Raw genomic sequence first — 144,179 nt, 5'->3', positions numbered from 1 at the left:
CACATATGGAACAGCTTGATGCAAGTATGTTACCAAAATGAATCATATTAAAAACCTGAGCTCACCATAAGGGTGAAACAGAGCTGCTATCTTTCAACTATACTTATCAGTGCCAGTTAGCACAGAAATATTGAACACTAGAAGATTCTTGTGGCTCTAGTGTATGTCATCAGCCTGTAGGCCAATTTGGAGAAAAATAAAAGACAGCATTTATTTTTTCAGTTAACAAATATTTATTGAGCAGTTGTCATGTGCAAAGCTCTGTTTTAGACAATGGGAATAGAGCAGGAAGCAAATCAAATAATGTTTCTGCCCTCAAGATACATGAGTAACTTAAGAGACATAAACACTTGGACAAATGAATGTTGTGGACGACTTTTGTTAAAGGGTCACAAATTCCATTTCCCTGTTCCGAGGATGCAGCATAGAGACTTACATTTTTCAGCCTTCCTTTCAGTTACAATGGGAGTTACAATGGGACTGGATTTTGGCTAATGGAAAGAATTGATGTATGCCACTCCTAAACCCAGCCATGACAAGTCTTGCATTGTTTTCCTCTCTCTCTCTCTCTCTCTCTCTCTCTCTCTCTCTCTCTCTCTCTCTTTTTCCCTCTCTCTGCTAATTTACTGGCTTACTGCTGAGGATGCTCGACAAAATGGCAATGGCAGGGCTCAGAATTGAAGGATTTGTGAGCCAACAGTCACTGCTTGGAGCAGAATCCTCTAACAAAAGTCAGAAGTGTAACATGAGCAAGAAATCTACTTTTACTGGACTTAACCAGTATTTATCTTTGGGGGCAGGGGGTTCATTGTTACAGAAGCTGGAGTTCATTACATTCAGTAATGCAAATGTGTAGCTTACTGAAAGGTAATTATAGATACTTAAAAATTAAGAGAAGGGGATGTATAGAGGAAGGCCATGCTATTGTAGATAATACAAGGGAAGGCTTTTGTCTTTTGTTGAAGGTTGAACAAAGAGGTGAAAAAAGAAACCATGTGAATATTTGGGGAAAGGACACTTTGTAAGTACAAAACACCTTCAAATGCCATGAAGCAAAACTGTAATTCACTTTTTTTTTTTTTTTTTTTTTTTTTTACTTTAAGTTCTGGGATACATATGCAGAATGTCACAATGTGAAGGTTTGTTACATAGGTATATGTGTGCTGTGGTGTTTTGCAGCAGCTATCAACCTGTCACCTAGGCTGTAAGCCCCGCATGCATTAACTATTTGTCCTGATGCTCTCCCTCTCCTCACTTCCAGTCCCCCCACCCCGGTGTGTGTGGTTCCCCTCCCTGTGTCCATGAGGTCTCATTGTTGAGCTCCCACGTATGAGTGAGAACATGCAGTGTTTGGTTCTCTGTTCCTGTGTTAGTTTGCTGAGGACAAGGAACAGTGAAAGGGGATATAATTGGGAATGTTGGAGTGAAAGCTAGGGGCCAGCTCTTTGGAGGCCACAATAAGGACTTGAAATTAAGAGAATTAATCAAAAAGCTTCCATTAAGATTAAAATTACGGACAGCAAAATTGTGGTCTAATTAAAAAGAGATACTTTCCAAATGCTAAGTCAAAATTTCAAATATTCAGAAATTCTGTTCCTCACAGAGAAGAACAATATGCTACTTGCAGGTAGCATCATCTTTAACACTAACTCACCCATTCATATTCATTCACAATCCTGTAATATCATTCAGATCTTTCTTACTTGGGCCATATTGTCCTTCTCCTTAGCAGCAATGTTGCCCTAGAATTGTGATGTATACAATTTCTGAAGTCTTCATACCTGCATTAAATAATAGTTTTAGGTAATTTTCCACAATGATCATCAGCTTTTCTTCCATTATCTGGAAGACTTTGTTCTGTACTTTACATTTTATATTCTTATTCTACAATATAATAGCAATAGCAACTAAGCAGTCAATATAAGTAAGCTCATTGTACTTCAAATCCACTTTCTATCTATCTATCTATCTATCTATCTATCTATCTATCTATCTATCTATCTTATATCTACCTATATAGATAGGTAGATAGATAGATAAAAGACAAAAGCCTTTCCTAATTGTATTATCTAGATAGATAGATAGATAGATAGATAGATAGATAGATAGATAGATAGATACTATTCTTTTTAAAGCAAAAACAATATCAAAACATTTGCTTTTCAAAGTGGTATTATTTGGTTGCTTTCAAAATCCTAAAGAACACTAACAAGATTTGTTCAAGGTCACATGTATTGTAAGTGCGCGCATTGGTTACAGATTCAATTTCTTTCTGGCTCTAAAGTACTCAGTTGCTTTAGGACAATGCCAAGAAAGATACTTTTTATGTGTGAAAGAAAATATATTTTTCTAATGCATAATGGATCATTTTAGATTTATAATTTTCTGTTGATTTTGATTACATTTTCTTTTAAGCATTAAAAGAGAGCTAGCTAGATATTTTTAGCATAACTATATTTTACTATATAAATTTTGCAGTAAGAAGCAAAAAGAAATTATTATGTCTTCGAAATTAGTGTTGATTATAAATGCTTCTCTTCATTTACCATTACACATCATTGTAAAAAACACTCCCATCAGAATTGCTTTCAGAAACAAAGTAAAATTTTATTGATCAGATTTACAAAATAATATATAAAGAGTTATTCAAATATTACAGTTAAATTATGGATTACCTTTTCATATTTTGAATGATAAATCCACCACTTAAATGCACCATACCTGTGGCAAAATGATTTAACTTCTGTGCTGCAAAAATTTACACTAAAAAATATGAAAAACCACCACCAAGCAATAATAATGATAACAATAATAATTGGTCTCTTAATGCAATGGTGCTTAAGATGTCACTGAGAACCTCCCATATAAAACACATTATAGTACATCATGTATTTTCACTAAATTTATAGTATTTAAACAAAAATGTATATTCATTTACTCCATAAGCAATTCTCTTCTTTTAAAAAGTAAGATAAGGCAGAAAAGTTGAGCCTAAAATCAGTAGTTATTATTCAATATTATATAGTAAATAATCCACTTGTATTCCCTTTTTGAACTTTAATATTATAAAACTAAGTAAAGAAAAATAACAATTTCTAATATGCATTGATAATAACTGATATTCATGCTTTTGAAACGCTTTTTGATATATTTATCATATAGGATTTTTACTTATATTTCAAAAAATAGTTTATTTACAATGTTCTAGTATTTCAGTTTTGTATCATGATTAAAATAATTCAGTTTTTTTTGGTTGTCATCCTTCTTTTTCATTATAAAATATGCAAATAAACCAGTACGGCTCAATAGTAAAGAGTTCAATTGGAAAACTACAGAATTTCTTAATGATTTTTTTAATATCAGCATTCTTCAGTAGTTTTGTTTACTTAACAAAAAACAGAAATGTAATTGGGCTTTTTTGCACCAAAACTCATCATCTGAAACAATTACCAATAAGAAAATAATTTCCCATCTTGTGGGTTTTATTTTATTTTCTGGTGCTGTACATAGACAGTTCAATGCCTTGCAGAGAGCAGGAAGCTGGCATTATTTTTTGAAGGAATACATACATTAACAAATAAAACCATTCTTTTGTATGAGAGAGAATAACTTTTACTGCAGGTTGAATAGATTATGTTTCTGAACATGATGCAAGCTAACAAAGAAATTGAGTGTTTGAGAAAGTGTTTTTATCTTTTATCTATCAATCTATCTATCTATACACACACACACACACACACACACACACACACACACACATAAAATGAGCTACAAAAGGATATCCCTTAAAACCTAGACTTAAAAAAGGCATGTTTTAAAGCCTAAACTAAATAATTTGCAATACAGTGCTAGAATATGGTACAATTAGCATCTCAATTTAATTTTCATGACTGAAAAGAGTACTACACGCAAGGATTTTGGATAATTAAGAAGTAAGTTTGAGATGGCTGCATTCATTGAGCAACTAGGTGTCCTTCCTCTCTCACAGTTGCCAAAATTACCCTCAAAATTATGTTCTTTAGCAAAAAGATCAACTCACAGGTAAGAATGTTTTTTTATTTTTCTTTGAGAGAGTGACCATGGTAGGATTGTCAATCTTGAGTATACAAATAATAATACAGTTTTGAAATCTTAAAAAAAAATTATTAAAAAACACACCACCATACAAATAATAAATTAAATGTAAATAAATATTTCTAAATTTTACTGTATTTTTAATTGAAAATAATAATTATATATATTTATGGAGTACAATGTGATGTTTTGATACATATATATTGTGGAATGATAAAATCCGAGTAAGCATATCTATCACCTCATATATGTGCTAAATATTTTTATGAGAACATTTAAAATCCTCTTTTAGCTAATTTGAAATATACAACATTATTAACATTAATTATATCTACCTTGTTGTGCAACAGAATATTAGAACACACTCCTCCTAACTAACTGAAAAGACTGTCATGCACAAAAAAAAACCTCCAAAAATCTTTTAAGGTTTATGTCCTAGAATTATCCTATAGAAAGCTAATGCACACTTTTTGATGGGGTTGTTTGTTTTTTACTTGTAAATTTGTTTGAGTTCTTTGTAGGTTCTGGATATTAGCCCTTTGTCTGATGAGTAGATTGCAAAGATTTTCTCCCATTCTGTAGGTTGCCTGTTCACTCTGATGGTAGTTTATTTTGCTGTGCAGAAACTCTTTAGTTTAATGAGATCCCATTTGTCAATTTTGGCTTTTGCTGCCATTGCTTTTGGTGTTTTAGACATGAAGTCCTTGCCCATGCCTATGTCCTGAATGGTACTACCTAGGTTTTCTTCTAGGGTTTTTATGGTATTAGGTCTAACATTTAAGTCTCTAATCCATCTTGAATTAATTTTCATATAAGGAGTAAGGAAAGGATCCAGTTTCAGCTTTCTACTTATGGCTAGCCAATTTTCCCAGCACCATTTATTAAATAGGGAATCCTTTCCCCATTTCTTCTTTCTCTCAGGTTTGTCAAAGATCAGATGGCTGTAGATGTGTGGTATTATTTCTGAGGACTCTGTTCTGTTCCATTGGTCTATATCTCTGTTTTTGTACCAGTACCATGCTGTTTTGGTTACTGTAGCCTTGTAGTATAGTTTGAAGTCAGGTAGCGTGATGCCTCCAGCTTTGTTCTTTTGACTTAGGATTGTCTTGGAGATGTGGGCTCTTTTTTGGTTCCATATGAACTTTAAAGCAGTTTTTTCCAATTCTGTGAAGAAACTCATTGGTAGCTTGATGGGGATGGCATTGAATCTATAAATTACCTTGGACAGTATGGCCATTTTCACGATATTGATTCTTCCTATCCATGAGCATGGTATGTTCTTCCATTTGTTTGTGTCCTCTTTTATTTCACTGAGCAGTGGTTTGTAGTTCTCCTTGAAGAGGTCCTTTACATCCCTTGTAAGTTGGATTCCTAGGTATTTTATTCTCTTTGAAGCAATTGTGAATGGAAGTTCATTCATGATTTGGTTCTCTGTTTGTCTGTTACTGGTGTATAAGAATGCTTGTGATTTTTGCACATTAATTTTGTATCCTGAGACTTTGCTGAAGTTGCTTATATGAGCAGACATTTCTCAAAAGAAGACATTCATACAGCCAACAGACACATGAAAAAATGCTCATCATCACTGGCCATCAGAGAAATGCAAATCAAAATCACAATGAGATACCATCTCACACCAGTTAGAATGGCAATCAGTAAAAAGTCAGGAAACAACAGGTGCTGGAGAGGATGTGGAGAAATAGGAAGAGTTTTACACTGTTGGTGGGATTGTAAACTAGTTCAACCATTATGGAAAACAGTATGGCGATTCCTCAAGGATCTAAAACTAGATGTACCATATGACCCAGCCATCCCATTACTGGGTATATACCGAAAGGATTATAAATCATGCTGCTATAAAGACACATACACACGTATGTTTATTGTGGCACTATTCACAATAGCAAAGACTTGGAATCAACCCAAATGTCCATCAGTGACAGACTGGATTAAGAAAATGTGGCACATATACACCATGGAATACTATGCAGTCATAAAAAAGGATGAGTTTGTGTCCTTTGTAGGGACATGGATGCAGCTGGAAACCATCATTCTTAGCAAACTATCACAAGAGCAGAAAACCAAACACCGCATGTTCTCACTCATAGGTGGGAACTGAACAATGAGATCACTTGGACTCGGGAAGGGGAACATCACACACTGGGGCTTATCACGGGGAGGGGGGAGGGGGGAGGGATTGCATTGGGAGTTATACCTGATGTAAATGACGATTTGATGGGTGCTGACGAGTTAATTGGTGCAGCACACTAACATGGCACAAGTATACATATGTAACAAACCTGCATGTTATGCACATGTACCCTGGAACTTAACGTATAATAATAAAATAAATAAATAAATAAAAATAAAAATTAAAAAATAAAAATAAAAATAAAAAAAAGAAAGCTAATGCAAGCCAAAATTGTAACCCAATGTAATTTTAAATTTTAAAATAGGCATATAAAACATCAAAAAGAAACAGATTAAAATGGTTTAATTATGTTTCATTTAATCAAAAATATCCAAAATATTATCTTTTAAACATGGAATAAATATATGATAAATATTAATAAAGTACTTTACTTTCTTGTTTCTATATTAATTCTTTGAAACTTGTTTTATATTTCAAACTTACATACATTTCAATTTAGACTAATCATATTGTAGGCTCTTGATAGCCAAATCTTGCCATTTTATAAGTGAGAAAATTGCATTCCAGAGCTGAAGTGATGGACCAAATTGTAAATGGTCAAACAATGATTGCATTAGATTTTCTTTGACATGTAATCAATTCAGTATTTCTATCCTCTCTGACAAATAAAATGATATGCATGTATGCAATAGAGCAGAGCAATGATGTCCCGCTTCTTCTGTTGGAGTAGTTTTCAATTGTTTTATGTCATCTGTTATGTTTTGTTTATTTAATTAGTTTATTATGCTTAAAATAATTAAGAAGAAGAAGGAAGGGAGAGACAAAAATTGACCTGGAGAAAAAAGTTAACTCTAAGTAATTTATCAAATAAAGAGATTATTTTTGCTGTATCTTCAAAGAATTATAATAACAATCCAAAAGTTTATTACTGGCAAAACAAACCTAATATACAGTAGATCTAAAACATAGTTAATGTTAACAGATTTGTGATACAAGTTCTTATACTAGTAAGCCTAGTAGAATTTTCTTTAATTGATTCTGAGTAGATCTTGCTAATGAACATACCCCACACACTGTAATTATGTTTTATATTACAGAAGGTGAATGAATGAGTTTTATTCCTATCAGTGAATTTTTAGACTGTGGGTTCTCATAATGATCATTGCATGAGTTTCAAACTGGGTTAGTTTTTCACTAACTACCTTCATTGTTACCAAATGCATTTAAAATAATCAAAAGCATTAATGGAAACTCAAATCAAGTAGTATATGATCCCTGAGGTTGAATGATCTTGTACAATCACAAATAGGATTTGGGGTCATCCTTTGCCTTATCTTTAAAACAGTTGTTGTTCAGGAGAAGAATTAAGTGCTTATTATTTTATCCATGTAGAAGCAGAATTTGGGGCCCTCAGGCTGCCTTTCTTCCATGTCAAAGATGTTAATAATGTATCTGCGTACCAAAGTGACAAAGAATATGTATCAGCTGGGTTATTTTCTTTGAACTGAAGCAAAAACTGAAAACTTTCATTTTACCATTAAGAATCTTTTCCATATAATTTTGCCATCTCACACCCCCTGTAGAGTGCTACAGTCTAGGTTAACTCTGGGTATAAGAAATTCATGCACTTTCCCCCGGTTAATAAATAATATATTTAAAAAATCAGTGACATAATACTCTTGTGTTTATGTGGCTGAAGAAATACGTGGTTGCATACTTCATAAAAATTGTATAATATATACATTTTTAAAAATTAGAAAACTGAAGCTGAGCTAAGTAAAAAACACTTCCAAGTAAATATGAAAAACTGTGACCACTTTAGGCAAGCTTTCTTTTGAGAGAGCAATATACTTCTGAAGGAAAGTTTTAACAATTATTATACATATTATATGTCATTAAGCTATTTGTTTATCAGTATCTGAAAATATTGTGACATCAACTACAATTGAACAGTTACTCATGTTTGCAGATGCATTTACCATTAATTTTGGTATAAACACATCAATTACATGTTAAAATACTTGCATTTCCACCAAGAACAGAATATTACAATTCAGTGGTCATCATGCCATGTAAAAACATGAACGGTCATACAAAGACTTGTTTTTTTGAAAGGATAAAAATAATGTGTGTAATTGAAGCAATCTTTTACACTGAAGCAGAGACAATTTAAAAATGAAAAAAATAGCCTTATTGTCAGTCTCCGATGCCATGAAATTTGTGTTAAAGATCTTGCTTCTCTTTACTAGTTAGCAAGGACCCAAGTCATCGGTAGCAACAATTGTGCCTAATTTACACTCTTTGTGTCAAAAGGAGAAATGAAAAATAGGGAATGACAGAGGTGAATGAAACTGTCCTTGCCTTAATTTTATTTAACTCACCGTAAACAGCTCTCTCAACATATGCTCCAGGAATAATTTGTTTTTTATATTATCCACCAGCACCACCAAGTGGTAAAATTTTTATTTTTTCTTATACAGTGATCATTGAAGACAAAACAAGATACAATACTGGAATAATATTAGGACTAATTAAATGCCTCATATATATCCAACAAAAAATACATCCCAGAATCCCCAGGGTTTATCAAAGAACTGTTGAAAAGATTACAGTTCAAAAATTTTAAAAAACAAAGATAAGTTTAAAAATACATTTTGTGGTTATGCTGATTTTTCTTGTATTTCTTTATATTAATGCTGATAACATAAAACAAATTAAGAGATGATTTTACAAAGCAGTTTATTTTAATTTTATTGCACAATATATACAATTTTACTCTAATAGCACAAATTATACTTTTTTATGATCAATATTATTTGATTTGCTGGTAGAAATTTGAAGAATTAAAAAGTGTGCTGTGAGCTAAAATATTTGTTACTTGAGTGAAGTAAAAATTAACTGCGATAGAATACTTTTTATAAACTCTTGTAATAAAATCATTTTGTTAACATAAAAAAAAACACATACATTCTTTGTTTACTAGGAATAAAATTGCATACATATACATGTTTAAAATATTTATTGAAAATAACACAAACTTTGGGTGTCAATATTTGGGGGGTAACTATTTAGCTATTTAATTTTCTAAAATATATGTGATTTGCAAAAATAAGCAGTGGCAAAACTCAAATCACACTAAAATTGTATTCAAATTTGCCAGGTAGAAAGTGCCAGATTCCCAGTTGCAAGTTGCATTATAATTATCTAGGAAGTGAGGGGACTTGAGCACTAGTAATGTGCTCAGGTACATTTGAGTACTCAAAATAAATTAAAATCTAAATCTATTAATACTATTCTATCTTATAAAAAATTAGTGCATTTTGTTTTGGAAATGAAATATGTCTGTTTTCAGTATTAGTTCAATTACTCTTAGGGATGCTTTGTTCAAATATGGAATATTTATCTCCCTCTACTTAGGCTGTTAGATTGTCTTGTCAAGTGATGATTAATTAAGGACAATTAATATCAATGTTTCAAAATCATTAATAGCAAAGGTTAACCATATAAAATTATTTTGTTCTCATTTATAACTTGAGCATTTTTCCTGTTGATCAAACAAAGCTAACTTTATTGTATTTACTGACATAAAACACCACCACCTTGACTGAGCCTATCACGTCTTTCAGGAGAAAGCAGTGTTTCAGATGAATTTTAGCTCTGGTCTGTATAAATTTAAGAAGGATTTTTCCAAATGGGGAGCTATTTAGGATTCAGTGTAGCTTATTATCTAATAATTTTGCATTGGTGGGCATAGGGAGGCACTTGTTTGATACGTGTATTGATGGTTGAGCCATATATGAGTCTTGATAATGAATTTATTTTAGTTGATCCACAGTCGAGTCTTAAGAAGAAAGTATTTTGCAGAATGAAGTTATACCTGATGTAAATGACGAGTTGATGGGTGCAGCACACCAACATGGCACAAGTATACATATGTAGCAAACCTGCACGTTGTGCACATGTACCCTACAACTTGAAGTTTAATAATAATAAATAAATTAAAAAAAAAAAAAAAGAAAAAGTAAACAATTTTTACTTAACTCTAATGTTGGTTAGTACCAACACAGCTAAGTATGCTTTATCAAATTATTATTTAGACAGGGACAGGGATACATGTGTGGTTGAGAATTGTTTAACATAAAGAGAGTTAAATATGGTGTTAATTCTTACTTTGTTTCTGAAAACAAGAAGAAAAACATCAAATATTATGCTATTTCAACTGCTGAAAGAGAATTCATGTTGGATCACTTACATTACTACATATCTTGCAAACTGAGGCAGTGATTTTATTCTAAACTATCTTTTCATAGATGTTTGCATACTGAACAGCCTTGGAAAGTAGAATAAGTGGCTTCTTCTGGAGAAGAGCCAAGGGATACTGAAGGCTAAAACGGTCTTGGCAATGAAATTCTCACTGTCCAATATGGAGCATTGGATGAAAACATGAGAACATTCATTTGGTTAAGCCATAGTTGTTACTATGCACTCAGTACACAAAGTAAATGCAAAGCCCTTTTTAATGGAGACCTCCTTCCTTCTATGTGCCTCTGTCAATCCTTTCCCTTATATCCAGAATGCTGGGACTTTATAGTGAAAGATAAAGCGGGGCTGAAAGATATAAGGTGAAAGATATAAAGATTAGGCTAAACAGACATTGACATCAAGAGAATCAAAGTCCGTACGTATCCATTAGACTATGCTTCAGAATTTTGAAGGAAGAGATTCAAATAATTATAGCTCTGTTGGATATGAGAACCAAACTTGCATTCCTACCCATAACTGTGGAAGAGAAAGATACACTTACTCAACTCTCAGTATTTGGGCAGTAATCATAGTGAGAAAAGAAAGCTAACAAGACCCCATGGGGAGGGTCCTTTAGGTCAATTCATTTTATTATTATTGATTTTTTATAATAAAGTTTCCTAGAAATGAATATGACATATGCTTGTGCCTCCTGCCCCATACTGCCAGAGAGCATTCTCCCAATCAGAAAAAGCCACATGTATAGAAGTACTAATGAGACAAATACATGGCTAGCCAATTTACCTCCCTATAATCTCCTGGGGTATTCAACATAATCAATTTAGAACTCCAGGAGGAGAGAGGAGAAATCACTAGCTTAATTACAGTTTTAAAGGCAGTAGAAAGTAGTATGAGATGCAATATTTCAATATGCCCTCTGTTCTCAGTGATATAGGAAGCTTACAACGGATTAAGTTATTGCTTCTACAGCTCTGGCTGTTCCATTGTACTCAGAAATATCAGGATCAAGATCCGTTAACATGCATGTCACAAAGGCTCCAATGTATTTTTGTAGTACTCTTACAGGATCATCTAAACTTTCCAGCCAGCCTTGAGTGTGCCAAGATATAGTGTGAGTGCCTCTACCTTCTAATGTCAAAACTTTGACTACGTAGATAATGTTCTGTTGGATGGCAAAGACTCAGATTCAATGCCCCTGACCTTGGTGTTATCACACCTCCTCCAGAAGGTTGGAATGATAAAACCTGACAAAAGTTGGAGCACTGACTGGCAAGTAAACTTTCTTGGAAATATGTCAGTGTATTCACAATGATTAATTCCTCTAGCATTCTGGAAACAACTTCTCAGCTGCCCTCCACATAAAAATAGCTTCCCACCTACTATGCTCTTTATTATTGGAAAAAGCTTATGTCTCACTTGGGTATTCTACTTGTTCCTTAGTCCTTAAGTTTACTCACACATTAAATTTTTTGATTAGCATCAAAATCAGTAGACATAACCCAATAGAAACTGTCCAGCAAGTTATAATATACTTTATATTTGGAGCACCACAACTTTGTAACTTCTTTGAACCACATTTCTCTATGAATGATGATTCTGATAATTGGGGCTACTGGCAAAGAGAAACACCTTCTGTTTAGAGGAACTCATTCCTTTTTGAGCTAGTCTTCCATACATTTGTTGTTACTAATTGTACCAATTTTTATAATAATCTGTTAGCTTGCTAGTTTGTTCGTTGAAACTTAACTTCTGACACATGGAGGTCTGTGACTCTCTGACATGATATTGCCATTTGGAGGTGGATCAACTTCAACCCAATTGTTAGCAAGTCAAGCAGTATCCAACAAGTCTTATTTGTTAAATGGGTATAGATATTCAAGAATACGGACAACAGATTATCTCATCTTTGCATGAAAATTTAGGAGCTGTCACTTTAGAGGAAAATTTACTCTTGACTGTGCTACCTAATGCAAAGCTGTTGAATCATCTGGACTCTCAATTAACAGAGATTCCACTAAATTCCAAGCCTGGTTCAATAATTATTTACATAATCTGAAACCTGATGGTGTCCATGAGGTTGTTATAGCTGTTGATCCTCAAAGCCAAACCAAAAATTGATGTGGCTGTCTCCCTCAAGGTCATTTTCATAGCTCTGTCCAATACTTAATAAATTTGTTATCCTTGTACTGACCTTTGGGACTCTGATAACGGTATGGCTGTTTATCTGGCATACAGAAAACTATAGACTGGTAGATTTAAGACAAATCTTTAGGACCACTTACTATAGAACAAATTGCAGCCTTTGAACAAACCATCTGGGCTACACATTTAGGTGACAACTGTAAAGGAACATTCTCTGATGACACTGAATGAAAGCAAGTTGTTGATTAAATAACACCCAAGTTCCCACCATTTCTGTCTATATTCATCATCATACCAGGCATGGAAACACATTATTCACATAGATTGGACTCTAAGTAAATAATTCCGTATTTCCAATGCAGAGGGTACAGCTATCACTCCTTGCTATATTATACACATTTGACAAAATTTGACCCAATTGAGATGTCATTGTCCCACCTGCTACTGAGAGGTTGACTGTATATGATTTTTCAGCCCTGTTTGAGAGGTCCCAGTGATGATACTTTCTCAGGTTATGATGATGTTGCTCCAGGCTGATCAGCTGATTTTGGCTGCATCATATTAACTCTTGAAACTATTGTTTGTCATAATTCCAGCTTTTCAAGTCTTTTCCCAATTAACAGAGGTGCACCTGTTATCTCAGAAGTCACTGAATGTTCATGTTGAGTTATTTAATGGGACTTCCACATTTCCACCATTCATTTATAACTCGTATTGTTGAGCACTTGAAGGGTCTCCTAAAAAATGCATTCAAATATTCTATCTCGCTGACTTCTTTGACCCTACTAATTCAATTTGGTCTCTAAATGTGCTACCTTCAGAAAGTGATTATCTCTTCTCAGTCTAGATAATGATGAAGATGAAGGTATAGGGAATATATAGTCTTTTTTGAAAATTTGAAATTCCATCCTGACTGCTCCTGGGCATTATACTTTCATCTTTCACCTACAGAAGCCCAGTTTAAAGTGGTTAGTAAAAGTTTCAGGTATCAACGTGTCCTGCCCTAACAATGTCACACAGTTAAAATAAGGCCTAGAGCTAATCTGAAAAGGCAACATATTGCATGATCCCAACTGTATGACATTCTGAAAAAAGCCAAAATGTAGAGACAGTAAAAAGTGGTTGTCAGGGGTTGTGTACGGGGAAAGGATAAACAGTCAAAAAAGAAAGAATTTTTATGGCAGTGAAAACTTCTCTGTATGGTATTATAATGGTAGATACATGTTTGTTTGTTTGTTTGCTTGTTTGTTTGAGATGGACTTTTGCTCTTGTTGCCTAGGCTGGAATGCAGTGGCATGATCTTGGCCCACTGCAACTTCTGCCTCCCGGGCTCAAGTGACTCTCCAGCCTCAGCCTCCAGAGTAGCTGAGATTATAGGCATGTGCCACCATGCCTAGCTAATTTCTTTTTTCTTTTTTCATTTTTTTTAAGTAAAAACGGGGTGTCTCCATGTTGATCAGGCTGGTCTCGAACTCCCGACCTCAGGTGATCTGCCCACTTTGGCCCCCCAAAGTGCTGCGAATACAGGCATGAGCCACCACACCCAGCAATATATGTCTTTATACATTTATACAAACTCATAGGATGTAAAATATCAAGAATGAACCCTAATGTAAATATTGAGCTTTGGGTGATTATGATGTTCAATATAGGTTTGTCAATTGTAACAAATGCACCTACACTTATGGGGAATATTGATAATAGGGAAGGTTATGCGTATGTTGGGGGAGGAAATATAAAGGAAATCTCGATATCTTTCTCTGGACTTTGTTATGAGCTTAAAAGTACTCTAAAAATAAACTCTTGAAAATAAGATGGCCTAAGTGATTCAAATTTATCTCTGATTCAGTCACTTGCATTTTCTTACTGGATTTACATAGTCCTAACCACAATGATAGTTACCATTTGTTGAGTATACTCCTTGCTGAGTCCCCCTAAGACACAGTCAAAGTAAGAGACATAATGAGACTTCATAAGTTATATAAAATTACCTGGTCCCTCTTACAGCTGATGTTCCAGAAGAAAGATCGACGTATGAGAAGATTACTGGGCAAAAGAAAAATGTTTAGCTACTGTAGTGGTGGACCATGATTTTTGTAGTAGTGGAGGGAGAGCAACAACTCAAGTACCTAGAGAAGAATCGCCTTAGAACACAGAACATCAGGGACTGGGAGAGGCATTAGTGGGGTTTCTCTTTTGAAGCCACCTCTGAATCCTTTCTAATTAAGAAAGACACCTGGTGCAAGTCTTCGCACCATGCAACACCCTTAAATTGGACTCAGTCTTGAAAACGTCATGTCTGCCAGATAACTCTCATCTATCAGAAACAACAGGAGATGCCCCCAGATCCTGCACCTCTCATACAAAACACCTGTCAACTACTACGGATGTTTTCTCCATCTCCATTCTTGTTACTGTCACTTGTCATTCCACATGATAGATGATTGTTGCCTGGCTGATGTCAAGGACAAGAGGACAGATTGAACTGACTGTCCTTAGACAATTCTTGAAAAACAACACTTGACTTGATTATTCAAAGTGGACTGTGAAACTTATGGCCTACCAAGTGACTGGGAGACCATACTAGACACACTGGAAACCTGTACCTACTAACTGATATGTATCCCTTGTATGTGTGTGGGGGCAGGGGAGTCCCAATAATTTCAATGAACACTTTTTCTTTCTGGGGATATCAGATCACTGGATTGTATTACTTATTTTAAGCTAGTCATTAAAACATTCTTTTTCTGAAAACATGGCCACTTGTACCTTAGTGTATAAGAGACCTTTGGTGTTGAGGAAACACAACTCATCGTGCCATCATGTAACTTACAGGTGGCTATGGTTAGCCCTCCAAAATGAGGCTACCCCAGGTTTCTTAGTTCCTTGGCCATCCTGGAGGGATAATTGACCTGATAGTTATAAGATTTATTAGGTGGGAACCGAACAGCACTCAGTTTAGGGATAATTATTTCCCACTACTGAGACTGTATGTTCTGTGTACTCACCCAGTGCCCTGTGAATCATGAGGTTTTCCAAACTGGCTAACAAAAGAGGCCCTGTGAGTTCAGGATGCTGGTATTATTGCCACTAATCATTTAATGCAGCTCTTTCCCTGGCCTCATGTGTTTTTCTCACACATACGTACTGATCAACATTCAGCTGACTGTTCAGGAGGAACCCTATGCAGATCTCTGCTGGATGTCTATTGCCTCACGATTACTCTGATTTGTGAACCACTCTTGCCACCTTGATGTCAGTGAGCTTTCAGCTCTCTCCTCAAAATTAGGAAGTCTGTTGGGCTCTGCCTGTATTCCTTCTTTCTGTGTCAAGGCCTAGAAACTCTCTAAATGAAGGAAGCTTAGACAATCAGAGGTATAACCTCGTTTGCTTTTCATCTCTTACAGTCACTTTCCTTGTGCTACTCAGTGTGTTGAAATCTGCTATAAACATGCTTTGTTAATTTTTTTTCTAATTTACTGATAGTGAATCTTAGGTGGAAATAGGAGTCCCTTTTAATATTTCTTATGGGTTTTAGTATGTTAGACAATATTTATGAACAAACAAGCAAAACTATTAAATTTTTGAATGGAGTATCACTGAATTTACCCATTAGCACATGGAAAATTCCTGTCCTCATGGAGTTGAGTTTTCTATTTCATTGTAATAATGTTTCCATTTATTAATGGATTTTTATCTTTTAATGCTGCTTTATCATTTTCTTCCTACATTTGCACAATTTATTTCCAGAAACCCTATAATGTTTGTTATTAATAAGAATATTAATCTCAATATTTTAAATTTCCAGATTGGTTGCTTTTGATAGAGATAAGACTTGGTTTCATTAAGGTTTAATATTGTATCTGGTATACTTGTTTTAGTATATTATTAATTCAATTACTATGTTCTTTATTCTATGATTTATGTTTTTATGCCCTCATTTCTTTCACTTCTGTGTTATTTTGTTCCATTATTTCTTGCTATTTGCTTCTGTGGGTAATCTCAATATATTTTTACTTAAAGTATCTTAAATGATTTTATATTACTCTTTAAAATTATTTGTTAATTATCTAGTTGTTTATTGTGGTGGCTGCGTTGGGAGAGTTGAATACTTTTTCTTTTTTTAATTTTTTATTATTATTATACTTTAAGTTCTAGGGTACATGTGCATAACGTGCAGGTTTGTTACATATGTATACTTGTGCCATGTTGCTGTGCTGCACCCATCAACTCGTCAGCACCTAACATATCTAATTTAGAATTTTGGTGTGCAGTAACATTTTGAGTGAGATGGCTTATCTTTGGTTTTATAGTTGTCTCCACTCAGTTCTCTGAGGCCTTCAGTCTAGAATTAAAGCTTGTATGATGAACTCAGATATCTTGTTCCAGAGTGATAGTGAAAATATCTTGGATTCTGCCAGAAAGCCAGTAGGAGATGTCAATTCTTGATTTGAGAAGTATACAAAGAAACACACACAAATGAACACACACATGTACGTATTAGCCCACATATCTTAGTCCTTTTGGACTGGTATAAGAAAATAAGTGTGCTCTCTTGCTGTGTTCTCACATGGTAGAAGGCAAGAGGGATGTCTTTTGGATCTCCTATAAGGATATTATCCAATTCCTGAGGACTCTGACCTCATGATCTAATCATCTTTCCAAAGGCACTATGTCCTAATTCTAATGTGTTAGAATTTGAACATATGAATTGGGAAGTGGGGACACAAGCATTCAGAATGTGTGTGTGTGTATGTGTGTGTGTGTGAGTGTGTGTGATCTGTATTCAAATCTCTCAGATGGCTTCATTTAAATTTAAGTTATATCCCAGGAGGCAATCAGTAATGTAATATTTAGCCTTATATTAGGAGAGAGCAGATTACACCAGTCATTGTTTTCAAGCAACTAATCCTTTATGTGACAACCTTTCCTAATTCTGTAGTAATTAAAATATGATATGGTTCTCTCTATTGGCCTCCAGGCATAGAGTTCAACAGGCTGGTGGATTTAACTATTCACAGTTTTTTATTTCTATTTTATTTATGCTTCCCAAATGTAAACTTGAGTGTTTTTTTGCAAACTTGATTCTTTTTATTTCTCTTTGGTATTTTTCTCTTATCGCCATATAATTTTGATGTAAAATTTTAATATAGTATACAAACAGGAAACCAAATGGATTCCAATGTAAATCACACTTTATGTTGTTATTTATTTAATTCAGCTATTTACTTAAAGTTGATCATCATCCAGAAATAATTTAATGTGGTTTACAAAGCTGCATTAAACACAACACGAACAAATAATCTAAAATTGATAGGCAAACAGAGAAAATAAAGAAGGTAAAAAAGAGAAAAAAATAAGTGAGAGACAAAAAATAAGGGAGAGAAAGATAAAGTAACAAAGAGAAAGAAAAGGGGAAACATTGAAATGAATAATTATCTATGAATTTGATATAACTCAAAACAATTAGAAAAATTAGGGTAAATTACACTCCTCAAAAAGCCAATGAACTAAAACTAAACTGATAATATCTCAGCCTATTGCTTTCTTTAGACAGTAAAAATAAAGCATGACTCTAATCCCAAAAGCCATGTGGAGGTTTTAAAAGAATACTTTCAGATAGTAATGGATTCTGGTTACATATTTTATTCTATTCTTTCTGAACTTTGGGAATAATTTATTTGCAACTTTACAAAAATTATGAAATCTTCATATTCCTTACTTGATGTTTCACCAAAGAGCCTACTTTGTCCAGTGGAGGCAGCTATCCCATTCCAACTGACATTTGTGAGATGTCAGAGACCAAGAAGTGTTAAGAGATAATCTTCAAAAAATGCTGAGCTTGTGTGGGTGTCAAAGTACAAACAGGAGGAGCAGCACATTCACATGTGGTGGTGGTGGGGTATGGCTCTCCAGCCCGGAGCACTGGAGCTTGAGTCAGGTGAAGAGTGGGTCCAGTAAAGGAGAGGCTCAGTTCAACAAGTCAGAGTCTGAACAGGATGAAGGGGGCAGCCCACAAAGATAAGAACTGAATTGGAGTTACAGATCCCAGTTGGTTGGAGAGACCATCTTCATGGAGGGATGACCCAGTATGGAAGTCAGAGCCACAGTTGGGATAAAAGGTAATCTACCCTCTTTTTGATATAATATGTATTAAAATTTCATCTTTCTCTCAACTAGTTTAAAAGTTTTACACTGTTTTCATTTTATTAGTCACTAATGGAAACATATAAAATAGTTTTCTGCATTCAATCAAGCTTAATATTAACAGATATGTTTACTCATCTCCTGAACATCACAAATGTCTTAGAATATTAACCTCTATTAGGATTAGTTCTATTCAAATGCATGTGATTATTTTTCTGTGTAATTCTAACACTCCATGATATTGATAATACTCTGTAAAGTTAAATTTACCCACATATTTACCACTTTCTTTGATCTTTAGACTAAAGCAATTTTAAATACCAGGCTTACTTTTCTTTATTCTAAATTGGAAATGCATTTTTTGTAGATTTTCAGTAATCCCTTGTTATATCATTAACTCTTTGATCTGTTTTAACATGCAGTTTTCATCCATCTTTTTTTATGTTGTTATCTGAGAGAATTGATCAAAGTGACTAAGCTGCAATACTAAATTAGAGGAGTTTTCAATCTTAAATAATATAACTTTGGCATAGTAAAATAATTTAAACAATAAAATGAGTTCATATTTGTATGCTTGCATCTTAGCCTTTGACATTGCTCCTATTTTGATGATGAAACTTCGTCTTGAACTGTCACTAGTTTTCACTTCTCTCTCTCTGTGTGTGTGTGTGTGTGTGTGTGTGTGTGTGTGTGTTTATTGATCTTCCCAGTAAATATCATTAAACATACTATTTCAAACGTTAAAATGTCTGCTGAAAGGCATCTGACAATTAAAAAGTCAGTGACAAATTACTGAACCAAAACTGAAGAGATGATATATGTAGAACTGAGTCTAGAATTAGGGAGTGCTTTTCTTATTCTCTGAAAACGGCCCTAAGAACCAGAGATGCTTAGCACCACTAACAACTTCAAGGTGCTAGGGCTATTAAAAAAAAAAAAAAAAAAAAAAAAAAAAAAAAAGGGAATCCCAAGTCTTGACAGTTTGAAGACAGCTAGTAAACTTCCATTTATTTTAAGTTAGAACTCAAAAGACTTCCCCATCAATAAGGGTAACAGGTAAGTAGAGCTCTCACTAGAGCCTATAGTAAGGCTTAAAATCATCCCATTTTGTGAAAATAAATTAAGGCAAGCCTTGATTTCCGGTTATTAGGGGACATGATACAAAGGAACATAATCTCTTTCTGGAGGAGTAAGCGTCATGAGAGGTCTCAAACTATTCCTGCAGTAACAACTGGATTACTATTTTGCATGTATTGTTTTGCTTGATGGTGTCCTCTTGGTCTCTGAGGCTCTAACTTTTCTTTATTCTTTTTTTCTTTCTGCTCCTCAGATCAGATGCTGATTATTTTATCATCTCAAACACGCTTTTGAGTTTTTCTACAGATTTAAAACATTTTTCAGTTGTACTTCGATTTGGTTCTGTGTGTATACACACACAAGAACACACACACACACACACACATATATATATATACATTCTCTCTTTAGTATAAATCATTCTTATACTTTAATTCAGCTGGCTTAATTTAGAAATGCCTTCCTTTAGTTACTTAAGCATATTTTTTCAAGTTTATTTTAATTTTTATTTAATAAGAATTTATTAATTCTGTTAATTCCTAATTCATTAATTCCATCTTTCAATAATTGACATGAAAGTTTTAAACAGGAAGTTGCATGTCAGGAATGAAGAAATTACACTGGAATAAATCATGTTCTAAATTATTCACTTTATTGAAACAAAGCTATTTATTTTTGTTGGGCATATATGTCCTATATGGACTAAAGCTACAAACTGACAAATGGAATCAATCTTAGAGCTCAACTATTATTGCTATCCAGCAAAAGATTACTCACGTATTGACTAAAAGAAAAATTACAAGAAAGTTTAAAGTCATTTAAGTCCTAGTTAATAAATTCTGAAAAATATGATGAGGTTTCTCTAAACCCATAATTCATAACTAGATGGAAGGTTGTTGACCTTTCTGCTAAAAGGAAAACAGATATTGGCTATTTTGATAAACTGACCATAAAGAAGCAAAACATGCATGTATGACTGTAAAACATGAAGACAACAGAGACATCACAATTAAAGAGTATTTGTGTTTGTATACAGCAAGACAAGGAATGCCTGTTTAACGTATCACTTCTAAATATATGTGTATCCATATCTATTTGATATCTTAGAAAATAGTATTACAATAACTGGTCTAAGACATGATGAATACTTTTCCCCATAGACTTCAATGATTAGCTTTAGTCCTTTAGTTTTAGGTTTTAGAGATAGTGCTTAATTTGAGTAGAAATTAAATGGATCAATCTAAACCTTAGTGGGTTCAGTTGCCTTATTTTTGCCTATATCACAATAGTTTGTAACATTCAAGTCGTGTTGATCTAGAAATCTATTTAGGGTTTGAGTCAGACACATGGTTACAGGTATATTAAAGACAATGTTCAATTTAGCTAACAATACTGATGATCAGTATTCCAAGGAAAAATATGTAAGAGAAACACTTCATTTATAAATTATAATTGTTCCAAATATTATCCCCTAGAATGTATTGAATGTGTTATCAAAACAATGAAATAATACATTTTGTTGAAATATTTAGTGACAATATCTGTGGTGTGGGACATAGTAATGACTGAGGGTTATTAGAGATACCGAGTATATTATTGAGGGGGATGTTGTGTACTGTACTATGGCTTAAGGATACTACTGCAGTGTTCTTAGAAATTACATTATACATTGAAAAAAATTAAATTCTAAAAAGCTATTTACCAGTCTGTGTTCACCAGAAAAACTACATATTATCAATAGACTGACAGATAAATTGATTAATTAATAAATAGTAGATATAGGTATATAGATTTAGAATAGAGAATATAAGAAGAGATTGGCTATAAGCATTTGGGTTATGCAATTCTGGAGGCTGAGAAGCTGCAATATATGCAGTTGGCAGGCTGGAGATCCATCAGGGCTGATGATATAGCTTCAGTCCAAGTCCAAAACCTGAGGACCAGGAAAGCCAATGATATAAGTATGAGACAGAGTGTTCAAGTAAGAGAGGAAGAATTCTTTACAACTCAACCTTTTATTATATTCAGGCTTTCAATGGGTTGGATAAGGCCCACCCATATTGGAGAGGGCAATCTGCTATACTCAGTCTATTCATTCAAATATTAATCTCATCCAGAAACACCCTCATAAAAATAGCCAGAAATGATGTTTAGCTAAATATATAGGTACCTTGTGGCCCAATCAAGTTGATACAATAAGTTAGCCATCACGGTTGACTTTTTATATTTGGAGAAATTTATTCATTTAAGTTTAAAAGTAAAAATAAAAATTGGATAATTTTTTCACCCTCAAAAGACGTTCACTGATCATTTACTGTATTCTTTCTCTTCAGATTCTTAGCTAGGGTAGGACAATTGTTTTTTCCAATATACTTTCTGCTAATAATATCGAAAGATGGCCTCAACAAGTGAATCTCGCCACTGATATTTGATCACTGGAGTGTACGAATCTAATTGTTTCTCTTGGGTCATCAGTTTCTTCTGCTTTTGTCCTGAAGCCCTTTCAGAATCTTCAAGGATTTGGAGACTTGAGAATGGGACTGTTTCTTATGGTAAGTCTTACATTTCTGGTTTGAGTTTGTTTTTTAAAAAGTAAAGAGATAGCTGGATCTTTTGTTTAAGGGATCTATTTCAAATCTCTATTAAGGCATTCGAGTTTGTTCTTGAACTCTCCTGTGACTTCATCCTTTACTACTTTAAAAACTGAATTAGAACTTTGTTTTCACAGGAAAGAATTGAGGATGGCCTCTAAAAGATTTTGTCTCTTAAATTCATGATGTCTGAAGTCACTATCAGGATTTTTTCATTCTGATTTTTCCTTTAATTTTAATCTGAGGGCCCTATTAGCCTATAAACAAATGGATAAATATTTTAGAGACTTAGATCATATATTAATGGAACTATTTTAAATAATCCCTAAATGTCTGTATATCTTATCTAACCATTAAAAAGTCTCTAATAGTATTTCATCACTTTGAAAAAGACAAATGCTTAATATTAACCATAATACATTTGAAGTATTATTTCAATGTCCTGAAGGGAAGAGAAATAGTTATATAACACAGGTAGAGCATAGGTTAAGAAAGGATCATAGGAGACTGTCCATGAGTGAGCAAACTTAGAATTAGTTAAACTCATGAAGATTTGGCAACAGTTGGTATGATATATTACTTTTATACCTTGGCTTTTATTGGGGTCCCAAACAAGTGGTGCATAATTTCCTCTAGTAACATCCCAAAATCTACTATTCTTGGCATATAAAAAAGAAGGTGAGAAGGTTTTTCACAAGGCCATATTCCTACAGATATTAAAAGACAGGTCTGAATTCAATACTCGTAAGTTTTAATAGATGACCCAAGGCAAAATTTGTCTTAGGAGGTGGCCAATCTTGATAAGAACTTTTGTTGTTACCATCCTATGTATGTTCTCTTAGCTATGAATATTTGCTTAAAGACACACATAGAAATGGATAAGGACAATCAGAGAATAAAAGAATAGTGTTAGTAACTAGGTAGATTTACATCAAAGATAAAATCTTCCAAATCGGAGGAGTTAATGAAAGAAACACTAAAAAATATTTTCATCCTGGCTGGGAACAGTGGCTCACGCCTGTAATCCCAGCACTTTGGAAGGCTGAGTTGGGCGGATAACGACATCAGGAGTTCAAGATCAGCCTGGCCAGCATGATGAAACCCCATCTCTACTAAAAATACAAAAAGTAGCTGGCCGTGGTGGCAGGCGCCTGTAATCCCAGCTACTCGGGAAGCTGGGGCAGGAGAATCGCTTTAAACCAGAAGGCGGAGTTTTCAACGAGCTGTGATTGTGCCACTGCACTCCAGCCTGGGCAACAAGAGTGAAACTCCATCTCAAAAAAGAAAAAAAAAAATCACCCTTATAAATCAAAATAAAGTCAAAATTTGGAGCATGGCAAGATGAAATCAGAGCACAAATCATGGAATGATTTATCTCATTGTGATAGTAACAGGAAACCAACAAATTCCTAGACAGACAGGTTTGGGTCCCCAGTGAAACCTGCTGTTTAAACCAATGACAGTTTAAAGCCTGACAACTGAGCTGCCAGTTCCAGACGGAGTCCACAACCAGAGTGAAAACTTCTATCTCCATCTTACCCACTCTCTTTCAATTGGTTCTTTCTGAATGATGCCTTTTAACCAATCAAATGGAGGTTTTTCCAAGACCACCCATGGACCAATAAGCATTCCTCTCCCATTCTAAGCCCATAAAACTCCCGACTCAGTCTCACAGATGACATCCACTTTCAAGTCCCCTGTCCTTGCTAAGAGCTTTCTTTCTGTCATTCAGTAAAATTCTACTTTGCCTTTCTCACTCTCTGGTGTCCACCTACCTTATTTGTCTTGGCCACAGGACAAGAACCCAGAACTTTCCAAACTGCTGGGGTGAAAGACCTGTAACAATCCACTCCTGCTCACCAAGGTGCAGGCAGTGGAAGTAAAAGAGGTGTAATCTTCCCTCCAACCTGGTGAACAATGGGACTGGAGAAGCCCCTGGACACCACTCCCTTTCAGTCACCAAACTACAGGAGCAAAAGAGTCACAATAATTGTTTCAGTTGAAGAAATCCTAAGAAGAAGGCCAAAGGAATCTCGGAGGAGCATACTGAGTTTCAAGTAAAGCTTCTTGAGCCTCAGAGAAATGGGTTTTCAGTAGGACATACAGTTGCTATTCAACTTACAATAAGGGATAAACCCATAATTAAGTAAAAAATATTATAAGTCAAAAATGCCTCTATAAACCCATCATAAATTTTTTAAAAATCTTAAGTTAAACCACTGTTAAGTTAAACACAATCTATACTTGAGTCCACTGGGTTGGATGACAACTTACTTCCCAAAATGACAACGGTTGATTAAATAAAGCTGTTTATGAAGCCTACTGCAGAAGAGAGAATACTATCTTGACAGAGATTTAGTAATGTCTCAGGTAAGTCATGGGTGGGTATTCAGAGGCTTGGAGGAGGGTCTGTGTTCAAGAGATTTAATTTGAGTCTTTTGGTATGAATATCTAAATGAGATTGGGAAAATTTGATATTGTGACATAATGTTAGAACTTACGGTCTCAGAAAGCCAAGGATCTTTAAATATGTCTTGATAACTTAAACACTGTTGATAAATGAGCTGAATGCCTGAATGAGAAAGTTATTTTTCTGAGACTGGAGGTATTAACTCAGATGAGCAAACTATTTGATCTAATCAATTAGACTGAAAGACTTTTCTGTATAAACATAAAGAATATTTACTGTTTATAAACGTATCTTCCTGTGCAAGAATGTCCTGGAATCCAAGAGTTATACTCATGGAAGCAGCTTTAATTCTCACTGGGTTATAGGAAAGCAATTTAAGATGAATTAAAAGTTTTACTACTAAAATACACTATAATTTCTTCCATAAATACAGCAATAAATTTTTAAGCTTGAAAATCATTACATATGGTTATGTATTAGAATGTACTTAATGGTGTGGGTATCTTAAAATGTCCAGTGAGTATTGTGGTAAGGTAATTTCTGGTTAAATCACTGAACTTTGTTGTTGTTTCCTTCTTTGAAAAAAAAATCTGTTTAATGCATTTCGGTGTTTATTACATAGAGTAAAATGTCATTCTGTAATACTAACTATGAGCGCTGAATATAAACAGCTGGAAATATATATTTTAGGCAATTCAGTTGATTTATTTTATATATATATATGTCATTTTTAACCTTTTAGGAAAGAAGTTTTCATTTGCATCAATATGCTACTCCATGGAGTACACAGATTGTTCTACAAACCATATGGTGACTAAGCCACATTATTGAATGCAGTTGACATGGAAACAACTAGTCAACATCAAATTAACAGATTATTTTGTGCAAATAGCTGCCTCTTTGTGACAATAATACTTTATTTGTATCAGGAAAATGTTTAACAATAATTCAATGACAATTTACAATACCTTTATGGCTTTCAATTGCTTGTACATTCTCTCATTCTTTCTATATATATATATACACACACAAGCACACATATGTATACATATACATATTTTTTAAGAAAAATTCTTAAAATACTAAAGCAATAATCAACCTCTTATATAGCCTAGCAATGCATAAAGTTATATCTCAAGGTTTCAACATCATCTCCATATATTTTATAGCCATAAAATAATATCTTTGACATATTTTAGATAATTGTATTGAAAATAAAATCAAAATTTGTAATATCACAGTGCTGAAAAGTGGAAACTAGAAGCTGTGCATGGTAGATTTTGTTTTCTTTCCCTTTATTGTTATATAATGCATGTGGATTTGTGTTAGCTACAGCTCTTTTTTTTCAACATGATTAAAAATCTTTATTATTCAAAATATATTGTACATAGTAAATACATTCAATTTTATGTCTATTGAGGAATAAAAAAATCTGGAAAATGATAAGTAAATGCAAACCTCTAAACCATGACTCAACATGGAAATATCTCTGATGTGCTTGTAGTCATATAAAGTTATAGAAAACCCATGGAGGGGCATTTTAATAAGATGATTTCGTGGTGCTGAGAAGAAATGAAACAGCTACAGCTCTTTGATAGCATTAGTAGAGTTTAGCTTTCATTTACATCTTAAATAATTATGAGATGCAAAACAAATGACATTTGCACATATTTTATGCCATTATGGGAAAATGTAAAAAGTAGTTTGAAACTTTTTCTTAAATACCTAAAACTAAATTTTGATAAGTAAGCAGTGGAAGATGGTTGCTAAAAGCAGCATGTACTATGGAATCAAACAGAGTTGTAGCTATAGTGATAAGATTTTAATGCTAAGCTCTGTGAACTAAGTTTTGTATTAACAAATATTTATTGAGCACCTATTAGGGAATGATGACAGAATGAAAGTTAAAACTTACAGTCTTCATGAATCTTTTAATGTAGTGAATGGACAGTAACAGTAAACAAATTAAGTACACACACACATAAACATAGCTCTAGCTATAGAAATTTATCAAGTTACAATGTGTTATGAACTTTTGAAAAAAGTAATAAAAGGCATATGTAATGTTCATGGAGTAAAAAGTTGGGTTTGCTCTTTTAATTAAAGTGGTCATGAAATATGATGGTGGAATATTAACATATAACTAAATATCAGGAGGACATGTAGGTGCAAGTCAGGCAAATATCGTAGAGAAGTACAATCCGGGCAGAGGGAACATGTGTGAAGGCTCTGAGTTTGCAAATATGACTATTATCTCAAAGAACTGCAAGATGGCCAGTGTCAATGAAGTGGAGTGATCCAGGGAGATTATTATATGAGATGAAGAGAAGTAGGAAAGGAGAAGGTAGACTTCAGATAATGCCTTGCTTTTTAAGCCAAGGTAGTTATTTAAGCATTTATCCTGAATAATGTGAGAAACTTCTGGGATATTTTGAGTAGAGGCATACAATGACCTGTCTTTTGTTTTAACAGAATATTCTAAATACCGTATTGGTGATAAACTAGAAGGGAACGAGTGAAAGCAAGAAGAAAGAAAAATATATTTTAACTGTCTAAATCAGACATAAGAATGTGGTATGCCCAACTTACCGAAGAAATAATTTTCACAAAAGACGAAACAGATGCCCTATGAAGTATGGAATGAAGCATGATATAGAAGGGGTAGGGTGTGGGATGGAAACTAAGGAAAATGACTTTGGTAAGTTCTGACATTGACCCAATCAACAGAAGTAGGCACTGCAGCACAAACCACATTTCAGAGTTGTTTTATGGCCCTGTAAGTATGAATTCGATTTGAGCCAACTGAAAAGCGGATGGGAGCTTATGCTTTCACCCTCCAATATTTGCTCCTTTAGTTAACTGGGGGCAACATTCATAAAAGAAAGGGTGTGGGTGTTGACTCCATAAAGGAAATCTGGGAGGGGTATCAAAATACCATCTACTGTGTAAAGGTTGGAAATTGGTTTGATTTAAAACTACATGTTGAAAGTACATTTGTGATAGATTAAATATTAGCACAAGATTCATAAAGGAACTCATAATTATTTTTTAAAACGAACCTGGAATGGAGTTGCCATTTACTGAAATATGAAAGTTTGCGGGAATAGTATATTCAAAGGTAGAGATATCAAGAGTTAAGACTTTTACATTATTATTTCAAAATACCTATTAGATATCTAAGTGGTAACTGAGTATATAGGTCTAGACTACAGAGAAGTCGTCCTGGAGTTGTACATTTGGAATGGTCTTTATTTAGAGCATTTAGATAATTTAAAGCTATCAGACTGTTTTTGAGACAACCAAAAAGGAATGAGCATTGAGAAAATGGCCAAGGTCTAGGTGCTGGGGGTTTACATTATGAAAAAGTTTGGGAGCTGAGGATGAAGCAGCAACGAAAACTCATCTAGACACAGTGACTATAAACAAGTCTTGAGAAGTTTATGTCAAAATGGAGCAGTTTTAATATAAGGGAAAAATGAAATGAGAAGTTATGTGCAGGTGAAAACAGGGCTACAAAGCTTTATTTTTAAGATAGAATGATGGTCTGAATATTTGCCTACTAGTGGTTAAAAATTCAGTAGAAAGTGCAGAGAACACAAAATGATACTGGAGAGAGTGAGGAGGATTGTGGGAGCAGTGTCAGAGGAGGATTGTGGGAGCAGTGTCAGAGGAGGATTGTGGGAGCAGTGTCAGAGGAGGATTGTGGGAGCAGTGTCAGAGTAGGTGAGAGGGAATGGGATCTGCTAGTGTTGGTCTTTGCTAAACAACATGGAAATATATCTAATGTACCAGGAGAGAAACAGAAGTAGACAGGTGGTTCATCGGGGCAAAAGAAGCTGGGGCAGTTGTTTGTTTTCTGTGTTTGCTGAGAAATCTTTGAATTTTGTTGAGATCATTGTTTGGCTATTCATTACACATTAGAAAATAATCTATTTTTGAGAGGTACCTTCTTAATGAATTACTGCTTATTCTATTGATGAAGAGTAGCCACAAAGATCAATTTTTGTTTGGAACCACAGCCAATTCTCAGAGAATTTGACTATTGGTATTATTGGGCAAGTTGGGAAAAATAAAAGAGGGCAGATAGGGGAATTTATTTTTCCTGGGAAGCATCATTATGCTAATTGCTGTTTTATTCAATTTATATTTTTATATGCATAGGTTACGTATTCATAAACATATATCGCTTTACTTCCATGATATAGACAACCGATTAAAGTCTCTAAATAATAGTTTTCTCAAAAATGTAAAACTAGTTAAATATAAAACTTAGTTGGTAACAAATTAGCACGATATTGGTATGCTGTCAAAATGCTATTGTTTAACATGTTCCTCTGACTCCTGAACTTCCAGTAAGCTTGTCATAATTAAATATTTGAACAGATTCATATTTTTTTGAAAGAGTACTTTATATGCTATGTACTTTCTAAAGCATCACATCGAGAGGCATACACTATATCTCTTTGTTTCCTTGCTTTCTGATATGTTAAGATATTCCAAATTCATTTTGGATATTTTCTGTCTACAGCTAGGTTTGGCCATTTATTTAAAAGCCCTGGTTCCTTTTAATGGGGAATGTTATCTAGCTAACCCAAATTCATGCAACAAGTGCTTGTTCTGTTGCCATTTGATTGTGGTAGAATGCTTCCAAAGGCAGAGGCAACACTACCATCATGTATACTTTTGTGTAATGAAATTTTGAATCCTCCAATCAAGAAATGAGGTCTATTTCTTCAGCCACTATGTATGTGAAGGCCGTGTATAATGTGGTGGAAGTGATGCTCTGACTTCCAGACCTAGTCCTTAGGAGAGTTTGCAGCTCCCATAGCTCCCATTGTTTGCTCTCTGGGAGGCCAGTCACCACATAAAACCTGAGCTAGCTTTCTGAAGAGATAAGACCTGAAGGGTAAGACTCTATATGGAGAGGGAGATCATATGAAGGATAAGGATCCAAATATTTAAAACGATCAAGAAAATAAAAATGCTTAGCCATTCCCAGCAGCCGCCAGTCACATGAGCCATCCCAACTGAGGTGCCAGACTGAAACTTTCTTAGAGCCTCTGGGTTCTGCTATGGGAGCAGATCTGAGCTGTCCCTAATGGTCTGGTCCTGAATTTCTGACCTTCAGAATTGTGAACAATTTAATGCTGTTGTTTAAAGCCATTAAAAATTTGGTTTGTTTTGTCTTAGTACAGCAATAAACAGCTAATTGTCAAAGTTTTATGTTGACAGGTATAAGAAATATTATTTTAAAAGAAAATATATTATGAGTTCATAGTATTTCCTTTCAAACTTAGAATTGTATAGTCTTTAAAATCAACGACTTCGATTTTAAGTTTTATATTTTTTTCTTTTACTGAAGGTCTTTATTCTTGTAATATTTATACAGAATAAAATTGTATGTTTCCCTCTTATATCTGTGTTTATTCATATGTGTATGTTTGCATTACCTTCTGAGTAAATATCTTAATATATAAAGTCATTGATACCACCTTATTACCTCATTATCCTTCTAATGAGAGTAAATGGAACTAATAGAATAACAGCATAATTATTTTGCAAAGTACTACCAAAGTTGCTGTATGTTGATCGAAAGATAGATATCAAGTCTCAAAATGGAGACTAAATAGCAAATGCAGATTCTCTATTTATCTTTATTTAGAACTTACGTTTTTTCTATTATACACCCTTTCTTTCTCCTTCTTTCCAATATTCCTTTATTCTTTATTCCTCCATTTGTCTTTGTTCCTTACTCTTTTACTTAAATATGAAAATGCATATACATGTATATACAGCTATGCTTATGAATCTCATTATTTTAATACCCAGAGCAAGTAGAAGAAAATTAAGTTCAATCTCACCATGAAAACCATTTACCCTTTGTTAGCAAGTCACCCTGTGTTCACACAGAAATTAACTATAAGTTGCTTTAAAAATTCCTCTCTGTTCTGATCTAGCCTAATTTACTAAAAGCTCATTCCAGAAACCAACTTACTGGAAATTAATTCATCAAAGGTTCACTTTACCAAATTGTCAACCCAACTCATCTAACACATTTACTAACTTCAAAACTTAACTGAAATGTTTAATTTCTTTGTAAGTAATATTACAAGTTACTTCTCATTGACTCATATAGGAAAATATATGTTATTGGGATCACCAATTAATAATTTCAAAACAAAATTTTATAGCTTTAAAAGTTTGAAAAAATATTATAAAATATATATACAAAATATTTAAAAAGAAAAATAAAATATATAAAATCGTGATTCTAATTGTGGTACCTCATATGTCATTAAATTTTTAATAGTTTGATTCAATATTCATTTTATTTTTATCATTTGAATTTAATATTTTCTTCTAAGTTAATTATAATTTGTTGAATAAGATTATTATGAGTCACCAAAATTAATATTTTATTTTCAAATTAATATTTTGTAGTGAATTCATATATTCTAAAAGTTTATCTTATTATATAATAAAATAATTATAATTGTTATAAAATTAATGTTTTATAAAGTAATGTTAATTCATTAATTATAATGAATTCAATCAATTTAATTCTGTAAATTAATTTAATTATATTTAATTAAACATAATTGACTTCTAATTTAACAGTAGCTTCATATATTTAGTCTAGAATCATATAAAATAACGTTTTCAAAGTCTTTTAAAAAATTTCTGACAAATTTTATGAAATTTTCTTAAAGTGTAATTTTTAAATTTTCTTAAAGTAATCTGGTATTTCATTGTTGTAATATCTTCTAATATACCTACTTTCAATCAACTGCTTCAAATGCATTCATCCTTTGATGTTATAATTACTATAAAATTTCTGTGCTCCAATTATTTCTTAGCAGAAACCAATATATCAGTATTTTTCAAAAATATTATATTTATTATGTAAATATCATATTCTGCTAATGATTTTATTCTCCTTTCAAACGTCAAACACATTGCTAAATAGCTAATAACCTAATAACCACAGAAGAAATCATAAGGGAAAATAGAATATACTTTGAGATGAATGAAAACAAAAACAAAACTTATCAGAGCCTATGGCATGCAACAAAAGTGCAGCTGAAAGATAAAGACATAGTTGTAAATGACTATATTTTAGAAAATTATCTAAAGTTTCACGTTAAAAACTAAAGAAAGAGAAGATTAAACTCTAAACCGGCAGCTAAAATAAAATGATAATGAATAGAACATAAATGAAGAACAGAAAAAAATATATATATATATACACACACACATAATTTAAAACGAATGGTAAGTTCTTTGAACAGACTGACAAATAACAAAAGTAAATAAACTGATCAAGCTAAAATGAAAGAAAACTCAAATTGCAAAAATCAGTAAAAAACAATAAAATAAATAATTATAAGAAAATAGTATGAACAATTGTGTGGTAATACGCCTAGAAAAAATGACAAATTCCTAGAAATACAAACTATAAAACATGAATCAAGAATCAGAAAATATGAATGTACTTACAACAAGTAAGTATAAACTAATTAATAATTTTAAAACTGTTCACGAAAAGAATTTTTAAAAAGGCAGGAACCAAATGGCTTCACTGGGTAATTCTGCCATATATTTAAAGACAATTAGCACCTATCTTTCTCCACTTTCTCCAAAATTGGAAGAGGTGGAAACATTCCCAATTCACCCTATGAGGCCAGTATTACCTTGATACCAAAACCAGACAGATGCATCACAAGAAAAGAAAGCTACAGACCAATATCACTTATGAATATAGATGTTAAGTGTTCTCAACAAAACACTGTAAAACCACTTTCAGCAAGATATTAAAAATAATTATACAATCTGCCAAAGTGTGATTTACTCCAGTCTTGCAAGGTTAGTTCAACATAAGAAAACAAATCTATATAATATCTTGTATTATGAAGACAAAAAATGATCATCTCAGTAGACACAATAATAACATTTAATAAATTAAAATACTCTTTTATGAGAATCACTCAACAAACTAGTAGCAGAAGGGAACTTCTATTGCATATGGCCAATAATCACATAAAAATATGCTCAACATCATTAACCAGTATAAAAATGCAAATATAAACCATGATGAGAGGAACTACTTCCCATATACCATGATGGTTATAATCAAAAGGATGGATGATAACAAATGTTGGCAAGGTTAAGGAGATATTGAAACTCTCATATATTTTTGGAAGGACTGTAAAATGGTGCACCCACTTCAGAAAATGGTTTGGCAGTCCCTAAGTTTTATGCAAAGAGTTACCATTTATTGAAGCAATTCATACATATGTATGCCCTACACACATACCAAGAGAAATCAAAATACATATCCACCCAAAAACCTATATACAGATGTTCATAGTAGCATTATTTGTAATATCACAAATTTGAAAACAAACAAAATGTTCATCAACTGAAAAATGAGGAAACACAGTTTGTTATAGTTATACAGTGGAATAGTGCCTAGCTATAAAAAATTAATAACACAGTAATACATGCTATAATATAAATGAATTTGATAACATTAAGCTAAGTAAAAGAAGCCAGAAACAAAAGGTCATATAGTGTTTAATCTCACTTTTATAAATCTAAGCTATCAGGACAATTTAAATTTGTGCTTTCGAACATATTAGCCTCTTTTATTTTTATTCTCACTTTAAAAAATATTGCTAACTATATGAGAGGTGGATGAGTGCAGGGGCTGTTACACATGGACAATGCCTGATTTCTTTTTGTAACTACTAAAAAGGGTTTCCCATCGCTAGAAATGGAAATAAGTGCTATCTAAAGCTGATATGTATGATTCAAAGGTTTACAAGGAACAATTGAATAAACTATTCTGTGAAGATATATACATCCTGAAAATACATTTACTGGACAAAATTGAATCAATCTGATAAATTAAGTAAAACATATCAGTGTTTTTGAAGAAAGCATCTAAAAGCATGGGAGGTCTGTACTGCAAGAACTGTTTTTAATATCATTCCTTGCATTGCAGTTTGATGCATAGGGAACATGAGATCATTGACATAAATGTTTGAGTAACATTTTTGGCAAATGAATGGTTTCTTAGCATGTCCTTTCAGATCTCTAGATCTTATTCATCATGAATAACTGAAACTTTTTACCTGTTGAAATGCAACTTCCCACAACAGCCATGGTATGAAAAGAACTTAAATGTTAATTGACAGATAAATACATTAAAAAGTGTGATATACATAGAATGGAATATTATTGATCCTTAAAAAGAAGGAAATCCTGCCATATATGATAACATAAATGAACCTGAAGGATATTATGCTAAGTGAAATAAGCCAATCAAAAAATGACAGATACTGTATGCTATAATTTTCTTATAACTGAAGCAAGAAGATAATTTTTAGTCCTTATTAGCTACCTAATTTTGTGTGCATAATTGGCTTTGCAAATACAAGACTAATGACAGATTTTAAAAAGTAAAATGCCTTAATTTGAACTAATAAAATGTGAAATAATCATACAATGTTATTATAACTGTTTTAAAAGTCATTTCTTTGACATTTTCACTTTTTCTGTCTGATTTTTCATGTAATGATGTTAATTTTTATGTAGTCTTAATAGCTGTCTACCAATTGTGAGATTACATATCCTCATTTTATATTACATTTTGTGACTTACTAATGAAAATGAGTGTTTTAATGAATTGTACCTTTGCAATGCTGGCAATAAAACATGGGCTCCATAAGGTCATAATAAATTAAATCGAGCTATAAAAATTTTAAAGACAACATTTCAAATCAATACTTTTTATTGAATCATTGACATACATGCATACAATTGTAGCTCATTCATTTTGATATTGTCTACTAAAAATTGAAGACAATATTGAATTGTAATAGTATCATGTATTGTGATGCTATTACCTGCTCATATAGAAAATAACCTTCAAAGTCTGGATTCTGAGTTCAAAGACTTAAAGATAAGAAATCTAGTGCTATTAAGTAAATTTAAAAGGATCAAAATTTAAGTTGTGGTGGTGGTCTGATTTTTTTAATTGAACAGAAGTGAAACTTTCCTTACATCCAGAAGTAGATCCACCTACATAATTTGTGGTGCCAAAAGCAAATTTAAAATGTGGAGACCCTGTTTTTAAAAAATGTATTTTTCTTTTCATGCAATCTCTTTCCTTACCTGTCATGGTGTTAGTATTTGCTATTTAATGGCAAATTTCTTGGGGCATAGGACTATCTTTGGGATGAATGCAAATCCTCATATGTGCCCAAGGTCCAGTCCCATGACTTGGTGCATTGGATGGCTGTGCATAAGTGTATGAATGTACTCATGGTATACATGAGTGCATCAGTGTATGAGTATATAGCATCACCATCACCTTCTTTGACTGGAGGCAACTACACTAAAAAAATAGATGATAGATTGATTGATAGATAGATAGATAGATAGATAGATAGATAGATAGATAAATAGATGATAGACAGATGATACTTTAACACTAAAATTAATATTGCTAGTAAAGCATCTTTGTCCTTTACTTTCACAATTCTTTATTTGAATAGCAGCCAGAATTTGCCTATAGAGTTAGATGTTTTTGTTAAATGACCTTGTGACATTTTTCTCTGGTAACTCTTGCTTGCAATGTGGTAAGTGCAAAGTCAGAGATAGACTCAAGGAAGTAAATAATCCCCAAAGCAAAGCACTTAACTCATCTTTGGTGCATTAGGAAAACTTTTTAGAGGTTACTTTTAAGTCAAATTCTAAAAGATGCTAATCCCATTGCTAGGTGAAGGGGTCACAAAGATGGATTAGCTAGAAGGGAGAACAGAATTAAACACACAGAATTTGAAAATCACAGGGTGAATGCAGAAAAACAGAAAGGGATTAATATTTTCCCAGCAAAAGGCAGGGAAAAAGAATGATAATATATAAAGCCACCACAAGCCTTCATATTCTGTTTAATAATTCCAACTTTATACTGTAGTTAAATAATTCTCAACTGGGAGGAATTTTGCCCACCAGGGAACATTTGGTAATGGCTGGAGACAATTTGATTGTCACAACTTGAGATTGGAGCTGCTAATGGATATAGCAATAGAACCAAAGATGTCACTAAACAGCGTTATCATGCTGAGCAAAATAGCCGCAGAACAAATAGTATCTGACCCCAAATGTCCGGAGTGCCAATGTGCAGAAACTCTGCTGTAATTGAATGAATACACATCTAAAAGTTTTAAAACATGGAGTAAACTAATCAGCTACGCCCTTTGGATAGCCTACGATGATATCTATATGGCTACATGAGATATAATTTATGAACATTTAATATAATGTTTTTAATTGCACTAAACTTTACAGATAAGATAACCTAAGATATACTTTCAATCCTTATTTGACTTCAGAGGAAGCTGAAGTATTCCCATTAGTGAATTAGGTAATCCATAATAATACATCTTGCAAAATTGAAACTGCAGCTCATAACTCAACAAGTGGTTAAGGATTAATATTTATCCCCTCTGCAACCATCTGCTTTGCTGTTTAATTGCACTGTTCCACAGAATATTGCATTTTAATTATAAAAGGTTGAGAGAACATTAATTTGGTATTGGCTCAAGGAAAAAAATCTCAATTAGATTTTCCATGATTTTCAGTTTGATCTCATGTATTTTCTGTTTTTACTACTAACTGTAGACAACATTTAAGAGATTAATTGTAATTGGTTAAATATTAAAGTGATTTGGCTTTAAATATAATTATCCCAAACATGAAATGCGAATACATTTGGAGTCTAGATAGACTATATTATTTTCTAAAGCTAAAACTGTAATGTTAAAAGTAATATATTGATATTGGAAAAGAAAATGTTGATTGGATTAATGAAACAGTTCTGCAAGTTTATAGAAACACAAAACCAGTGATTTTGCATAATTTAATCAATGAAACTACCACCACAAAAAGGTGTAAGTATTCAGATTTCAATTCTTCATCATGAATGCAATCAAATCTAGAAGATATCCTCAAAATAAAGCTAAACTATAATTTCAAACACGTGATTTAAAGCTTCAAAACCACAGAGTTCTTACCAAGGTACTCCTCTTTTCCCCAGCTACTTGCAAATATATGATATTAATATATCAAATGTTATTTTTGATTGGTAATCAAATCTAGCTTTACATTCATCACAGTGTGATAAAACCCAAAAAACAGATAGAAAGTATTAGCTATCTGAACCGTTGTTCATCATTAAACATGTGTATAATCAGATTTTTAGAGCCCATAAAAATTCTTTATTAATTTGATTGAAATTGGATTATATCAATAGAATAATTGTAAAAAGCTAATATTCTTGCAAATTTAAATATTCCTATTCATGAGTAAATAAAATATTTCTAATAATTTAAGCCTCCTTTAACCTCTTTCAAAAATATTGTGTAAATTTCTAGTTATGGTACTTTTCATCTTCTGTAAAATGTATTTTTAAGTATATTGCTCAATAAGTAGAGAAAAATTTTAAAATATGTTGATTTTACTTGTTAACAATGCATTATTATTTGGCTTTTATATCTTTCTTGTTATTTTAAATAAATTCTTTGTGGATTCTTAGGCTTTACTCTATCACCAATGACATAATCTACAGGCAATTCTGGTTTTATATTGTTTTAGAAAATTTATACTTTTACTTTATTTTTAATGTTATGGCATTTTGTTTGATTATAGTTGACAAAGGGAGTTGATCATCTCACTTTATTGACCAAGGTGGAGTGCAGTGGCCTGATCTTGGCTCACTGCAACCTCCGCCTCACAGGTTCAAGTGACTTTTTTTGCCTCAGCCTCCCGAGTAGCTGGGATTACAAGCACACCACCACACCCGTCTACTGTTTTTGTATTTTTAGTAGACATACGGTTTTGCCATTTTGGCCAGGCTGGTCTACAACTCCTGACCTCAAGTGATCTGCCCGCCTCTGCCTCCCAAAATGCTGAGATTACAGGCATGAGCCATGGCGCCCGGCCAATTTTCTCTCATTTTGAAAAGAATATTAGACTTAGTTTGGACATTTCTAATAACCTACCCTCCTTTCACTAATGCTGATTTCTATGTTCTGTCTGCTGCTAAACAATATAGTTATTGACTTTTCAATTTAGATGTGTGCTTTTGAGTTCTATAATTTCTATATGATCCTATTTTTATTCAAATTATCAGCAAAAGTTCTCCATATTTTCATTTACTTTCTACATGTTTTTAAAAATATTTTCCCAGTGATAATAATCGCAAATAATTCAGTGTTCTTATTTGCTAATTTCAAAATTTGGGTTACTTATGTTTCTGCCTTTATTGTCTCTTTGTTCTCTTATACAGTCCTATCTATTTTCATAACACGTTTTTAATTCAATAATTTTTGTGTGTTTACCAAAACCTAGAGATTTGAGACATTATCTCCTGCTAGTGAAGGTTGATTCTTAAACAGATAGAGTGCAGGCAATCACAGACACCTAAGTTCAACCTGGATTGTAGTTGTGGGAAGAACAAGTCCACCTCTACTTCGCCCTTGTTTCTCATTAATGGACTTCCATGTACTTTTCACTGTGACTTTCGCATGTCTCAGTGTTGAAAGAGTGAAAATATTTACGCTGCTTTTTAAAAGTTTTGGCTTAGCCTAACACGGGTTGAAAAGATGGCAAATATCTTTAATTTGTACTCTTGAGATTCTTCAAGTCTCCAGTTTGATATTTCCATCCCTAACTTTCAGCTACTAAAATTTAGCTGATTTCTCTGTTTCCCAGGAGTGGTACCCAACCAGACACCAAGCCTGCTGAAACAAGAAAACTCTTCAAAAGTGTAGAAAAATAAGAATTTTCAGTACCAATTTGGCACTCTCTCAAGGACTTTAATCTTCACATGTTATCTTCTAGACCTTCTCTTGCGTAGGCATTTGTCTTCTAAGCATAAGACCGAAATCCTAGTGGGCTTCTCTGCGATTTTCACTTTTGTTCTTAAGCCTCTTGCCCAGCATAGCTATGGGATTCAGGATCTGTCTTGAAGGATAATTCAAATATATACAGATGGCCGTGATGTTTAATTTTGCCATTGCATTCTATGGTACTGCCAAAAGTTCTGCTTGTTGCTCCATCCCCAAGCAATTGCCCTCAGTCTCCGCCCAGCCCAAATTCCCAGATTCCAACTTTCAGCCAGCGTTAGTGGATATCAACGATGACAGCTTCAAATTCTCAGACCACCTAGGCAAGATTAGTCTTTTTCCAGAATTCTATTTGGTTTGTGGATTGTTTTACCTGTCATTGAACTACTGTATTCCCATCTTAATAAAAGTATTTTTGTAAAAAGCATGAATTATTATTGAATTTCATGAAATAATTTACCACTGACTATTGAGACTATCTTACAGTTTTTCTTCTTCAAATTACTAATACAGTAAAGGCGATTTAAAGATTTTTGTTATTTAACCCTTCTTGCACTTCTAGAAGAAACTCAAATACAATGCCATGCCTTGTCTCTCTGCTACCATAGTGCTGTAGCCTCACGAAAAGACATTTTGACCCTTTTTATTGCCTGCAGTCCCAGGCCAGGTCCCATACCTGTTGACTTCTTTCTTTCTAGTGAGGTGGTAATGGTAGAAGGTGGGAAAATAGTGTTCTCTTGCCTCCTGGAAGATGGTTAGCACATAGATTGTTTCACTGAGCAAAAATATCTTGTTTGATGATTAGTTATTCATCATCCCTAAAGCAGAATATTTCCTCTACACTCAAATTAGACAAAGCTTTGAAAAGTGAAGAAATTTGGGTTTACACTCATTCTTAAGTAGTCTAACCAATAATTTATCACTGATTATATGACTAATGTATGTGTTTGTGTGTGCATATACATTAACATAATAAAATATGTATTTTTGTTTAAACTATTTTATGGTGAAATAATTTACACTTTTGTTGATGAATTTGCTATTCTGGATAATTTAGAAAACTATAAAATAGAGAGCATAATTTATGGACACAATCTTCACTTAATTATTTGGGAGTACACAGTTTTCTATTTCTATGTAACAAATCAGCAGATTTACATAAATAATTAAATACCAAATCTAGAGGCTCAAAGAAATTACTTCTAAGCTTATTAGGATTGTTGGAAGAATTCAGTAACTTGTGGTTCCAGGACTGAAGTTCCTGGGATTTTATTTTATTTTATTTTTTATTTTTTATTATTTATTTATTTATTTAATGAAACAGTCTCTCGCTCTTTTGCAGCCCAGGCTGCAGTGCAATGGTGCAATCTCGGATCTCTGTGACCTCCACCTCAGAGGTGCAAGCGATTCTTGTGCCTCAGTCTCCCAAGTAGCTGGGACTACATTCACCCGCTATCATGCCCAGCTAATTTTTGTAGAGACGGGGTTTCACTACATTGGCCAAGCTAGTCTTGAACTCCTGAACTTAGGTGATGTGACCGCCTCGGCCTCCCAAAGTGCTGGCATTATAGACTTGAGCCACCGCGCCTGGCCAGGCTCTTTCATCTTTAAAACAGTAAGAGCGCATCACATTCTTCTCATGTTCTAAATTTGTCTTTTCATTCTGTCACATATTTCCTGCATCCAGACAAAAAGTTTTGTAAGAGTTTATATGATTATATTTGGCCTACCTCTATAATACAGAAAGGTACCCTAATCTTAATTGCTACTAATCTGCAAAGTCCATTTTGCTTGTAACACAACGTATTTATAGGCATGACATCAGATGGTAAAGGCCATGGGGCCAAAACTCTGCCTCAGAGGAGATGCTTTAAACAATATAATTATTATTGAGACGTTATATCAACTACATGTTTGAGTGAATTTTTCTCCTTGATATTAATATTATATTTAATTAATTACAATTTTAATTGTTTGCCTTAGGAAAAGTTTTAAACTGATTCAAAAAAATAAAAAGTGAAAAATATTTTCTATATATGGCAAGATATAGGAGATTAATATATTCCAAGTACTAGAGTAGTACAGGTAGTTGGCAGAAATTGTCCAGATTTCAGCACCATTTTCCTCAGGGAGGTTATGACAATATAACAAAAGTAGCTGAGCCTACTGATAGAGTATAATACAAGTAGGTAGGTATGTAATGGGTTAGTGTAGAAACATTTTGAGAATGTAGCACAGGATTTTGTCTTCAGTCTTGTTTTAATAGTATAATCTAAATGTAACTACCCAATGGGTCCTTCTTGCCCACTTGCACAGACAAAATCAATTAAGTGAGACCATGGCATTGCAATAAATAGAGTTTAATCAACATTAGAGAGGCCACATGACATGGGAGATGAAGTGATTTCTCAAATCAGTCTCCCCAAAAACTCAGAGGCTAGAGTTTTTCAAGGATAGTTTTGGAGACAAGGGAGTGGATGCTACTGATTGGTTGGGGATGCAAGCATAGGGATAATAGAAAGTGGTCCTTATGTAGTGAGTATGCTTCTAGGTGAGGGTCACAGGATCGGTTGAGCCAAGAGTGGTGGGTTTGAGAGGGGCCATTAGGTGGTCAGAAATATAAAAGCCTGAAAGGACATCTCAAAAGGGCATTCGTAGGTTCTACGATAGTGAATCGGGGAGATTACAACTATTGTGACTTCCTGAGTAATGACTGGTAAGATTTAACTAACCCTACATGTTAGCAGAATTCAGGTCCTTGTCATCTGGTTTTGTTTTAGGGAAGGGCTATTATCATTTAAAATATAAACTAAATTCCTCCCAAAGTTAGTTTGGCCTATGCCCAGAAATGAACAAGGGGAGCTTGGGGGTGAGCAACAAGATGGAGTTTGTTAGAACAGATCTCTTTCACTGTCATAATTTTCTTGCTGTTATAATTTTTGCAAAGGCAGTTTCATAAGACATGTATAAAGATATTTGCATCCAGTTTTGGGAATGTTATATAGGAAGAAGAATAGTGATCACTCCATGTGACAAAAACCAAAAGGCAATTTACATGCTGGATGAACTCATTAAAGCATTTAATATCAACAAATATTCTTGAGGTTTGTTCCAAAATATTTACTGCTTATTTTAAACTGAGTGGAAAAAATCTGAACCAGTGAACATATAAAGCTGATATACAAATGGTAGTTGACAATCAATCAATACTAATGAATAATGTAATATATTTCCAGGAAATTTAATGCAAAATGAGGATTTATGGAAATATTACATCTAAAGAGAAACATGATTTTCCATTCTGCTCTGATTCTTTTTAGAATTCATCTGGGTGTTTAAATTTTAAAATATAAGCAAAAATGCAATATTTACACCTTCAAAGAAAAGCAAACTCAGGTCATTATTATGGTCTTTAATTTAGGCATTTTTCTTATAAATAATTGATTAAACTTTGCCTGCTAATGATGATGACAATGAAAATAATAAACTGGCAGTACAATCACCACTGTTTTACAACAGATAATTATTTAGAAAATGGAAGGCACACAGAAATAATTTATTAAGTTTTTACTAAAATAGGAGTTTCTTAGTAATCAAGAAGCAGCTACTGAGTAGTAAGGCAGCCTTATTCATGTAGGCCTTGAACAGGGTGAGAAATCAATCACTATTCTGCATAGTAACAGCACTTATTGATTCTAGAGGAAGGAAGACATTCAAATTAATAACTACAAGACTGTTGAGATATTATTTGAATCTTCAGGATTTATTTAGTCTTAACCAATACAGAAATTATATTCTTTGTAAGATATGTTTATGTGTTTTGTTTCCAAGAAATAACATAGATTACTAATAAAATAAGCATACTGACAGTATGCATTGGTAGTATCAACACATGGGATCCTTTACTGAGAGAATGTATGTCCATCTTGGGCTTTAGTGCCTTTGCCTGTTCCTTTCCCCATTGCCATCACCTGCTGCTCTGAAAGATGCCCTGATCAACTGAAAATTACTCCAAATTTGGGAAATGTTTCTGAGTAGGAGAATAGATCCAGGCTCCGAACTGTGTGCAGAGATAGTAATTACTGATTTCACTTATAAGAAGTTGTAAAAGAAAACAAAGGCTGATTTTGGTAAAATAATTATTAACTTGAGGTAAGCAAAGCCTTCATAGGATATGGATCTGTGTATGTAAACAGAATCCTTCGTAAAGAGACCAACTAAGGACTTCGACTTTCAGGATCAAATTGGGAAGACTTGACATCTGTATTAGTCATTCTTGCATTACTATAAAGAAATACCTGAGACAGGGTAGTTAATAAGGAAAAGTTTAATTGGCTCATGGTTCTGCAGGCTGTGCAGGAAGCATGACACTGGGCATCTGCTTGGCTTCTGATGAAGCATCAGGAAGCTTACAATCATGGCAGAAGGCAGAGGGGTAGCTGACACGTCACATAGCTAAAGCAGGAGTGAGAGAGAGAGAAAGCAAGAGAGAGAGACAGACACACACACACACACACACAGAGAGAGAGAGAGAGAGAGAGAGAGAGAGAGAGAGAGAGAGAGAGAGAGATGCCACACATTTTTACAGATCTCAGGAAAACTCACTATCAGGAAGACAGCACGAAGCCATGAGGGATCCACCTCCATGATCCAAAAACTTCCCGCCAAACCTCACCCCACCTCCAGCATGGGGATTCCAACATGAAATTTGGATGGGGACAAATATCGAAACGATGTCAACATCTTGAAAATATTGAGTCTGCTGGGCACGGTGGCTCATGCCTGTAATGCCAGAACTTTGGGAGGCCGAGGTGGGTGGATCACCTGAGGTTGAATTACCTGAGATCAGGCATTCAAGACCTGCCTGGCCAAAATAGAAAAACTCTGTCTCTACTAAAAATACAAACAACAACAACAACAACAACAAAAATCAGTCGGGTGTGATGGCAGGCACCTGTAATTCCAGCTACTCAGGAGTCTGAGGCAGGAGAATCGCTTGAACCCAGCAGGTAGAGGTTTCAGTAAGCCTAGATCAGGCCACTACACTCCAGCCTGGGTGACAGAGCAAGACTCCATCTCGAAAAATTTAAACAATAATAATGAGTTTCTGATCCATGAAGGTGGAATGCTTTCCCATTTAGTTAGAACCTCTTAGACTATTTTTATTTATTAATGTTTTAACCTTTTTTGGATACACATTTTGTGTGTATTTTGTTAGATTTATAGCTAAGTAATTCATTGTTCTGGGTGCTCTTATAAATGGTATGTTTTTAATTTCAAATTTGATTAATGACTGGTATACTTGGGAGGAACTGGCTTCTTTATATTAACATGTCTTGCATTTGCAGTACTAAATTCTTAGTGAGAACTATTTTTTTAATTCTTTGGGATATTCTGCATAGGCAGTCATGGCATTTGTTAATGGAAATTTATTTCTGTCTTCATAACCTGAATAGTATTTGTTTCATTTTCTTAGTTTCACTAGCTGTGGCTTCCAATATGATGTTGAATAAAAATTATGAGAGAATAATTTATTGCCCTTTTCTCCATCTTAGTGGGAAAGCGTTCAATTTCTCACAACTATCCTAGCTATTGGTTTTATGGTTTTCTTTATCAAAATGTGTACCTTCTCCTTTACTCTTAGGAAGGGAATAGATTCTCCCGTGAAGTCCTTAGAAGGAATGCAGCACTATTATCTCCTTAGACTTACAACCTCCAGAACTGTCAGAGAAAAATTGTGTGTTGTTTTAAGCCACTAAGTCTATGGTACATTTTTACAGCAGCAATAGGGAACAAATATACAAGTCAAGCGGGAGACAACCTTCTGTATAGATATATTGAGGTCATCCATGAGATTTACACTATTACAGACCTGAGTATGTAGACAAGGGGTTGCATAACTGCACAATAATATTTGAAATATGAAATACAATGATATGCATTAAATATTGAAGATGATTGAACACTTATTGATGTTACTACTTCTCTTTCCACTACAGTCATGGCAATTACTACCTTATTTAACAGTAGCTCAGAATATACTCTGGAGGCTTATAGTAAGTAGCTTAGAATTGAGAGAGAAAGAGATTTTAATTCTCAATTAGTAAGCTGTTTTGATGAATAATTGCAGCATTTGGCATCTACCTCCTCCATCTTCAGCATTTTACACATCCTTCCCACTCTATTAGAAACAGGGGGCCAAGATCTAATGGAGGTCTAAGAGTAAATGATGCATTCTCACTTCCCATTTAATTCAAATAATTGGTTACCATTGCTTAATTTGCAGAACTCTTACTGAAATCTTGCAATTTGGAACATTAAATGAGCTTGAACAACAGATGGCTAAGTTCAAACATTTTTGAGAGTCAAAAGATGTAAATGACGAGTTGATGGGTGCAGCACACCAACATGGCACAAGTATACATATGTAACAAACCTGCACGTTATGCACATGTACCCTACAACTTAAAGTATAATAACAATAAATAAATTAAAATAAAACAAAAAAAAAGAAAAGAAAATAAAGTTGGTTATATTATTTTCCAAAAAAAAAAAAAATTTGAATTATATAAACTTATAAAAGGTAAATACCAAATTCAATTAAAATAGAAAGTAAAACATATGTATAAGCAGAGAATTTTCAGATCAAGAGCACCCATGAAATAAGGTGCTTTTTGTTCATCAAAATATTATTAACTAAATGAGTGAAAGATCCAAGTCAAATTGGATTTAGTAGAAAAGTTTCCTAAATATTATTATTTTATTTTACTAACTTATCTACTCAAGAAACATAAGAGTATTGTCCAGGTACTGTGTTAGTCACTAAAGATATAAAGGTGAACAAGACATATCTTTTGCTCTCAAGAATCTTACATCTTACTGGGGAAGATAGACAATTAAAGTGCTATGTGATTGATGCTATTACAGAAGAATACACAAGTTACTGTTAAACCTGACAGTTGGCAGAAGAGAGAAAGTGAATCTTAGGTAAATATGTGTAGAGATAACTGAATTTACAGTAAAGTTTTCTAAAGATACATGGAAACATCAATATTACCTTCACTCCATAAATTTACGTGGAATGTCAATACTGCTTTTAATCCATAAAAGTAGTAGTAATAATTTAAAGACTATACAAGATGTAAATATAAAAACTATAGCTTGCTTGTATAATAGAATTCCTAGTTTTGATGAAATACGCACAAAGCTTAATGTAATATTTGAGATTAAAAAGTTTTTGAAAACATGTAATATTCTATCCATGCCAATTGTATCTATTGAATAAAATGCATAATTATTATTTATCTGGATGCAGGGTACTGATTATAACATCCAATTTTTGTGAAAACACCCCAAAGTTTTCCTCATCTGGTTCTCCCGAACTCCACTGATTCCCTAGGAACTTTTTTCTTTTTTGTACTTTTTTTTTTTTTCTTTTTTTTTTGAGTGTCCTAGAAGAAGACTCCTAGACTATAGAAAAGAAAATTAAAAACTTCATCTATCTAATGCTAGCAGGAGAGTAAGTCTGAGAGACAAATCACCTTTTCTCTGTTGTCAAATAGAAATTTTATATAAACCAGTCAGTCTAGTGATTAGAATAATGGTGATAAGGAACAGGAATATGGGATGAGGTGAAGGCCAAACCAGAAATTAGTTAATGGTTTCCAGTTCACAGAAGCAAATGGTCTAAAAGTAATCTAGCCTAGGGAACTGCTTTAAGCACAGTTTAATTTATCAAAGAAAATTGGAAGTTTAAGTAAATTCAGAAGAGTACATGTTAACAAGATAATCGGGTATTATATATCTGCAATTTTTGTAGGTTTGCGACTTCATGTTATGTAAAAGTTATGCTTGTGATCTTTACATACTCATTCGGAAAATTATTTAGGAAATAAATTTAAATTCACATTTTTGAGTATAGGAATAGTTGTAACTAGAAATTAAACAGGATCTCTGCCCATTTTTGTTATGTTAATAATCTAAATAGCTAGGGAAACTGTTACTATTTAAACAAATTTATCAAGAATTAATGTCATGTTATTCACAACACTAGCTAATTCAAAGACATTCAAACACTTTACATATTAACACCACATTTAAGACAAATGCCTGCATTTTAAGAAACTTTCATTTTGTTATGAATAAACAACATCTAAGTTAACATCAATGAAGACAGAAATGACATTGAGTTTTTTATAAATACATACTAAACATCTTCAATTCCTGATATTCTCATTCTGGAAGTGTACTGGATTATAAACTGAGAAACGAGAGGGATATCTATACTGATGGAGTATTTCCCTTGCCCTCATTCTTTCCCCACTTGGTCTTTAGGATCATCAAATGATCATATTTCTGAAACACAAGTTAGAGCTAGTTTAGAGGCTTGATAGACAGGGGTGCACGAGGTTTGAGTCTTTGAGCCTTTTTTAAGTTTCAAAGGGTTTGACAATTAGTTGCCTTTGAGTAGTTAAGGATGCTAGCCTTAGAAAAATCTACTCAAAAAATGTCATCACTCAGTTTTAAGAAAAGTACCGTAAAGGGGGTTATAGATGTAAAAATTCAGAACTAGACCATTTTTTTCCAGCAATAGCCTTGCAGCTAGAGCCATTAAGCTAACGCTTCTGGTGCCAATATTCAGGTACGGTAAGTATTCTTCCTTGCTTAACTAAAAAAGAAAGGAGCTACTTGACACCACAGTGGATTTCATTCATTTCCACTTAAAATTATTTGTGGACATGGACATCACCTGCAAAGATTTATATTATTTTTATCCTCATCTCTCTCTTAATCAAGAGTGTCAATATTTTCAGTACACTTTGCCCAAGCAAGTTCTATTTTCATTTAAACAATGTGAAGCATGACACCAGGGAGCTGTGCAGCTCCACAGACTTTGTCTGGTTGTTCAACTTTTGCCCTAAAGAAAGGGGAAAGAATATTAAATATTTTGGACAAATGAGAGAAAGAAAGAAAGAAATTGAATAACTTTTTAATTACCTGCAATGTAAAAAATACAATATTTGACATTTTCATATATTTACTACATGAACAAATTTAATCGTCTCAACAGCTCTAAAAAATAAATACTGTTATTATTTTAGAGAGAAAGACACTGAATTTCAGAAAGCTTAAATAATGCCCACAGTTACATAACTAGAAAGTGAAAGAAACAGAACTTGTGTGTGATTAATTCCAAACACTCTAGTTTCTACCACATGAAGCTGACCAATATATTTTAATCACATTTAATTGACCATCAAGTAATTATACATTGCTGACTTCAAAAAACATAAAGTAATTTTTGCCTGACATATGCTTTGGGTTTTGCACAATTTATATGTATTTTCTTCATTTCTAAGTAAATTCTCTAGAGAAAAAAACCTAAACATTGTTATTCATCAATTATTTGGAATGTATACTGTTCCTATTTATTAATCGAGAATATAAATAAAGTTTAATGAATTGGTTCAGTTTTGTCTGAGCAAATAGAGGCATATTGCTAGTATTTTAAAATAATACTAATCTTTATTTTCAGCTCATTATAACAATGAATATTTTATTTCCCTAATGGCATAGCCGTGTTCCTGATTTAAAACAATTTAATAAGTTCCACTAAGTACTTGAAATACTGTCTTAAATGTAATTTATTAGTTTCTATGTAGGGAATTAATTATTTGAGGTTTTTCAGTGTGCTATTAAATACAAACACTATTTTCAATAAATATCAACTTAACCCTCTGAATTAAAAAAAAATAATATTTAAATAGGCTAATGCTACCAAGCAGATTGTAATTTCCTGAAATATTGTCATTCAAGAACTACAGAACCACTTCTCTGACTTTGTGCTTTTAACATCTCACTTGCTTTATAACTTCTCTTGGCTCCTTATTTCTAAAGACCACAAGAGCAACACTTTCCAGTAATTTTCTCCTTGTGTGCTATCGATCTTTGCACTTTATCCATGCCAGTTAAGAATCTATATTAAATTTAATTCACTATGGCAACTTCTGCACATTTATGTTAGAGAAAGGCACTATTCTAAATGGATGGCCTCAAAACTCATATTACTTAAACTCTATTTGATTTTGTTGGTTGCCCCATCACATTTTTAGTAATTTCACTGGTTTTATTCCCCTATCTGTAAATACCACCTCCAGATTCTTTACTTCCAACAGATGTCTTCACTTAATACTATACTCAGGATGCTTTGTCCTGTGAAAACACCCTCACTTTGTAACGTAGTTCCTATTGTTTAGTCTATTTTCACTCCCGCTCTTTGATGAGTAGAAGGGAATAGCACCCAGCAGCATCTTCACTCCCACAGTTTGGCCAGTGAAGACGGAATATTACAGCCCTTTTACTACTGCCACCCACAGCTTGGCAAACGGGAGCATTACAGTTCTTTTGCTCCAGCAGTTCAGTGAATTCTGGGTTCTTATCCCATGACCAAGAAGAATAAGGAACACGGACACCCGAGAGCAAATAAGGCAGACTACAATTTATTAAGTTACCAAAAAGCTCTCAGCAGCAAGCAGGGACCTGAAAGAGGGTTGCCAGCGATGAGGCTGAGCACAAGGGTTTTTATGGGCTTAAGATCGGGTAGGCTCAGACTGAAAAGTGCACCAAAATGCACCACTGCAGAGGGATGCAAAGAACCAATTGGGAGAGGGCAGAGTTAGGACCCATGGGGACAAAGCACAACAAAAAGGACAAAGGCACGTCCAAGTGGGAGACAAGCATGTCCCCCAGAAGGAGTGTAATTTATTCATCTGGGCTGGCAGAATGGGAGTTTCCCTTTAGGGACATGGGCTTCTTTTCTTTTCTTTTCTGTTCTGTTCTTTTCTTTTCTTTTTTTTTTTTTTTTTTTTTTTTTTAATCAGGGGCCTGCAGCTAGGTTTTCAGGCTGTTCTTAGTTTGAAGGAGTTTTAGTGAGGGAACCAACCTGTCTGTCCAACCAGTTTATTCCTTCCTCCTCTCTCATAATTCACTTTGCTTTTGTTACAAACTTCCCCCCAAAAAATCGTCTATGACAAATAAAAAGTTCAACAATCTGTTTATAAATTCTTTTCTTAGACAGATGTACTTTATCTATGCCAAATGTAACTTGAACACTGTACTTTGATTCCATTTTTTCCTAACCTACATAAGTTGCTGTGATCTTCCTAATTTCTTGTATTTTCACTCTGTTTCTCTTTTTATTGATTATATATATCATTTTTTCTCTCTTTATTGGCTACATGTTTTTGCTTTAAAAATATTCATGCTGGTAATAACTAGGAAAATATACACAAAGTTTTGCTTCAGTAAACTACCTCTCATCAATGACAATCTTACTTTGTCTTCCTCATCACCAGTTTCTCCCTATCCTTAATAGAATTACGGACTCTTGAGATCCAAGTGGCCTTACTTGATACCTGGAAACTTTACTGAAAGGAAGCAATTTTGGTGTTGTTTTAAAATTTCTGTTATTAGGGAACTAACTTTCTGATGAAGTATCTCATTTTCCTTTACTATATTCCCAAGTACTGGTACACATCTACCTTTTATTGTCTAATATAATCCTACTGAGAGATGAAGCCAGCTGAGCTTCTGGGACTGGTGGAGACTTGGAGAACTTTTGTGTCTAGCTAAAGGATTATAAACACACCAATCAGCACTCTGTAAAATCACACCAATCAGCACTCTGATTGTAAACACACCAATAAAGGATTGTAAACACACCAATCAGCACTCTGTAAAATGGACCACTCAGCGCTCTGTAAAATGGACCAATCAGCAGGATGTGGGCAGGGGCAAATAAGGGAATAAAAGCTGGCCACCTGAGTCAGCAGGGGCAACCTGTTCGGGTCCCCTTCCATGATGTGGAAGCTTCGTTCTTTCGCGCTTTACAATAGATCGGGCTGCTGCTCACTCTTTGGGTCTGCACTAGCTTTATGAGCTGTAACACTCACGGCAAGGGTCTGCAGCTTCATTCCCGAAGTCAAGGAGATCATGAACCCACCAGGAGGAACAAACAAACAAATCCGGACGCGCCACCTTTAACACTCACTGCGAAGGTCTGAGGCTTCACTCCTGAAGTCAGTGAGACCATGAACCCATCGGGAAGTAAGAAACTCCAGACACATCTGAACATCTGAAGGAACAAAATCCGGACACACCATCATTAAGAACTTTCTCACCGCCAGGGTCTGCGGCTTCATTCTTGAAGTCAGCGAGAACAAGAACCCACCAAAAGGAATAAATTCTGAACACAGTATCTAGTGTACAGTGAAAGTATTTTTACTTGTATCATATTATTTCTTCTAAATCGTAACAACAGACATTCTTTCAAGTTTTCTGTTGATATTTCTTTTCTCTATCCATAGTCTTTTTTAGTGAATTCATCCGTTCTTAAAATTGTCTAATGTTTTTTCAGACATTCGCTTCACATATCCAACTTCTTAATTACATCACCATCTGAATATGCCACCAGCCCACCAACTCATAATTTAAAAAGTAGAAATCATAATCAACCGTCCTTGCCAGTTCAAACGCCAATCTTGAATCTTGAATCTTGAATGTTTATGGGTTTAATTGTGGCCCCAGTAGATATACTGAAAACCTTTTCCCCAGTACCTCAGAATATGACCTTACTTGGAAATAGGGTCATCACGTGTATAATCAAACATTCAGTCATACTGGAGTAGGCTGGGCTCTGAATCTAATATGGCTGGTGGCCTTAGTAGAAGATGAAACTGCCATGTGAGGACAGAGACAAGCAGGGAGAACACCATGTGAGGGCAGTGGAGAGGTTTGAATGATATAGCTGCAAGCCCAGGGATACCGACTATTTACTGCTAACTGCAGAAACTAAGGAGAAGCAAAGAAATATACTAGCCAGAGTTTCAGTGGGAGCATGGTCCTTATTATAACTTGATTTTAGACTTCTAGCTTCCAAAACTGTGAGAGAATAAATTTATTTTATTTTAATCCACTGACCTTATGGTACATTATTCTAGCATCTCTAGGAAACAAATACAAATACCAATGATAACATTATCCTGGCTCCTGACAACATTCAGTCTGTATTTAAAGCCCCTATAAAATCAAGTTACACAAGACCAACTTCTATAATTAATCCTTCCTAACATTACCTTACTGAGATTAAACATGATTTCTCATGGAGGACATTCTTCCTGCTGCAAAAATCAATAAACCCAACTTTATTCAACTACTTGTTGGCCTTTAACTAAAACGTAGTGAAAAATCTCTCCCCTCATTTAGGATATGTTTTAGCTTATGATTAAGAAGTTAATATGGGCTTCTAACTATTATTATGCCTTAAGTTTTGACTACATTAATTTTCTGACCAAGTTAATCTACTCATTCATCTTCGTAAGTATGTTCTGGAAGGTTTTGGTGCCCCCGGATGGATCATAACTTTTGCATTAGTGTATAATCCCCTTGCCTTGAATCACTGCTGGCTCTGTGATATGCTTTAATAGAATGTGGCAGAAGTTATGCTGTGTTGGTTCCCAGGCTAAGCCTCATCAAGGTTTGGCATCTTCCAGTTTTGCACTCTGAGGGAAATTAGCCACCATTTATGAAGTCTAAATACTGCAAGGTCCTCACTGTTGTGGGTGGGAGGTATACATGAGAATAAATAAGGCTTAGACAATACATTTCTAAATAATTGAAAATTACTAACCTAAAAAATGTTTAATAAAGCGTCTGTCCTCAAAAAATGTAGAAATACAGCTTAATCATAGCCTGCAAGACCTATTTAAAAATTTCAAATTCTCAGAATTCTTGCATTTCTCTGCTGGAATCTGGTGATATGGGGAGAGCTTAGCTACAGGCCCTTTTTTTCTTCTCTTCCCATTTCCACTTCTGTCCCATTCTGCAAAAGGTCTCACCCACATATTCAAGATCCATCCCCATCCTGGGAGAAGTGGTACATCTGGCCAATGACTGGTAATACAGGAGGCCCTCAGGAGGACAGATGGAAGGATTAATTAGATGCAGGCCTTCAAACAGACTCAGGATTATTTGGTTGGCAAGCACAAGATTTCCGTTATCTCTATTTGCTTGAGGCCTTGAAGAAACAGAGGGCAGGCTTGGTATTTATAGTCTCCTTTGCCTTGTTAATGCCTCATCCTGTGGGACCACATATCAAAGGAGAAGGACAAGAACATGGCTCCCTGAATTTTGGGCCCCTGGCCAAGACTCTCATAACAAGTCTCCAACAGTGCTGAGTGCCATTCTCAATATCTTACAAATGGTACCTCACATCACAACACAAGGCAAACCATTATTTTAGCGATCCGGAATAAAATTTTCTCTCTAACGTATACATAGTACTAATCCTAGACAAAATTTTTAGGTGAAGTTTGTTCATGCTCTTTCCTTCTTCACCGTGGAGACTTATAGTTACGACTCACATTTACTCAGGAAAATAGGCTGGCTGCCTGTGTTAAAAGTTGGACCAGTACTTTAAAATGAAAATAGAAGATACTAAAATAATTGAATTAAGTGCAAGGTAACTTAACTTTTTAGTGAGTTACTAAGTTACCCCATAATATTTACATTTAATGGAAGTTTCTTGATTAGATACGTCTCCTTTTTCTTTCTTCTTTTTTGTTTAAGAGTTGGGGGTCTCACTCTGTTTTCCAGGCTAAAGTGCAGTGATGCAGTCATAGTTCACTGCAGCCTTGAAATCCTGGGCTCAAGTCATTCTCCCCCTCAGTCTCTGGAGTAGGTGGGATTATAGGCATGAACCACTGCACCTAAATTTTTACAATTTTAACATTCCAATAATGGTGAACAATTATTTTGCACTCAGATAATCAATTTTAGGTATTTTAGAATGTTTTGCAATGCTAATAGCAAATGCAACAGAGAATATATTAAATGTATTAGTAATTATTTCAGGATAGTGCAAAAGATGCCATTGTGTCAGATATTCTCCAAGGTATGTGTACTCATATTCAGTAAATAATAAATTGCTTGAAGCATGGATTGTTTTCATAATTATGCCTTTGCTCCTGTGTTTAATCTTAAGAAATATTACCTTAAAATTACATGTAGTCAAGAATGGAAGGTAGCTAGCCATTTGTGTTGCTGCTAGACTTTTCTACTTTTGTGGATCAATCTGTGTGTAAAAGTGATAGAGAAAATTCTCACTAAAGACCACTTTGGCACTCCATCAGACACCGAATGAAAAATCATGTTTCTATCATCAGCTATAAGGAGAATCTATAAATACTGAAAAATGGATTTAAAGTGTATATTTTAATTAACTTCAGATTTTGAAGGTTTTTCTTTTTTTTTAATTTAGTGTTTGGATGTAGACTTTTGTTAATATGTCATCACTGTTATTATCTTCATATATGTGAAGAAAATCATCTGTTGATGGTGAAGAGTTAAATTCAGAGACTGAAACATTGGACCTTAGGTCATATTAAATAACCTAATGTTTTACTTTCATGTTAAAGGTCAGTATATTTTGGCCATGATTTCTACTTTACTCAGGTTTTTAGTTCATTCAGGATATAGAACATGTATTGATAAACACCAACTGTAAAAAGCCCAATTGAAGCATTGTTTTTCTTTATTGTATTATCAATATCACGAAGAAATTATTATAATTGCCTCTCCTAACTCAGACATTCTTAAGAACATGTGCTTCCACTACCATGAGAACATTCTAAATTAGAGGAAAAAAAATATGTTATATATCCATTTATTCAAACAGGTATTCAAAGAAACATGTGGCCAGGATATTTTGGCTAGTAATTTACACAGTTTTTGTCTACACTGACTGCAAAGGAAGACCATAGTTTTTACTAACAATTATGTTTTAAATAGTGCTGTTTTTTTCATTGGTATTTAGATGTAAGATCTTTTATGTCTACATTAAGTTTTTTTCTACACACATAGTGGTTCTGTAAACATTGAGAAAAATTATTAGAAATTAATATTAATATTGTTTCTGTAGCATACATTCTCAATAATAAATAAACAAAAAGTTGTAAAGCACTTTTCTTTCCTATATTAAAACATATTTCCAAGAGGTGCCATATGCTCTTTGTATTAATGTGTTTCATTGTAAGCTGAACTTTCAATAGTAATTACTCTAAACATTATCTGTTATTGCTTTGAATAGTCAAGTTTGCAATTTTGTAACGCTATTTTTTCCAGAATTTTCTTTTGCTTTTTGCCCCCAAATCTATTATGTGTCATTAGCTTTTTAGGTAGCACATAAGCTTTTTAACAATTATCTTAATCTTACATTTCAAATTTGTGAAATGTATATGAGAAATTAAAAGTCACAGTACCTAGCAAACTTGTTAGTTTGCTAATATAAGAAAACTGTGGATCTATAGTTTTCACAATAATAATTTGCAAACATCTGCCTCATAAAATAAGGAAGAAAGATATTGTCCTTTCCTTATATGAGTTGCTGTAAATCACTGTTTACTAACATTATCAGATGGATAAAAGTGCTAAATGGGCATATTCTGAATTACTTGTTGTGTTGGTATTCAGGAATTGGTGTTATTACCACTGCCTTACTTGATTTTTGAGGTGTAGTGTAGTGTTATGGTTAAGCATATGGACTCTGTATAATTTGCCTCATAATCTGTCATTTTGGTAACCTTGGGTATGATAATTTACCTTCCTGTACCTGAGTTTCTTCTTTCAAAAACTTGAGGTATTAATAACATTAGTACTAAATGAATTAATACATTAAAGTACTTAGAAGACTCACAGTAATTACTCTATAAGCCATAGTATTACTACAACTGCTACTGTCATTGTAAACCAATTATTTAAAGATAACATATTTAGATAATGTGTTTTATGATGATTTCAGAAAGTATAAAATGAAATTTTCCCTGTAACTTTTTCTACAGTTAATCTAGTCAGACTGCAAAGAGCTTTGTGAGACAAATGTATCCATATATCCATCCTCTTATTCATTGTGATAATGCCAGGAAAATATTGCTGGTCAGATAGGCATAGTCCACATCCTTATGGAATTTATACTTGAGTATCCCCACATTTCTAATCAGTACAGGTTTTCATTACTTTCACATGTTACTTATTGTAAAGAGAGCATATTTTCTAAAATGCAGAAATGTATTTAAACATTTATAAAATATCTAAATGGCCATAATTACCAAAGTAGTTAAGAAAATATTTGTATGTTTCTGAAATAAAAACAATCTTTTACTCTTAAACTCACATTGTAGAGATATGAGATATATATTGGTCAAAACTAATGAATCTAGTTTATAACAGTTCTGATAAGATGATATAGCTGACTTTTTAAAATATAGCAGGAAGAGAAGTGAAATCTACTCTGGAACGTAAATTGTTTGATAATGTAAGTTGTCCCTGGTAATAGAATATTATCAATGCAGTGTTAAAAGTTACACTGAGTGATATTTAACATATTATTCATAATATCTAAGTGGAAGTAAGCATAGTGAACCTTATACAGTGGTTGTTCTATAAGGACTGACTTTCTGAATTTTACTTCGGAGATATAACTTTCAACATAATGATTAAGCAAATTGTATAAAATTATCAGTATATGTGGGGTGATCTATGGTAACGATGATTACGGCAGCCCATTGAATCACAGGCTTGAAGCTATAATTATGAGAGCAGCATTCACCTTGATTATGTGCATCCTAGACATCAAATTTAATGCACTAAAATGTACATGATTTATGGAGGCCATGACATGATAAATGAACTTAAGATTCCAAGAATAGTGATTTTCATCATACAGAGAGATGTTTAAAGAGAGCAGATATTATTAACATTTAACAATATGAGGAAGAGTATAAAAATAGAAGTAAGGAGACAAATAATTTTAAATTGCATCCAGAAGCAAGGTTATTGTAACTAGAGTTGATACTTATTGGTGGGCCATAGAAAATGGCCTAATTGTGGCTAAACTGATTCTGAGTTGACTTTTGTAGTCCCTGCTATATCATCATGACACACACACATACACACACACACATATATAATGTATAATATTATTAAAGAAAATTAACCATATGATTTGAAACACTCCATTGGTATTCTAATAAAGGAAGCAATTTAAGAATCATCCAATTTAGACATCTCCACATTGTTTTATTTTTAATTGCTGTTATATGAAAGTATAGTGAATGGAATGAACACACTACATATTCATATGGAAGAAAACTAACATCCATGTGATATTTTACAATGTGCAACCATTACACAGGTTTTCTCTTCACAACAAGAAAATAATATTATGACAATGTCTTTGAACTCATGAAGATGTAGGAAATCAGCAGAGTGGAGTGCTCCATCTATAGTCTCTAGGGTATTAAGTGCTGGCGGAAGCTGAGGGAACATTAACGAGTGTGTTTTATAGGCCAATCCATACACTAGGCTCTTTTAGAGTGATTACCAACATAACAAGTAATTCAGAGTTACTTAACAAGTAAGAAAGATGCAAAGGGCAGAAACAGACCAGAGGCTATTTAAGGGTTTAGACCGAAGAAATCCTATAAGTTTTTCCAACAGACTTCATCAGTCATGGTGTTGAGGTTCAGGGTACACAGCCCAGAGCCTGACTACTAAAACTGTCACCTTAGAAAATACACATCATTATCTGTGTTCCAGAATTCATTGTATTTAATCAGGCTGACTAATAATAACGAAACTCACAAAAATTGAAATATATACCAACAGATCAATTAATATACTAGTTTATGGCAAGCAATATAATTGTCACACCAACCAACATATTTTCTTATGTTGTCAAAAATTCAATTTGGGAAACCAAATCACAATCAGAAATTTTCATTAGCATCATTCAATGATAATAAGGAGAGCGATTTTACATGGTTCAAATATGAGATGTTGTCAGACTCTAATTGCTTCATTTACAGATTTCTGTTGTTGAAAAATGTCTGCCATAAATACCAAGACAACTAAGTTTTAAATCATAGCTCTATTTTTACTGCACAGTGCTGAGGCTAAATTGACAATTTTGCCTATCATTCATTTTATAAAAAATTAAATGTACAAATAATGTTGTATGTTTTTAACGTGTACAATATGATATTTTAAAACCGGGGTCCCCAACACCGAGGCTACAAACCACTACCGGTCCAGTTAGGAATGGGACTGTTAGGAATGGGACAGCCCAGCAGAAGATGAGCGGCAGGCAAGCTAGCTAAGCTTCATCTGTATTTCCAGCCACTCCCCATTGTTCGCATTACCACCTGAGCTGCGCCTCCTGCCAGATTAGCAGCACATTAGATTCTCATAATAGAGGGAACCCTATTGTGAACCGTGCATGCAAGGGATCTAGATTGTGAGCTTCTTATGATAATCTAATGCAAATCTCGATTTAGATTCATTATGAGAATCTAATCTAATAAGAATCTAATGAGAATCTTTCACTGTATCCCATCACCACCAGGTGGGGCCATCTAGTTGCAAGAAAAGAAACTCAGGGTTCCCACAGATTCTACATTGTCATGAGTTGTACAATTATTTCATTATATATTACAATGTAATCATACTAGAAATAAAGTGCACAATAAATGTAATGCACTTGAATCATCCCAAAACTGTTCTCCCACCAACCCCCTGATCCGTGGAAAATTTGACTTCAACAAACCAGTCCTCCTGACAAAAAGGCTGGGGACTGCTGTTTTGCAGTGGCTCACGCCTGTAATCCCATCACTTTGGGAGGTCAAGGCGGGCGGATCACGAAGTAAGAAGATGGAGACCATCCTGGCTAACAGGGTGAAACCCCATCTCTACTAAAAAGTACAAAAAAATTAGCCGGGCGTGGTGACGGGCGCCTGTAGTCCCAGCTACTCGGGAGGCTGAGGCAGGAGAATGGCGTGAACCCGGGAGGCAGAGCTTGCAATGAACCAAGATCGCTCCACTGCGCTCCAGCCTAGGCGATGGAGCGAGACTCCGTCTCTAAATAAATAAATAAATAATATGCTTTATGAAGTGGTTAGATATAGCCAACTAGTGAATTCATTACCTTACATAGTTATTTTCTATGGAGCACAGAACGTTTTTATAATGACAGCGCATAACTCTCTTTACATTTTTTCAAGAAGATAATATATTATCATTAATTATAGTCACCATTCTGTACAATACATCTGTTGAAATGTATTCCTTCTATTTAACTAAAATTATGTATACTTTGGCTAACATCTCCTATGCCCCCTGCCCACTAGCTACCTCAGCTTCTGGTAACCACCAATACACAGGCATACCTTATTTTATTACACTTCACTTTATTGTGCTTCAGAAATATATACATATATATTTATTTGTGATTATATATTATATATAGTATATAATTATATAATTATATAGTATATATACGTATATAATAATATACTATATATTATATAATTATATACTATATATCAATATGATTATATATTATATATAATTATATATAAAAAATATAAATAAATATATAATTTTTATAAAATATTTATATTTGCATTTTATAATATATAAAATATACATAAATATATGTTTTATATATTCATATATTACATAAAATTTATATTATATATAAATTGTATATTTATGTATTATATAATATATATAATATATAAAATTTGTATTTTATAAAATATATACATATATTTTATATATATGTATATATTTAACCAACTGAAGGTCTCTGGCAACCCTGCATGGAGCAAGTCTATTGCTGCCATTTTTCCAACAGTATGTGCTAAGTCCATGTCTCTGTCACATTTCGGTAATTGTCGCAATATTTCACAACTTTTCATTATGCTTATATCTGTCATAGTTGACTTGTAATCAGTGATTTTTGATGTTATTATTGAAATTGTTTTCGGAGCACCAAGCAACCATGCCCACATAACATGGCAAATTTAACTGATACATGTCATGTGTGTTCTGAGTACTCCACTGACTGCCCATTCCCCTATCTTGCTTCCTCCCCTTGGGCCTTCCTATTCTCTCCCTATTCTACAACAGTATTAAAATTAGGCCAGTTAATAACTCTATCTCCAAAAAAAAAAACAAAAAAAACTCTATCTCTCTAACGGTCTAAGAGTTCGAGCAAAAGGAAGAGTTGCACATCTTTCACTTTAAATTGAAACCTAGAAATGATCAAGCTTAGTGAGGCAGGCATGTTAAAAGTCAACAGAGACTTCTTGTGCCAAGCAGTTAGCTGAGTCGTAAATGCAAAGAAAAAGTTTCTGAAGAAAATTAAGTGCTACTCCAGTGAACAAATGTATTACAAGAAAGCAAAAACAGCCTTACTGCTGATACTAGTGTCTGGATAGAAGATAAAACCAGTCACAACATTCCCTTACACCAAAGCCTAATCTAAAGTAAGGCCCTAACTCTCTTCAATTCCATGAAGGCTAAGAGCAGTGAGAAAGTTGCACAGGGAAAGTTTGAAGGTAGCAGAGGTTGGTTCATGTGATTTAAGGAAAGAATCCATCTCCTTAACATAAAAGCGCAAGGTAAAGAAGCAAGTGCCGATTTAGAAACTTCAGCAAGTTATCCAGAAGATCTAACTAAAGTGATTGATGCAGATGGCTACACTAAACTTCAGATTTCCAATGTAGATAAAACAGTCTTCTAATGGAAGAATAAACCCTCTAAGACTTTTAAAACTGGAGAGAAGTCAATACTTGAATGACTGGCTTTCAAGCTTCAAAAGATAGGCTAACTGCCTTGTTAGGGGCTAGTTGACTTTAAGTTGAAGTCAATGCACATTTACCATTCTGAAAATCCTAGGTCCCTTAAAAATTATGCTATATCTTCTCTGCCTGTTCTCTAGACATTAAACAACAAATCCTGGATGATAGTATGTGTTTTACAGCATGGTCTACCGAATATTTTAAGCCCAATTTGTGACCTACTGCTCAGGAAAAAATATTTCTTTCAAAATATTACTTCTCATTGACAATGCACCTAACCACCCACAGGCTCTGATGGAGATGCACAAGGAGATTAATGTTGTTTTCATGTCTATTAACACAACACCCATTCTGCAGTCATTATGGAAAATAGTATGGAAGTCCCTCAAAAAATTAAAAATAGAACTACCAGTAGTAATTTAAACTTTCAAGTCTTAAAACTTATGAAATACCCTTCATAAGGTATATAAGGATATATACCTAGTAACAGGGTTGCTGGATCATACGCCATAGACAGTGAGTCCTCTGATGGACCTAGGCAAAAATAAGTGGAAAAACTGCTGGAAAATATTTGTCATTTGAGATGTCATTAAGAGCATTAATGATTTATTACAGATGGTCAAAATATCAATATTAATAGAAGATTGGAAAACTGATCCCAACCCTCATGAATGACTTTGTGTGGTTCACGACTTCAGTGGGGAAAGTAACTGTGCATGTGTTAGAAGTAGCAAAAGACCTAGAATTAGAAGTGGAGCCTGAAGATAATAAAACTTAAACAGATGAAGATAATAAAACTTAAACAGATGAAGAGTTACTTCTTTTGGATTAGCAAATAAAGTGGTTTCTTGAGATGCAATCTACACCTAGTGAAGATGCTGTGAACATTGTTGAAATGACAGCAAAGGATACAGAATGTTACATAATCTTAGTTGATAAAGCAATTATAGAGTTTGATAGGATTTGCTTTAATTTAAAAAAGGTTCTACTGTCTGTAAAATGCTGTTAAACAGCATTACACGCTACAGAGAATTTTTCGTGAAAAAAAAAAAGTCCATCAATATGGGAAACCTCATTGCTCTCTGATTTTAAAAAATTGCCACAGGCTCTCAGCTACTCTAACCTTCAGCAACCACAACCACCCTGATCAGTCATCAGCTACAAACAAGAGGCCAGACCCTCTACAAAAAAAAAAAAAAAAAAAAGAAAATTAAACTGACTGGAGGCTCAGATAATTGTTAACATGTCTTTTTAGCAATAAAGTAAATTAATTATGGTATATACTCTTTTTAGACATAATGTCACTGCACAGTTAATAGATACAGTATAGTGTAAACATAACTTTAATATGCACAGAGAAACCAAAAAAATGTGTGATGGATACTTAGGCTGATTTCATATCTTGGCTGATGCGAATAGTGCTGCAATAGACTTGAAAGTGCAGATATCTCTTTGACATACTGATTTCATTCCGTTTGGATATACACCTAAGAGAAAAATTGTTGGATCATATGGTAGTTCTTTTTTTAAATACTTCTTTGAGATACCGCCATACTTTTTTCTATAATGGCTGCATGAATTCACATTCCCACCAACAGGATGTAAGTTTTTTCTTTTCTCCACATCCCCAACAACACTTGTCATCTTTTGTATTTTTGATAATAGCCATTCTAACTGGACGAGGTGGAATTTCACTCTGGTTTTAATTGGCATTTCTCTGATGCTTAGTGGTGTTGAACATTTTTTCATATGCCTTTTGGTGTTTTTTATGTCTTATGACTTTTCCTATCTTCTTTCTCCTATTTGTCTTTTTCTGCCTTCTGTTAGATTTACTCTTTTTTTAAACTTTAAGATATGTTAAGGTCATCTATTTAATTATTGTTGCACCTTACACTGTCCTATGGGCTGGTCTCTTTATTAATAAAAAAAAATTATTTCCATATTATAGTTTACATTTTTAAGATGTATGAATTAGTTTATTCTCACACTTCTGTAAATACCTAAGACTGGGTAATTTACAAATAAAAGAGGTTTAATTGTCTCACAGTTTTAATTGTGTCACAGATTGTACAGGAAGCATGATACCGGCATCTGGTCAGCTTCTGGGGAGGCCTCAGGAAACTCAAAACCATGACAGAAAGTGAAGGGGAAGCAGACTTATCTTACATGGCAGGAGCAGGAGCAAAAAAGAGAGGGTGGAAGTGCCACACTTTTAAACAACCAGATCTGATGAGAACTCATTCACCGTCAGGAGAACAGCATTGAGGCAAGGGTGCTAAACCATCATGAAGCATCCACCTCCATGATCCAGTCACCTCCCACTAGACCTCACCTCCAACACTGAGGATTACAACTGAACATGAGATTTGGGTAGGGACACAGATCCAAACTGTATCAGTCTACAAAGTAGAATTAGTTTCAGTTTCTATAAAAAGAAAGACTTTTAAAAATGTGGTATACATATTACAGAATTTTCTGGCTATAAGTAGCCCAAGGTAGGTACAGTGTCTTTATGGGGAAATGAAAAAAAAAATTGCATTTCTAATTTATTCTCTTTGGTGACAGTTTTCATTATCAATGTTACCTTATGGTCCTAGATGGCTATGAGAGGACTACCCAGAGCAGTTTTTTAAAGACCGCATGGAGCTTTACCACCAGTTATGTGTTACATACATAGAAAAGGTGATTTGATTTTACTCACCTCAGCTTGTCTAGCAAATGTATGGATCACAGGCATATTTTTGGCAAGGTCAGGAAAAGTTACCAGGAAACATGAAATTTAGTTCAGTCTCCTCCACTTACTGCCTATTTTATACTATTCTCATAGCCTTTATAACCTTCAATTTATCTTACTTGTTATGAATCTATCTAATCTAGCTGTTTAATGAGAAACACTGACACAGAAAGTATGAAACTATTCTGAGAAGTATGTAGTTCACAACAAATAAACTGAGTGAGCTTTTAAACCATACCTGAAGTGTAAATGTGTGATTTTATTTTTTCAAAATCTAAGTTAGTTTTCTATTCATAGCCTATTCCATCTGAGGTAGATAGAGGTAATCATTGTAAATTCAGAGCACACTTAGTCAATTTTGCAATTAAAACAAGTCAATTTAAAATGTACCTCCTTTTTCTCTCTACGGTAATGACTAAGATAACATTCTTACATTATAGATTTGCCATTCTACATTTTCAGACCTGCAAGCTTTGTGGGATGTTCAATTGCTTACCAACTTCGGAATTACCACTGTTAAAGGATCGCCTTCAAAATTATTACAATATCTATTTTCTTGCCTCTTCATCTAGCTTTTCTTTTTCAGTCCTCCTTATTAGCTATGCACTCTTTATGTAGTCTTGAAAAGTCAGAAAAATTCATCTTATCTGAGCACACTTATTTCTAAGTTCTTTGAATTAGGATGTCAGTTTTTACTTGCAACTCAAAAAGTAAATCTTTCAAAGTTATTGTCCGTACCATTAGCTTCCAAAATGCATTTTAAAACTTAAAGTCTGAGAAAGGACCAATAAGAATATGGTAGCCAAAATTTAATTTGCAATACTTTATGGGTGGGGAGAGTGGTCTTGAAGGGTGACCGAATAAATGACATGATAACTTTGACTCTAAAAGTGCATAAATTGGACTTCAGATAGTATTATACCACAAAAATGTATGATACTACTACAGAAGCAGCTGCAGTAGCACAGTATTGGGCAATTCAGTGTGTCTATTAAGGTCTCACTTTTCCATAACTCCCAAACAATAGTTAATCCCACTAAGCAGGGAGACAAGAAATCAGAAGTTGTATTTATGTGTCTAACAATGAATGTAGTGTATAGATAACGTTATATATACATCTGGTTGTCTATTAATAAAATAGAGAGAATGTTTATGATGTTGGCACAAATACAGGTAGAAACTATGGGTTAACCATAAATTTTAGTGAAAACAGAAATTTTAAAAGCCTTTAACTTATACATTTTTCATCCTATAATTCAAGTGTGAATGATCCAAAAACACCTTAGTTCTATAATAGCCCTGTTATTTATCACCACAAAAATAGCTGACATTGTCCAGTTAGTCCAAATGTTAGGACAGAAAAAGAGTAATGGATAAAATTAATGGAATTGTTTTCATCCTTAATACTTATACCCAGAGAATCAATTTTTCTCATGCCATGTTATGTTCTGTGATATATGAGCAACTCGGGGAAAGAAACTAAAGGTAAAGGAATATTTTCTCTGTCCACCATTCAAGACAAAAAAATTCTATAAAAGGAAACATTCTCAATATCCAAAATCTATCATATTTTTAAAGAACCTGATCAATCTATCTTCACACTGCTTACCCAATTACTCTTCAAAAATAATTCTCTAAGCAGAAAATCAGAAATATCAACCTCACATAGCAATGAACTAATACTGAAATTGTTAAATGAATTATTATTAAAGTTACTCAAGGTTGGCTAGCCAAACAGTGACATGTTCTTTTCCCTTTCTTTCTTTCTTGAAACCATTAATAAAAACATTAATGTTTTTATTATGCATCAATGTCTGCAGATACCTTCTGTATTAGTCTGTTCTCACACTGCTAGTAAAAAGATACTGGAGACTGGGTAATTTACAAAGAAAAGAGTTTTATGATTCACAGTTCCACATGGTTGGAGACGCCTCACAATCATGGCTGAAGGCACATGAGGAGCAAAATCACATCTTACTTGGAAGCAGGCAAGAGAGCTTCTGTAGGGGAAGTCCTCTTTGTATAACCATAAGATCTTATGAGACTTATTCACTACCACAATAACAGCAGAGGAAAAACCCGCCCCCATGATTCAATTCCTAGCCAGTTCCTCCCACAACACTTGAGGATTATTACAATTCAAGGTGAGATTTGGATGGGTACCCAGAGCAAAAGCATATCAACTTCTCACCAAATGTATTCATAGAAACACACATGTAAGATATTTACTATGGAAGACCTTGAAGTTATTTTTTAAAACAACATAAATGTATTATAATTACAAACATTAGATTTAGTGTCATAGAGTTTCTGCAATCCATATGTGAATATGTGTAATGTGTGTATATATGTACTTTAAATTTTAGGAAAGTGCATCTAATTCTCAAGTAAATCTGAGATTCATGCAGTGGTGAGATCAACTGATGTGGCTAAGAACTTTATTTTACAGATGAGAAAATAAATATCTAGAAAGGTTAAATTTTGACAGAGTTAAAGTCAGGTACTTGTTCCTCAAATTAACTATTTATTTTTCCCCAAGAGCATCAATTTGTATGTGTCTCTTGATGCAACTCATATATAGTTCAAAATATAGCACATTTCTCAACACTGTCATAGTGAAAAGCTAGTTTTTGTATGAAATTATTTTGTTTTATTTCAAACATACCTTCTTAGTTATGTGTGGCCAAGGAACTCAACATTCCCAAACCTGGCTGATGACAGTCTTTCATATAAGTTGTTGACTTGTTTCATTCTCTTTCTGTAAGATAATCATTGATAATGGGGACCTCTAGAATCCATGTGAAGATGAAATAGCCTCTATTAGCCTGAGAATCTGAATTCCTCTGTGGAGTACAGACCTGTTCTGCTATGCTACTAATACAGAAATATCCATTTTTTGATTCACGTAAAGAAGAAAACAAACCTCTATTGAGCTAAGCTACTGAGATTTGTATTTTTACCTGTTAAAGAAAGGAGCATTATCTTAAATAACAAGACATTAGGATACATAGAAATGGAATTCAGGTCTTTAATTTCAGGTTAGTTTCATATATTGTATTCAAATTTTAAAATAACCAATTTTACCATGAAAATCTATTCAATAATCTCTCCAGAAACATTGAATGTGAAAAGAAATTCTTTTAAAGGAAAGCAGCCGTGTGTGGTGGCTCACACCTGGGAATTCGAGACCAGTCTGGGCAACATGGGGAAACTGCTACAAAAAAAAAAAAAAAATTAACTAGACATGGTGGCACACACCTGTAGTTCCAGCTACTCAAAAGACTGGGCAATAGAGCCAGATCTTGTCTCAAAAAAAAATAGGAAAGAAGAAGAAAGAAGAAAGCAAGAAAAGGAAGGAAGGAAGGAGGGAAGGAAGGAAAGAAAGAAGGAGGGAAGGAAGGAAAGTAGGAAAGAAGGAAGGAAGGAAGGAAAGAAGGAAGGAAGGGAGGAAGGAAGGAAGGAAGGAAGGAAGGAAGGAAGGAAGGAAGGAAGGAAGGAAGGAAAGAACGAAGGAAGGAAGGAAGGAAGGAAGGAAGGAAGGAAGGAAGGAAGGAAGGAAGGAAGGAAGGAAGGAAGGAGGGAAGGAAAAGAAAAGCAATCAAAATTTTCAGGCATTTAAGACATCAACAAGTTGTGTATGGAGAAATGAAATTCAAACATCTCTATTAGAAAGTTAAGGAAAAATAACTCTATATTTTAAAATAAACATTTAAAATGCATTCTTATTTCGAGGTATTAGATAAATTTAAATTAACTAACACAGTAAAAATTTGTATAGCAATATATTATTCAATATAGAATAATGTGATAATTAGTATTCCAAATAATAGTTTACTGTATTTAGGAAATCTTACTGTACATAGGGTACTATTAATTAGTGGTTTATTGATGAATCCTAAAAAGCAGCATATGAAAAACATATGCTTCTCTTCATTAGTACCTCAAAGATAAGTTAGTCTAGATGTTCTGGAATGGAGATCTACTTCGCAGTGTAGACATAGGCCTAAGTCTGGGCACTATTCCCTAAGGCCTTGAAAGAAGTTGTGGGGTTATATTTGTTTTAGCTGATAATTAGTGGTGAGAAGTCCACCTAGGTTTGAAGACACTGACATTCACACTTTCAAAGAGTAGTAGAAGGGGCAATGACAGTGATGGTGGCCAACATAGTATAAGGAGATCAAACTCACATTTTTTCTTTTATTTTCTTTCTTTAATTTATTTATTTACTACTTACATATTTGTGTGTCACCTAGGATCTCCAAACAGCTTGTGTGTATGTGTGTGAATGCATATATATAGATAGATAGATATAGACACACAGCAATTTTTTAGTATAAGAGATTTGATCAATGTGTAAGAAAATTACCAATAATTATATGATAAAATCAATAAAGACACAATTATCTTCACTGGGAAAGATAAATCCTTCTCAAATAAGATCAAAATCACATGAAATAAAATTTAAAATGTTAAATAAATGATGTCTTTTTGGCATTAACACAAATTTCAAAAATCTTAGGTTGGAATAATATATTTTATTACATATTTAAATAATACTTAAGTAAATTAAATACTAATTTTTACTGTAAAACTGCCCATAAAATGACATAGCATTGGACATTTTTTTTTAATTTGCAGTAGAATATTTAAAAATATATGGTTGGGTGACAAAAGAAAAAAGCATCTTTATTCTCAATCCTTCCTTTATTCACAAGTTTTGCAATATATTTTTGCAAATTCTCACACAGGTGAATCTATTTTTCCCACCCCTTCAATATGGGCTGCCTTGCAATTAGAGTTAACCAATAACAGTAGTAAGATGAAAATGTGCCAGTTCTATGCTTAGACCTGCAGAGACAGGACTTGCATGCTTCTGTTTTCAGATTCCTAGATGTGCCATGAGAATCAGGTTAGGATGATTTTCTGGAGGATGAGAGACCATGAGGAACAAAACTGAGGCAACCTACTTTTCCAAGTTGAACCTCAAACATATGAGAGCACTCACCCAATATCAGCAAACCAACTAGCTATCCTCTATCCTATCTGACCATAGACATGTAATCAATTCCAGTGGTATCAGCCAGGGAGTTTTGTAGTGGTTTGTTACATCATATGACTGTAGCTATAGACAATTAAAACAGAATTTTATGTGTAAGTATATAGAATTCTGTAGATTCTTTAGACTAATTGTGTATATCTCTGACCTTGACCTGCAATCAGCCTAATCCCAAATATTAAAAACACATTAAGAAGTTGCTAACTTTATTCAACAAATAAATTGTAAGAAAAAGGAAGATAGTGATAAAGGGAATTTTACTTGACAGACTCAAAGTACACTTCAATAAAATGTGATATGTGGCTTTGTTTAGATCCTAACTTTAACAAATAAATTATAAATAAAAGCATTTGTGATTCAAATAGGAAGAATCAGATACTAAAATTACTTATAATGATTTTGTATTTTATTAGTGTAATAACAGTATCGTGAATATATTCTTTTGAAAAAGAATCTTAATTTTTGTGACCAGCATAATCATACCAGAGCCACATATGGACATGACACACACAAAAACTACAGACCAATATCCTTGATGAAAGTAGATAGAAAAATTCTCAACAAAATACTAGCAAACAGAATTCAACAACAACTAAAAGGATCATTCGCCATTATCAAGTGTGATTTATCCCTAGGATGCATGGATGGTTCAACATATGCAAATCAGTAAATATGATACACCATATTAACCAAATAAAAGAAAAACAAATAGAATCATCCCATTAGATGCAGAAACAGCATCTGACAAAATTAAACATCTTTTCAAAAAAACTCTCACCAAATTACATATAGAAGAAATGGACCTCAATACAATAAATGCCATGTATGGTGAGTCCACAGTTAATATAGTCAATGGTGAAAAACTGACACTTTTTTATATAAGAACTTGCAACAAGACAAAGGTGCCTGTTCTCAACTCTTCTATTCAATATCGGAAGTCCTTGTCAGACTAATGGGACAGGATAAATAAATAAAAGGCCTCCAAATAAGAAAAGAAGTGAAATTGTCACTATTTCTTCATAACATGGTCTTTTATATAGAAAGCCCTAAATATTCCACAAAAAGTGTTCAAACTGATAAATGAATGCAGTAAAGTTACTGGATACAAAATCAACATAAAAATAAATACTATTTCTATCCGCCAAACATTTTCTAAGAGATGCTTATTGGATTATTTAAAGAGGATATGATAATGTGGAATTTAAAAAATTCCAATAGTAGTAGTAGAGAAGTCAGTTATGTTATAGACTAACACTTCTTAAAGTTTAACATGCATGAGAATCATCTTTAAGCTGTTTAACTTTAAGAAGTTTGACATGTATGATTCTCAGGTGATTCTGAGAAATGCAGATTCTAATTCAGCACTTGTGCTGCGGGACCTGAGATTCTACTTGTCTAACAAGCTCCCAGACAAGTCTACCTAGGGTAGTCAGGTTGTAAATTTAATGAATGGCCATAAATACGTAATTGTGTTTCTAGGTAACGGGTACATGAGGATTCATGGAATCATTGTCCCTACTTTTACATATTTTAAACATTTTTATAATTAAATTGCTTAAAATAATATTTATAATTCAGTGAGGACCTAAATTCTGTGGGTTTTCTTTTTCACTGACTTTAAATACAATAACTATTTTCAAATGATGAACCATTGTGACCTAAGGGAGTTCAGGAAGTTTTTATGGAGAAGGTATTATTTATACTTTGGCCTTGATGAGAGGACAAATATAAAAAATGTGGCATGAAGGAATGAGAGTGGAACATTCTAGGAGGCAAAAAGTGGCTTAGTAAATGCATAAAAGCAAAAATGGACATGGGATGATTACACAGAAGACGACCAGTTTGCGTGGCATGCAAATGGAAATGTATTTATAAATTTTCAGGGTTGGAATGGAATTTAAGAATTCAAGATAGATCTTGGTGTTGGCTTTAATTGTGGAGCTTAGTGATCAAGCAGGAAAGCAAAAAAAAAAAAACAAAAAACAAAAAACAAACAAAAAAACATAATTTAATCAACCACAAGATGGCGACAAAGTCCCTTTGGAACACTTCTCACCGTTTGCCTCCTCTCCGCCATAGGATAAAATCTGGAGTAGAATTCGAGAAGAATATAGGAAGTCAGTCTTCTAAGCAAGTAGTTAAAATAATTAAAATTTGAACCTAGCTATTACCAAGAATGATTTAATCATCAGGGAACTCATGTATTTTAATCAGAGATATTAAATGCATTTATTAGCTCACATTAACTGATAGAAAAAGTACACATTCATATTTGATAAGTTTATTCTTCCTTAAATATCTTGGGCAAACAGCAGATAAAGTTTTACTGGAAGCACTAATAATACCACTAAAATGAATTCTGCATCTTTATTTATTATATTCATTATTGTGAATAGTTTTTGAATACCTATTCAAAACTGAGGATACAGATTAAAACAACAACAACAGCAACAAAAACCTGGTGAATTTTTTCTCCCTAAAAGTTTTCATACATAGTGAAATTAATATTGTTATTATAAAAGAACATATGATTTAAGTATACCTATATTTCTGATAAATGTAACATACTTATAAATTAGATTTCTTACATTATGTTTTGATCATACAAGGGTCACTCTGGCCCTGTTTTTAGGTGCTCACTTCTTTTGTGCTAAATTTTTAAAGACACTGGAGACAAGGAAGTTGACTATTGCATTAAGATATTGCTATTAATGAGCTGCATGTGTAACTTGTCAAAAATGTCAGAAACAACACATAAATTTACAAAGAAATTTGTTGTGAATATACTATGTGCTATGTAATGTGTAATTTAAACAATAGTGAAGTAAAAATAAATAAGGCAAATTTGAAGGAATGTATGGTGAGCATTGTTAAATGTGGAAACACATTCTAGCAAAGCCATAAAATTCTTCCTTGAAAATAGTGGTTGGTAATTCATTAGTTAATTAGTGATTGAGAGTTTCATCATCAGTGATATGATAAAGTATTCTTATTTTAAATTTAAAGGGAAAATTTAGACAGTAATTGGATACTACTCTTTCAAGAAGTTGGGCACAGAAGGGAAAGAGAAAGCTAGGACTGTAGCTTAAGTGAGAATTCAAAATAAAGACAATTTAGAGTAAAATCCTTGGGTTTACTTTGTAGGAGGGTCAGAGTGACATGATTTACAAGCTTGGACTCTACTTATATATTGTAGATTCATTTAAAAATGTTTTCTGTGGGAAATAATATATACTTTAGTGTTTAATTAGTGTGGTATATTATGGTTTTATATTATGTTGGTGCAAAAGTAATTACGGTTTTTGCCATTAGTTTCAGTATTAAAAACTGCAATTACTTTTGCACCAACCTAATAGATTTAAAAATATATCATTTACTCTCAGGGTTAGGTCTACATTTTAAGTTACACTGTTTGTGGCTACAAAGTCAAAATTATGTAACTGGGAATGATATGAGACAAGTTTTATTAACAAAAATCAATCAGAAATGATTTTGAAACTTTCAGGAAGAAATATTGTTTATAGTTTACTATTTTTTTATGGAAGAAAGGACGTATAAACCATTGCATAGTGAAGATTTTCAGAGTCATGTCTTTAATAAAACATTATAAATGGTTAGTAAACACAATAAAAATTACAGGTGATTGAATGTCTCTAATTAATGATAATTTTTAAATACGTTAGATATTTTATTTATCTTACTAAATTGTTTAGCAAATAGGCTTCATTAAAAAATATTAAGGTAATCAGCTTGTGCCTCCAGTACTAACTCTAAATTAAAGACCAATTAATACAGAATTTTTTCATAGAAATTGACACGTATGACTCCTATGAGCTGTAAACCTTTGTGTAGTGTGGGTGCTAGAAAATTAAATGTGAGAAAATCAATTAAAAATGTGAAATATAAAAAATTAAATTACCATTGTGCACAATTAATTTCTGAACTAATTATGCTCCTGAAACTTAGAGCTCAAAAAGCTTTTCAATGCAATAGCATAGAAGGCTTATGTTTGTATTTAGCCAAAGTTACTTGATTTTTTTTCTTTATTCATTACTGAACAAATCTTAACATTCTTGGTTTCATGACAATATTGTTCAAGAACACCTAAGCTCTGTCTTGACTGGTACAAAATCACTCTTAACAGCTTAGGCGAGATTCATTGAAAAGTGATCTCTTAAATAGAATGAGATGCTTAGCATCCATTATTTTATGATTGGTTGGAAGAGAATGTTGGAACTCTTTAGAGTTCAAATACTTTAGGAATAACTTGGAACAAAGTGAGAGGTGTGTTGTTTAGAGGAGCAACATCAATACAGAACCTTTAGTAATAGGAATTTCATTTTACTACGTTTGTTAAAATTATTATGACAGAAAGAACATTTAGATAATCTACATATTCAGTACTATTTGCCCTAAAATAAAATATTCATTTATATTTGGTTTAATAACTGGCAAAATGTGTGACTCACAAATCGTGAGCACATTGTCATAAAACCACATTTTTGTAATCCATCATTCTTGACGATTGAAAGTTGACTTTTGTTCCTAAGTAGGTAATTTATCTGTGTAATATTTTCCGTTACTATTCAATAAACATTGCTTGGGGATAGCGTGAGGTGGTAATTCACATTTTAAATAAGTTATCTATTTTTTAAAACATTCAGAAGACATTGTGTTCTAACATTTGTTTAATATCGTCATCCTTCAAGCTATGGATTTAATTTTGTTTCTTAAGATTTTCATTATATTTTCAAGCCTTATAAAATTATTTGTCTTTATGCCAATTAAATTATATATGGGTCAAACAAATTTATACCATTAGACTTTCATCCTTATAATTCCTAATGCATGTTGAGTTTCCCTTATCTGAAATGCTTGGAGCCAGAAGTGTTTCAGATTTCAGGTGTTTTTAGATTTTGGAATATTTGCATATACGCAATGAGGAGCCTTGGGGATGGGACCCAAGTCTAAACACAAAATTCATTTATGCTTCATGAGTGCCTTATACACACAGCCTGAAGGTAATTTTATACAATATTGTTAATACAACTTTATTGTGCATACAACCAAGTTTGTATACATTGAATCATCAGAAAACAAAAGTGCCAGATGTGAAATTTTCCACTTCTGGTGTCATGTTGGCACGCAAATAGTTTTGAATTTTGGAGTATTTCGAATTTCAGATATTAGGATTAGAGATGCTCACCTTGTAACATTGGTGGAAAACATGTTATGAGTGCAAGAAGAGTTTGTAGGACCCCTTTATTCGCTAAAAGATAAGCGAGTTCGACCAGGTGCAGTGGCTCACTCCTGTAATCCCAGCACTTTGGGAAGCTGATGTGGGCGGATCACCTGAGGTCAGGAGTTCGAGACCAGCCTGACCAACATGTAGAAACCCTGGCTCTACTAAAAGTACAAAATTAGTGGGGCGTAGTGGTGCATGCCTGTAATCCCAGCTACCCAGGAGGCTGAGGCAGGAGAATCACTTGAACCTGGGAAGCAGAGGTTGCAATGAGCCGAGATCGCACCATTGGGCTCTAGCCTGGGCAACAAGAGGAAAACTCTGTCTCAAAAAAAAAAAAAAAAAAGTTCTTTCAGAAATGCAAGTCAAGTCCAAATGTCTTTCCCTGTTTTGCAGATCAATTGAAGATAGTCAAATAAAATATGAAATCCAATATCTTAGAACCCGACAGAGCTAAAGTTTACTACACTACTTACATGTGTTAGGAAAAGGAGGAATGAGGGGATCTGACAATATTAGTATAAAAATAGAAATCTATGTGAAAGAGGAAAAAAGGTCAAACTTTGATCTAACTGTGTTTGTTCTCCACCTTATAAATTTGGATCTGCAACACAGACAGGGAAGCTGCAGATGGCAACACGTGCAATGTTGTTCATGTTCATCCTCTTCATTACTGCTTACATAATTTAATTATGATTTTTTTCCTGTTTAGCTATGGCAACTTACAATTTTAGTTGCAGCAGGAAAACTTTGCTGGCATTGGTTAAGTAGTTGACTTAAACCTCTGCAATGCTTTTACTAAAGCTGTCATTTGCTGTGCTTTTGGAAACTATACATGAGGTAATTATGTGTATTTAGTTTTTCAAAATGACAATAGTTAAAAGAAAATTGCATTGCTAGATATCATATAGATAAAAATACTGAGGTTTATTTGAATTATTTAAAACCAATTTATAGATTTCATCTTAGAAAGGCAATAATATAATGTACCATTTAACTATTAGATGCTAATAAAGAGATAAACTAAGATTAAATAATTATAAGTAACTTTATTTTATCATTATCTTTCTGATAAATAATTTATAGTAGCTACTTTTAAAAAGAAACATAAATCAGAGGTTTGTAGCTCTACTCAACATGCATTTTCATCTTTCAGTAAATTGAACAGATTTCCTAATTCTATGAAAATCATTTAAAGTTTAGAATTATAAATATGAAATCCAGAAAGGAGCATGATCCTTGTGTAAGGGTGTTTCTTAGGAAAAGTAAAAATTAAATGTTTTTCTCATCAATGCCATTAGATACTTATAAGATGACGAGTACATTAAAATTTTTCATCTTATCCTCTTGTGCTAGAAAACATTTTTCATAATGACTATCAAAACTTTCATTTACAACACTAGATTTCATGCCCTTCATGCTCATAAAAATTATCATTCTCCTACTGATGATATTTGGTTGTTTCTCATTAGTTTTATTTATGAAAAACCCATGATTTTTTAGATTATAAAGTTATATTATTTTAGCTAAAAATAACTACAAAACTAATGATTGGTATGTTAAACCAATAATGTTAGGTTACCAATGAACTTCTATTGCTACTTGCTTTGTTCTTGTTATAAGAAAAAGGTGGGGTCAGGCGCGGTGGCTCAAGCCTGCAATCCTAGCACTTTGGGAGGCCGAGGCCGGGGGATCATGAGGTCAGGAGATCGAAACCATCCTGGCTAACACGGTGAAACCCCGTCTCTACTTAAAAAAAAAAAAAAAATACAAAAAAATTAGCTGGGTGTGGTGGCGGGAGCCTGTAGTCCCAGCTACTCGGGAGGCTGAGGCAGGAGAATGGTGTGAACCCAGGAGGCAGAGCTTGCAGTGAGCTGAGATCGCACCATTGCACTCCAGCCTGGGAGACAGAGCAAGACTCCCTCCGAAAAGTGGGGGAGGGGTGAAGGGGAGGGGGAGGGGGAGGGGGAGGGGAGGGGTGAGGAGAGGGAGAGGGAAGAATTTTTTTGAGGTACTAGTGACTAAAATATGTGTTCCAAGAAGCAACATGCTACGTTTATGCTTAATGAATTGTTTTTTTAATGCATACTTCTAGACTGGCAGAGTGCAATGACCATGAATTCAGCAACTATTTACTGAGTACTTAGTATATTCCAGGCATTAACAGAGATTCTCAGAATATGATCCATCAGTTAAAAAAACAACAACAATAAACAAGAAAACAAAAAACTAAAAAACTTACCATGTGGAAAATGCCTTTAGCCATTTTTTTTAAAAAAAAGAATGACAAGAAAAATATTATCACAACATGCTCCATTATTTTTTCTTTGGATTATGCCAGTGCCTATAAAGAATATACTAACACAACTTCCAGCCAATAACCAAATAACCACAGTGATCAACATCTAAGTGTTCAGATAACAACAAAAAGACGTGAAAGACTATTGAAATATTATTGAAAGTGTGGTTTCATTCACAAAATATGGTTCACAGAAACCTAATAATTATTGATGTGTTCTGGAAAATTACTGTGCTGCCTCTCTGTTCTACATAAAAGACTAATTATTTCAAAATTATGTTACTGTATACGTTGGGAATTTAATACGTAATGCTTAAGACAGAAAGACAACATCTTTCTGCAAATAGTTACATGCTCTCAATGGTACAATTCAATATAAGTGAGGCATTAAAATATAAAAACTACCCTCAAAATGTCCAATTGTGCATGTATTTAACAGAAATATATGAGTTGTAAAATTCATTGTAGAGCTGGGTGTGGTGGCATGCACCTATAGTCCCAGCCTATTCAGGAGACTGAGGCAGGAGAATCATCTGAGTGCTAAAGTTTAAGACTAGCCTGGGAAAGACAGCAGGACCCTGTCTCTAAAACAAACAAACAAAAAACCTCATTGTACCTTTGTCTACTTAATCAATATTTTCTAATCCAGAATAAGTGCACTTTTTATTTCTCAAAATTAATTATATCCTGATAGCCTATATCATTGATACCTAAATGTTACTATCCTATCAATAAGTGTGCAAAACACTGATATTTCATCTGGCTGTACCAATTAGGTCTGGAACTATTTCTCCAGAGTGCCAAAAAAGACAATCTAAGAGGCAAAGTGGCAGGACCCCAAACAATGCCAAATTCAATTCTCTAGACAACTGACTCAAAATCAAAGAACTATATGTATTTTTATTAAGAATGGGATTATGAGTCATTTTGGAAAGGGTCAAATGAACATAATTGAGGCAACGGCCTCAGATTCAAAGAACTATTTGTATTTTTATTAGTAATAAGATTATTGGTCAATTTGGAAAGGGTCCAATGAATATATTTACATCTTCATTACACTTTCGCATCTGAGATTGTCATGTTTATCATTTAGCATAATATGATGTTCTTGAAAACACGAATTCATCAAAGACTATTTTTGCAATGATATGGCAAATCAACAAAAAAACATTGTAGCAGTAAAAGTATCAAAACAGAAAAGTGGTACCATTGGTATCATTTTGGAATTTCCTCAATTTCCACATAAAGATAGAATAACTACATAGCTAACCTGAAAACACTTGGACAATATCTATAACAAAAGTATCTAAGTTGGTATTACCACAAAGACCAAAATTACCACGAAGACCATAGGCACAAAACCTTTATGCTGTCAGTGTCTATATGGCCAGAAGGAGAGAGAAGCCTCTGCTGACGCTGAAATTAGGAGAGCTCAAGATAGCCAATAGCATCCACAGGAAAGTCTGGTAAGGTACTTGTACACGAAGGTGAAATTGGAAGAGATTTTGCCCCATTTGATAGCGGATGACTATAAAGGGATTTTTAGAGCAGTGTTATGGAGCTAAAGTAGACTTGCCTCTGTAACTATCAAAATTAACCAGGTAGAATTCTCTTCCAAAATGAATCCCTATCTAAATAACAGACTTCTAAGAATGAATTAAAAATGCAGCAAGATCGAGATTTTAGTGACAAAAGAAAGAAAACACCCAGAAAAAGTCGAGAAGAGACAGATAGTCATGAAAGATTAGAAAGCAGCCATCATATTTTAACATGTTGCACACTAACAGAAAAGAGAACTCTGTAAAGTTTGAAGGGCTATTTTAAACCACAAAGCTTGTACACATTTACAAAAATAATTTCATAAAATGGAACAACAGAAAACATCATAATATAATGTCATGCAATATTATGTTAAGTAAAAAAGATAATGAAAATACTTACATCACTACAGAAAATAAAAGCAATTTGGAAAGACACACTCACAAAACAGATGAAGATTGTAACCTTGTATTTTAAAACAAGCCCCATAACATTAAGTAAATAAAATAGATATAAAGAATATTATAAGTTAAAATTTAGAAATTCAGAAATGTAGTTACAGAATGTGATGGAACTAGAGATAAAAGAAAAATTATTTCAAAAATGACAAACTATAAAAAAAATGAAAGAATATCCTACAAATTACTAAATGCAAAAATAACACAATCCTTCACTTCTGAAGACAAATTGACTTTTTAAGACAGAGATCATCAGGAAATATAAATAAGATAAAATATTTAAGAAGGTGGTGACTAAAATAGCAAATAACTAACTTATAGACAATAGGAGTTCCTGAGGCAAAAAGCAAAGAAACTGAACAATTACTGAAAATTATCATTCATAAAAACTCTCTTGACGTTTAAACAAAAAAAGGACTTAAAGCTCCGTAAGAGTACACAGCGTATCTGTGAATATTGACCCAGAACAAACAATAAGAAGATATACTTCAGAAACGATAATATACTTTTAAAATGACTAGTGTAAACATAAGAAGTACAAGTGTGTTTTTGTTACAGAAATATATAATGATGAAATTTGGGTTCTTAGTGTACCTATCACCTGAGTAATGTACATTGTACTCATTAAGTAATCTCTCATCCCTCAGCCCCCTTCCCACATTATGACTCTTCTGAGTCTCCAGTGTCTATCATTCCACACTCTGTGTCCATATACATGCATGGTTTAGCTTCCACTCAGAAGTGAGAACGTGTGGCATTTGACTTTCTCTTTAAGTTGTTTCTCTTAACATGGATGGCCTCCAGTTCCATCCATGTTGCTGCAAAGACATAAGTTTTTTAATCTTTTTTTTTCTTTTGGCTGAGTAATATTCCATTTTGTGCGTGTGTGTGTGTGCACACATTTTCTTTTTATTTATCATTATCATTATTATTATTATTTTCTTTTCTATCATACTTTAAGTTCTAGGGTACATGTGCACAACGTGCAGGTTTGTTACATATATATACATGTGCCATGTTGGTGTGCTGCATCCATTAACTCATCATTTATGTTAGGTATATCTCCTAATGCTGTCCCTCCCCCCTGTCCCCACCTCACAACAGGCCCGGTATGTGATGTTCCCCTTCCTGTGTCCAGGTGTTCTCATTGTTCAGTTCCCAGCTATAAGTGAGAACATGCGGTGTTTGGTTTTCTGTTCTTACGATAGTTTGCTGAGAATGATGGTTTTCAGCTGCATGCATGTCCCTACAAAGGACATGAACTCACCATTTTCTACGGCTCCATAGTATTCCATGGTGTATATGTGCTACATTTTCTTAATCCAGGCTGTCGTTGATGGACATTTGGGTTGATTCCAAGTCTTTGCTATTGTGAATAGTGCCACAATAAACATACGTGTACATGTGTCTTTATAGCAGCATGACTTATACTCCTTTGGGTATATACTCAGTAATGGGATGGCTGGGCCAAATGGTATTTCTGGTTCTAGATCCTTGAGGAATCACCACACTGTCTTCCACAATGGTTGAACTAGTTTACAGTCCCATCAACAGTGTAAAAGTGTTCCTATTTCTTCACATCCTCTCCAGCACCTGTTGTTTCCTGACTTTTTAATGATCACCATTCTAACTGGTGTGAGATGGTATCTCATTGTGGTTTTGATTTGCATTTTTCTGATGGCTAGTGATGATGAGCATTTTTTCATGTGTCTGCTGGCTGCATAAATGTCTTCTTTTGAGAAGTGTCCGTTCATATCCTTTGCCCACTTTTTGATAGGGTTGTTTCTTTTTATCTTGTAAATTTGTTTGAGTTTTTTGTAGGTTCTGGATATTAGCCCTTTGTCAGATGAGTAGATTGCAAAAATTTTCTCCCATTACGTAGGTTGCCTACTCACTCTGATGTTCACTCTGTTCTTTTGCTGTACAGAATCTCTTTAGTGTAATTAGATCCCAATTGTCAATTTTGTCTTTTGTTGCCATTGTTTTTGGTGTTTTAGTCATGAAGTCCTTGCCCATGCCTATGTCCTGAATGGTATTGCCTTGATTTATTTCTAGGGTTTTTAGGTTTTAGGTCTAAGATTTAAGTCTCTAATCCATCTTGAATTAATTTTTGTATAAAGTGTAAGGAAGGGATCCAGTTTCAGCTTTCTACTTATGGCTAGCCCGTTTTCCCAGCACCATTTATTAAATAGGGAATCTTTTCCCCATTTCTTGTTTTTGTCAGGTTTGTCACAATTGTTTCAAAGATAATAAAATACCTAGGAATCCAACTTACAAGGGATGTGAAGGACCTCTTCAAGGAGAACTACAAACCATTGCTCAATGAAATAAATTGCTTGTCTCATGGGAGTAATGAGATTTATAACATCGGGTGGCCCCGTTAGTGATGCTAAGATTGTGCACTGGAGTAGGGTTGTGACTTTATGATCTTTGCACTTAACAGGCTCCTAGGATCCACATCGCAGGGGGATGCGTACCCCCCCGCGATATGGGGAGTAGGAGCAACCTCCCCTCCCCCCCGCTCCTATGATCCACCTCCATATCCCAGGGGGGTGCACAACCTCCCTGCCATAGGGGGAGTAAGAGCAGCCCTCCTCTTCCCCGCCGGCTATTACGATCCCCGGTGGACACCCAGCGTGTTTATGATTTTGTGAGTAAATCATCTCCCCCTCAGCAAATTACGAACTATTTCACCAACGGGTGTACAGCCTTTGCTGTATTGCGAGCAATATCATCCTCTCCCCGGCTGGATGCTAAGAACAATATCACAGGGGTGTTTATACTCTCTACAATATTGGGTGTCATGTCATCCTCTCCCACGCTGAAATTAGGAACAATATCACTGGGTGCATTCTCACCTGCGATATTGAAAGTAATATCATCCTTTTCTCTCCTGGATCATGGGACCAATATCACTCAGGGGTGTACACTTTTTGAGATATTGAGAGTAATGTCATCCCCTCCACTTCTGAATATCAAAGACACTCTCACACGTGTGTGTATATCTCCTGCGATATTAGGAATAATATCATCCTTCCCACCCCCCTGCATATTAGGAAATATATCACAGAGTGGGTGTACACCTCCTGTGATATGGGGAGTAATATCCTCCCCTCCCCTTCTGGATATTAGCAACAACGTCGCACGGGGGTTTACACTTTCTCCAATATCTGGAGTAATGCCATCCTCTCCTCCTTTGAACGTTAAGAACAATATCACATGGGGGATGTACACCCCCTGTGATACTGGGAGTAAATCAGGCTCTCCCCGCACCCTTGATATTAAGAACAATATCCCAGCGCGGGTGTACACCTCCTACTATATGGGGAGTAATATCATCCTCTCCCTTCCTGGATATTAGGAGCAATATCACAGGGTGGGTGTACACAGCCTGCAATATTGAAAGTAATATCATCCTTTCCGCCTCTGGATATTAGGAATAATATCACAGAAGGGTTGTACACTCTCAGTGATATTGGGAGTAACATCAATTTTTTTATTCCATGAATATTAGGAGCAATATCCCTGGGTGGATGTACACCCACTGTTACATTGGGAGTAATGTCATACTCTACTCCCTGGATATTAGGAGAAATATCACAGGGTGAGTTTACACCCACAACGATATTGGGAGTAATGTCATGCTCCCCCTCCCTGGATATTCAGAACAATATCACAGGAGGGTGTACACCCCCTGCAGTATAAGGAATAATATTATCTTCTCTTCTTTTAACTATGAAGAACAATATCACATGGGGGTCTACGCTCCCTGAACTATTGGGAATAATATCATTCTCTCTTATTCTGGATAGTAAAAATAATACCACAGGCGAAATGTACACCCCCTGTGATATTGGTAGTAATATCATCCTCTCCCCCCTGGATAAAAGAAACAATATGACAGGGTGGGTGGACACCGCTCGCGATATGGGGAGGGATATCTCCCCCGTCTCCTCCCTGGATATTACTGTCCACTGTGAACACACGACCAGTTTACGATATTGTGAATAATATCATCTCCCCCTCTAGAAATTATGAATAATATCAAAGATGGATGCACATCCTCTGCAATATAGGGAGTAGTATCATCCTCTCCACCCCTGGGTATTAGTAACAATATCAAAGGAGTTTTATAAACCTGTGACACTGGGAGTAATATCCTCTCCCACGTTGAAATTAGGAACTGTATCACTGGGGGCGTGTACACCCCCTGCGATATTGAAAGTAATATCATCCTCTTCCCTCCTGGGTCACGGGAACAATATCACTGGGAGGTGTACACCTTCTGCGATATTAGAAGTAATATCATCCTCTCCGTGTTTGAATATTGAGGACAATATCACGGGGTGTGTACACTCTTTGCGATATTGGGAATAATATTATCCTCTCCCTTCCTGCATATTAAAAAAAAAATCACAGAGTGGGTGTACAGTTCCTGCTATTTGGGGAGTAGTATCATCTTCTCCTCTTCTGCGTATTAGGAACAATATCACATGGGGGTGTACACTTTCTGCGATATTGAGAGTAATATCAACCTCTCGGCCTTTGAATATCAAGAACATCACAGGATGGATGTACACCCCTGCGATATTGGGAGTAATATCAGTCTGTCTCCTCCATGGATATTAGGAACAATATCCCAGAGTGGGTGTACATCTTCTGCTATATGAGGAGTAATGTCATCCTCTCCCTTCCTGGATATTAAGAACAATATCACAGGGTGGGTGTACACAGCCTGCGATACTGGAAGTATTATCATCCCCTCCCCTCCGGATACCTGGAACAGTACCACAGAAGAGGTGTACACTCCCTGCGATATTGGGAGTAGTATCATCCTCTTCTTCCGTGAATATTAAAAGCAATATCACCAGGTGGATGTACACTCACCGCTATATGTCATACTCTGACCCATGAATATTGGGATCAATATCACAGGGTTGGTGTACAGCTACTGCAGTATTGAAACTAGTATCATGCCGTCTCTCCCTGGATATTAGAAACAATATCACCAGTGGGTGTAGACACTCTGCGGTATTAGCAGTGATAACATTCTTAATTATTAGTCACAAACTATTAATTTTATTGATCATTATTAATGCGAATTGATATGTCCTAATATATTATTAATTATTAACAGTAATTAATATTAATTACTCATTATTTTGTTATTGCTGATATCATCATGAGCTAATGTTAATCATTAATATTAACCATTAATATTAATTTCTATTAACTTTATGATTATTAACCTTAATGATTAATATTAATTGGTACCATGGTTGTCATATTTAACATTTACAATTAATATTAACAGTAATAATTATCAATAATATAACAGCAATGATTATTAATAAATAACTGATAATTTGTTAATATTCATAATTACAATTTAATTAGAATAATTAAAATCAATCAATTATTACTTATTAATAAATACTAATATTATTCCTGATATCCGAGGGAAGGGAGGGTGATATTACTGCCAATATCTCGGGAGCTGTACACTCTTTTGTGATATTGTTCCTAATAGCCAGGGTATAGAGGATGACCTTTCTCAAAATATCTCAGGGGGGTGTACATCCCTTCTGTTTTCTTGGTGCTAATATCCAGGGGGTGAGAGGATATCAATACCAATATCGCAGGGGATGTAGACATCCCCTGTGATATTGTCTCTAATATCCAAAGGTGGAGAGGATGATATTTCTCTCAAATTCACAGGAGGTTTACATCACCACTGTGATATAGTTCCTAATATCCAGGCGCGAGAAGATGATATTAGTCTCAATATCACAGGAGGTGTACACTCCCTAGTGATATTGATTCTAATATCCAGGACAGAGAGGATTATATTACTCCCAATATATCGTGTCTAATATCCATGGTGGGAGAGGATGATACTATTCTCAAGATAGCAGGAGTGGTACACTCCACAGTGATATTATTCCTGATATCCAGGGATGGAGAGGTTAATATTACTCCCAACACACTGAAGGGGGGTACACTCCTTCGGTGACATTGTGCCTAATATCCAGCGGGGGAGAGGAAGATATTACTCCCGATATCACAGTGGGTATACACCCCCTTGTTAGATTGTTCCTTATATACCTAGAGAAAGACGATGATACTAATGGCAATATCGCAGGGGATACTCATCCCCTTTGTGATATTGTTCCGAATCTCCAGAGAGGGATAAAATGATGTTACTCCCAATATCGCAGGGGGTGCACATCTGCCTGTGATATTGTTTCTTATATTCAGGGGGAAAAGGACGATATTGCTCCCAATATTGCAGGGGTTTGTACACACCTCCTGTGATATTGTTCCTAATATCCAGAAGGGGAGAGCAATATCCTTAATATCACAGGGGATATACATCTCCTCTGTGATATTATTCTTCATATCTATGATGGGAGAGGATGATATTACTCCCAATATCGCAAGAAGTGTGCAGTGTCCCGTGATATAGCTCCTAATATCTAGGTGAGGAGAGGATGATATTACTCCAAATATCGCACAAGTTGTAAAACCTGTTCGATATTTTTCCTACAATCTGGGGGGAGAGGATATTACTCCCAATACCGAAGAAGGTGCACACCACCACTGTGACATTGTTCCCAATATATACAAGTTGATACACGATGGTATTATGCCCAATATCGCAGGGGATGTACATCCACCCTGGAATATTGTTCCTAATATCAAGAGAGGGAGAGGATGATATTACTCCCAATGTCGCAGGGCTGTACACCCACCCAGTGATATTGGTCTTAATGTCCAGAAGAAGAAGGATGTTATTACTCCCGACATCGAAGAGGTTGTACTCCCCCTGCCCGGGATATTGTTTCTAATATCGGGGGAGGACAGGATAACATTCTGCCCAATATCGCAAGGGGTGTGCACACCTACTGTGATATTGTTTTTAATATCCAGGGGAAGAGAAATGATACGACTCACAATATGGCAGGGGTTGTACACTCCTTCCATAATGTTATATCTAATATCCAGGAGGGATTTTAAAGATATTACTCCCAATATCACGAGGGGTGTAAAAGACCCCTTTGTTGTTGTTCTTAATATCCAGGGAGGGAGAGGATGATGTTACTCCCAATATCGTTGGAGGTGTACACATCCCCCCGTTACATTGTTCCTAATACTTAGGTGGGGAGAGGATGATATTACTCTCAATATCTCAGAGGGTGTACACCCTTCCTGGAGTATTTTTTCTAATATCAAGTGGAGGAGAGGATGATATTACTTCCAGTATCGCAGGGGGTGTACACCTCCGCTGTTACTTTGTTTCTAATATCTAGGTTGGGAGATGATGTTACTGCCAATATCGCAGGAGTTGTACAACCCACCTATGCTATTATTCCTAATGTCCAGAGGAAGAGAGAATATTATTTCTTAAAAGAGCGCAGGAGGTGTACACACCCCTGTGATATTGTCGCTAATATCCAGTGTGATATACGATATTACTGGCCATATCGTGGAGGGTATACCCCCCTCTGTGATATCGTTTTTAATATCCAGGAGATAGAGTATGACATTACTCCCAACATAGCAGTAGGTGTACACCAACTCTGTGGCATTGTTCTTAAAACCTAGGGAGGAAAAGGATGATACTACTGTCAATATCGCAAGGGGTGGACACCCCTTCTTTGATATTGTTCCTAATAACCAGGGCGGAGAGCATGAAATATCTCTGGGGGAATACAACCCTTTTTGATATTGTTCCTAATATCCTGGGGGGAGTCAATGATATTATTGGCAATATCACAGGATGTGTACACCACACCTGTTACATTGTTTGTTATTTCTAGCAATGAAGAAATTGATATTATTCTCAAAATGGAATATGCCATACACGTCCGATGAGATATTGTTTCTAATATCCATGGGGGAAAGCATGATATTACCCCAATGTTTCAGTGGGTGTATTATCTGCCTGTGATATTGTTCCTAATATCAAGGGAGGAGGTAAGGATGATATTACTCCCAATCTCACAGAGGGTGTACACTGCCCCTATGATATTGTTCTCAATATCCATGGGGGTAGAAAATTATATTTACTCCCAATATCGCAGATGGTGTACACCCATCCCCCATGATATTGTTTCTAATATTTAGGTGAGGGAATGATATTAGTCTCAATATCACAAGTGGTGTACACACTTTCTTTGATATTTCCCTACTATTTTCGGGGGGAGAGGATGATATCACTCCCATTATCAAAGAACATGTACACTATCCCTGTGATATTGCTCCTAAAATCAAGGTTCAAATAGGATGATTTCACCCCCATTATCGCAGGGGGTGGGGTGTACATTTCACCTGTGATATTATGTCCAATATCCAGGAGAAGACAGAATAATATTACTCCCAATAGCGCAGGGGCATACACACCTTCTGATATTGTTCCTACTATCCAGGGAAGGAGCCGATGATATTAGTGGCAATATCTCAGGGGGTGTACACCCTTCTGTGATATTGTTCCTAGTATTCAGTGGGGGAGAGGATAACATTAATTCCAGTATTGCAGGAGGTGTACATCTTTGCTGTGATATAGTTCCTAGTGTAAAGGGAAAATAGAATAATATTATTCCCAATATCACAAGAAATATGTTGTCCCTATACATTGTTCCTAATATGGAGAGGGGTAGAGACTGATATTATTCCCAATATCGCAGGGAGTGTACACACCCTTTTTGATATTGTTCCTAATACCCAGCGGGAAAGAGACTGATATTACTCCCAATATCGCAGTGGGTGTACACTCCCTCTCTGGTATTGTTTCTAATATCGGGTGGAAAAGGATGATATTACTGACAATATCGCAGGGGTGTACACCCATTCTAATACGGTTCCTGATATCCAGGGGGTGAGTGGGTGATATTACTCCCAATAATGTAGGAAATGTACACCCACCGTGTGATTTTGTCCCTAACAACCACATGGGGAGATGTGATATTACTCCCAATATTGAAAGAGGTGTACACACCGCCTGCAATATTGTTTCTTATGTCCAAGAGGCAGGTGCACACCCCCCACGATATGGTGAGTAGGAGCAACCCCCTCTCACATTGTCCTGCTCCAGGTGATCATGAGAAATATCAGAGAAGAAAGGGTATGTTAGTGACATGAATATCCCATTTATTATTAATATTTTTTCTATACTTTAAAGATTTCCTGACATACAATTTATCATAAATTTATTCAACATAAGTGTGCAATTCAATAATGATTACTAAATTTATGGAGTTGTATAACCCACCACACAATCTAATTTCAGAACACCTGAAAAAGGAACTTCGTGCCCACTTGCTATCACTCAGGTTTCAGAAACCTAGTGCCCAGTAACTTCTATTTTATTTTCTGTCTCCACATATTTGCCTTTTCTGGGTATTTAATAAAAATGAAATCATACAATATGTGGTCATTTGTGACTACCTCCCTTCACGCCGTAAAGTTTTTGAAGTCAAACCATGCTGTGGCTTACATCAGTACTCTTTTTGTTTTTATTGCCAAATAGAACTTCATTATATGCTGAATAATATTTCACTAATTGAAGGACATTTGGGTTGTTTACCCTTTAAGAGTGTTATAAATAGTGTTCTATCAACATTCATGCAAGCCTCATTTCTTCTGAGTAGATACCTAAGACTGAAATTGCTGGGACATATGGTAAATTTATGCTTAGCAATTTAAGAAACTGTTATCTAAAGTGGATGTATATTTTACATTCCTATAAAAACATGAGATTATGTTTCCCAGCATGTTAACCAATACTTGTTGTCTAGCTTTTTCATCATAGCCATTCTTGTGGGTGTGAGATGGTGTCTCATAATTTTAATTTGCATTTTATTAGAAATTCATTATATAGGATTTTTAATTTGTTAATTGATCACTTGTGTATCTTCCTACTCTAGAGAAATGTTAATTCAAGTAATTTCCCATTTTTTTTTTTAATTGGGCTGTTTTTGTAAAATAGAGTTGTAAGAATTTGCTGTGTTATCAATATAAGTCCTTTACACATATACAATTTGAAAATACGTTTCCCAATCAGGTTTGCATTTTCGCTTTTTAATAATACCTTTTGTACCTCTAAAATGTTCAATTTTGATGACGTCCAAATGACCAATTTGTTATTATAGCCATTGTGATTTTAGTTTTATATCTAGACATTTGTGTGTTTTTCTGAGTTTACAGTTTTAGCTCTTATATTTAGGCCTCTGAGTAAATATTTGTGCATAGTATGGCATGGGAATAAATTCCTATATTTTCATTAGCACAACCAATTTTTCTTGTATCATTTGTTGAAAGACTATTCTTTCCCTGTAGAAGTGACCTAGCACCTTTGTTTGAAAATAACTTGAGCGTCATTTTAAGGATTTATGTCTGGACTCTAAATTGATATCTAAATATGGATCCTTAAACCATTACCTCAATATCTTGATTACTATATCTTTGTAGTATGTTTGAAATCAGGAAATATAAGTCCTCCTACTTTGCCTTCTTCTTCTTCAAGTTTGTTTTGGTTACTCTGTGCCCCTTGTATTTACATATAAATTTTATGATTCATTTATCAATTTACATCAAAAAAGCCAGTAGTGATTTTGATAGGCATTGCGTTGAATTCATAGACCACTTTTAGGTGTACTGAGTCTTCCAATTCATAGTTATGAGTATATCTACATTTATTTTGACTACCTTAAAACTGAAAAAAAAAACATTTAAAAATATTAACGTTATATTTACATTGTAAGGACAATTATTTTTATGTACTCTGCTTTGTCTCTTTTCAACCTTATTTAATGTATATTCTACAGATTAAATATTGTTCCTTGCTGATAGCCCTTATGTTAATATCACTAATAACGTTTTTTTGTCTCTGGTGGACTGGAAGTTGTTATCCAAAAAAAGTTCTCAGGAAAACCTCTTGGGATGTGAATTCTTAGATGTTTCTAACATTTTGTTATTTTATCCTTAAAAGCCAGTTTTGCTGGATTTATAATCATTGGCTCTTATATTTCTTTCTGAGTACCTTGATTATGTTACTTCATTTTCTTCTAGTATAAAGTTTTGTTGTGGAAAATTGTGATTGCAATATCATTTTCTTTCTAAGATGTACAATTTCTAAGATGTAAATTCTTTCTAAGATGTACAATTTTCTTTCTATGATGTAATATTTTCTCTTAAAGGGGTATTAACATTCATCAGAATTAATATCATTAAAATGACCATACTGCACAAAGCAATCTACAGATTTAATAGACTCTCTGTCAAAATATCAATGTCATTGTTTCAGAGAATTAGCAAACACAATCCTGAGGTTCATATGGATCAAAAGATAATCCTGAATAGCCAAAGCCATCCTAAGCAATAGGAGCAAAGCTGCAGGCATCACACTACTTGACTTCAAACTATACTACAAGACTATAGTAACCAGAAAAGTGTGGTGCTGGAACAAAAATAGACATAAAGATAAATGGAATAGAATAGAGAACTTAGAGAAAAGGTTACCTATCTACAGCCAACTGATCTTCAACAAAGTCATCAAAAACATACACTGGGGAAAAGACATCCTTTCAATAAATGGTTTTGGGAAAATTGGATTGCCATAGTAGAAGAATGGAACTCAACACTAAACTCTCACTATATGCAAAAATCAACTCAAGTTAAATTACAGATTTATGTAAGACCTGAAACTATGAAAACTCTAGAAGAAATCCTAGAAAGAGCTCTTCTGGACATTGGTCTTGGTAAAGAATTTCTGACTAAGACCCATAACGCAAATTCAACAAAACAAAAAATAGATAAATGGGATTTAATTAAACCAAAAAAACTTTCTCCACAACAAATGAAATAATCAACAGAGTGAAAAAACAACTGACATTATTGTAGAAACTATTTGAAAACTATGGATTTAACAAGAGACTAATATCTTGAATTTATAAGGAGATCAAACAACAACCCCAAAATAAGTGGGCAAAGGATATGAATAGACATTTTTCAAAAGAAGACATGGAAATTGCCAACAAACACTTGAAAAAATGTTCAGCACCACTAATCATCAGAGAAATGTAAACCACAATGAGATATCATCTTATACCAGTTAGAATGGCTATTGTTATATAGTGAAAACATAACACATGGGGGTGAGAATGCAGAGACAAGAGAACGCTTATATTCTGTTAGTGAGAATTTAAATTAGTATAACTATTATAAAAAACAGTATGGAGATTTCTCAAAGTAATGAAGTGGAGCTACTATTCAATTCAGTGATCTCACTACTGGTTATCTACCCAAAGGAAGTGAAACCATTATACAAAAAGAGACACTTGTACTATGCTTATCACAGCACTATTCACATTAGCAAAGATATGGAATCAATCTAAGTATCTATCAGTGAACGATTGGTTAAAGAAAATGTGTACACAATCAGATGGTTGTAGATGTGTGGTATTATTTCTGAGGGCTCTGTTCTGTTCCATTGTTCTACATCTCTGTTTTGGTACCAGTACAATGCTCTTTTGGTTACTGTAGCCTTGTAGTATAGTTTGAAGTCAGGTAGTGTGATGCCTCCAGCTTCGTTCTTTTGACTTAGGATTGTCTTGGTAATGTGGGTTCTTTTTGGTTCCATATGAACTTTAAAGTAGTTTTTTTCCAATTCTGTGAAGAAAATCATTGGTAGCTTAATGGTGATGACATTGTATCTGTAAATTACCTTGGGCAGTATGGCCATTTTCATGGTATTGATTCTGCCTATCCATGAGCATGGAATGTTCTTCCATTTGCTTGTGTAATGTGATATAAGGAAATTAATGATTGAAATGTAAATACTTTGAGAAAAACATCAACATGGCAGATAGTAGAAGATACTCTTCAGAGAATGATGGACTAGGACTCAATTTGTAGAACTTCCCTGAAGAAAATGATATAACAGAATATAATAAAAACCAAACGGAACATCTGAAGGTACTGGAAGGTGAAGAGAAGGCAGACATTGGTAGTGATTCCACACTCGTTGGAAGAGGGGTGATGTAAAGCTACACAAGAAATTTCTTGTCTCCTTGGCTCTTACCTGGAGGTAAGTTTGGTCTGTGTCGTGCGCACAGGCAGCAGGATGTACTCACAAAAAAAATCAAATATTTCTATTTCTGGGAACCAAAAAGTGAAACCCAGAATTTGTGAATGTGAACAGAGTGCAGAAATTCCTAAAGGGACAGAGTTATAAAAGGAATACACAAACTGTCCACAACTATGATATCTGAACCATGGTTGTAGGGAACAGTCTCAAAATAGGTCAGATCAAGGCATTAATCTGAATGGAGTCTTGACTCAGTCACCTGAAAAAGCTAATGAATGATGAAAAGCAGACAGATAACAGCAAGGGTACACTTGGAAAAAGGGACATAGGAAAGATCTCTTGTTCATGTTTTTCAGCTGGGGGCTGATTTTTGTTCAAGGTGTGTACACTGGAGGTGGAGTTGTTTTTATAAAAACATCTACCTTCTACCTTGGGGAATGAGAAAGTTGAAGTCAAGGAATAATGAGTGCTAAAAAGATGAGGGGAATACAGCAAGAAAAGAGATAGTAAGGAGAATCCTTAATGTGGTCTGCCCACATCTCTGAGCACACTCAGAGCTTGTGTCTGTGAAAGAGACATAAAACAGGACGGATAAACACAAAGACACAAAAGGGCACAAAAACTGCTACACAAGAAGAAGAGACTGCAGTTCAGCATGGTCTGAATGTTTTTGTCCTCCCCAATATTCATATGTTGAAATATTAACTTCCAACGTGGATGGTATTAACGGGTAGGGCCTTTGGGAGGTGACTAGTAAATGAGGATGGACCTTCATGAACGGGATTAATGCCCTTATAAGGGACTGGGGAAGCCAGAATTCTCCTCTTACAACATGTTGAGGACAGAGCTAAAAGCTGAACCAGAGAATGAGTACTCACCAGATACCAAATCTTGGAATTTCCAGCTTCAGAACTGTGAAAAATAAATTTCTTTTACTTAGAAACCAGTTTATCCCACCACTTTGGGAGGCCGAGACGGGTGGATCACGAGGTCAGGAGATCGAGACCATCCTGGCTAACACGGTGAAACCCCGTCTCTACTAAAAAATACAAAAAACAAAAACAAAAACAAAAACAAAACAAAACAAAACAAAAACTAGCTGGGCGAGGTGGCGGGCGCCTGTAGTTCCAGCTACTCTGGAGGCTGAGGCAGGAGAATGGCGTGGACCCGGGAGGGGGAGCTTGCAGTGAGCTAAGATCCGGCCACTGCACTCCAGCCTGGGCTACAGAGCGAGACTCCCTCTCAAAAAAAAAAAAAAAAGAAAGAAAGAAAAGAAACCAGTTTATGGTATTTTGTTATAGCAGCCTCAACAGACTAATTTGCAGTTCAAGCCCAATCAACACCACCAAAAAACAAACAAAAACAAAATAAACCATTCAAATTGGAGAAAGATAACTAAGTCTGATATCACATGTTAATATTCACAATGTTCAGGATAGAATTAAATGTTACACAAAATATAAAGAACCAAGGACATAAAACATGTTCTTAAAACAAAATAAACCTGGTGATGGAACTAACAGGCAAGATTTTTAAACTGTGATAACTATCTTCAATTAAATAAAATAAAACATTTTGATAGTACATGAAAATAGCAGAAAAAAAATTGGCAGTCTCAGGTAGGAAAGAAATTAAAATATTTAAAAAATAGAACTAAAAATAAAATTTCAGAAATAAATTTTCAGTGTCTGGGACAAAAGTACTAACAAGCATAACAAGGGAAAAAGTCAGCAAACTTGAAGCCAGATTTATAGAAATGATCCAAGGTAAATAACAGAAAGAAAAATAAAAGTATATTTAGGAAAATAAAAATAAACAATTACTTCTTCGAAAAAGCACTTGTCACTCATATGTTTATCACAGCACTATTCTCAATAAGTAAAGTCATGGAACCCACACAACTGTCCATCAGCAGTTATTGGATGAAGAAAATGTGGTGTATATAAGCCATAGAATACTATGCAGTCATACAAAAGAATAAAATCATGTTCCTTGCAGCAACATGGATGCATCTGGAGGCCATTATCCTAAGAGGAATAACTCCCAAACAGAAAATCAAATACTGTGTTTTCACAACGTGGAAGCTAAACAGTGGGTACACATGAACGTAAAGATGAAAATAATAGACACTTGGAACTCCAAAAGTGGGGAGGGTAGAAGCAGGGTGACGGATGAAATATTACCTATTGGTACTATGTTCACTATTCAGGATGATTACAATGGAAGTCCAAACCCTAGTATTGCACTGTATATTCATGTAATGAACCTGCACATGTATTTCTGAATTCAAAATAAAATAATTTTTGAAAGACATAAAAATGAAGAGAACTCCGGTGTCACGTTAGATTACATGAGAGAGTCAAATACATGTAATTTGAAAACAGAAGGAGAGGAGATGAGTAATACTACAGAAAATAATATTTGAAATAACAATACCTTATTTGAGAAAAAATTGCAGAAATTTATAGATGCAAGATGCTACTCAAGAAACAAAACAGAATCACAAACACAAGGAAGTCCATTCCAAGGCTCAGATGTTGAAAGCCGCATATAAGCAGAGAATCTTGAAAATGGCAAGAGAAAAATGGTATGCAAAAGGTACAATGATCTGATGTGAGGCTGATTTCTCTTTGAAAACAAGGAGGCCAGAAGATAAAAAAGGAGATACTCTAAAGTGCTGAATGGAAAACCTATTAACACAGAAATATTTATGCAATAAAAAATGTATTTTTATGAATGAACATGAAATAAAGATATTTGTATATAAAAATGAAAAACTAAGGTAATGCATTGTCAGCAAATATGCACTGTGTGAAATGCTAAAGGACAGTCACTTCACCAGGAGGAAAATAAATGATACCACATGGAAATTCAGATCCTCAGAAAGAATAATTGGAAATGACGAGTGTCTGGATACATGTAAGAGACAATATGCTCTGTTTTTTCTTTTTCTTCTTGATTCATTTAATAAATTATATAACTACTTACAACCAAGTATGTGTAATATAGCAAAAATTGTGCGCAGAGGAAAATTTATAGCTTTAGAAGCCAGTATAAGAAAGAAAGGTTTGAAATAAATATTCTAAGTTTCATCGTATACAAACTCGAAGAAGGGCAAATTATTCCCAAAGCAAATAGAAGAAAAGATGTAATATGGTGAAAGCAGAAAATAAAATGGAAAACAGAAACAAAAAAAAGTGGAAAAAATAATGAAGCTAGTCCTCATTCTAACCTAGTTCTAAGGAAAACATATAAATATATCGGCCAGCCATCTAGCCAGTTTTACCAAGAAAAATATGTGCTACAAACTAGCAATATCAGAAATAAAAAAGGGGGGGTCTGCAAGGCGCGGTGGCTCAGGCCTGTAATCCCAGCACTTTGGCAGGCTGAGGAGGGCAGATCACGAGATCAGGAGTTTGAGACCACCGTGGCCAACATGGTGAAACCTTGTCTCTACTAAAATACAAAAAAAAAAAAAAAAATTAGCCGGGCATGGTTGTGGGTGTCTGTAATCCCAGCTACTTGGGAGGCTGAGTCAGGAGAATAGCTTGAACCTGGAAGCAGAGGTTGTAGTGAGCCTAGATCACGTCACTGCACTCCAACCTGGGTGACAGAGCAGAGCAAGACTCCGGCTCAAAAAAAAAAAAAAAAAAAAAAAGAAAAAAGATTGAGGGAGTGGGGCATCACTCCTACAGATCCTTCAGACACTAACAAAAAGAAGAAAAAGAATTTCATTAAGCATGGGCAAATTTTGAATAAGTATTTTTCAGAAAAATATAAATAACCAATAAACACAAGATCCTCAGCATCATTGGTCATCAGAAAAATCAAAATTAAAATTATAACTATAAGTACTAAAAAAGCTATAGAGGAATTGGAACCTTCATATATTACTGGGAGGAATGCAAATTGGTGCAGCCATTTTAGAAAACGTTATGGTAATACTATATAAAGTTAAGAATACATTTACCATACAGCCTATCAACTTCACTCCTATTTGCTGTCCATGAGAAATAGACACATATGTCTATACAAAATCAAGTATATGAATGGTGATAGCATAAAATATTCATAATAGCCAAAAACATTCATTAGCTGGTGAATTGATAAATTCACTAGTTATATATACTTATTATGGACTTACTCTGCAATAAAAGAGCAAACAATTACTATATATTCATATTACTACAATATGAATGTATATCTAGTACATTATGCTTACTGCAAGAATACAAACACTACATAATATGTACTGTATGATTACATTTGTATGAAATTTTAGATAAACAAAAATTTGTTGGCAGAGAGAAGATCTGCGGTTGCCTGGCTTCTGGAATGTGGAGAGAAGATCAAGTACAAAGAGGAATGAGAAAACTTATGATGAGGGCATTGGTGTGTATCTTGATTAAAGTAGAGTTTACACAATTGTATAAAGTTATGAAAAAAAATCACTGAATTGTACATTTTAACCTGGTTAACTTAATTGTATGTAAATAATACTTTAATAAATAAAAGAGAGATATATAGATAGAGTCAAAAGAACATTTGACTTTTGATTGTTGCTATATGGAGCTTCCTGGAACTACTGCCAACATTCTGAACCAGAGATAAATAAGCCTGAAACAACAAACATGAGAACCATAGTCAAAATGCTAAAAATCTCACAGGGGAAAAATGAGAAGAATCTTCCTTGTTCCGTCATGATACTATTTCAGTGTTAAATTAATCTACCTTAGAGCCATCTTTTGTTTCCATTTTTTTTTTAATTAAAATAGGAAGAAAGAAAGGAAGGAAGAAAAGGAGAAAGGAAGGAAGGGAAGCAAAATTGCTAGTGATCATTTTTATGGTGATTGGTTTAACATTTTATACACAGAATGGTGTTTGTATTATGCGAGATAAAGCAAATGAGAGATTATGGCATATATCTGTTAGAATTAGAATCTTGGTGCACAAGAAATAAATATGATATGGAAGAGGTGCAGTATAATCATTGCAGCTGCAAATTGAATCAGAGATACTATTTCTCCCTCTCTCTTTCACACACACAATGAATATTATTCAGCCTTAGAGAAGGAGATCCTGTCATTTCCCACAATGCATGGATGGATGTAGAGAGCATTTGGTAAGTGAAATAAGCCAGAAACAGAAAGAAAAATATTGCAAAGTCTCACTTCTTTGTGGAATCTGAAAAATAAAGTCAAAACCTCCTATATACAGAGACAGACAATAAAACAGTGTTTACCAGGGGTTAGGGTGGGGGAAGAAATAAGGAGATGTAATTCAGAATGTACCAAGTAGGGAACATGTAGGATGAACAAGTCTAGAGATCTAGTATACATTGTGACTATAGTTAGTAAAATTGTACTGTATTAATGATTTCTGCTAAATGTGTAGATTTTAGCTGATATCTTCCTACACACACACACACACACACACACACACACAGTCATCTTGTAAGGTAATGGATACATTAATTTGCTCCAAAATAGTAACCATTTTACTATTTACATGCATCACATAACATGTATGTCTTAGATATATATTATGAGACAAGACTACACCTCCCATCTCATGTGATCCCACCTCAGCCTCCCAAGTAGCTGGAACTACAGGCATGCAACACCATGCCCAGCTAATTTTTTAAAAATTTTTTGTACAGACGGGGTCTCACACAGTTGCCCAGGCTGATCTCAAACTCCTGTACTCAAGCAATCCTCCCATACCTTGGCCTCGCAAATTGCTGATATTACAGGCGTGAGCCTCCATGCCCTGCCTTATATATAAAGTTTATATATAAGTATGAAAGGTCTCTTAAATGTGTTGTTGTTGCTATCTTTTCAGTTTATTATCACATTAGACTTTATGTCATAAGTTCACATCATTTATCAAAATAGTTATTCGTAATTAAGAATGTTCATATCTCCATACGCTTCAATATGCAGTATTGTGGCCGAAGTTATTCTTTCCTATGGGTTCGTGGCCTCACTGACTTCAAGAATGGAGCCATGGACCTTCGCGATGGTGTTACAGCTCTTAAAGGTGGTGTGTCTGGAGCTTGTTCCTTCGGATGTGTTCGTGGTCTGGCTGACTTCAAGAAGGAAACCGCATCATGACCATCCTGGCTTACACAGTGAAACCCCTCTCTACTACAAATACAAAAAAAATTAGTGGGCGCCTGTAGTACCAGCTACTCTGGGAGGGTGAGACAGGAGAATGGCCTGAACCCAGAAGGCAGGGCTTGCAGTGAGCCGAGATGGTGTGGCTGCACTCCAACCTGGGGGACAGAGCAAAACTCAATCTCAAAAAAAAAAAAAAAAAAAAAAAAAAAAGAAAAGAAAAAAGAAAAAAACGAGTGAACAGCAGCAAGGTTTATTGTGAAGAGCAAAACAACAAAGCTTCCATATCCTGGAAGGGGACCAGAGCAGGTTGCCACTGCTGGCTGAGGAGGCCAGCTTTTATTCCCTTATTTGTCCCCACCCACATACTGCTGATTGGTCCATTTTACAAACCCCAAGCTAGCCACAGAGCACTGATTGGTGTATTTTTACAGAGCATTGATAGGCACATTTTACAAACCTCTAGCTAGCCACAAAGCACTGATTGGTGCATTTTACAATCCTAGCTATAGAGTGCTGATGGGTGCATTTTACAATCCTCTTGTAAGGCAGAAAAGTTCTCCAAGTCTCCACTCCATCCAGGAAGTCCAGCTGGTTTCACCTCTCAGTATGGTATCATAGCAATGCTTATTTTGCAACTTAATAATTTTCAAAGACATAATTTATTTTTCTCATATAATATGTATTTGCAGCACAAAAATTATAGAAAACACTGAAGTAAAAAGAGTGTGTTTAATGCAGGCTTTTTATAAAACATCATTTTGCTTTACAATTTTTTAAATTTAATTTTTAAGAATACAACATTACAAATCAAAATAAAGTTTATTACACATTACCTTCATGTTTTGATTCTCTCACTGGCTCACTCTCATTATATGTCACATATATATACACACACACATATAAAAATATATAAAATACACTATGTGTATGTTTATATATGTGTGTATATGTGTATGTCTATATATGTTGATGTTCAAATTCAAAATGAAAAAATCTTCACATTGGAATATATATTCGTGACAAGTAGTAATATGCATTTATATTTGTGTATGTTTGTATATTACAATATGTATATTATCTAAAATTTGGTACTTAGGGTATGCTAAAGTTACATTTGCTATTTTGCTCTTTTGGCAGCTATCCTTAAAATTTTAACGTAGCTACTTTATTAAAGTCTACATTATTAATATTCCTATCCTTCAGAATCATCTTGGAAACTCTTGTTTCTAATTACTTTTTCAATCTATCTTGTTATTCTTGTCCATTATTTTAATTTTGTTCTTAAATGTAAATCCATAATTTAGCCATTAGCATTGATATTTATTTCAATCAATAGTTTGAAATTTCTCAAATACCGATTTTAAATTGTAATAAAAATTATAATTATTTGAGCTTGTTTAGAGTTATTCTACTAGTTCTATTAGTTTGGTCTGTTGTTTTATTTTCATGTAATTTTTTTTTTTTCAATATTTCGTGAAATTCAAATATAAGCTTACTATCAGTAGAAAGGCATCCCTCAGTCCTGGGTTGGATATATGTTTTCTTACAGTTGTTTTGGCTATGTTGCTGAAACAGGAAATATTCACTGACCCCTTTGTAGGCGGGAACTGGAATGCGGGTGCTGGAGCTGACTGGCTGCTTTGGCGGAGTTCACTTGCTTGGATCCGCTACACAACACCTCTCACAGGATGGGGAGCACAGCTGAGTGGGTGCAGGAACCCGGGTGAGTGCTTCTGGATGTCGGCAGGACCAAAACTCTGTGTAGGCCTTGTGGCAGCATCTGAGAGGGAGTACACATGGACCCCAAAGCCCCAACCTGTGTGTGTTACAGTGTGCTCTTTTAGCTTTACCACCTGGGGTGTGAAACAGCTCAGTGGGCCCTCTGCCTTTCACATGAGGCGGTTGCTCTTCATCAGAGAGCACAGAGGGTCAGTCAATGTGACAGCCTTTACCGTCTGCACTCGTGGTCTCCAAGCTCTTGTTTAGTGTCCAGGAAAAATAAGGTTGCAGGAACAAACTGAAAAACAGTAAATGCAGGAGATTTTATTGCTGATGGAAGTGGCTTCAAGTGGAAACGGAATGGAGTGGGAAGGGATTCTTTCCCTGAAGTCCAGTGGTCCTCCGCCAGACTCTTCTCCAAAGTCCCATTGCCAAACTCCCTCTGCTTCTCTTCTCCCCTTCTCTGCTCTCTGCCAGTAGAGCCTAGGGTTTTTATGAGCACAGGATGAGGCGAGGGGCGGTCCAGGGGCTGTTTTGGAAAAGGCAACATTCAAACAGAAAAACAGAGATGTAAAGTTCTCACTTTCGGCCGTGGTTCCAGGCTTGAGGCTGGGGCCCTCACCAGGGACCCCGCCCTTTTCTGCCTAGAATTTCTATGCCTCCTGTCCCTATCACTGCTGTCACCTTGCCCATTGGCAAACCCGTCTAAACCCAATTTTTAATGTTAACTAATTGGTGTATGGGTCCTTTATAAATGCTAGTTATATAAATTCTTACCCCAAACCATATTGAAGGCATGTTTTGACTTCCTATTTTCTTCCTGCAACACGTGCATGGTCAATGTCGGTGAATGTCTTTATTGCCTCCTTGAGCAAGGGGATTTTGTTTTTAAGTTGTTCCTTCAAAAACAAAAGTCTAAATGGAAATAAAGTAGAATTGAAAGCAATATTCAAAACTGTGTGTCTATTTTAAGTATATATAGTGTATTTAATAATAAACTTGTAGCTTCTTAGAGTGAATAGTTTTCCTGCCCACTGTATCCCGTAACTATAGTAGGAAATAGGCTAATTTTGGATACAAAGAAAAAAATGGACTTAAAAAAAGAGTTGCTATATACTAGAGCTTTAACATTTACCAGTTATGTGACTCAATTCACTTAAAATTGGGGTTCTGTTATAGTAGGTGGTCAGACAGAAGCAGGGCAGGAAGGGCCCTCTCACCACCAGAAATGTTAGGCGACCATCTGGTGATGACCAGATGGTTGTTACACTGTCTCTCTAAAGTAATAATTGGTTGCAGCAGGTGCTAGGGAAAGGCAGTCTCCCAATAGATAGAAAAAACCTGAAATGGTCATCAGCGGCTTCCTGATAAAATCTCAGGAGTTGGGCAAAGTGGCTCCAGCATGCACGCTACAAGGCAAAATGGTGGAGTTTAACTGATCTATGACCTTCTTCTAAGAACTTGACTGGTAAGGGAAGAACGCCTCAAGTGAGCATGTGTACATCAGTAAATACACTGTGCATGCAGCCTTTCCCAAGTGCTGGTAGGTCACTGTGCATGTGGACAGCCCACGTGAAAGGAAGAATCGGGAAGAAGAGAGACAACCCCCCAGAAGCATGACAACATATGAAACCCTTAGTTAATGGTCAAACCGCTCCTTTGAATCTCTCAAGTTGCCTGCTTGACCCTCTTCCAAGTGTACTTTAGTTCCTTTCACTCCTGCCTTCAAACTTTTAAATAAACTTTCACTTCTGCTTTAAAACTTACCTTGCTCTCTCAGTCTGCTTTTTGCCCCTAGGTCAAATTCTTTCTTCTGAGGAGGCAAGAGTTGAAGTTGCTGCAGACCTGCATGGATTTGTCACTGCTAACAGTTGCATATAATATCTGTAAAGAAAAAACTATTATACTTATAGCGTCACTTGTGAGTAAAAATATATTTTATATACAACTCTCACAATCCTTGTCATACAAAACACTCAATAATAAATATTTAGTGAGGCCGGGCACAGTAGCTCACGCCTGTAATCCCAGCTCTTTGGGAGGCCAAGGTGGGTGGATCACTTGTGGTCAGAAGTTCAAGACGAATCTGGCCAACATGGCAAAACCTCGTCTGTACTAAAAATACAAAAATTAGCTGGAGGTGGTAGTGCATGCCTGTAATCCCAGCTTCTCAGGAGGCTGAGGCAGGAGAATTGCTTGAACCTGGGAGGCGGAGGTTGCAGTGAGCCAAGATTGAGCCACTGCACTCAGGCTGGGCAACAGAGTGAGACTCTGTCTCAAAAACAAACAAACAAACATTTAGTGAAGTAATTGCCCTCATATGAAAACTCCCACAAGAATTCCAAATTTGTTACATGTTCAGTTGTCTTTATTGGCCTAACTGTTGAGCATTGTGTAACCTGTAGAAACTCTCTGTGCTTGGTTCTGCAACAAAATATTAAGATAATCATGTATCTTTTGGTTAGAGTGTACCATTTATCTACAGAAAATAATGAGTTATGGGATTATTTAACACTCACACAAAAGGACATTTAATAATGATTCATCTTACAGTTTTAAAATAATACATCTTAATTAAATTATGCACTACAATTTTTATCTGAGAAATAAATGACTTTAAAGTCATATACTTGTGTTGCTATAAAAATTTAAAATTTTTATAAAATTTTAAACTCTTCTGTGTTGACAAACTAATGGGAACTCTATGTCATGTAATGGTATTTTTAAGTGTTTGTACCAGAATGATCATTTCTCTTTTCATGGGTACTCTTCTAGATATTGATTCAGATATCAGCTTCAGAAGACTTCATTGTTAAATGATGTTATTTCGGAATAAATTTTGTGGCATTCTATCTACCAGCTTTCTCTTATTAAAGAAAGTGTATTTCCACTTTGTATCATGACTTTACTCCATCCATGTCTTTCAAATCACAAGCTTCAGTTTCTGTTTTTTAGGTGCACTATTCTTTCCCATTATAGTGATAAGCTTGTTTTATCTCATCCCAAAGGCAGAGAGAGAACTGTACTGGTAGCAGGTACTAATAGGTTCTTGATAAATGATTAATACACATCATCTCAAGGTAAAAAATGAAGGTTAGAAGGGATATATAAAAAATTTAATCAACTTTCTTACTTTTAAATTAAATTTGACATACACTAAGAATTAGTGGAATATTATTTTATATTACCTATTGATATTACTATTCTTATTTATACGTGTTCCTCTTATTATTGATGCTCAAAAGCCAATTGACTTGAAAGTTTATTTTTTATTTTTTAACAAGAAAACCAGAGTTAATCTATCATTATATGAAATTACCTGTGTGAATTTTTCAACACTGTAATGTAGCAATATGAATTATCCATAATATTTGAATATATATATTGATTTCTTGCATATTTTCTTCATGAACTATAACCATTTATCACTTTCTCACTTAGATAGCTAGGGAATTCTGAACTTAAATGTCTCAAAGACATTGTTTCATAGCACAAAACAGTACCAAAGAAAAAAACATTAGTTTATGTATCTCAGAAGCCTAGTTCTTGAAGAGATTCAAGTATAGAATAAGTCTGAATATATTTCTGCTTCAGACAGAAGAAAAGTTCCCAAGGTAGGAAGGAAATAAGTGAAAGAAAAAGGAATCAAAACGTATGAATGAACATAAGTAAATATGAGACAAATGCAAAATGGTAAGTTTGTATAAAAAGAACTATAGGAATTTAGAAATTTTAAAGATCATCAAATATTAATTAAAGTTTTAGAAAAGAGGTAGGATTTGAGTTATTCTCCTGGAGGATGGGTGGAGTTTTAGCAGCTGAAGAAGTAGAAGAAACAAGTTGTCCAATACGTACTTATGTGTGCCTAATGGGTTGGAAGGAGCAATATACACGAATAATTATGTAGACACATATAATAGTGTAGACAATTTTGCTTGGAGGAAAGGCCTTACTTTATGAAGTTGAAAATGAGCATGGACTGTGGAATTCAATTGACAAGTAAAGGGGTACACTTAAAGAGTTTAGCAAAATATCGACATTATCCAAAATTTAAGAGAAATAAATTGTGAGCAAAATACTGACAAACGAGATATAAAGACTTGAGGCAAGGGGAAAAAATGGAAGTATACTTGTTGAAAAGAATAAAGGCAAAAAGAAGTTCAAGCATTAATAGCTATTATATTATTTTGATAATAAAAGAAAGCCATAATGAGAAATGGTATTGGCAGTTTTATAAACACTTTCATTTACTTTATTCCACTGAATTCTAATGACACTAGGGAAAGAAAGCAAGGACAGATGTTTTCATTCGAATTTTTAACAAGTAAGAAAATTAAGGTTTGGAAGATGAATGCTAGCTCCAAAATGATTTTTTGGTATACCTGGACAATAATTTTATTCTTTAGGTACAAAACCTAGTGGTATTCCTTTATATTATCCTTCTATTCACAGTAGTTTAACTTCAATATACAGTGATATACAAATGAAATGAAATCCTGGGTAAAGTTAGTAATGAACAGCTGAGATTTTTGCAGGCTGTCATTTATGGTGTTACTTAGTCAGTTTCATGGTGTTACTTAGACAGTTTCATGTTACCTGAAGTTTGCAGTATACAACAATTTAGTAATTATTGTAATCTGAAAATGATACCCTTCCGATTTCCTGAAACTGATTTTCCTAGTCCCATGAGTGTGAAGAGTACCTAGAAATGTTTGTTTTTACCAACGTGTAAATAAGTAAGCTCCAAGCTCCCAATTGAATTTTAAAATAAATTAACATCTCCCTAAAGTGTCTGTGAAGTGGTAAAATAAACCTCAAACTGAAGTCAATACTGAAGAAAATAGTAGCATTTATGAAGATGAACTTTGTGTGCTAAGTGAAACTAAAAGCAATACTTTTGAAAAATTCATTTCCTCAAATACAAGTATACTGCCTCACTGAAGTGACGAAAAATGAGTAATGATCAGTGACCTACAATATGTTGGCCTTTGATATTTTTGCATTAATATTTTTGGAAATAAATGCATCGTAAGTAGAAAATGTGAGGAAACTATACTTTGATGCTATAGTACTTGAAATTTATTATAATAGTTCATTTTATCCTGGGTTCCACATTTATAGTTAAACCTAAAAAGTACTTGGAGCAAAACAATACAAATATATAAGATTTGGGGAATATTGGTAACATATTGCTTGAATTAGGATAATGGAATGTGGAAAATAAGCAATTGATAGGTTATTTCTACATTTACCATATTACTTTGGTATTTACTTAGAAGTAAAGAAGAATCCAATGATACAGCTCTTTCTACCTCTCCTTCATTTATCCTCATGGCCAGTCATTATTACCAGGCATGACAATGAGATTAGGGTTCTTCATTTCTCCTTATTTCTGTTTTTTCTCCTTTTCTGCTTGTTTCCTTGGTTATTGTTTTATATTAGTACTTCACTGAGTCAGGTACTTGTTTATGAATTTCTACTTTAACATATTTAATATATTAGTATATACTAATATATAAATGCATTATTTGACACTCTCAAATTTCTTTTGTTGTGAAAGTGAGATCACTCATAAGAATAAAATTTTTAAAAGCCATTAGTAAGTCAATTGAAATGGCTAAGTATTTAAAGATTTGAACAGAGCATTCACTCAGTTGTGTTCCTGAGAAAATATCATGCACAGTATTTTTTAATATACCTGGGGGAAAAAAGAGAGAAAGTTCAGGAGGTAAGAATGGAGGGAGGGAGAGAATGAGAGAGGAGAAAATAATTTAATTTCTCACTTCAAGGGATATATAATTTAGTTGGGAGTATAACTGGTGACCCAAAATTAACTTGTCATATTGTGGACCCTCCATTTTTATAACAGGACAACAATCAGAACATGGTGGAATCGAGTACATGATATTAAGAATTGACCATAGAAACACACCACCAAATATACAATGGGTGAAGAAGACAATCTAGGAAGACATTTAAGATAAGAGCAATCGATTGGGTATAAGAAAAGATTTGACAAATCCTGTTGAACAAGCCATGCTGTGAGTTAATACCATTTACATAATTTGGAGAGGCAGTTAAAGGAGTAGAACTTAGTATTTATTACAGTACTTGAATTAAACAGAATATTGGAACATACAAACATCTTGGAAACTGGAGAAAAATGATGTACTGGGAAAATTACTGGATTTGGCAAAGAGATTGTTACATAAAATAAATGTGTGTATGATTGGCATCAAATGTTTAAATCGAAGTTTGATCTATTTGAATCTCATCTCTTTAAAAACAAAAAAAAACCCCAATATTTAAAACTTGAACTACTCTGATTGTGTCATCCCCAGTTGGTGACAAAGATTAAGTAATTATTATTCTAAGTTCATTGATTCATCTTAGAGAATGTAAGTAAAAAATTTAAACCTAGGAAGGCAATTCTACAGCCTTATTCTAGATTATATATTTTAAAAATTATTTATAGGGGTATCTGTATGAATGGTCTTAGTCTAACTTTATATTGGGTCCCTGAAAAAAATATTCTTTTTGCAAAGAAACCACAAAAGATTATGTATGAGAACATGAAGATAAATAAAAACAATTAAAAATGTTCAAAGACATTTCTAAACATTAAATTTGGAAAATATGTCAAAATATTTTGCTTTTGACTAAATATTTTTCACATTTATGTGTTATTTTGAAAAATACATATAATGAATTTTACATTGTTAAACTGAAGTTATCAAATATAAACTATTTCATAAATATGTAATTTAAGCCAGGCGTGGTGGCTCACGCCTGTAATCCCAGCACTTTGGGAGGCTGAGGTGGGCGGATCACCTGAGGTTGGGAGCTCCAGACCAGCCTGACCAACTTGGAGAAACCCTGTCTCTACTAAAAATAGAAAATTAGCCCGGCGTGGTGGCACATGCCTGTAATCCCAGCTACTCGAGAGGCTGAGGCGGGAGCATTACTTGAACCTGAGAGGTGGATGTTGCGCTGAATCGAGATGGTGCCATTGCACTCCAACCTAGGCAACAACAGCGAAACTCCGCATCAAAAAAAAAAAAAAACAAAAACAAAACGTAATTTAAATACTCACTATAACTCTTATTAACCCTAAAGTAGCTTTTCCTGCTTTTATTATTAATATATCTTAATATAAAATTTACATAATAGCTTAATTTTGAGAATTTGTAGTTCATTTCATTAAAGCATACATTAAAAATCTTTATAAAATTAATGTATTTCTAACAATTTAAGGAGATTTATAAAGAAATTATTTCTAAACATACCTGGTATAATAATATTTTATATTACAGGCAACATCATTTTATAAAGTTAATTGATTCACAAATATCCTGAAAAAATTACACTATGTGAAATAAAAATGAAAATATATAATAAAACATTTGGGAAAGATTTTTACCCATTAGTTTTCCCAATGCTTGAATTACAGAAAATATTATATTTAAATAATACAAAGTATTGCAGAAATATTTGAAAATTAGTGTTTGGGTTAGCAGTACTAGACTCAGATTTTACATAGTATTTTAATAAACCATTGGTTCTCTTTATTTGTCGATGCTTTGTCATTTATAAGAATATATACAAGCACAGTAACCATATATAAACTCATGTTGATTTTTTTTTCAGCTGGATCCAAGAAGTGTTTTGTGTTCTCAAGTGCTAATTATTGAGGGACATAAAGATCTTTATGATCACAATAAAGCCATTAAAATAATTCACAAGGTTTTTAATACTAGATTGTCTACAAATAATATTAGCTCTATTAATTTCCAGGGCCACTGAATATAAGTGATTATGGAGGAATTGCCCTGTCATGACCATGAGTAAATCATGTTCTATGCTCCACTGGTCAACACCTCTTAAAATTATATTAGAACCTATAAATATGATCTGGACAAAGGATGAAAGCATTTATAGTAAGATAATGACAGTTTGATGACAAAGCAAAAAAAATCCTGAATTGAAAGTTACAAAATCTGTGGCTCAACTGTCATTTCACTGGTTGTAAGTTTGTGAAGATACACCACTTACTTTATTGGCTCTCAGTTTCCTCATTTTTAATGCTGAGGGTTATACAGCAATTTTCAATAGACTTTCCAATTCTAAAAACAATTTGTGGTTTTGAAATTATATTTTATATGCAAATATGAGTATAGACTAATTCAATTAATTATACTTGCATGTTAACTTACTAAAATTTTAAATTGAAACAGTTAATTTTGTGAAAAAATATAATAAAAATAAAAATAATCTAGTTTTTAAATAGGATTTAACTTACACTGTGTTTCTTCATATGGGGAATTACCTTTGAGTTGTTTGTTTTACCTCACTTTCATGATATTATATGCCCCAGTTTGGTTGGTTTTTGACCTAGCTAGTTGTCAATGTGCTTCTTCTTCTGGGCACATAATTCTTACATAAAAGCAGACTTGCTGAAAGTTTAAATAAGAATTGTTCACATGAAACAAGTTATTGGAATGTGGTTTTTATGAATACTTATCACAGTGCAGTTGGGATATATGGTCCTTGGAGAAAAATTTTATTTTAAAATATTATGTACAGAGAATAGGCATAATGCACAGAACACCAAAATGTATTTTATTCTTTTGGAATGTGAGAACTAGTATTTCTATTTGTTTAAACTTTTATTGAAATAATACAATAAATGCCACACTTCTTTAAATTTAATTATGAACACCTGTTTTGTACATACGCATATATATGGCAGTATTGTTATCTATATGTACACATTTATATATATATATGTATGCATATGTTGTTTATACAAATATCATTTTTATTTTATATTTCCCAGCATCAAAATATTTTTCTATGTTACATATTTATGAGAATTTCTCATAAAAGGCTAAAAATTGTGTCTTGCAGGAAGTCTATTATTTTTTAGTTTAATTTTAAAAGATCCTTAAGTCTCCTCAGTAAAAGAAATCTAGATTCTAATCTGATTATTACCACTTTTTAGCTGTAGGACTAAAGAGCAATTTTCTCTGAACTGCTGAACTTCAAGTATGTCACTTACATCATGTAGTTTTTAATAGTTCCTTAATAAGTGTTACCCTTGGTCATGAGCATGCTGAGAGACTAAGCATGCAAATGAACAATGGTCAGACCATATATAAAAGTAGAATTTTGACCTGTAACCTGTGTCAAGTATTCATAAAACCAAACTCGTATCTAAAATAACCAAGAAGCGAGCCTGCTAGAACTCAGACTTGCAGGAAGTCAGACTACTGTTTCTAGTAACAATCAAGCAAACTAAATAATAACTTTTGTAACTACTGGCACAAAATGTTCAGAATGTCATTAACAACTGACTGCCTTCCTAATTTTTGATCCCACTTCCAATTCTCTGGACCAACCAGAGAAAGCAAAATATACACTCCTCACCAATAACATAGTATGTTCATCTTTTAGTGTATATCTACAACTTCCTCATGCCAATAGCCTCCAATCTTATGTACCTGAAGCCTTGTCTGTTTTTTCACTATAATATTTTCCATTCCTCTGCCTGCCTTTGAGTCTCTGCCAAAACGCAAGTGAAAATTGCTGATTCCCTTACTAGAGAGCAAGCTCTGAATAAATCTCCTTTGCGCTTCTCATTTCCATAGTTTTGGTTTTGCTTTGTATAACAAGATAATAGTAAAAATCTTGACATCATTCTGCATTACACAGTATATGACAATGTATACATTGAACATATTGTAGAAGATCATTTTCACATATGGCTACTTTTAAAAATTTGAACCTATTTGTTTCTATAATAACAAATGGCATATATGCATAACTGAATCAAAGGATAGTGGGATTTACCTAATATTTTAAAAAACACCTACTCCAATTAATCACCTAGATAGTCCTGTAATTAGTCACCTAGATTGTCCTGTAATTTACCTGGCATTATGTTCATAAATTACAACTGGTGTTCTGACCAGTATAATGCAATTAATAAATTGGCTTTGATTTGTTCATAGAACAGTCAAAATCCAACACCACAGGCGTGTCTTCACGGTTTTCATGTGGCTATCTCCTATTTGTTAATTTACTGGGTAATATTTTTGAATGCCTACTACCTATGTTCTAAATACTCTGGTAAGTAGTTGGTGTAGTCAATAATTCAAGGAACTGGGAACAGCCCACCGCCCAAAGCAAATTTGTGGGGCTCCTGAGCACCATGGAAGAGCTGCAGAAAGAGATCAGAATCACCTACTCAGGGAACAAGAGTGAGATGGGGAGGCCAAAAGGTGACATCATTAATGCTAGAATATTGGTTCAGGAGTGCCTGATGGAAACAGAAATGAAAGAGAATGTCAAATTTTAGCTGCCCTGTTGATTTTGAAGGTTTTCCATCTTTTTACAAGATGAGAAGTTACAGTTCATCTCACAGATGAAACTATTGTTTTCAAAATGGGGAAAAGTTGTTTTTCTTCCCATGGTTTACTTGGCTCTGAACGTAACAGTCTCAAAAATTGAGAAAAGATTCTGCAACGAATTAGGATTTACATTTTAAGTAGTTAGGAACTATCCAGGTTTTTTTTTGTCAAAACATTGATTTAAAACATGTCTGTAAAGTTATCTTACAGCAAACTATATTTTGCCTCAGACGCCAGTGCCTCCCTTTAATCTTCTCTTTTGAATACATTTGTGTGACCCACATTGTTCATTTTTCTTTTCATAAGCTAAGATGACAATAAGCATTTTGGTTTTAGTGCAAACCTACAGCACCCTTTACTTAGTAGCTGGTCCTCATTTGCCATACAGTATAAATTCTGCTTGATGTAATTTCTTTTTTCTTAAGTGTTCACATGACTATTAGTGCTTTGAGGTCAATATTTAAAATAAACAAGACCAGGCATGGTGACTCACACCTGTAATCCCAGCACTTTGGGAGGCTGAGACGGGCATTCCCGCCTGACTCTTGAGGTCAGGAGTTCAAATCCAGTTTCACATGGTGAAACCCCGTCTCTACTAAAAAAAAAAAAAAACAAATAAATAAATAAATTAGCCAGCATGGTGGTAGACACATGTAAATCCAGCTACTCAGGAGGCTAAGGCAGGAGAATCGCTTGAACCCAGGGAGTGGAAGTTGAAGTGAACTGACATCGCGCCACTGCACTCCAGCCTGGGCAACAAACAGAGTGAAACTTAATCTCAAAAAACAACAACAACAACAACAAAAAAAACCTACTAAACCTAACGTGGACTCTCGAAAATTTTCATACTAAGACCGTAAGTGGATTTTAGTTCTGTGTTTACTGTAAGCTGATCAAAACATCTGGAATAAATTGGTCTGTTGTGCATATATATCTACACTTGCCAAAGGATCAGCTCATCCTCCTTCCGCAAACAGTGCAAAACACCTTTGAAGAATTCTTCTGTTTTATATTTGCATTTCTTACCTTCAGCTGGCTATCATAATTATGTCCGCATGTTAAAATTTAAATTAAAAATACAATTTATTTACTTCATTTTTATAATTTACAATAATATAATGGGCCTAAATCTCTGATTTCATTCTCAAATTACCAAAATTTGAATCTGATTTTTACTGAAATGCCTTAAGCACCTATTTTGAGAGCCTTTAGCTAAATTTAGGTTCCAGTACCAGAGCAGCTAGCAACCCTACCCTAACAGAAAGTGCAGGGGAGCCAGATATGAATGGTTACATTGTGGCTTTCAGGAGATACTTCTTTTACCTGCCAGACAGCCTAGTGTCTAGTTGTCTGACTTGTGATCCAGAGGGGGCCCTCACATGGGAAACTTGTTTACATTGGCAGATGCTCTTGTGATTCTTCTCTTATTTGTGTACAGTCTGACCATTCTCCTGGCACTAGGAACAGGATCTTATGTTGCCCCAGGCATCCTGGAGAAAATCCTGGTTCTTCCAATGGAAGGTATAAATTTAATATGACAGAAATTAAATTCAAAGAATTATTACTTACAGATCAAGGATGGTGGGCACCATAAGTCAGGAGGGCCTTCCTCTGTGCCTGGGTCACACAAGGCAGGAATGAAGAGTAAGGCAGAGAGAGAGAAAAAGAAAGAACATGGCAACTGTGGTGATATATTTAAGAGAATAGGGTGTGGGTCTCTAAAGTTCGTGAATAGTCACTCCATTTTAAGGAAGCCACAGAAAAGTGGGGAACCCAGTCTGAGAGGTAGGAAAGATGCCTCTATGTTCTTATCTCTGATAAATGTCCTAGACCATTTGGTTGTGCTGTCCTACTTCTAATGCCTAGGTAGAAACGCGTTCAGTGTTCTTGTTACAACACCCACTCACAGATTATTATTTTACATAGTTTGCTTGCATTTACTTCTGATTTCATTATTTGAATAGTAATTTACTTATTAAATAAATATGTATATGTCAAAAATCCCCTCCTGTCCTCATGGGATTTGCATTATATTGGAACAAGACAAATATTAAGCAGTAAACAATAAGTACAAAAGGAAATCTGTAGAGTTTGTTTATAAAAACAGTAGAGAGAATAGAGGAAGGGGGATTGGGAATATGTAGTGAATGTCGGTATTTCAACCAGAGTGTGACAGCAAAGCTAACTGATAATAGGACAAATGAACAAGACCAGTGGCTCATGCCTGTAATTCTTGTGCTTTTGGAGACTGAGATGGGGGTTGCTTTAGTCCAGGTATTCGAGACCAGGGCTGAACAACATAGTGAGATCTCGTCTCTCTAAAAAATTGACAAAAACAAAAACAGAAAGCAAACAAAAAACATTAGCTAGGCATGGTGGCCTATGACTTTGATTTTACCTGCTCAGAAGGCTGAGGTGGGCTGAGCCCAGGAGTTCGAGGAGGCTGCAATGTGCCATAATCCTGCCACTGCACTCCAGCCTGGGAAAGAGCCTGTCTCAAAACAAAGAAAAAGAGTAAAATAAGACATTTGGAGAAGGTAAAAATGTTAGCTATGTCTCAGGATACAAAATCAGAGTGCAAAAATTACACGTATTCCCATACGCCAACAATGGACAAGCAGAGAGCCAAATCATGAATGAACTCCCATTCACAATTGCTACAAAGAGAATAAAATACCTAGGAATATAGTGAACAAGGGAAGTGAAGGACCTCTTCAAGGAGAACTGCAAACCACTGCTCAAAGAAATAAGAGAGGACACAAACAAATGGAAAAACAATTCATGTTCAGAGTGCTGAGACCAGCTAGGTAGGGGAGAACCTAACCCAGCAGCATTAGAGGAATTAAAGACACACACACAGAAATTTAGAGATGTGGAGTGGGAAATCAGGGGTCTCACAGCCTTCAGAGCTGAGAGCCTTGAACAGAGATTTACCCACATATTTATTGACAGCAAGCCAGTGGTAACCATTGTTTCTATAGATTATACATTAAAAGTATTCCTTACGGGAAACAAAGGGATGGGCCAAAATAAAGGGATGGGTTTGGCCAGTTATCTGCAGCAGGAGCATGTCCTTAAGGCACATATACCTCATGCTATTGTATGTGGTTTAAGAATGCCTTTAAGCTGTTTTCTGCCCTGGGCGGTAGAGGTGTTTCTTGACCTCATTCCGGTAAATGCACAACTTTCCAGTGTGGCTGTCATGGCCATCACGAACATGTCACAGTGCTGCAGAGATTTTGTTTATGGCCAGTTTCGGGGCCAGTTTATGGCCAGATTTTGGTAGCCTATTCCTAACACAGGGGTAGGAAAAATTAATACTGTGAAATGGCCATACTGCCCAAAGTTATTTATAGATTCAATACTATTCCATTAAACTACCATTGACATTCTTCAAAGAATTAGAAAAAACGACTTTAAAATTCGTGTGGAACCAAAAAAGGGCCGGTATAGGCAAGATTATCTTAAGCAAAATGAACAAAGCTGCAGACATCATGCTACCCAACTTGCTACAGTAACCAAAACAGCATGGTGGAAAAACAGATACATAGAACAACGGGACAGAATAGAGATATCAGAATTAAGACCACACATATGCAATCATCTTATCTTCAACAAACTTGACAAAAACAACCAATGGGGAAAGGATTCCCTATTTAATAAATGGTGCTGGGATAACTGGCTAGCCATATGCAGAAAATTGAGACTGGACCCTTTGCTTACACCTTATACAAAAATTAATTCAAGAAGGATTAAAGACTTAAATGTAAACCCAAAATTACAAAAACCCTAGAATAAAATCTAAGCAATACCATTCAGCACATAGGCAAGTGCAAAGCTTTCATGATGAAAATGTCAAAATAATTGCAACAAAAGAAAAAATTCACAAATAGGATCTAATTAAACTAAGAAGCTTCTGTACAGCAAAAGAAACTACCTATCATCAGAGTGAAGAGACAACCTACAGAATGGGATAAAATGTTTGCTATCTATCCATCTGACAAAGATCTAATACCCAGAATCTACAAGGAACTTAAATACATTTACAAGAAAAAAAACACAATCCCATTAAAAAGTGGGCAAAGGTCATGAACAAACACTTCTCAAAAAAGACATTTATGTGGCCAAAAACCACATGAAAAAAAAGTTCAACGTAACTAATCATTAGAGAAATGCAAATCAAAACCACAATGAGATACCATTTCATGCCAGTAAGAATGGCCATTATTAAAAAGTCAAGAAACAACAGATGCTGGTGAGGCTGTGGAGAAATAGGAATCCTTTTCCACTCTTGGTGGGAATGTAAATCGGTTCAACCATTGTGGAAGACAGTGTGGCAATTCCTCAAAGACCTATAACCAGAAATACCATTCAATCCAGCAATCCCATTACTTGGTATATACCCAAAGGAATATAAATCATTCTATTTTAAAGATACATACACACATATGTTTATTGCAGCACTCTTCAAAATAGCAAACCGTGGAATTAACCCAAATGCCCATCAATGATAGACTGGATAAAGCAAATGATAGACTGGATAAAGCAAATGTGGTACATATGCAGCATAGAATAGTATGCAGCCATAAAAATGAATGAGATCATGTCCTTTGCAGGGACATGGAGGGAGCTGGAAGTCATTATCTTCAGCAAACTAACACACGAACAGAAAACCAAACACCACATATTCTCACTTATAAACGGGAGCTGAATAATGAGAACACATGAAGACAGGGAGGGGAAAAACCCACACTTGTGCCTGTCCGGGGGCAGGGTAGCAGGGGGAGGGTGAACATTAGGAAAAATACCTAATGCATGCAGGGCCTAATACCTATGTGATGGGTTGATAGGTGTAGCAAACCACCATGGAACACATTTACCTATGTAACAAACCTGCACATCTTGCGTATGTATCCCAGAACTAAAAATAAAATTAAATTTTAAAAAGTGGTAGACACGTGAAAATCTGAGGGAATTGTATTTAAGATAGAGAAAAGAGGCAGAGCAAAACTCTGTTTCAAAAGTGTCCCAGATGGATGTATCCAAGAAACGAGTGGTGGTCAGTGTGGTTAGGGTGGTGAGAGGAAATAAGGGGATAGTAGGAAAGAAGTAATGTAAGTAATGATGGGAAAGCCCAGGAGGTCATTTTAAGCTATTGAACTTTTAATGTGAATAACATAGGGAGCCACTGCAGGATTTGGAGCAAGGTGACTTAATGTGGCTTACATTTCTTTATTGTCATCCAGGTGACTGTATTGAACATATGTGGGCAAGTGTGAAAGCAGAATACATTGATGCAATATAGAGAAGAGCTAAAAGTTACTTGGTCTGGAAAGGAAGGGATAGATACGGTGAGACGGAGTAAGATTCTGCGGGTAATTCAAGGTAGACAACAGTAATTGCAGCAGATTGGATAAGGAGCAGGAGCTAAAGTGAGAAACTGATTTCTCCAAGATTTTTGTCCTGTGTAACAGGAAGAATGAAGTTTCCAACAAGTGAGGTAAGAAAATATTAGATGATATTTAAATATTAATTTTTAAAGGAATATTAGGAGATCGTTATAGGCATAGTAAGGTTGGACTATCCATTACAACATAAAATGTGGATTAAAGTAAGGTTTATTTTTGGTTTTGGTTTTGTTTTGGGAGACAGAGGCTTGTTCTGTCACCCAGGCTGGAATGCAGTGACACAAACTCGGCTCATTGCAACCTCCGTCTCCTGGGTTCAAGCGATTCTCGTGGCTCAACCTCTCAAGTAGCTGGGATTACAGGCACCTGGCACCACATCTGGCTAATTTTTTGTATTGTTAGTAGAGACGGGGTTTCACCATGCTGGCCAGGCTGGTCTCAAGCTCCTGAACTCAGGTGGTCTGCACACCTTGTCCCAAAGTGCTATGATTACAAGCGTGAGCCACCATTCCCTGCTAGAGTAAGTATTAATAGATGAATATGTGACTCAGGAGATTAGAGGAGATATTTTTTAAATGTCCTTTGCACATTGGTGACATGTATAGCTATGAGGCCACAGGGAGTCACAAAGGTAGTAAATATAGGTGAAAGAGAACAGAATCAAAGATTAATCCCTGAAACACTCCCAAATAAAGAGATTGGGAGATAAAGAGAAAGAAAAAGAAAATAAACTGAGAGATAGGAGCCAAGTAAGATGAAAACTGAAATGACCTGTTAATACCAAAATGTAGGTGACAAGTGGAGCAATTTTCATGACTTGGTATATTTTTAGGTTTGATGAATTTTGAGCATTTTATATCTCTTTCAGTTTTCTCTCTGGTGCTTACCACCTATTCAATAATCTGTTTTTCAGTAGACAACAAGAATATGATAAATTTTGACAGAATTTCTGTACCACATTATATTTCAGCTGATTACCTTGTTAACACGAATAGATACTTCTAAGTGTCTCTCCCAGCTATATCATACCTTATAGGCAAAAGGATTTATGATGGGACTATAAGCAGAAGATCTATGTGTAATATTTATTCTTATCCTTGTCTACCTATTCTCTCTTTCCTAGTGGCTGAAATGCAGGTGATGGTAGTAGCAACCATAAGGGACAATGATTTCAAGGTCATTCACAGAGAAAGAATAAGGAGAAATGAATAAAAATTACCTGACACCATGAATGTCTCTGCCATCTTCTCAGATTTTCTCAAAAGGAGGAAAATTATTTTATATGTCATTTACATCATTGTTTTTATCCTAAGTAATATTGTTCTCACTTGCAGCTGAGCTGAAATTTAACTAATAGTATAGGGGCCAATCCAAAACTTTTTTTTTAATTAATACTGCGTGGGTGTTAGGAAAAAAGAAATTAAAAAATTATAGAAAGAAAATTTACATTAAGTATCAGTGAAGGTGGGATATGTATGTTGCTTAAATATAGTGAGATATGTAGCTAGAGAAAATACAACAAAATGGGAAAGAAAAGCCAAGAGTTAGGATTAAAGCACTAATGCTTTATTTTAAGCAAAATTCAAATGTTTACTTGAAGGTAATGCTTACAGAAGCTGCTGTAAATATGGGCATGATATGGTTTGACTGGCTCCCCAGCCAAAACTCATCTTGAATTGTAACTCCCACAATTCCCATATGTCATAAGAGGAACTTGGTAGGAGGCGATTGGATTACGGGGGCAGGTCTTTACTGGGCTGTTCTCGTGATAGTGAATGAGTCTCTTGAGATCTGATGGTTTTAAAAGCAGGAGTTTCTCTACACAAACTCTCTTTTTGTCTTCCACCTCCACCTAACAGGTGACTTGCACCTCTTTGCTTTCCACCATGACTGTGAGCCTCCCCAACCACATGAAACTATGAGTCCAGTTAAACTTCTTTCTTTTGTAAATTGCCCAGTCTTGGCTATGTCTTTATCAACAGTGTGAAAATGGACTAATACAGTAAATTGGTACCAGTAGAGCGGGGCACTGCTAAAAAGATACCCAAAATGTGGAAGCGACTTTGGAACTGGGTAACAGGCAGAGGTTGGAACAGTTTGGAGGATTCAGAAAAAGACAGAAAAATGTGGGAAAGTTTGGAACTTCCTAAAGACTTGTTGAATGGCTTTGAACAAAATGCTGATAATGATATGGACAATAAAATCCAGGCTGAGGTCCTCTCAAATGGAGATGAGGAATTTGTTGGTAACTGGGGCAAAGGTGACTCTTGTTTTGTTTTAGCAAAGAGACTAGCAACATTTTTCCCCTACCCTAGAGATTTGTGGAACTTTGAACTTGGGAGAGATGATTTAGGTATCTGGTAGAAGAAATTTCTAAGCAGCAAAGCATTCAAGAGATGACTTAGGTGCTGATAAAGGCATTCAGTTTTATAAGGGAAGCAGAACTTTTATAAAAGCTTGGAAAATTTGCAGCCTGGCAATGCTATAGGAAAGAAAATCTCATTTTCTGAGAAGAAATTCAAGCTGGCTGCAGAAATTTGCATAAGTAATGAGGAGCCGAATAGTAATCCCGAAGACAATGAGGAAAAAGTCCCCAGTCATGTCAGAGGCCTTCACAGCAGCTCCTTCCATCACAGGCCCGGAGGCCTAGGATGAAAAAGTGGTTTTGTGGGCCAGGCCCAGGGCCCCCCTGCTGTGTGCAGCCTAAGGACTTGGTGACCTCTGTCTCAGCCACTCCAGCTGTGGCTGAAAGGTGCCAACATACAACTCAGGCCATGACTTCAGAGGGTATAAGCCTCAAGCCTTAGCAGCTTCCACATGGTGTTGAGCCTGACAGTGCACAGATGTCAATAATTGGGTTTGAGAACCTCCGCCTAGATTTCAGAGGATGGATGGCAACACCTAGATGTCCAGGCAGAAGTTTGCTGCAGATGTGTGGCTATCATGGAGAGCCTCTGCTAGGGCAGTGAAGTAGGGAAATGTGGGATTGGAGCTCCCACACAGTCCCTAGGGGCACTACCTAGTGGCGCTGTGAGAAGAGAGCCACTGTCATCCAGACCCCAGAATGGTAGATCCAATGACAGCTTGCACCATGCACCTGGAAAAGTTATAGACACTCAATGCCAATTCATGAAAGCAGCCAGGAGGGAAGCTGTACCCTGCAAAGACACAGAGGTGGAACTGCCCAAGACCATGGGGACTCACCTCTTGCATCTGCATGATCCAGAGGTGAGACATGGAGTCAAAGGAGGTCATTTTGGAGCTTTAGTATTTGACTAACCTGCTGGATTTCAGACTTGCATAGGGCCTGTAGCTCCTTTGTTTTGCCCAATTTCTCCCATTTGGCATTGCTCTATTGGCCGAATGCCTGTATCCTCATTGTATCTAGGAAGTAACTAACTTGCTTTTGATTTTACAGGCCCATAGGTGGAAGAGACTTGCCTTGTCTCAGATGAGACTTTAGACTGTGGACTTTTGAGTTAATGCTGAAATTAGTTAAGACTTCGAGGGACTATTGGGAAGGCATGATTGTTTTTGAATTGTGAGTACATGAGATTTGGGAGGGGCCCAGGGGTGGTATAATATGGTTGGCTCTCCCCACCCAAATCTCATTTTGAATTGTAATTCCCACAATTCCCACATGTCATAGGAGGAACCTGGTGAGAAGTGATTGATTATGGGGATGGTTCTTTCCAGTGCTGTTCTCATGATAGTAAATAAGTCTCAGGAGATATGATGGCTTTAAAAACAGGAGTTCCACTGCACAAGCTCTATTTTTGCCTGCCACCATCCACTTAAGATACGACTTGCTTCTCTTTGCTTTCTGTCATGATTGTGAGGCCTCCCCAGACATGTGGAAGTGTGATTCCAATTGAACCTCTTTCTTTTTTAAATTGCCCAGTCTTTGGTATGTTGTTATCAGCAGTGCAAAAATGGACTAATACAGGGCATTTGTAACTTACTGTCTCATAATATGATCCCAAACTGAGTGAATTAGCCTAGTGTTTTTCAAAACATGTTCTCAAGGTGATCTTCACAAAAAGCATCTAGGAAGCCTTGCATCCTTTAATTCCCCTTTGAGGTCAGTATTTCATTGAGTTGAACTGATTACACATGAAGAACACTAAAAATATTATTTTATTTATTTCATCCAACATTTCTCAAGAACTCTATTTCCCTTACGACCATTTTTTTTTTTTTTATGTTTTTATTGGGATTTAACACATGCTTTGAAAATAGTCAGACAAACTGAAGTTTTACTATAAAGCTATCTTAATAGAAAAAACCTTCACTTTAAAAAATAAATATGAGTATTGGTTTTATTGATGCAGTAGCTAAAACATCTTTGCAAAAATTACAATATCAAACAAGAGTTCATGTTTTAAATTCAGTTCAAGACTTGCTTTCTAATTACTTCCTAGGTTTGTCACTGTCTATTTTCACTCTTTGCTAAAAATAATAAGGATCAAAACATGTGCTTTTCTTCCTGGAAGATTCCTGAAAACCTGTTTTTAAAAAGTGATTCACTCCTAAGCAGCAAATCAATTTAATGCTTTAAAAAAAAGTATCACCAACCAAGCAGTAAAATTACATTTCAACCATGATCAAATAAATGTAGCATAATCAATTAGGTGTTCAAACATCTAAACACAATTTCCAGACTCATAATTGAATCTGGAAAGTGGTCTTCAAGCTTAAAGGAAAGATGGTGACACTTTCATGCTTATAAAGTGCATAATGGAGCACTCACAAATACGGGCAAAACTACAGCAATTTTAAAGAGATATTTACTCTCAACCTTTATATTTATAATTTAGCTATGTGCTAGCTGAACATATAGATCAATAACCTTGTATTATGATTTACAAAGCCACAAATATATACTATATATATAAAACAATATTACAGAATTCTTTATTTAGCCTATATTATTTCAAAAATGTGCATGAAGTATCCATGACAGCAATTAATTACAAAAGTCAACTATCATAATTTTTATTAAATTTATGAGCTTCATTTATTTCTAAAAAGAAACTATTCAGTTACCAATACAAACGATCAATTAAACTGCTTATTTAAGACAATTAAATTTACATTTCCAAAATATTTATTTATTGAGGCCTATTTATCAGTCAATAACATTTTTGAGGAACTGGGAACAAAAGGATGAATAAAATACTGTTTCAACTGTGTGTAGCTCAAAACAGATCAGTCACACCCTATTATATTAAATGAGTTAGTAGTGCCTAGAACAAAATTAATATTATACAAGCTGTGATAATCATCTCATTTTATTGTCATAGTTTTTTTTTTTATTATATGTCTTCCCTTTTGGCATGAAAGAAGTATCTGTGTCTCTGTCACAGTTCATGACACATAATCATTCAATAATATTCAAGGAGCAAGTGGTATTGACTTAGCTCAAATAAATTTACCTGTAATATTTGACATAAAATATTCTTATAACTGGTTTTCATAATATCAAATGTGATAAAAGAAATTATGTGGTTCCGCATAGGATATGTTATAATTGCTATGTAATAATAGAAAATGGGACATCTACCAACAATGCTTGTTTGTTTTGTTGGTTGTTTAATTAGACATCCAGTTTCTCCCAGTAATGGTAAAGAAAAATAGTTGTCTTTGTCATACTCCTGAAGTGCTCACAGGGAAGCTCAATTGTTACATCTGCCTCACTGAGGCTGATCGCTACATAGTTATGAGGAAAGAAGGAACAAAAATCAAAATTGTTCTTTGATAAAGGATTGTAAAATTTATTTAGGATCACATCCTCAGAGTTGTTTTTTATTTGTTTGTTTGTTTGTTTTTTTGCTGCTGTTACAATAAAACTGAAAGGTCATATACTATCCCATTTCTTTCTGGCATTTAAAGTTGGATTCATGGTTATGTTTATGAAAGTAAAATTTTAAAAGTATAACTGCATTTGCATTGTAAATTTTTAAAACAGAATTTGAATGTTGGGATGGGACATTTATTAAAGCATTGTGAAATGTTAATGTTCCAAGGAAATAACTAGTTATGTTATGAGTATCCAACACTAATTTAAATAAGTGGTAATAGTGAATGTCATTAACAAGTATCATTTCTAAATGTTATTTTAACCTGGTTAGCACTTATGAAAACAAGCAAGTATAAAGAATGCTTCATTGTATTATAAACTAGAAAGATGATAGATTTTTTTTTTAAACAGAGTGCATAAGTAAGTATTTTAGAAAGTATTCCCAGTAGCTCAGATAATCTTTTGTAAGGAAATTTGAATCAACAGTTTATATAAGAAGCTTATGAATTGGAGTAAATGAAAGAAATTCACTTATCTTAACCTTAACAACACAAAATTGACATTTTTTCCTTTGTTAACACAATCATCAAGAACTTACCAGTCTAAGGCAGAATACCGCAGCATTCCACAAAAAAAGAAATATGCAATTACTTCACCAATTAGCTAGGAAACATAGAAAGTCAGTCTTAAACTTCAAAGTTTCAGAGTTTTAAAAATATGAGAATAACATATCTAACTTATCCCTACTTGCACGCATGAACGGAACACACAGTAAGCTATTTTTCCTGAGAAAGTCATTGGTATTATTCTTAATAACTCCATAAATTTCAAATGACACTTCTCTCCTTAATTGAATTAACCACATCAGGTCAATAAAAAACTGCTTGTAAATTGAAGCAGTATTATTATATAAAAGCAATACAAATATTTTGTTCTGTTTTTCTCCTATTGTTTTCCATCATATTCATAGCTTTTTGTACCAAAATTGCTCAATGAAAATAGTAACATTTTATAACTATAAATTTTATGCCCATCTATCCCTCATCCATAGTCCTATTTGAGAAAAATATTGTTATTTAGGGGAGAAGCACTACTTTAAGTAATGACACAACTTAAGTTACCTTATTTCTCTTCTGAACTGCTTCTAATAGCTCATGTTAACTCTGTCACCTATTTCCGGCTGCTCTTCTACCTGATAGGTCAGGTATGTTAGTCTAAATCTGTACTTATCTTATTTCTTGTGATATATATAGAATTTAAGTTTCACAACTCATAACACCTTACAAAACAGAAAATAGGCTAATCTTTCCCAAGCACTTTTTAACTGCAATAGGAAATATGCATGAACATTTTTATTTAAATAAGTCAAGGTAAAAATTCACAGTACAGACACATTTGATTAAAAAATTGAAAAACATGGGATGATGTACTAAATACAGTTTCTCAGTCAATTGGGTATAAAGATCAGAATTGTGTGGGAAAGAAATGATAGGACAGAAGACTAAAAATTAAATATGTTTGACCATTGTAAAATAGCAAGTATTGGAGGAGTGCTCACACTGATCTATTATCTCCCCTTTGGCATCTATAGAAACTCCCAGGACATTGCCCTCTGTTTTCCAATGGGAGCAATGTAGGTTCACGGCTGTATGTATTTCAACAGAAGACAATTCCTGGTGTCAACTTTAATATGCTCTTGATAATGAATATGAATTATTAATAACTTGTTTGGTGGGCAATAAAAATGATGGCATCTAGAAAATAGTTTGTCAATATTTCAATTTGAAGGAAATTCTGTAAAGTTAACCAATAATTCACTTTCTTGTTAGATTGGATAACATCCTGAAACAAACACACTAGTCTCTATCATCCTCTTTAAAGTGACATATTGATAAGTGTTGCTCTAGGTTTCTATTTCAAAAACGTCGAGGAGTCAATATTGACCTGAAGTACTTGAAGTATTCATCAGAATTACCTATGATGGCTTAAACAAAACACGTGTTGTCTAGGCCTTGCTTTGCAGTTCTGATGAATTATGTTCAATAGATTAAAAGCAAACAAACAACCTCAATTCATGATTCTAACATACAATTTCTATTGTATATTTTAGAATCATATCATCATTGTACAGATTGAGAAACAGTTGAGAAACAGTGAATGACCCAGTAGTACTAATTCATGTATTGGAATAAAATTATAGACAACTGAAGAACAAAAAGCCACACATTTAGTGGTCGGACTTTTTTTTTTTTTTTTTTCATTTTTAAACCATAGCTAATTTCTCCATAGACATTAAGCACAATAATAATTGGAACTTTTCTACCTTGGCTGTCACTATGTTCCTTCACCTAGAAGAATACATGGTACACAGTAGGCTCTCTACAATTTTGTTCATAATCACTCAAAACTGGAAACAACTCAAATCTTCTTCAATGGGAGAATAAGAAAATAGTGGCAAATTCATACAATGCAATACTTTTTGGCAACAAAGAATGAATGAACTTTGATGCATGAAACAGATTTTATGAATCACACAAGCATCATGTTAAGTGAATGAAGTCAGATTCAAAAGGTTACACATTATATGATTCCATTTCTATGGAATTTTCATAAAAACAAAACTATGACACATCAGTGGTGTCAGGAAATGTGGAGGGAGGTTGGACTACAAGTGGATAGCATGAAGGATTATTTTATGGTGATGACATTATTCTGTATATTCGCTATGGTGGCAGTTAAATGAATCTATATATATGTTAAATTTACAGAACTTTACACCAAAAATAGTCAAGTAAACTGTATGTTAGTCTTAAAAATACTATATAGCATTTTTGGATTATATTTCACCACAAAATCCATGTCCAAAATCACACAACACAAAATATTAGTTTTAATCTGAAGAATGGTGAACTTCTACAGATATAGAGTTACCATGACCTGGAAAATTTACTAGAATTATTCTTCTGATGTTCACATTGAAAAATGAGTTACTATTTGTTAGAAGTTTTGAGGTGACACAAGAAGGAAACAGGCATGATGTAATGCTCACTCCATATGTAACTCCCAAGCTTTATTTTCTTGCAGCTTTTTACGTTGTTTCCACTACATTTATGATTACCACTAATATACTCTAGAGTCTACATGACAGCAGTTGCAGTTTTCCAATATTTTGACGCAGTTATCAAGAGTAGGGATTATTTGATTCAATGCAATAAATATTGAGTGCCTATTAAGTCTTGTTGTAGTAACTTGTACATATCGAAGATCATTCAAATGATGTCATTTTTTTTCAATCATTCATTTAACAAATATTCAGTTATCAGTTAATATGTGTTATGCACTGTTAATCATAAGGTAATCAATAGGTATCAAAATAAGCAACGTCACTGCTATCCTGGTGTTTACACCCTGTTGAGGGATGAACAATAAAAATGTATAAGAATAAAAAAATCACGAAGAGGAAAATAGAGAATGTTATGATGAAACACAACAAGGGCAATAAACTTGGTTTGCAGATCACAAAAGGTCTTGGAAGATAATATAGGACTCTTTCTAGAATATTAATTTTAAAAAAAGTATTTAATACACATATATGCTAATTTGTGCCAGTGTTGCAAACCACATCATACTCATAACCACCCTATGAGATAAAAAATTTATTTTTATTACTATTTGGGGCCTGAGAGAAATAAGGCACAGAATTTACCTGTTATACCATAGTCAAAATAGAAAATGTAGGCTTTAATCTCAGGAAGTCCAGTTCCAGTGTCTGTGTTTGTTACCATTACACTATGCTGCTGCTGCTTTCAGCTGTTCTTACTTTAGGCAACAAATATTACCATCTTCAGAGGTTTTAAAATTTGTGTCATTATAATTTTCCAAATCTGCCACATATCAGTATAGTGCTAAGTTAGGCCAGTAATAATAGAACATTACTAGCTTTACTTGAAGTGAGAGATGTACTGAACACAAAGCTCACAAAAGGGCCATGATATTTTACAGAATGCTGTATTTTGGAGAGCTAAAATCAATTTTATTCCAAATTTCCAGATTATATATTTTATCAGCCTATTTTTCTAGCTATCTTAAAACCTTTTTATATCTGTGTGTGACACAGATCTGACCTCACATTTATCTCTGACCATATATTTCTTTGCCCTAATTTGGAGCCATTACAGAAACATCGTCTTTATAGCAGTGGAAAAGATGCACAGAAAATAGTAATCAGAAGACTATCTTTGTTGCCTACTGTACTTTCTCCCTGAGTCCCATCTAAACCTCCTGGGGTGCTTTGAGTGTTTGTCATAAACTTTTCTACATTAACAGGTGGATTGTTTCCCCTTCTGCAAAACACTTAACAAATATATTGCCCCCTGAACTCTCCATTAACACTAGGGTGTTATATTGTGCAAATGTACCAGCACGGGTGTAGAAGCAAGAAAACCTGCTATATTGCTAAAGATTTGTCACAGAACCTTATGGTATCAGTGCTTCAGTAGAGAGAATGATATTTCCAGGAAATTACACTGATTCAAATTGTAAGCCCATTTTCCAGTGACTTCCTGTCAGGGTTGGTTTATTTCTTTGTTTCTGCTCCTTATTACATTTTACCACTTTTTTTGTTTTGCTTCTGGCCTTTGCAACAGGTTCCCTTTGATGAGATAGCCATCGTGTCCTTGTGCAAGTTTTATCCTTAGCCTTTCCTTTGGCAACCACACAATTTTTTGAAGTTTAGTGGCTCAAATGAATAATGTACCTAAATAAAAAGCACTGCACAAACCCACTTATATCCAAAATAGGGGTGTGTGTGTGTGTGTGTGAATCCTTATTTACATATCCTTATTTTTCCAATCCTTTACAGTCTGGTTAAAAATATTTTACATTATCTATATTTTGACTATAGTTTTTAGCATAAAAATATGTTCCAGCTTTTAAAGTAAACCCAATAAATTATACTATTCTTCTCTGTCCATATCTGAATAAGCTGACTTACAAAACATAGTAAAGATGGAGACTCATATGTCACCATTATTACAAATAAAGACCTGGTTGGAAGATATTGTTTATATCTGTTAGCCACCCTGCAGAATTAGAACAATTTATTCAGTCACAGCCAGCCTTCTTGGTGAGGCTTCCTGATATGGACAGGTACCCCGGTGAGGCTTACCACATGGAGGATCCAGGGGGAAAACACTAAGCAGATTTCCTCTCAAAAGGAAGAAAAAAATAGCTAAGCTCATCATATCCAAATAGTTTTTGTTGATTTCTCAATCAGATCAGTGACTGATTTTTGGCTACCATTTATGAGGCTGTTTCCCAAACACCACCTCTTTCAGATCTTCCTGGGACTCTGGTAAGTTGTTCGCATTTTGTTTCCAGCACTCTCTGTAATGGCAGAGCTGTATTCTAATTCAGTTCATGCCCAGGCGAAGCTGCATTCAAATCTTCTAGTATTTTCTTCTCACATTGTTCAACATGTAAGAATACGTGGTGCATAGTCGGCTATATACACATATTTAGGAAAATCAAAGTAAAAAACTCTTCTGAAAGTGTATGTTGTCATAATGCATACAGTTCTGTGGATTATCAAATTTGTCTACAGTGCCTGAATTCACAAAACAAGTTATCATCTGAAGGAGGGGAACTATAGAAATATAAATTGCAAGTCCACCAAGGTTTGTCTCGGTGATAGTGCACAATTTGAAACAGCAGTTACCACCTTTTCCATGTTAGACCACTATAGAGGGTGGGTACAGGCATTATCCGGAACTTACCCCATAAGTTACACTCATTTTTCTTGCAATTGTAAGAAAAATCTTACATAAAATTGAAAATAAAAGGCCACATCAAGATGAAATCTATAAAGGTACTTCAACAACTGCGTGCAAACAGCGTATAGATGAGCCAAATTTGAATATGAATTTATCTTGGTATAAACTTCCTAAGGAGAAATGTAAGTTAAAATAGTAAATCTATTTGAAAATTAAAATGCAAAGATCAAAGGAAATGAAGTCTAAGTTCATTTACTTTAAAAATTGAGTATCAAAAGTCCCATATCCACAATCCTAAATTGAATAAAATCCACGACAATAGTGCCCAATTTCTTGTCTAGCTTACCCTGCCAGGGGGTTCTTTATGCCTAAATGGAATTGGGGCTACCAACAGTGTCACTAGCCTGCGCTGTTTCTCCTACTGTGTAGGTATAGTTCTTTTGAAATTCTGGGGGTTGTATTAACTTAATTGCAAATTCTGAGTCGCCCTCACTTTTGGAGTCTAAAGCTTTAAAAGGATACACTGGATTGTCATAGCAGTGGCCCAAGACCTATGTAATTTAGAAGACAATTCAATCCTTAGATCCTAAGGTAATTATCTCAGGAAAAATGTTGTTTACAATATCCAGTACTCAGTATTTTTAAAGATCATAGCACAGACTAAGTGGTATTAATTACAACAGAAGGCCAGATGGTCTGCACCTGCTATTCGGAATCCAAGGCTTGTGAAATAAAATGGGTTGGAAAGTCTTTAAGCAAGATGTTAATTTTGGTATTTGAATATACTTACTGAATTCCTCCTGTTGCTATAACCAATTACCACAACTTAGCAGCTTAACAACAATACAACTTTCTTATATAATTCTGGTGGCCTATGGTCTGAAATAGGTCTTACAGTCCTCAAATGAAAGTCTCAGTAGGACTGTATTTCTTCTGGAGGTTCTAGAGGAGACTTTGTCCCTTCCCTTTTTAAGCTTCTAGAGACTGACCACATTCTTTGGATCATGGCCCCCTGCTATCTTCAATGATTGCATCCACATCATCCTGACCTCTATTTCTGCTATAACTTCTCCATCTGACTTTGATTTTCCTGCTTCCCTCTTTCCCTTATAAAGATCCTTGTGATTAATTGAGTCCACCCAGATTAATCCAGGTTAATCTCCCATATCAAGATCCTGATGTAATCACATCTGCAAAATCCCTTTGTCATGTAAAGCAACATATTCACAGGTTCCAGGATTTAGGATGTAGACATCTTTAGAGGTCATCGTTCTGCCTGCTTTAACGTTTCTTATCTCACTGAAAAGATATCTGTGATGAGTGTCCCCTCCCATAGGCTGTCATTTAAGACACTGCTTTATTTATTCGAAGTATAATTTTCAGTAGAAACAACTTGTTGCCAAGTCTTTTTTGAGATGCTTTTCCTAAGTCAGAATTTTCAAAACCCCAATTTTCCACTTTTTATTTGATGCCCATGATTTTGGAGCCACATTATTGTAGTGGGAAAAGTAACAATGTTGGTATGGAACACAGAGGACTTAAATTAAAACTATAGTAGTAAATAATTCTCGTATTTACTCTTTGATTTACGTCAGACAATACTGTGGGTGGTTTAAGTGGTTTAAGTCAAGCAATACTGTGTGACTTAATTTTCTTATCCATATAAACTGTTATGAGTTTAAATAACCTAATCCTTACAAAAACACCTAGAATGGTACTTAAATCAGAAAGAGTTCAACAGGATCAAAAAGTTGTCAAAAGCATTATTATTGATTTTATTCTACCTCCAATAATTATAAAAAGGGTTAAACACCTTACACACTGAAAAAAGAATGTTCTTTTTACTGTTTATAGCCTTCCCACTATATCCCACTCATGGGTCCCACTGCTATCAACTGAGATTCCTCTATCCCAGTGTTGGGGGGGTGGGGGTCCTTGCTCCCAGAGCTCCCAAGATGGTGGCTGGCCACTTCCAAAATAGCAGTGGGCCACTTCCAAGATGGTGGCAAGCCCCGTGTTCTCTGACCTGGGGTTCTTGGCCTCAGGGATTCCAAGGAATGGTATCTTGGGCCATGCCCCGAGTGTTATAGCTCTATCAGAAGCCATGGGTCACGGAAGAGAACCGTGGAACCCAGTAACTAGTGTTCAGCTTGATTAGGATGAACTCGGGCACTTAGCCATGCAGGAATAATGGCAAGCCTTTAGCCTGATGGATAGGCGCCCTCTTGGATCAGGAGCACAGCGGACACCCTGAGGGACCTGGAGGGATGGAAGTCAGTGGTGGGTCTGCATGGCGCAAATGGCAGTGGTGGACAGTGAGCAAAAGCTCAACTGGAGCCGTAACAAACACGGACCAGAAGAGAGTGCAGTTGCAAGATCTAATAGAGTGAAAACAGAGCTCACATAGAAAGGGAGGGGACCCAAAGAGTGTATCGGTTGCCGGCTCCAATGCCTGGTTTTATATCCTGATTATTGTCCCTCCTGCTGTGCTGTCAGGCGATAGATGATTGGCTATTTCTTTACCTCCTGTTTTTGCCCAATTAGCATTTTAGTGAAGGCTCTTTACTACCTGATTGGTCAGGTGTGCGCTAAGTTGCAAGCCCCCTGTTTAAAGGTGGACGCCGTCACCTTCCCAACTAGGCTTAGGGATTCTTAGTCAGCCTAGGAATCCAGCTAGTCCTGTCTCTCAACAGCTTGCCCTGGATTGCTGTGCGGTGCTTAGAAATCAATGTGTTACTGTGTTGTTTTTAGATACCATGTGCTATCTGTCATATTAAACTTTATCTCAGAACAAAAACCTATTCTTTCCTCTAATTATTTCCTCCCTCCTCAAGTAGGGCTTAGTTTACTTATATTCCTTCCTAATCTTATTTACTTAGCATAAATATAAAAGTAAGGTCAATCATGTTTCAACGTATGATAAAAAATTCAAAACTTATTGTAACTGGATTTATGTCACATCACACATGGGATGTCCCAGAATGGGTTCATCTGTGTATGAGTGTGTGGAAAGAATTAGAGAGTGTTTTGTTGAGGCACGTGCTGAAAAATGAGATGAAGTAATATATCACTCTAATTGCCACTGTTTCTTAGATAAACCAAATAATACTTCAGCATCCTTTTGAAACTCATTTCCTCCCACATTCCAAAGATGTGCACTTCAAATGAACTGGCATGTCTAAGTTGTCCCTATAGGAGTGAAGGTGAGTGTGTATGAATGCACACTGTGATCAAATGGCTGGCTGTCTGGGGCTGTTCCTACCTGATGCCCTGAGTTGCTGGGATGTACTCCGGACATCCTAGACTCTGAACTGAGTAATTGGGTAAATAATTATCTTACTTGCTTTTATTATTATTTTTTTAAATGTATATATACCTCATGTTTATGTCAATGGTTAATACGGAAGTGTTTGGGGTCTTTATTTAGAAGTTTTGTGATGTTTGGTGACCAGAAATATTCTGTAGAAACTTAACCTCTTATTTGTATCAATTATCCTGTAGCAAAATTGGGTTTGTTACATGTCGTTTAGCTTAAGGACTTAAAGTTGCAGTTTCCAAGAATCTATCAATGAGGTTAAGTGAGAACTTATAGTAATAGATTGCTCCAGGGTAACACTTCAAATCTGAGCATTTCACAGTACTTTTAACTTTCCATTCTCAGAGCACCCAGGGGAACTATTAGCATCATCTCCATTTTATAAAAAAGGACATTAAAGTAAATGGTGCCAAGCCCTGGTCAACTTACTCGTCCTTGATAGTGAATATAGAATTTACAACCCCCAATTGTCAAGACTGTAGACTAACAGCCAGTATATGATTCTACTCTAATGCTTGTTGCTTATATTTCTGTTACTGAATATTCAAGGAAAAATAATAACAAATTAAAAGAATAGTTAGCACTAATAGGTATTGTATATTAGAAAACTAGTAATTTAAATACCCTGAAGGCAGAGATTTTGTAGCTGGGATTGCTACATGCAGCTCATATTTGCTTCAAATAAAATTGTAAATAAAACGTTTAAGGCTTTCTTAATATAATAGATAATACTGTAACATTTACTTACATTTGGATGCAATTCAATAAGTCTTAGGTGTATCATTCTCAAGCAAGTCTTCTCATGTAAGGGGTTGTAGTGAAAATTATTGTTATGAAGGAAAACAAAATACAAAAAAAATGCAGTAGTGTGAGAAATCATTCAATACCAGATTCTATGCTAAGCACTTTCTCCCAAAAATACTGCTAAATCTATATTCTTGTTACTCTATCTTGCTAAGTATTCCGAAAGGAAAATAAATCTTGGAACCCCAAACTCATTATGTCAAAGGGAAAAGTTAAGCTTCAGAATTGAGTGACAAAACACAAACAAAACAAAAAACAAAATAAAAGCTGCCTTCCTTTTGTTCCTAAACACATAGCTGTAATTTTATAAGCTTCCATGATCTTATATAAAATTTAGATCTACCTAGCGCAAGACAATTGCATAATGACAATAATCACAGTCTCATAAGAATGTAAGCACTTACTTCACAGCCTATAACCCCCACCTTTTTTTCTTTCCTTTAAATAGTGAAGTCCTTAAAACCCTCTTTGGAAAAAGCACAGACCACAGATCCTACTGTAACTTACATTTTTTTGTTTGTTTGTTTTTTGTTTTCCTTTCCCCCTCTGAGTGCATCCTCAACATTAACAAAATAAACCTCTAAATTGATTGAGATCTGTCTCAGACAATTTTTGGCAACCACAAAGGGATTCTGAGTGGAGGTTGGACTTTTGGCTTGCAGCAACTCTCCTACGGAGGCCTGACTACCAGCTGGAAGCTCTTTATCACTCTGACCAATTGAACGATTTGCTGAGGTGTGGGATCTTCTTCCTCCAGAGATCCCTGATCTCTCAACCTTTTTGGCTGAGGTCTGAAGTTTATTCTGTGGTAGAACTCCTTTTTCTGGGATTTTGCTAAAATTTCATAGAAGCAGAGAGCAGTCTTTAGCTAGGGTCTCCTCTCCAAGGTAGGAGGTGGTTTGGGATATCATTTGGGGATTTGGTAGCTGAAGGTTAATGTATATTGTCAGCTCACTTTAACTTCTTATGCTTAGAGATCTTGGCTATATGAAAATTGTACAATGGACTTTTTTCTGATTTTGTTTTATTTTGTTTTGTTCTATCTTCCATTACATTTGATGAACTCCTGATCCCTTCTAATGTTGACTGAAAACCCACAGCTAGAAAAGTCAAATTCCATCTCTAAAAACCAACCAGTTAAGAAAAATAAAAAATTTGACTAACCTGAAAAGTTCCATCTACATAGCAAGGCCATCTTTTTCTAGCCAAGCCTTTTTATTTTTTCCGCCCATATCCTGTCTTGCCTCTAAAATCTGTTTTCATTAGACATACCCTGATTCTTCATTCTTTCTGTAATTTCAAGATAGTATATGAGCTTCTATTACTTAGCAAGTTGGGTCTTCATGCGGAAGGCTGTGCTGTATACATGTTAAATACATTTCTATGCCTTTTATTCTATTAATTACTCTAATCTCCACTGTTTCTTTCTGGCTTGTCTCAAGTCAGTGATTTTTCAATAAATCCTTATGAAGTCAAGAGCCTGTGGCACCCACAGTATGGGAGTGCAGCAAGCAGGATGATCAAAGTTGTTTTTCTCTTCTGGAAGTCACAGTTGAGGAGAACACAGGAACCTACTCTTGTGGCAATGGGGTAAGAATTTCTTACCATACAGGCTCCTCACCTCTCCCTCCACATTCCAGTTAAGTGGATGGCAAAAATCATTGTCTCATATGCAAAGTTTTGATTAATGGAAAAAAAAGGATTTGTGTGACTATTCTTGGTATAGTGACTCTGGTGTATTTTTGATGACTTGTGTTATGAATATTTGCTATTGAAATAAAGTACACTATTGAAAAATCTAATTGTCAATGTCCAAAGGATATATAAAAAATTACAGAGGTCTCTTATTCTAAACAATTGATGAAAAGGTTAAATTAAAAGAAGAATATATGGTAGTAATGTTATGGCTAGCCTTGAGAATTCTCTGATGAAAACAACGTTTTCATCCCCTGGAAGACCAAAACTTCGTGCTCTAGATTCCTTGCTGCAAACCAATGGAGACTGCCCCATGCTGCCATCTAGTAGCTAAGGCTCTTCTCTTTTACCATGGCAGCCTAGGTTTAATCCCAAGCCAGGAATTCAGTCTTTTCTGGGTTGATATTTATATGGCTTGGTCATTTATAGATTATTTTCCCTTCCACTGACCACTTCTGATTTCCTGTCTTAGATTTTTCTTTCTCTGAACCTTGAAAAATGAAAAAAACCCGCTTTCCACCTTGTTGGAGAAAACTCATGAATCCATGGTTAAATCATAGCCTTTGTTAAGACATTTGGAAGAATACCTTTGGCAAAGAATTTCAAAAGTCAAAAATATCAACTGTTTCCCCAGGCTAACATTTGATAATAAGAGATTTTGAAGGATTTTTTAAAAGGTTCTATGGTTAAAAGTCAGTTTAATTAAAAGGTGATATCCAAGATTTTATATATATATATATAATATGTATATATTATATATGTATTATATGTATATATTATATATGTATTATATGTATATATTATATATAATATATGCATGAAGGTCTTTAATTAATATTTAAATATTAATTAACAATTGATATGTAATATTTATTTATTTGATTAAATATTAATTATTTAAATAGCTTAATGCATTTTCTTTTTTGAATCTTGTTTTTGAGAATTTTTTTTGATTGACTGAAAGATCTACTTCTGCCTCTGTGTATGCCTGTATGTTTACACTTGTCATGTGTATCTGATGTTCCACTACCAAAATATATAAAAGAGATCTAATGAATTAGTTTTAAAAAGCAAGTGCTTAAATCAATTATTTTATCAGAAAAATGAAAACTATAACTCAAATTTCTTTTAGTTCACATGACTTCAGTAATTTTTAGTAAATAAAGCTAATTTAATGCTATTGGTAAAATAAAATAAAAATATCTTCAAGATTAAATTTAGACATTTGATCTGAACCACTCAGGCAGGCCAGAAACTGTTTTTGCTAAATGTTTTAAGGTCATAAACCACTTGTGTGACATTTTTAATAATTTTTTGACCTGTCTGTCTTATAGCCACAGTTAGGCCTGGGGAAATGTGGAGTTCTCCCCAGCACAACTATGCCTTCTGACAATGCTGGTAAGGATTGGACATTATCTGCACCTCTGTCTTTTGTTCTGGGCTCTGCATCTGCTACCTAATTAAAATTGCCTACCTATTAAGTTTTTCAGTAAAAAAAAAAGTGTTACTAAGAGTTAACATTGTAATTTATATATGTAATTCAAACTACTAGTACAAAGAAAACATTTCTCTTTACAAAAAATACAAACGCAAGTAGAATGTGTTTGAAAAAAGGATCATAAGAAGGAAAGGCAATATGGTTTTGACTAAAGGGAAAGTAATTATAGCTAGTTTAGATATTTTAAGAATAGATTTGTTTATAAGATTTTATTAAAATAAGCTTTAGTGTTAATAATACACTGCAAAAGTAAAAGCTAGTTTCTTATTTTGAATACAATGTTTGTGTAAAATGACATTAAAATTTTTTGTTTGCTTTTTGAGTAAACTAAAAAAAAAAAAGAAGAAGAAGAAAGAGACAGATTCGGTTGGCCTTATGCTGCCTTTATTAGGTCTTATTGTTTTGAAAATTGAGTTTCCTCTTTATCAAATAATAAAGGCTTTTGCTTTTCAGAAATCTTTGAATTATCATTGTGACTAAATGAATCACTATTTTACAGTGACCTGTGGGCTTATTTTGTGATACCAAATGTTTTAAACTTTTGATATTTGACAAATATACTAAAATCAAATTCTAAATTGTCTTTTTTACTCATTAATTTTTAGATTAGTGGGTCCCCTAAAGTCCAAGTGAGAGCTATGTGGCTGATTTAATAGGTTAAAATCATACAGGAAGCATTGTCAATTATGAAATTATGTTTTATTCTTCAGATTCTATTTATATAAATAAATTATTAATATGTGTTCCAAAACTATGAGATTTCTGTAATCCTGATGTCTAAGTATATATTATCAATATTGACACAGGATTTTTCTTGGTCACTTTGCCAGCTGGGGACCTCCTCGCCTGGTGACATCCCCACCTGGGCCTCATTCAGCCCTTGGTCTGCCTCAGGAGATGCCTTGTCTACCTGGCCCATCAGCCACACTTTACCCTGTCCTCTGGCTGAGATCCCACAGCTGCTGAGACTGTGTGCTCAGTCTTCAGTTGGAGGGGCTGTGTAAGAGCAAGAGTGTTGCAAGCCACTCCCATGGTAGACTCTGATGTCCAGAGGAGGGGAACATGATGGTACCAAGGCAAGGGTGCCCATGCTCCCAGAGTCCCAAAGCGGATGTTACAGCATACTACTGAGCTCTTTTAGTCTCAATCTCCACAGCCCGGCAGACAGCGGCATGATAACTACTCTGTCAGCCCCTTGCCCCACTCTGGCCTGCAGCTCTGGGTCTGCCTCAGCCCCATCATGTGGGGTGGCTGCCCTTCACTGGCGGAGGGCAGAGGGCCACAGTGTTACAGCCTTTTGTGTATCTGCATTCAGTGGGTCCTGAGTTCTTGTCCTGTGTCCAAGATGAATGAGATAATGCTGACAATCAAAGGGTGAGCAGGGCGGAGAAGAATTTCATTGAGCAACCAAACAGCTCTCAGCAAACAGGGAACACGAGGGTGGTCCCCTCACCCAAAGTCGGGTAGTTTCTCTGTTAGTGTGGGTGGGTCTGGGACTTTCATGGGCTCAGAATGGGAGAGTGTGTGCTGATTGGTTTGTAAGTATGCAAAAAAGGTTAAAACAAAGGTCCTATTCAAGGGTGGACATGACAGTGTGAAAAACCGCTTAGGAATGTGAAGGGCGGGGATCAATCAGAAGAAAGCACACCAAATGGTAAGACGGGTTCTCAATCCGGACCCTGGATTTGACTTGTAGGTTGGCTCTCAGGCTTGAAACTATCTTTGGCTTGAAGGTGGGGTTTCACTGGGACCCACCCCTGACTGCCTAGGATTTGTCTGCCTCCTGTCACTATCAATATTAATTATGATTATTATGTTAAATTTTTGTATGCCACAGAAATAATCAAATCTTGTTATTATGCATCTTTAACCATTGCAATCCCAATACATTTGTCATTCACAATTATAGCTTTACTTTGATGGTTCTCAAAATCTGGTTTATAAAAATTACAGTTCAAAACTTGCTTCTTTAGAGGTGTTCATGAAAGGAACTCTGACATGTGCTCTTTGAATACAAGTTTCTTGTAACTGTGGAGACTGTGTCATTGGGTTAGAGAAAACAAAAACCAAAATCCAAAAATAATTTCTGGACTCTTATTGAAGAGCTAATGTGATTATGAGGATTACCAACTCCAATATCAAATGGATCAAATTGACTATATGGTACTGAAGTAATAGAAAACTGAATTAACTTTTATGACTTGTTTTAAACATTGCTGATTCTTTTTAAACAATTGAGTAAAGTATACTCCTGTGAGAAAAATTTGAAGCATACTTCTTTCTCTGTACCTAATTTCTCCAGAATTTGGAAACTGTTTTTGAGAATTCTTATTTTATGGTAGTATAGTTATTTGCATAAGCTCAATAGAAAACTGTTTTCTTTTGTTACAGGACACAATTGAAGACATAGGTTATTTTTCCAAGGCTTTGACTGAACTAGAATGCTTACAGACATGAGTACACAGCTTTGAGTCATTGAAGTTGACTCATAGAGTGGATAAAAGCCCTTTGAAGAGACTGGCCATACCTTGTCTATGCAGTTCCTTTACAGGGTTCCTGACCTGTGGTAATTAAACAATGTCAGTTTCTGAAAGGCCCAGGAACCCCCAGTTATCTTAGGATCTTGAGAAGAGAATAATTTGCCAAAATTCATACAAGTATCTGCAGGCACAGACATATCCTTTGCTGGTATCAAGAGACTTTTAAAAAGTCAAATCTGAAATCCCTTATAAAAAAAGTTCCAACAAAGCCGTTTTAAAAGCAGTATATATGGCATATAATTGGTTTTGCTCCACTTTATGCAAAGAATTAGGCCACGTATAATAACACTAAAGCTTATTTTTAAAATAAATTGGTCCTACTATGATTTTGTCTTAGGTTAAAATGAAGGACTAGGGAGAGAAAAGTTAACTTTCAAAAGAAACTATAGTACTCCTGTTAGTAGACTCTGACCTTGTACATTGTTTTTTGGTTTTTATTCTTTCTCTATAGCTTAACTGGACTGGATCCTGAATTCTTTCCTGGCTACAAGTCTCCAAACTAATGTCTTCAAGTTTATTTTTCTCCAATTTTTCTGAAATCAGTAAACTGTGTTTTTCTTAAAGCCCTGCAAATTGAGGTTAGATAACTAAAAATTTAGGAGAAATAATAACATATATATACACACATACATACATATATATAATATATATACACACACACACACACATACATAAACTGTTTTTTTGCCTGCTTACTAATGTGTGGACTTTGGGTAATAAAGCCTAAATCAGTTTTCCAAGATTGGTTTTCCCTTCAATGCTATGGCCTGGCCTTGGTCCTTTTTGTCGTTCATTCTTTTATTTATTTTTTTCCATTTTGTTTATTTCTTCTTCCTCCTATTTTTCTCTGTGGGTCATAAGACTTCACATCCTATTAGTAATAAACCTTCCTAGCTGTGTGGGACCTAACCTTATAGTAATAAACTATCCTAGCACTGAGGGATCAGAGCAAACTCATGACCAGAGACTCATTTACATCTGCAGTATTATCTGCAAAAGATTTGGAGTGATAAGGCGAGGGGGAAATGTAAAAAGAAAATAAAATCTTGGGACCTCAAACTCACTATGCCAAATGAAAATGTTAAGGTTGGGAAACAACTGCTTTCTTTTTGATCCTAAACAGATAACTGTAATTCCACATGCTTACATTATCTTATGTAAAATGTAGATCTACAAGCACAAGACAAATACATAGTTAACTTTTCTCCCCACTCTTCTCTTTTCACATGTAAAATGTGGATCCACAGAGCTCTAATCAAAGCCTCACAAGAATGTAACTACTTGTCTCATAGCCTATCCCTGTCTTTTATTCTTTCCTCCTTTCCCTCTTGCCTGCTCTTTCCTCTTTAAATATTGAAGCCCTCAAAACCCTCTCTGAAAAACGCATAGGCCACAGATCCTACTGTAACTAGTGTTTCTTTTTCCTGGGCACATCCTTAACTTTGGCTAAATAAACCTCTAACTTGATTTAGATACCTTTTGGTTTATGGTGTATATTAATTCTATGTATCATTGTAACTTTTTAATTATAGTACTTGTCAAACACTTTGGCCTCATGACCACTGCACACTCCTGGAAATTATTGAAGACCCCAATAGATGTTGTTTATGTGGATTATATTTGTCATTAGTAACTGTGTAAGAAATTAAAACTAAGAAAATACGCTTCCTTAACTTACGTTGTTAGGAAGAGTTTAAAATGAGAGAAGTGAGGGAGAAGGCAACTCAAAGGGCCAAACAGGTTTATTTACAAGAATAAGCCTGTGAGGGGTCCCAGTCAGGAATCTGGCGGAGACCCTGATGGCTTGCAAGCTGAGGTTCTTATAGGGGAGGGGTTGGGGAAGTGCTGACAGGTTGGAAGTGTAGGGGGCTGGGGAGGGATGTGGTCAGGGCCAGTCAGGCTTTGTTGTGGTCAGGGTTGTTATGCTCTCTTAAAGCTATGGGCAAGCTTGACCTTTGCTTTGTTTTTGGGTACACCATCACCAAGGTAGGAAACACAGTCACCAAGATAGAAAAACGACATCGCTATTGTTAATTCTCACATACTTTAATTGTGATTTTTAATTTTTACAAAGTTAGTTGTTTTAATTAACAGATATCTTGTATGTTTTATCATGTACAATAATAAATAATTATATGTTAATACAAATTACATATAACAACTATATTTTAAAACCAAAAATAAATTAGTGATAAAAATGGTATTTCTTTACATTTTGGAAAAACTTTAATATCAAGTTCAATGACAAACTCCTGAATTTTAATATTTGCCTTTGCATTCAGTTTATTGTGATGTGTTGTTTTGTTTGAGTTACACAAGACATTCTGGCCCCAGTCAAATATTTGAAAAGAGGAGTAGGAAGGATGTTAATATTCTAAGAATTGTGGATATTATCTTAGACACTTTTTGGTGTAGTATCTAATAAGAGTATACAAAATTGTTGATTCGTTCCTTGATTTGATAATTACATTATGATTATTTTAACACAAATCTAAAAGCAAATCAATAAACTTTTTGTACTATTTTATTAAAATATATTGGCCTACTTTGCACTCTTAATCAACTTATATTGGTTCACTGGATTATGCAGATATTTTAACTATTGACAGTTTTACTTACACAAAATTTAAAAATTACATTTGCTATAAATGCAACTATCCTTATCAGAAAGTCTTTAGGTATTGGGGAGGTGTCAAGTTCCTGTTATCACACACAAGTTTTACAAGACTCTATTTTTTACACACAAAATAGGTATATATTTTCATAATATTGTTATGACTATTGATTCTTTTAAGCCAGTACTATAGTGAGTATTTTACATGTATTATCTAATTAAATCTTCAAACTCATTTCATTCCGTTAGAGAAAACGTCTGCTAATATCAAGTTTGAATGACCATATCTTGCTTACTAGTTCCTTTCTAAAGTAGAAACAGGGTTGTATGATTTAAAAAATAGCTTATATCACTAAAAAATAAACCATCGTATGACTGTTATTTCTCAAGACAATTCCCATACTTTGAAATGTAGAAGTGCATTGTAGGTACTCACTTGTCAAAGAGATGATTAAAAAGATGTACTCAAAGATCAGATATGAATAATATTTTAAGTCCTTAGTGTTTTATCAAGGACCATTTTCAATGAAATAGCACAGCCCCCTGTTTTTGTGACTGAGAAGGAATCGAATTGAAGAATGCAATGACTAGTGGTATAGTTTGTTGCCACTTCTTTTGAGGGAGGGAGGTGGAGGGAGGGAAGGAGGGAAGGAGGGAAAGAGGAAAGGAGGGAAGGAGGGAAGGAAAGAAAGAAGGAAGGCAGGAAGGAAGGAAGGAAAGAAAGAAGAAAGGAAGATAAATTTTAGTTATCTCAAATAGATAATGACGTTACTTGGTCACCTATCTGGTTCATTACTCAAAGTCACCAGTAATCTTATAATTTCCATGTTGATTCCCATTCTACCATCAATAATCATAAACTTGATTAAACTTAAAGTGTGTGCAGACTAAGGAAGTGGAAGTATGGTTAAAAATCTTTCTAGAACCCTTGCTAATAAATATTAATTTAAATTATTTTTGAAATAATCCATTTCCATTATAATTGAAACACTACATGTATTATAAATTTATGAATATACAATGCTAGAACTATTTTTGAACTATAATTTCTTTTATATTGATATATGTGTCTCTCTTTAACCCAATTTTAGTAATTTGATACTAGAAGCTGAGATTTTTTTTTTTTTTTTTTTTTTTTTTTTTTTTTTTTGAGACGGAATCTTGCTCTGTCTCACAGGCTGGAGTGCAGTGGCCGGATCTCAGCTCACTGCAAGCTCTGCCTCCCGGGTTTATGCCATTCTCCTGCCTCAGCCTCCCGAGTAGCTGGGACTACAGGCGCCCGCCACCTCGCCCGGCTAATTTTTTGTATTTTTTAGTAGAGACGGAGTTTCATCGGGTTAGCCAGGATGGTCTCGATCTCCTGACTTCGTGATCCGCCCGTCTCGGCCTCCCAAAGTGCTGGGATTACAGGCTTGAGCCACCGCGCCCGGCCAAGCTGAGATAATTTATATGTAAGTCTCTCTTGTATTTTTCATTCACAATAGAGTTCAATTATTTCTTACCCAATAAAAATATATTTAGAAATAGTGTAGAGACATATAAATTCTAACTGAAATAAAATCATAAATATAATCACTTTGGATAATTACTCATGTTAAACATAATATTTTCCCAACCAAAGGAATGGTATTATTTACATTATTCAAATATTTTTATGTCCTTAAATATACAATTTGGAATTTTTATTTAGATAGTTACCTTTCTTATCAAATATATTTCTTATTACTTTTAGGTAGTTTCAATGCTGTAATTTAATATACATATTTCAAATTTGTATTTGTTATTGTAAAAAGAGAAAGTAATTATTTGTTTTTGTAGGTATCTTGTATCCAATGATCTTACTACATTCCTTCATAAATTGAGTTTTGTTTTGTATTTTAAGTCAACTCTACTATTACTTTTAGGTTCACAATCATATAAAACATATTTCAATTACTTTTTTTGTCTTATCGTAATCCCTAGAAGTTTTTTTAAGAATTGAAAAATAATTGTGCTTTTGCCATCATATCTTGTTCATTATGTTAATGAAATTGGTATTTATATTTCATCTTTAGACTAATTTCAGCTACTTTCTTCTAGAAAGGCTTTTCATATTTACATTAAAAAAATTACTTAGAAATAAAAGCTAGTAGAAAGAAATAACTAAGATCAGAGCAGAACTGAAGGAGATAGAGACATAAAAACCCTTAAAAAAAATCAATGAATCCAGGTGCTGGTTTTTTTGAAAAGATCAACAAAATTGATAGGCCACTAGCAAGACCAGTAAGAAGAAAAGAGAGAAGAATCAAATAGATGCAATAAAAAATGATAAAGGGGATATCACCACAGATCCCACAGAAGTACAAATTATCATCAGAGAATAACATAAAAACCTCTATGCAAATAAACTAGAAAATCAAGAAGAAATGGATAAATTCCTCGTACATACACCCCTGCAAGACTAAACCAGGAAGAAGTTGAATCCCTGAATAGACTAATAACAGGCTTTGAAATTGAGGCAATAATTAATAGCCTACCAACCAAAAAAACTCCAGGACCAGACGGATTCACAGCTGACTTCTACTAGAGGTACAAAGTGAAGCTGGTACCATTCCTTCTGAAACGATTCCAATCAATAGAAAAAGAGGGAATCCTCCCTAACTCATTTTATGAGGCCAGCATTATCCTGATACCAAAGCCTGGCAGAGACACAACAAAAAAGAGAATTTTAGACCAATATCCCTGGTGAATATCAATGCATAAATCCTCAATAAAATACTCGCAAACCGAATCCAGCAGCACATCAAAAAGCTTATCCACCATGATCAAGTGGGCTTCATCCCTGGTTCAACATATGCAACTCAATAAATGTAATCCATTGTATAAGCAGAACCAAATACAAAAGCCACGTGATTATCTCAATAGATGTAGAAAAGGCCTTCAATAAAACTCAACAGCCCTTCATTCTAAAAACTCTCAATAAACTAGGTATTCATGGGATGTATCTCAAAATAAGAGCTATTTATGACAAACCCACAGCCAATATCATACTGAATGGGCAAAAACTGGAAGCATTCCCTTTGAAAACTGGCACAAGACAGGGTTGCCCTCTCTCACCACTGCTATTCAACATAGTGTTGGAAGTTCTGGCTAGGGCAATCAGGCAGGAGAAAGAAATAAAGGGTATTCAATTAGGAAAAGAGAAAGTCATATTGTCCCTGTTGGCAGATGACATGATTGTATATTTAGAAAACTCCATCATCTCAGTCCAAAATCTCCTTAAACTGATAAGCAACTTCAACAAAGTCTCAGGAGACAAAATCAATATGGAAAAATCACAAGCATTCCTATACACCAATAAAAGACAAACAGAGAGCCAAATCATGAGTGAACTCCCATTCACAATTGCTTCAAAGAGAATAAAATACCTAGGAATCCAACTTACAAGGGATGTGAAGGACCTATTCAAAGAGAACTACAAAACACTGCTCAACAAGATAAAAGAGGGCACAAACAAATGGAGGAACATTCCATGCTCATGGATAGGAAGAATCAATATCATGAAAATGGCCATACTGGCCAAGGTAATTTATAGATTCAATGCCATCCCCATCAAGCTACCAATGACTTTCTTCACAGAATTGGAAAGAACTACTTTAAAGTTCATATGGAACCAAAAATAGCCCACATTGCCAAGACAATTCTAAGCCAAAAGAACAAAGCTGGAGGTATCACACTACCTGACTTCAAACTATACTACAAGGCTGCAGTAACCAAAACAGCATGGTACTGGTACCAAAACAGAGATATCGACCAATGGAACAGAACAGAGCCCTCAGAAATAATACCACACATCTACAGCCATCTGATCATTGACAAACCTGACAAAAACAAGAAATGGGGAAAGGATTCCCTATTTAATAAATGGTGCTGGGAAAACTGGCTAGCCATATGTAGAAAGCTGAAACTGGATCCCTTCCTTACACCTTATACAAAAATTAATTCAAGGTGGATTAAAGACTTAAATGTTATACCTAAAACCATAAAATTACTAGACGAAAACCTAGGCAATACCATTTAGGACATAGGCATGGGCAAGGACTTCATGACTAAAACACCAAAAGCAATGGCAACAAAATCTAAAATTGAAAAATGGGATCTAATTAAACTAGAGAGCTTCTGCACAGCAAAAGAAACTATCATCAGAGTGAACCTACAGAATGGGAGAAAATTTTCACAATCTACCCATCTGACAAAGGGCTAAGATCCAGAATCTACAAAGAACTTATACAAATTTACAAGAAAAAATCAAACAACTCCATCAAAAAGTGGGCAAAGGAAATGAACAGATACTTCTCAAAAGAAGACATTTATGCAGCCAACAGACAAATGAAAAAATGCTCATTATCACTGGTCATCAGAGAAATGCAAATCAAAATCAGATTTTAATTAAAGAGCCTAATAGTTTCATTGTTGAGTAATAATATGAGCTGCTAATTTAAGATACATTGTTAACACTGCATTCTTCTATTTCTAGTCTGCTATGAGCTTTTATCAGAAAGATGTGTTCAATTTTTATCGCATGTCTTTTAGCATAATTCTCCATTATATATTTTTACAGTGTGTTTGATTAATAGGTATCTATTTTCAAGACACTTTTGCATTGATGGGCAATATTTTGTCTACAGTGGATTTTCAAAAAATATGGCATTGAGAAAACTTCCTGCCTAAACTGTAGCCTATAAAATAGTTTTCAGTTGTTTGAACAATAATTTTTGAAAAATACAGTTAATTCTAACATTTCAAAGTATATTTACATTCCCAAAATAAAATATTAGCTAATTAGTTTCAGCAACATGCTAAAGAATCCGGTGTCTGAGTGGATATAATAGAAGTCAATGTAATAGTGTGTTTTACGTACACACAGAGTCAGTTCTTTGGTTTCCTGTGACTGTGCACTGTATCATGAAAAGGGTAATCTTTATTATCAAGTTAAGATAGGTAAGGTAAAGACATAGCAGTAACTTGTAGTAATGCATAATTTCAAATATTCTTCTTAAACTACCAGATTCAAGCACTCAATATGATGGAAATATTTGTCTGATTTGTGAAGAATAAAATGTAGCTACACCATAGAGCACTTTGAATCAATAGTCCTCCATTGTTTTAAGCAAGAAGGCAGAAAATTCTGCTTATAGATTAACAAGGACAGTTGTTAACCTCTTACTGAAAAAAAGAAGGGAAAAAATCAAATCTTTAAAAGACATAATATACCTGAATATACATGAAAACATAATTTTCAGATAATAGATATTAAGGAGCAAATTATACAATCTCTATAAGAAAGGAAAGAAGCAGAGCAAACCTTGCAATTACCCCAGCTCACTTCCTAAAAGAAATTAACAGTGCATGATATTGTAAAGAAGGAATCAAACCAGAGCTGACAGAACTGTTGGATTGAGGAGAAAGAAACTAGAATTCAGAGAAGCCTACATGGATAGCCTTCGTGAGGTAGAATACTATGTAGAAGTGAGAGAACTCAGACAATGTGGAGAACAATACCAAACAATGTTTTTGTCTGAGTGCTAAGCTAATCAATGCATATTTAAAACAAAATTACTCAAGGCT

This window comes from Chlorocebus sabaeus, chromosome 3, assembly GCF_047675955.1.
Source record: "Chlorocebus sabaeus isolate Y175 chromosome 3, mChlSab1.0.hap1, whole genome shotgun sequence".
Classification (NCBI taxonomy): Eukaryota; Metazoa; Chordata; class Mammalia; order Primates; family Cercopithecidae; genus Chlorocebus; species Chlorocebus sabaeus.
This window is presented reverse-complemented; position numbering follows the sequence as displayed.